The sequence below is a fragment of the Patella vulgata genome, chromosome 4 (genome assembly GCF_932274485.2).
Source record: "Patella vulgata chromosome 4, xgPatVulg1.2, whole genome shotgun sequence".
Lineage (NCBI taxonomy): Eukaryota > Metazoa > Mollusca > Gastropoda > Patellidae > Patella > Patella vulgata.
In genome coordinates, this window is record NC_065882.2 from 21,746,553 (window position 1) to 21,890,731 (window position 144,179).

The 144,179-nt window shown below is 35.2% G+C and overlaps 4 protein-coding genes and 1 long non-coding RNA gene across 5 annotated transcripts; 4 read left to right on the top strand and 1 right to left on the bottom strand.

Annotated features, from left to right (window-relative positions):
- Positions 1-260: 260 nt before the first annotated feature.
- LOC126817680 (SHC-transforming protein 1) lies at positions 261-13,553 on the top strand. Its single transcript, XM_050544789.2, has 13 exons — positions 261-396; positions 1,512-1,741; positions 2,375-2,445; positions 3,179-3,239; positions 3,605-3,724; positions 4,867-4,920; positions 5,900-6,078; positions 6,294-6,453; positions 7,711-7,825; positions 8,209-8,370; positions 8,765-8,895; positions 9,135-9,266; positions 9,813-13,553. Exons 2-13 carry the CDS (start codon positions 1,589-1,591, stop codon positions 9,948-9,950), a joined length of 1,476 nt encoding a protein of 491 aa, XP_050400746.2. The 5' UTR covers positions 261-396; positions 1,512-1,588; the 3' UTR covers positions 9,951-13,553.
- Positions 13,554-14,634: 1,081 nt separating this feature from the next.
- LOC126817426 (zinc finger CCHC domain-containing protein 9) lies at positions 14,635-21,258 on the bottom strand. The gene is made up of 6 exons (XM_056100342.1): positions 21,132-21,258; positions 19,679-19,960; positions 18,878-19,016; positions 17,627-17,719; positions 16,657-16,728; positions 14,635-15,697 (listed from the first exon to the last, which is right to left on the bottom strand). The coding sequence occupies exons 2-6, from the start codon at positions 19,955-19,957 to the stop codon at positions 15,573-15,575; spliced, it is 708 nt and encodes a 235-aa protein (XP_055956317.1). The 5' UTR covers positions 19,958-19,960; positions 21,132-21,258; the 3' UTR covers positions 14,635-15,572.
- Positions 21,259-21,538: 280 nt separating this feature from the next.
- Positions 21,539-68,376, top strand: LOC126817424 (villin-1). The gene is made up of 60 exons (XM_050544390.2): positions 21,539-22,060; positions 24,159-24,260; positions 24,622-24,765; positions 25,180-25,277; positions 25,478-25,550; positions 25,881-25,997; positions 26,304-26,399; positions 26,710-26,821; positions 27,191-27,346; positions 27,921-28,031; positions 28,417-28,559; positions 29,054-29,128; positions 29,885-29,982; positions 30,296-30,434; positions 31,312-31,391; positions 31,543-31,642; positions 31,915-31,967; positions 32,294-32,401; positions 32,586-32,670; positions 33,002-33,033; positions 33,330-33,430; positions 33,590-33,692; positions 33,891-33,983; positions 34,326-34,421; positions 34,543-34,754; positions 34,927-34,988; positions 35,122-35,322; positions 36,285-36,426; positions 36,536-36,629; positions 36,878-36,961; positions 37,119-37,246; positions 37,432-37,555; positions 38,062-38,230; positions 39,359-39,532; positions 39,695-39,818; positions 40,321-40,452; positions 41,098-41,204; positions 41,341-41,460; positions 42,048-42,136; positions 42,374-42,434; positions 42,733-42,884; positions 43,548-43,683; positions 44,062-47,014; positions 58,215-58,336; positions 58,967-59,041; positions 62,189-62,245; positions 62,498-62,575; positions 62,848-62,900; positions 63,374-63,473; positions 63,728-63,838; positions 63,965-64,031; positions 64,943-65,066; positions 65,316-65,394; positions 65,550-65,651; positions 65,790-65,949; positions 66,356-66,465; positions 67,125-67,262; positions 67,561-67,647; positions 67,972-68,037; positions 68,350-68,376. The coding sequence occupies exons 43-60, from the start codon at positions 46,954-46,956 to the stop codon at positions 68,374-68,376; spliced, it is 1,617 nt and encodes a 538-aa protein (XP_050400347.2). The 5' UTR covers positions 21,539-22,060; positions 24,159-24,260; positions 24,622-24,765; positions 25,180-25,277; positions 25,478-25,550; positions 25,881-25,997; positions 26,304-26,399; positions 26,710-26,821; positions 27,191-27,346; positions 27,921-28,031; positions 28,417-28,559; positions 29,054-29,128; positions 29,885-29,982; positions 30,296-30,434; positions 31,312-31,391; positions 31,543-31,642; positions 31,915-31,967; positions 32,294-32,401; positions 32,586-32,670; positions 33,002-33,033; positions 33,330-33,430; positions 33,590-33,692; positions 33,891-33,983; positions 34,326-34,421; positions 34,543-34,754; positions 34,927-34,988; positions 35,122-35,322; positions 36,285-36,426; positions 36,536-36,629; positions 36,878-36,961; positions 37,119-37,246; positions 37,432-37,555; positions 38,062-38,230; positions 39,359-39,532; positions 39,695-39,818; positions 40,321-40,452; positions 41,098-41,204; positions 41,341-41,460; positions 42,048-42,136; positions 42,374-42,434; positions 42,733-42,884; positions 43,548-43,683; positions 44,062-46,953.
- On the top strand, positions 25,503-39,556 carry LOC130010483 (tetratricopeptide repeat protein 37-like). Its single transcript, XM_056100204.1, has 21 exons — positions 25,503-25,550; positions 25,881-25,997; positions 26,304-26,399; positions 26,710-26,756; positions 27,191-27,199; positions 31,543-31,642; positions 31,915-31,967; positions 32,294-32,401; positions 33,330-33,430; positions 33,590-33,692; positions 33,891-33,983; positions 34,326-34,421; positions 34,543-34,640; positions 34,927-34,988; positions 35,122-35,172; positions 36,285-36,321; positions 36,536-36,629; positions 37,119-37,246; positions 37,432-37,555; positions 38,062-38,230; positions 39,359-39,556. The coding sequence occupies exons 1-21, from the start codon at positions 25,503-25,505 to the stop codon at positions 39,554-39,556; spliced, it is 1,932 nt and encodes a 643-aa protein (XP_055956179.1).
- Positions 68,377-73,114: 4,738 nt separating the features above from the next.
- Positions 73,115-75,323, top strand: LOC130012423 (uncharacterized). The gene is made up of 2 exons (XR_008787833.1): positions 73,115-73,215; positions 74,039-75,323. It is a non-coding gene; the product is annotated as an uncharacterized LOC130012423 (long non-coding RNA).
- Positions 75,324-144,179: the final 68,856 nt, after the last annotated feature.

Here is a 144,179-nt window from a genome sequence, read left to right on the forward strand (position 1 = left end):
AGCAGGAGTAAAACCACATGTCTACAATTTCAGAAACCATCCATGAACTCAGCACTAAACACCATCAACACTATCTACTAAAACAGCAGTAGGCTATTCAAATGAATTAGAAAATTTCAGCATGGAATACTGAAAAATAGAAAAAAGGTGAAAAAAGAAAGGAAAATAAAATCCCCAAATCCACTTGCTTCAACATTCTATAAATATACATGAATTCATGTCTGGATAACTAAGCCTAATGTTATTCCGTGTAATCTTAATCCAGACATCCTTAGTACACTATACAGTTCATTCATTTTATTAACTTCCTTGAACACTGATTAATCATAGGGTTTTACAGTTATGTCGTTATATTTATAAAGGGGACTAAACTGTCTGGATCGATAGTACTTAAAGGTAATTTCAGTGATTCAGAGTCCTTTAATTTGATTATTTTTACATAGACACAGCTGATCTTGACCTATCGTCGTCGTATTAAATTAGACTCAGACAGTGGCAACCTTTATCCTTACTTTTCTGATCAAAGTTGCCTGAGCAGAAGAATAGCTCACCAATTAGTGTATTCGGTCGTTGTTTTAGATTTACTCTGATTTCCTTTTAATTCAGTCAACAATTGAGAATATCAAATTTGTTATCTCCATTTTGATAATTAAAATTGTCATCAATTGAAGCATGGACATTGAAGTTTGTCACTGTCATTTCTGAGTCATCATTTACACTTAACTTACTTACACTGATATAGTCATTGCCTAAAAAAGGTCATTTCTTATATATGCTTATGTTAATTGTAGAAGCCAACGTTTATTCTTTGTCACGAAACAAATTAAATGAGTATATATGCCTTTGCTAATTGTAATACAATTTTGAATGGTGCATATTGAGATACAGAGGTGAGAGAGGTTATTTGCTAGAAAAAAGGTGCCATAATTAATTACGCCTGACATAACAGTTTGTCAGAGGGCACCTACCTAGTTTGTCTGGTCATTCATATGTTATGAAAAACCAACACTGGGGCAAGAAGAATACTCTTACCAACCTCAGTCCTTAACGTTTAAGGGGAGCTTTTGCTCCTGCTCCTCTCGACGCACGTCGGCTTTCCTTCGAAGGAGTCATTAAAGACTCCTGCAAATAAGCTAAATCGCTTTTCTAAATATTGAGATTAATAAACTACTTTCAGATTTTGTTTACTTTTAAGTTTTAAACTGCATATATTCAAGGTATCAGGAGCTTTTTATGGCTCCCGCACAATTTTATAAACATGAAGGACTGCAACCTTTCATATTCAGAAATTTTCCATTACAAATTAGAGAGTTTTACCCATCTTAATGGTCAAACTCACCGTGGAAACCTCATGAGAATGTTTCATTGGGGTATACATAAGGATGATCCCCTTTTAATGCTTTATTCTAGTTTATTCCCCCATTTTAAAAAAAAAAATGAAACATCTAGTAAAAATTCAATATGGATTTGCAAGAAAAAAAACCCTGAAATTTTTTCTTTATCTCTTGAAGGAATAACGACAACAATTTCTTGGAGATCTTTTGATCTAGATATGTCCTGTATTTAGATTTTCTATACCAGTACCGGTATGGCAGGAGTTCTTGATCGCATAAAGAAGAAAAATAAATCCACTTCGCAAGAGTGGTCACGCAATGGGAGTTTTGTACACAAACCAGGCAGAGGTTGGATCCATCCAGACCAACAACTTAATGGCGATGGTGGGGTGTGTTATGGTGTTAGGGTATGTATGTTTTAATTTATTTATATATTTATTAATTAAGAGCAGTATATCTTATTTGAACCACAGACGTTAAGGAGGAGAAGAGGGATAGAGATAAAAAAATGTTATGTCCCTCCTTGAAAGAATTCATATGCCCCCTTTTATCTGCAAGGGTTGAAAACAAAATCAGTGAAATATTTAAAAAGAATATATTTACTAAGAATCTGTCAATTAAATTACAGAAGATCTTTTTTACTGAGTTTTTAATGGGCTCAACTTACAGGAATGAGTCCTTTGTGATTTGATCCTCTCTGTCCAAAATCTGGATCTGTGCTTGTTAATAAATCTGATTAAAACACAGATCCTATTTCGTTTCGTTTTTTATACATGTAGTTCAAAATCTTCATGTAGTGTTGGCCATTTAAAGTATAAAAAAACCGAAACGAAATGAAATATAGATCTGTATCTTAATCAGATTGGGTAGTTAATTCAATAGATTCTTCTGTCCAGTTTGTTCTTATATTAAAATTTTGAAATCTGATCAAAATGGATGAGAAGATTAATGTTTGCAATTATTTACAGTTTATTTGCAAAAATAGTCAATATCCATTTTTTAAACTAATTGCAGTGAATGAAAATATCTTTATCTTGCAGTTCATAGGCAGCATAGACGTTAAAGAATCCATGAAGAGTTTGGATTTTGAAACAAGAACAGCTGTAGCCAGGTAAACAGAAATATGAATTAATTATAAGAATTTTTTAGAATTCTTTGCACTTTTTATATTTGATGTATGATAAACAGATACAGCAATTTTCTTTACCACCAAATACAAATTATAATCCAAATGGTAAAAGATGAAATATAAAAAAAATATTACTAATGAAGTCATTTATATAGTTCACCATACAAGTTCCTGTATTATTGTTGTGCCCTGTCTTTTGAAGAAAGCAGGGGACTATTAAAATGGGTCTGTCCCTTTGACCGTCTGTCTGTCATCACATATTTTGGGACACAATAACTCTCCTTCTAATTGAGCTAGAATGTTCAAACAGAGATAAGCAGTTTGAACTAGTTCAATGATTAACATTTTCGGCTAAAGCTAAGCATAGCTAAGCAATTTTATTAGTCGATGCATTATTGGGACAAGATAACTTTGATTTTAACTCATGGAGAATGATGAAACTAAGTGTATAGTTTTATTACGAGGTACTTCAAAACCTTGGGACAAGATAACTTTGATTTTAACTCATGGAGAGTGATGAAACTAAGTGTATAGTTTCATTACTAGGTACTTCAAAACCTTGACTGAGTTCGTTTGTAAATATTCTCTGCTTAGACTAAAATTAGATAATCAGTTTGATTGCTCGATACTTTTCAAAAAGATAAATGTGCAGTTAATTAATATTTAGGATATTGTTGGGGGACTTCAGCCTCACTGTTGGCTTGTTTTATTTCAGAGAAGCTATTAATATTGTAGCAGAGGCTGCTGGTTTAAAAACTGCTTCCAAAAAGAGAAAGGTTTGTCACATATTTATATTTATATTATTGATTATAAAGTACGAATACAGAAATGTTGAAAAAAGGGACTGTGTCTTAGGAGCCAAAACAAGGAAAACCTCAATACCTACCCTCTCAACCTTTTAATGCATAATATATATCAATCTAAAAATATCAAAATGACAGAATTTTGATGGGATCACATAACAAAGCAACAAACGTGCCATGTAATCCATTTCATGTTAAAAGTATAAACTAAAGGTTTGCTAGTACCAGTAGGTAAATGATAACTATTAGTTTCTACCTAGTTCCAAGTTGTTATATCTATCAGATATATTTCAGATCAAATATTGTATAGGTATATGTTATATTGTTTGTTTTTCCAGGCTGATAAAAAGATCAGTAAAATGTTAGCTGATCATCCCCACATGCAGCATGCTGGAGCTAATGTTAATTTAACTATATCAACAAACAGAATTACTCTGATGGTGATGGAATCAGGACAGGTAAGTATCAAGGAACAGTGTTTAGTCGTTCGTGTTGGAGAGCAGACTGAGGTAGCATGTTAAAGATCCATGAACCATTGGAAATTTAAATAATAGTAGGCTCACAGTGCTTTCCAGGCAAAATTGTTTGGTATATGCCTATCTTTATTGGCTCATTACACCCTATTTCATTTCATTTGTATAGAGGCATAATACAGAATATGTAATATGCCATCAATGCCTTGATTTATAATATCCACATTAATAGTACATTTCATTCTGTTTCACATGAAGTATTTTCTTACTTTTAGTTTTAGCAATAAATATATTTAACACAAATACATTTATTATAATATTTTTGCTCTTCCTGTTATAAAAGTCAATAGAAATATGTAAAATGTCTGCATTTCGTGTTCATTAAACATACACTCTGCAAGAGCTAAATCTGCCTATTGCAGGTCTTTCTTTAGGCCTGAAATGTTATATAAACTATTAATTAGACATTTATTAACAAAACAAGACCATAATCGACCCTCGATGGCAACAGATACTCAAGATTTTAACTAGATTAAAACGGTTCGCCATTTAAAAATGGGAAAGTGAGGCTAAGTCACGATTATACCAGTGCCCTGGTTACCACTGTGCACACATCTTGTCAAAACTACAAACAATGATAACTTGGCTGAGAATGAAGTAATTTGAATGAAATTTTCAATATTTTCTTTTTTTATCATCTATTTTTGAATTATTATAGCAAGAATGACAAACTCTTTATTAAACGCTTAACTAATATATCGTTAATATTTTTGTGTATTGATACATAAAACAATTATCTCCAAATAACCGTGGCTATTTTACAGTTTACAGCCTGTATAACTAAAGGTATTCATTGGAAATATTACCATAAAAATCAATGGCATATTTTTCAAATCCTCAAGGTAACATATTTCTTTTCCCTACAGAATGATGTCAAATGGAATAGACAAATAAGATTTTAAAAACTACAACACCAAGTAGTAGCATGTCTTAACAAGGTGATAAAGAAAATATTGACACAACTACTGGTATTTTCTAATTGTGTCAATATTTTCATGTTCCAATTTCTATTAAAGTGAACATGTTCATTTATATTTGTATTGATTTTATATTTGTTTTATTTTCAGATGATAGCTAATCACACAATGCATAATGTTTCTTTTGCTTCTGGTGGAGATGCTGTAAGTAATTCCTTTCTATAATAGAAATAGTCTTTCATTATTGACAGCCCTACTAAAATCTAAAATAAACTGAAGCAAAATCAGACGTGTATTTACAGGATGAGGGTATATAAGCAAAGTCTAAACAAGCAAAATTATGATGAGAAGATTGCCCACCCTCCCTTCTAACGACAGCAAATTTTAACATTGTGTTTTTATTAACGTCACATTTTTACATACAAGAACTTTTTTATGTTTTTGCCTATTTTTCTATTACCTGTACTTCTTCAAATTATAAATATTCCTAATTAAATCAACCTGTCTATAATATCATTTATAATGTATTGGACATTGAATTTGTAATGATCAACAACAACCAAGATTTTTTGTTGTCCCCCTGCTTTCAAAACTCCTTTCCCTCTAATATCAAGATCATGATCAGTTTCTGTATAAGCAATTGGATATATGTCAGTGATTTGGAACAGGATATCTTGGTTTATAGTTTTGTTACATCAATACCGTGACTAAGCAGAGATAAGCTTTTTAATTGGTCTAGACTTTGGAACACGGTATTTCTAAATGAGGTAAAATGTTCAGAGTTGTTGTAGATGCTTTTAGTTTGATAATGTTTATAATTCTACTTAGGTTAAGCAGAATGATAAATAATTTGATTGCTCAGTGCTTTATGGAAATGGAAATGTGCAAGTAGTTAATGAGTGCCACCTATTTATTTTGGGATGAAGATGGGGGACATCTGTATCACTGTTGTTTTGATTTGCTTCAATCCCCCTTTCAGAAATTCTACATATCCCCACAGGTTATAATTGAAAAGAAGATTGAAGAAAACTTTGTGAATAGTATTTGTGTATTTCAGGAATTATTTTGCAAAAGTTATGTTTTATAGCTCCATAGTCCCATACAAAAGAGTAAAGGATAATTTTGCCCCCAAACATATATATACAGAGTTCAAAGCTGATAATTTTATATATGATTTTTTCAGGAATCGTTAGATTTTGTAGCTTACATAGCTAAAGATGAAATACATGGTCGTACATGTCAGGTGTTAGAATGTGGCGGAGGTTTATCAGAAGATGTTGTCACTACCATAGGACAGGCTTTCGAATTACGTTTTAAACAATATCTGCACAAACTGCCCAAAGCCATGCAAGTTACTGAAAGGTAAGAAGACATTTTTGTTCCAATATATTATGTTGAACCATTGTTTGCCAGGCAACTTGACGCTCAATACATCGTCTATCTCATGTTCTTTCTGTGCCATCAGAAAACAGAGTGCAGCTAGAACGGGAGGTAACTCAACACTATCAATTGAGCAAACCCCTCACAGTTCACTGTGTTTAAGTGAGCAGGTAAAATATTTTCTTATTTATTTAAAGTTCCACCAATGAAGGTTTTGAGAGAGAAGGTTGGGGAGAAGATCAAGAATATTATAATGACCACCCTGGTGCCATGCCTCCTTCATCTGCACATCTGCCAACACCCACACGACCACCAGTACCCCCTATACCACAATACTGTTCACCTACAAGTCTTCCGGTATGGAATTTCTCTATTATTTTTAAACAATCATATTTGTCCTATTCTGTCATAATTTTCTTCGGGTCATTTGTTGTTTAAAAGAGTACAGATACCTTCTTTAGAATTATGGTCAGTTGTAAATCAATCAATTAAAAGATAAGTAAGCATCGAAATCTAATATGATGAATTCTGAAGTAGAATCTGCCAAACAGAATCAGCCATTATACAACAAAAGTCGGTGTAACAGAGTTAATCAAGTTCACCTGAGAATTCATCTGTACTTCGGTCCGCAATGACTATATTAATTAAACAGCTGTACAGCCTCACTTAAACATACATTATGCAAGAGCTAAATCTGCATATCGCAGGTCTTTCTTTAGGCCTGGAATGTTTTCCAAATTAGTAATTAGACATTAATTAACTTATCCAGGCCATAATCAACTTTCGATGTCATCAGATTTCTCCGACATTAAATAGATTAGAACTGTTAAGCCATATTTTGATTTAAGCTAAAAATGGAGGAGCGAGACTTAGCTTTGAACAACCAATACGGTGGTTGAAATTATTGCACGTCTTGTCAAACCTTCAAAGGCTAATATCTTCGCTTGCAATAGAGTAATTTGAATGAAATTTTCAAATTATTCAATTTACATTATCTATTTTTGAACTATTATAGCAAGAATGGCTAGCTCTTTATCTAAATCTTACCTAATGTGTCTTTAAGCCTGGTGAATTTGCAAAGAAACGAAACTACTACCTTTATGAGTGTAGATTTCCAATGTTGAATTTAGGACAAGCTGCGAAGCTTAATATATACTGTTGAAGTGGTTAACCGAGTACCAGTTGCTGTTTCTGCTTTCCAAAACCAGATCTAGTTAAGCTACCCTGCGTAAACCCATGTTCTTTTATTGGTAATCAACTTTTAGTATCTTGATATGTGCCTCAGCAGCACAGCACAGTGTATATAATGTTTTTATATGCTAACATTTTCATATCAAGGTTGTTTACCCTCTAAAGGTCACAATTTTTATCCGATTTTGATGAAGCTTAAATAAATGTTTCTATTCCAAAGGTCTGGGTTCCTTTCAATACTTGCATGTATAGGACCCTAAGTTTCTGAATTACAGCCCCTAATTGTACGAAAAATCATGTTTTTTTTAGCTTGTTCTCTGTCCATCTCTTGCAAATGTGAGCATATCTTGCATGGTAACCGCTTGTTTTCAATGGCACTGTTAGAGATATTTAATTTATTTTCTATATTTGATTATATTACAGGTAAATCAATATGATTCAGTTAAATTAAATTCTGAAAATGGCTACTCTGATATATCTGATGATATAGAGGCTCGTTTATTGGCTGATTCTAAAATATACGACAATAGAGAAGATGGTACGAAGTTTATTTAAGTTTTAATCATATTTTGTTTTAGAAATGTATAGCCTACATCTACCATACATTGCAATTTGATGACTGTTAAATGCAGCTTACAAGTTACAACAAAGGGGGTCGGGAGGGGTTTGGTTTGTCAGATGACTTTCTTTTAATACAAGCTGACATAATAACTTTACTATCCAACTGGGTAAGAGTATATCGGTATCAAAATTATTCTGATGAGTGTGTTTGATTTGATAGAGACATTATATAGGAATATTAAAAGATGATCAAACAAGTTATAACTAAGTTAAACAAAAAATATAGGTCAAAACAAGAATTGAATTTAAGTAATATTAAAATACATTTTAATCTTATTTATTTATATTTTTGTTTGACAGTTCCAGAAGACTTTGAAGATCCAACCTATGTAGATGGTACCATCTATGATAATAAAAATGGCTTAAAACAAGAAGTTCAACTTGAAGGAGCTGTGGGAACAAATGGTAATGTTTATGATAATCATGATGATGATATGGACAATAAAGATGCCTTTGATATGAGTAAGTATACAATTTATTATACAAAACATTATACAGTTTAATTTATTCTGTGGATCAGTGGTTGGGTAGTGAACACGGACAACTGATTAATTCCAAATTTCAGTTCACACTTTGGGAATTCACTAGCACTAATCAATGCACCATACATACAATGTTTTAAGCAAATGTAATTCTTCTGGTAAAACATATAGAAGAGACAGATATAATAGTTTTCGAGACTTATCTACAGGGAACGTTATTGCATTATTTTGTGGTCGGTATTGGTGCCCTTTTAGGTAAGTGCCTCAAACTGAATAATCTAAAGCTGTGGATTAGATCCATGATGTCCATCCCAAAAAGATACTATGTTAGTATTGAAGCTTCCAGGCTGTGTTGATTAGTATTCTCTTTTTAGGTCCATTTGATAGTAAAGTTTTATCCGATGAAAAGGCTCCAGAGTTAAGCAGAGAATCGATGTGGAATGATTCTGGTATAACATCACCAATATTTGAAGAATGGTTCCATGGTAATTTATCGAGAAAAGATGTAAGAGAACATCATTACTTTAATCCTTCATATAGCAAGACTGTCATGGGAAATTATTGCTGGTTTTTGTTATGATAAGTTAGTGGAATATACTTCCAAGTGAATAGAAAGGGTGTTACAAATCAATAATGTTTTAACTAATGAACTGTTTTAATTAAACTTGCTAGGCTGAGAAGTTACTACACAATAATATTTTAAATAATGAACTGTTTTAATTAATAAACTCTTATTCTTGCTAGGCTGAGAAATTGCTATGCAATAATGGAGAATTTCTGGTTCGTGAAAGCTCAAATAAAGCTGGACAATTTGTTTTAAGTGGAAAACAAGATGGTGTCATTAGACATCTGCTACTGGTTGATCCAGAGGGTGTGGTAGGTATTGGTTATTATTATACTTTGATGTAGAAATGTTTGTGTCAAATCTGTACAGTCAAAGTAAAACACTTGTACATTTCATGTTAAGACATTTATTACTATTACCATGACAAAAAAAATGAGTATTTATAATCTATCCAATGAAATTGTTGGTTCTGGGCACAAAACTAGAACCTTCAGGTTTCAAATTTTAAATAGAAATTTTCATTGGTTTGAGCTGACATGATTCATACCTCCTCTGATTTATAATCAACACTAGACTGTGATTGGTTGAAGATATTGCTTTATCCATAAATTGGTCTTAGTACTTTGACAGGGTAGTATTACGTATAGCAAAGTATTAATAATACCCATTCACAGGAGAATGGCAAATTCCTCTTGACAAATATTACTGAATTCAATAATTCATTCCAATATAAAGCATTGGCTTCTTCAGTTGTTTTTTTAGATGTCTTGTTGTATCTTATTAATTTAATGATGCTTAATGATAATTGTGTATTAACACATTAGATAAAGGAATCATTTTACTGTTTCATTTTCCAGGTTCGCACAAAAGATTTTATTTTTGACAGTGTCGGCCATCTTGTACAGTATCATCGTCAAAATAATTTGCCCATTGTAACACAGGGTAGTGAACTGTTGTTAGAAAAACCAATCAAGACTTTTATAACATCTTGTTAAGCCACATCTAGATGAAAAAAAAAAACAGCACAAGACTTCCTTTTCCATCATAGTCTTTAAAAAAAATAGGTTGAAAACAAAGACTTTTTATGTTTCTAGGGAGCACTTTATCCCAATTTTATTTTTTGGGGGTAAAAATCATCACCCTACATATTCTGTGTAACTTTATTCTGCCTGCTGAGTGAATGACCTTTTAAAATTAATAATATGAGTTACAAATAATCTATCATTTCCGTGGTCCACTATCAAGTAAAACAAACCAGCTATAAAATTTAGATCTTTTTTCATGTGTTCATTTAAGGAGCCCTTTAAAATTTATAAGCTTACAAGAAAGCATTATTATTCATTTGACAAAATGTATTTGAAGATGTTTTTATATACCAATAGTGTTTATTAGCTAAACAACTGACAGTGCAACTGAACAGGACAACATTTATTAAGTGGCATAATTTTATTAGCTGGTATTACCTAAAACAAAAATGGTGATGTTGATGTGAAAATGAATTAAAAGGCGCAACAAGAAAGAATTTTCAGATACATCTCAACATAATGTATTACAGATATTATAGTTCATTCTTCCTTAACAAGCATGACAAAATAATCAAACACTAGTTTTTACAATATAAAAAGACACGCACAAGTTTTTCAAATTATATTTTTTAAAGTGCATTTATTTATTACTATTTTGTTTTGGCTCATTCAACCAGATCAATAATAATACTTTTACTTTAGTTACTTTTTTTTTTTCCAACATTTTTTAACAAATAGTTGTTGGTTTATCACACTAAATGGTCCTTGACGTGACGGTAGTCCCTAAAACCTTATAACATTTCAAAGGAAATTTGTCTGATTTTAGCTTTAGAAAATTGGATATTTTTAAGCCAAAGAAGACTACATGTATTTTTTTTTTCTCTTTTCTATCACACTAGCAACATTCATAAAAGATTAAACCCTCCGAACAAGAACATTTGCTCATTTTAAAAAACGAGATTATTTTTCAGGTCTCATTATTTTCTACCTACAGTACAATCATATTCTACATGACTTATGTTCTACTTATTTCAGTTGTTCTTATTTAAAATGTAACTTTAAAGGAAAATCCAACCAACCAAAATATGTTTCAGTGTTTTAGGTTGTTTTATTTTACCCAGAATCTGCTTAGGCATTATGTAAGAATTAGATAAAGACCTGTCCCTTCTTCCTATAATAGTTCAAAAATAGATAATGAAAAATTAATATTTTGAAAATTTTAGTCAAATAACGATAATAAACAGAATCTTGATTTTCATTCCTTCTATGGGCAGTCAGTGGTAGCCATATGATTGTTTATGCATATATGACTGTCATTGTCTAATCCATGCAATATCTAAGCCATCCACTCACCTAGAGAGGGTTGATTATGGGCTTGTCATGTGAATAAATGTCTAAAAATAATTTATGTAATATTTGAAACCAGAAAAAAAGAACTGCAATAGGCAGATTTAGCTCTTGCATAATGTCTATATATTTTTTTCCTCACAGATCCTTTGCCAACCAAAATTCTCATTCCCAGAACATTAAACATGTAGAATGTGGCCATACTGTATATCTCTATATAATATATACCCTATTTATTCAAATATGATCTGAAGGATTTAAGATTTATTAATCTTATACAAAATGTATTATTATATACTATCAATATCATTTCTTCATTATAATACAGGGTAGGATTTATACATCATCCATCCAGTTACTGTTAATGATTCCATGCCTATCTTTTGGCTGATATATTGGGAGAGTCAGGACAAATTGATGTCATCATGCACAGCTTAATAAAACCAAATTAAGTTGGGCATGTTGAAGTTGTTCATCGTTTGATGTAGTCAGATACAACCAATGTACTCTACCGAAAATACTTTTATATTAAGTGTTGATCACTTGTTAGAGGTACATGTATATATAAATATAGACAGTAATAAATATATATGTACCAGTATTATAAAATAGATATTTTGTAAACATGTTAAGGAAACAACAAGAACATAAATAGGTTACACTACTTTTTTAAAACCACTGTAGTATTAGTTTCTATTTTGTTATATTTGTTTTCAAATGGCACGATTTTGCGTATCTACATATTAACAGTTTTGGATCCATAAATGTTTTACTCCATTTGGTATGAAAATTCTAAATATTTATTATATTAATCTAATTACCCATTAGGTATAACATTGCCTGTGTAACCAAGTACTTTTGACATAAATTACCAAATCACTATGATCACCTCCTACTGACTTGACACAAGTTAATCATCACTAAGTGAGTTAAATGGCTAAGGAAAAAAAACTTCACATTCAACTTAATGAGTGCGAATGAGAGCCATTACATATGCAGCGGAACGTAATTGTTTTTTTATGACTTATGTTTCTAAAGTTGAAATAAATTTAACAGACACCTGTATAATTTTTCTATCATGTAAAAACACATTCAGTTTTCTGTGTAATAAACATAATATGTAATGCTCGATATGTAATAGTTTAGAAGTTATGCACCTTTAAAAATATATTATGACATCATAGTCATACTCGAGAACCTTCAGTTATTTGAAATCATTTGCAATTTTTTGCAAGTTTGATATCTATAGAGTTTAAATATTAAAATATCTAAATCTATATATTGTACATTACATGCTATATTATTGTCTATGTTATCTTTTTCATACATGGATATCTATATTTTCATATCAGGTATATAATCAGATAATATATAAAACATAATTATGTTCATTTAGAAAGTGCTGGTCACTAAATTAATTGAAACATATTAATCAATGATAATTCTATTCCAATAGTCATAATTTAATTGATAATAAATTAACTATAGCATCATATATCTTGCAAACATTTCATCATTTTATCTGTGTTTTATTCATGTATAAACAAATCAATTATTTGCTTTTTATATAGTATTTATAATTAGACAATGGTTCTGTATTGTCTTCTGCAATTACCATGCAATACAGTATTTCAGAGTTGAGGTTTCTGGCTTGCTTCTTGGCATAATTTAATTCATTTTTGGACACTAATAAATGGTCAAATAAATATGACAATTAAAATCTAAAAATTATTTATTAGGTACATTTAAGAGTGAAATGGCTGTGCCCAACAGGACAAAGAATCCAGAATAGTTTGTGATGTCATTTTGCTATATGAGGTTTCAAAAGAATCTTGTCTCCAAAATCCTGTATATGTTGGGTCTTCAAACATTTGACAATTTTCATGTATTGGAAAAAGCTTACTCTTACTGTGAATTCTTTGAAAAGTTGGCACATCAATGGCACATCAATAATAATCTATGTATATTTTTTCATAATTTTTTTTTTATATTTTTGTTGTATCTAATGTGTAGAAAACTTTACCGATTTAAACCTGTTTAACATCTATATATATATATATTATTTTTAACTCTCTTTAATACTATAGAATATACCTGATGTATGAAATTTTAATCCATTACCATACTGTTATTTGTTTACTTTATAAATATGTAATTTACATATATTTTGCTGTAGTTGTATAGTGTAAGTATTTGAATTAAAGATTTACAGCAATGAAAGTGATATTCCAAAATCGTTTTTACAAGCTTTTCTGAAACAGAAAGTCCTAGATTGCTGAAAATCAACAGGGTTTATCATTTCTGATCCCTGTGCTTTTATAGAAAAGTGGGGGAGGGGGAGTTGGTTCTGGAACAGTAGGTCATAGAACATGAATATGGATAGGGTTTGTAGTTTGTCCTCTCGAGACCTCAATGCTTCACACCAAATTTGAAAACAATCTGTTCAATACTGTATTGTGTTCATAAAGTTTTTAGAAGGGTGGGGGGAGTAACTCTAATTCTGGTACAGATTGCTGTGGAATGTTGATTATTAGGGTTACTCTGGTACAGATTGCTGTGGAACGTTGATTATTAGGGTTTCTCTGGTACAGATTGCCGTGGAACTCTGAACGTTGATAGGGTTCGTTCTCTCATTACCACAATGCTTCACACGAAATAGGAAAAGGATCCGTCAAAAACTAAGCCTCCATCTGATACACAAACCAATTGTTGACAGACTGACTCCGTGACAATCATATACGCCCAAACTCCATGCGTATAAAAATCTACTTTCATTAGAAAAAGATGGGAGTGACTATGAGAGGGAGAGAAATAGGGTTTAATGTTTGTTCACTTGACTGTAAACAGGTCCGTTCAGGATTAATCGTATTTTGATTTCATTAATTTGCTTGGAGATCAGCGGTCTTTAGAAGTTGGAGGAAAACTTAGTATCTGGGGAAATTTCACTTGGTTAGTCAAGTGGCTCTATTTTATGTCCCACTCAAACCCAGAACTTGCATTGATAACAGCACACTATGGAAAGTAACAATATACATATTCCAGACTCAAACCATTGCCACAGTGGATTGATAGCAATTATAGGCATTGATTTCATTGGGCAGCTAGGATCACTTGCTAGCTAATCAAAAGTGGTGATACAACATTGTGTTTTTACTTCGTACTTCTGTTAATAATCATTCTTACAGGATTCAGTTAAGCCATTTAGAAATATAGTGTTCATTCCAATCCGAGTGGGGTTGGCAGAGAAATTGTGAACTGATATTTTAAGCCCTACTGCAACCCTGGACAATATTCAAATAACACATCATTTTCTGCTTAACTATATACAATTTATTTAAATAATTAATATTTATATACAGTAGAATCTGTATGAGCAGCCACTCCTATTCAGCGACATCTCCTTGTAAGCGGTCACGATAAATTCCCCCCGTAGAAATTCTATTGTTTCATCTCTTTATTCAACGGTCACTCCTCTAACGCGGCCAGCGGTCACTATTTTACTAATAAATTCAACAAAACATCGTCCATTCAACGGCCATTGTTGAATGATACCATCTTGTCGTTCTTTGTAACACCAACGCTAATCCCGTGAGTAGTAGTTAATAAACTGGACCCCCACTGATCAGGTAAAAAGAAACGTAAAAATAACAATCAACCCTGGATTATCTGTTAATTAATCTTTTGTTTTATGAAACGACTAACCTGATCATTGTTTTCACGCGTAACGACACATTATTTGATACTGATTGAATAAAAAAAAAGTACCGAGTTTTGTCACGATCATCTAGTATCTCTTTTCCATTGCCACTTTATTGTTTTAACAACAGACGTTTTAGCGCCTCCTATAATATTACATACAGAGTTACACCCCCTGTAAATAGGTGATAAAATTAGCGATGTTTTTTTGTGCATGTGCTTTTTTGATAAAATAAAATTAATTCATCAATTCTCTTCACAAAAATGGATAAATATTATCGAATGCATCACAATGGTAGACAGTAGTATCGAAGGTTGGTACAAAATGACAAGTATACAGAAGTTACGTCAGAGATTTGAGTAAGGAATTTTCGTTCGGTGCAAGATTCAGCGATGGTCAAATTTACCGCTTCCAATGCATTCAAGCGTAATATTTAATTTATGTCAGCACATAAAGCACCAAGATTTTATTAAGGGGCCACTCCCGTTAAGCGGTCAGTTGTAAAAATTCCCTTGGGTGGCTGCTTAATGCAGATTCTACTGTACATTTCAAAATTTGACAATTTTTGGTCCTTTTCTCCTGATTTTTGGTGGCGGAAAGTCAATCTTTTCTGTAGGCTCTGCATCAGCACTTGATAAATCAGATATTTTACTTGCTTTTACATCAATAAAACCTGAAATAATTTAAACAAAAATGTTAAAGTTTGATTGGTATGATTATTGTTTTGTAACTGAAGTAACATTTGTTACCATTAAAATCACACAGTCTCTCAAACAAACAGAATTTCTGCATAGAGACCAAACACACTTGAACTAAGATTTATTATTTGGAGTCAATGCCAGTGCAGAAAACTATTATGATTTGTAACATAATACCATTGGCGTACGAGCTGGGAGGGGGGGGGGCACACAATTGTACTTTGTAAAAGTTGTATAAAAAAATATTGTGTTCTTGAATGCGTCCAATTTAACAGCGAATTTAAATTCAGAGTGTCTACAGTTAGGCAATTAAAAAATCTTAAGACTCGAACCCTCTATTGTTTGGAGTACAGTAAGCCACAAATTACAGTTACATAAACAACTGATTTTAGTTGTGTATATTACAAGTAAATAAAATTTAGTTCTCTTTTATTGATGATTTAGAAATTAAGAACTTATTCATCGCAAAAGAGATATTATGTAACATACTAAGAACCTAACTACATTTTTGGGGCACCAACCACCACAGGCCCCCCCCCCCCCCCAGTAAAAAATGTCCCCGTACGCCTATGCATAATACTGCTAAAAGTGACATACACATACAGTCACTTCTTGAGCTGGTGAAATTCGCAGCAACAAGATAGTTATAATAGAAGTCCAAGGGAACGTGAGTCTGGGCTAGGTTTTAAATTTTGTCTTCCAGATTACCATATACCAGTAATATGTAAATTCAACATCTGGGTTACCTCAGGTTATGCATAGTGTAGAAAAAATAGGTGGAAAGATTCTCTAATTGCTGAAACACTAACTCAAAAATGGTTGATGTCACATTGTTGGTCAGTAATTAATAATATTCACTGTGAGTCTAGTTTTAGTTATATTCACTGTCGTCAGGCCTGGGTGTTACAGTTAGCATAATATTAAATATATAAACCTTGTTGCTTTTGTAATTCTGGACAATCTCGTCTAAAATGTTCAACTGAACCACATTCCTTACAACAGCCACCTGAATCACAAAAAAAAGAATTTAAATAATGTTAGATGTTATGCATACAATATATTTCAGTGTACAAGACACTGATCAATTTGATAAATGGCTTCTTTATAAGATCAATCTGATTAAAACACAGATCCTATTTTGTTTCGTTCTTTATAATTCAAAATTTCGCTTTACTTGTCTTTACTACACTAGGATCTGGCAGAGTTGTTATATAACCCGCGTTCTGAATGATGTGAGGAATTAGTCAATGAAACAGTTTGTTACAGAGAATTTTTGGCATGAGGTGCACGGAACTTTGGGAAACACATTAGAAACATGAATGCTGATTGGTTAATCAAATGTCTGACGGCATAGGGTCAAAAGCCACTCGTATGACTCTAACGCAACCTTCCACTACAATCGCTGAGATCTTCATGTAGTGTAGGCCATCAAAAGTATATTAAAAAAAACGGATTGCCAGGCAACAAATCATACATCCAAGCAGCTCAGTCATGGAGTAGTCTACAATGATTGTCACATTTATTTTTTTGTAGGTAATGTGAGCATTAACAAGACACTAAAAACTGATCATGAGGAACAAGCCAAGATTATCAAAGAGATCAAGGACGATAACATTGAAAGTCATGATAATCATTGGCTTATTTATCACATGAACAAATGGTTTATTTTAAGTAAAATTTGGTATGTAGAAAGGAAGCCAGTATTTTGTTAATATGCTTATTGTGCATGATTAGAGGAGGTAGAAAACACCCATCAAAGTCAAATAAATTTGATGGTAGTTAAAGTGATCAACGTCATGCTAATTGTATAGATTAAAAGTTGACGACTACACCAAGGATGAACAAGTGTGAATGCTATATCTCACCTCAGCGACTTTGTTTGCCAATGAGATGAAAATACTCACCATTAGGATAAAGCCCTCTTGGATTATCTGGGCATTGTTTAGATAAATGACCAGTTTCTTTACATATAAAACATGTAGCATAAGGATACTCATCTGAAATTCAAATATTAAATATATCAGACGTTATCAAACAAAAATTACATATATAAAAGTAAAACAAAATTACTGTGTCAAAAAATTATTGTGACCTAAAGGGGATTTACATAAATGTGTATTGAAATTAATGCAATCTTCTGGGAGTGAACATAAATGTGTATTGAAATTAATTTGACCTAAATGGGGTTTACATAAATGTGTATTGAGATTAATGCAATCTTCAAGAAGTGGACATAAATGTGTATTGAAATTAATTTGACCTAAAGGAGGTTTACATAACTGTGTATTGAGATTAATGCAATCTTAAAGGAGTGGACATAAATGTATATTGAAATTAAAATGACCTAAAGGGGGTTTGCATAAGTGTGTATTGAGATTAACGCAATCTTCAGGGAATGAACATAAATGTGTATTGGAATTAATTTGATCTAAAGAGGATTTACATAAATGTTTATTGGAATTCATGCAACCCACCATATCCGGTCTTTCTTCATTTCAGAGATAATTACTTATTTGTTCTATAACCAACAATGTTGATTACCTTCTCATTAAATCACTGTATATCGTTTTATTGTTTGACAATACTGCTGACTTAATGGGTAACTAATCCATAATGTATTTGATATGTATAAAACAAAAATGTCTATAGAAATTAAATTGACTGTCTATTAGTTGCATTTGAAGCATAAATTTCTTGCTTATATTGTTTTACATCATTTGCTACATATTGTGTTACCTTTCATGAAAGCAGATCATATAATCTAATATCTGAAGGTTATTGGGAAACTGATGCTTAATCTATAACTGCAGTTTGAAGATCATTTGGGCAAATATTGAATAATAACTGGTAATGCTAGGTTCCCACAAGCAAGAATTCGTGCTACGATTGAAATCGTGGAGTAATCGTGGTGATCCTATCAAGTCTTATCATATATTAAGGTCGTAGCAATCATGTTGATCGTATCGAAACATATCCTAAAGCATCTGAACGTACCAGATCATGGACTCAATAGGGACAATCATATTGTAAAGCATCGCACGACAGTGGGAATTTATCATTAATATAATAAAACATAAAGGTGGAATGTGTTTTTTCCAAATCCTCACTTTATTAATACATTTCATTTATTGGTTTAAAGAAGGATAATTACCAACCTGATTTAACCTTTGCTCTACATTCACTAACACCATGTTCTGTTGAACCACATTTAAAACATATTCCCATTCCTTGACGTCTTTTCTCATCTGGACATTCAGCTACCATATGACCTTCTTTACGACAGTTAAAACACACCTGAAAATAAAGTTCAAACTAGATTGTTTTTAATTCATTGCAAGATACCACATATTGAGTAACAAAGACATGATAGAGAGACTCAATACATATTACAGTAGATTACATGTATATTCAAGTGCCTGGTAGTATCATTTTGGCCATTCGGATGAGACGAAAAAACGAGGTCTTGTGTATACATTGGAATGCAATATAAGAGTAGGTGATAGTGCCGCTGCCCGGGCAAAATTTCCCTCATAGCACACTGTATGGATTATGCCCGTCTTCATTAGCCCAGTATAGGAGTAGAACAGTAGGACGTTAAACCCCATTTCATTTCATTTCATTTCATTTTGGGCACAAATTCCAATACAATATACAAGTTGTAGAAAGATCTGGAATGACATATTTTATAACTGTCTTCACAAACCTCTCAAGCTCGAAAGACGACAGGATTAAGTCCAAGACACAGAGATCTTTGAGCGCACAAACATGTACTACATTTTTTCAAAATCACATCTCTTTGTCGCAGACAAACCATAATACTAAAATACTGATTATATTTTTGAATTCTTCCCCTCTTTTAGAAAGTCCATAATTTGCCATATGTTTAATGGATGGTTGAACTTGGTCACTCCTCGGGATCTATTAAGTATAGTAATTTGTATAAGATATTAATATACCTTAACAGCTTCTCTTTTATCCATTCTCTTCTGTCGTCTAAACTCACTTCGATTGCCTCTTTTCCATTCATCTAATTGTTGACTATTATTAAAACTATCATCATAACCCCTTTTTCTATGGAATCTATCTCTTGATGCTGTCTTTTGATGATCATCTCTATGTCTGCCATCAGATGATGATGATGACCCTGCAGCACCTGAAGATTTCATTTCTAACCAACTAGTAGCATCATGTGGTTGTTTCTTCTGATAAGCTCCAGCTCTAGCAAATCTTGTCATTTTCTGTGTAAAAAAAATCTCAAATTAGTATGATATAGGCCCTAAACTTATATGTATGTGACTCAAACATGTCAAATATGAGATGAGCAATATACAATTCTGAAATTCTTGCCACTAAACTTTGTGTTGTGTCCTTAAGCTTAATTTGATGGTAAAATGGAAATATTCTAGGACCTTCTGAAATCAAGCTGAAAATTGCTTAAGTTTTCATGTATGTTTATTCTCATAGGTAAAGAATGTGAAGAGTTTTTATTTTTTATTTTTCACAACTGGTCCCAGACTGTACAGCGCGGTGGACTCTTACAGCTGGGCACTAGATCCATTACTTGAAATGTCAGTATCTTTTCCTTGGGTTTGTGTTATTGGTTTCTAAAACAGTTCTAGACAAACTGACTGAAAATACCCCCCATGAAAATATGATTTCTTTCGTTTACAAATGTTTACTATAGGATGTTTAGGCCTATATTGTTTTAGAAACATTTATGGAGAAAATCATGGATGTCATTGTTACAAGAGTACTTTTTTTCTTTATGGGCTGAATATGTATCTAATAATTGTGCAATGGATTCTTGGCAACAATAGCTAATAGTTGTATTGTTTACAATATTGTTTATTGCTCAGTTTTCATATTTGCAAAGCAAGAATATATCTAATTGACACAGTCATACTTGACATACACTCATACAGTAAAAAGACATCCATTAGTATTATAACTATTATTTTCTTAACAAAATGTATTAATACAATTAATATCAATTTAACAACTGTCCACGACATCACATTGGACATTGCTGTTATGTCAGTTTGTAGGTGTGAGGTGGTTATTATTGTTTAGAAACACATTGGTAAAAAAAAGAATCTCCCAAACAGAGTTGTCCCTTGCATAGCGAGAGTTGTGTGGAGAATGCAGCAGTTTACTATAGATATGTTCAGTGCAATAATATAAAGAATATTATTACTATTAGGTAGATCTACTAATCATCTAATGCTAATAGAAATTGAAATTTCGGTTTGAGATATATTTTATTTTATTTATGATTTATGAATCCTCAATGGTGATATTTTCTGGATTCTCGTATTCAAATATATATCTTTATGTGTCAATCTAGACGTGAGTTTGAAATATATAATGCATTTTGGAAGTATTTATAACTTGTTTTGTCTCTTTACTTACTAGATCTACACGTGCAGAGAAATTTACACTTGTGTTTACTTCCGGTTTAACTTTTCTATTACATCCTAAATTGCAATGTTAAACCTTCTGTGGTTGGCTGAACCATCGTAAACACGCATCCCTCACCCAGCGAAAACGACCATACTATACCTAATATGTTTCGATTTATTAGCCGGAACTTAGACTTGACTCTTTAGTTTAGTCAAGGCTTCACTCTAAGTGATGGTAGCGAAATTGTAATAAAAAGAAACGAACAAGTTGGCTAGTATAAATTGTAACGTTTTATTTTAAGCCTATTTGAGGTAACTAAGCTAAATCGTATTTGTTAAAAAAAGGTGAAGAGCGTGCAGGGCGATTCTGGTTATCTATTTTTATTTTAGCCCTTTTCCTCCCCGAAAATATTTGAGGATCTGAATATGAAGTTGATGAGTATAGGGTTACCAGATTAATCATTGAAGACACCGGGACATTTATTATGCTGAGCAGACTAAAGCTAAATTCGGCACCAAAATGAGCGCCCGCCGGGCGCGATACATTGAGAGCCGGAGGCGCGAACTTACTAGGGGGGTTTGGGGGCATGCCCCCCCGAAATTTTTTCATTTCTAGAAGCAGGGAGATGCGTTTTCAGCAGTTTTGTGACGGTGGTTACACTAAAAATATATGTTGTTGAATGGGTTATTTCGATTGTCACATATGTTAGTAATATTTGTAGGAGCCCGTCCGTAATTTTGCCATGACATCCATACCTGTTTTTGTATGATTTTTGTTGTTTTCTTGGAATGTACATTTTTTGAAGATCTCATTAAAAACTACACATACAAGTTGTACAAGTTGTATGTACAACGTTTATATTTCACAAGCAATGTGTTCTTGAATTTGTGACCAGTATTCAAATTAACACTGATTGGCAGGTGGACAGTGCTCCTATGGTAATTTTTCTTTGATATAGACGTCAACAATTTGACAATCGTACAATTTGAAATAATAAAATTTGGTAAATAAATACGATTTTAATCACTAAGTAATAAGAGGAATTATAGATGAAATACAATAAAAATCATATTATTATCTACAAGATAACAATTGGTTATTAAAGGGGCTCCTATTTTAGTCATACGTTTTTCGTTTGGTATGGCGCGCGCATTTCTCATAAATTTATTTTTTGTGAACTAACTGTTATATTTCGCAAAATTATACCCAAGATCATACGTCAATTTCTATAAAGACAATCGCATTGTAATTCCAGTTTTTGGCCTGTATTATGCACATTAGGCACACCTCGGTTATGCCTACGAGAAATGCCGAATGTATTGTGTACTGAACAATATTTAGATCAGAAGTGGTGTGCTGTCGTGCTGAAGTAAGAGTGTTTGTAGCAAACGCTGTTTTTATACATTAATAATCACTAGTTTATGTGTTATGTGTTATTATTTTCAATTGAAAAACACCTGATTTGAAAACCGGGACATTTAGGCACGTGAGAAGCCTCGGGACGGGACGACAAAAAGGACCCAAAAAACCGGGACGTATGGTAACCCTAGATGAGTACCACAAATAACTAAAATTAGTGAGGGCTGGCTTGATCTCGGCACTAATTTTACAGTCGGTAAACATTTGATTTTCAAAATATTTGATGGATGAGCCCCATGTGACATCCATTGGGACTTCCTATCATGACCATGGGCAGATGATATTTGCCACACATCTGCATGTTTTTAGGGGGGTTACAGCAGGAGGGGGGGTTGCCAGATTCCTGAGACAATGTATCTCCCCCCCCCCTCCTGCATTGGCTCTATCATCATTTTGGTGCATATACATACACATTGAGCTTTCTAAACAGAGAAATTCAACATCTGTCCACAATTTGTTTGTCGATATTGGCATGTATCGGATCGAAACTTCATGGATTATGGCCCCTGTTTGTACGAAAAATCACGTTTTTAGCTTGTGGACCCTATAGAGGTCACAATTTTTATCCGATTTTGTTGAAACTTGAAATGTAAGTTTATAACCCAAAGATCTCGGTTCCTTTTGATATTCGCGCATATCGGATCGTAACTTCCTGAATTATGGCCCCTGATTGTACGAAAAATCACATTTTTAGCTTGTGGACCCTATAGAGGTCATAATTTTTATCCGATTTAAAAAACGTATTATTATATCACCGTTACACCCTAAGGACGACCGAGTTCGAATTTTGTGAAAATCGGCCCAAAATTGACAGACAAAATGGCCGCCGTTCGTTCTCAAATAGCATAAGAATATGGTATATCAAGGTTGTGGACCCTACAGAGGTCACAATTTTTATCCAATTTTGTTGAAACTTGAAATGTAAGTTTATAACCCAAAGATATTGGTTCCTTTCGATATTCGCACATATCGGACCGTAACTTCCTGAATTATGGCCCCTGATTGTACGAAAAATTGAGTTTTTTGCTTGTGGACCCTATAGAGGTCATAATTTTTATTCGATTTAAAAAACCGTATTATTATATCACTGTTACACCCTAAAGACATCTGAGTTCGAATTTCGTGAAAAATCGCACCAAAATTGACAGACAAAATGGCTGCCGTTCGTTCTCAAATAGCGTAAAAATATGGTATATCAAAGTTGTGGACCCTATCTATAAAGGTCACAATTTTTATCCGTGTGGTTGAAACTTGAAATGTAAGTTTACAACACAAAGATCTCAGTTCCTTTCGATATTTGCGCATATCGAATTGTAATTTCCTGAATTATGGCCCTTGATTGTAGGAAAAATTACTTTCTTGTTAGCTTGTTCTCTATCCATCTCTCGAAAATGTGGGCGTATCCTGCCTGGCAGCCGCTGGTTATTAAGAATTAATACAATGACATTGTGATTCAATTTCATGGATGCAAAGCATCCATTGTGATATCACATAATGTCTATATCAAAATAGCGATAACTGTCAGCTCTGTATCTAGATCTTACATAATGCATCTTTAAAAAGCCTACATACATGTATTTTGCCATTGGTATGTTATGAGTTCTACTTTATTTTCAGTGACTGCTGAAAATGGACAATAAAGAAATAAAAGCGGCATTGAAGAATGCACGCGAGGCCATTTCTAATAAAGAGTATGACGCAGCTTTGCAGCATTGTCAAGTTCGTAACATTATATATTATTGTTCAGATTTTAAATGAGTTTCAGATTACAATAAAAATTGTTAACTATATGAAAATTTATAAACTTGAGAAGTGGAATTAGATTCTCTAAATTTGATAAAGAATGGCATGCCATGCCTCTTGTATCATATTGATCTTACTTGAATTTAAGAAACCATAGTGATAATCAACTCATTGCTTGATTCTGCCGCATTCACCACCACCACACAAATTTTTTATTTTGTTAGCTCATTAAAAGTTTTTGATATTTTATTGTACTTTATTCTTTGGATAGTAAATTTTTGCTGATAATTTTGTTTACATGAAGATTGATAATGGGAATTGCAATTTTATTTTTCAGAATGTACTTGATGCTGATAATAAGAATTATAATGCCCTGGTGTTTACCGGACTAGCTGCTGATAAATTAGATAAAACAGACCAAGCATTGAAAGCTTATATAAAGGCTACAGAGCTAAATCCTGATCAAATACTTGGTTGGCAGGTGGGAATATTATAGTAAACTATTTTCTTCTATACATCAACACTGACAACTTCAAAGTGCATTATTATGAACAGATTACAAAAATCGAAAGGAAAAAACCAAATAAATAAATACATAAATTACTCAAGATCAGCAAAGTGTATGAATTATTTCATTTGTTAGATTAATGTCAATGTCCACCAAGCACAGTATGAATCAACTGCAGATATTCAACAAAATGCATTTTGAAACAATTCTCTGCAACCTTCATGTGGTTATGCTTTAAGCCAATTATAATAAGTCAATATAGTACACTCTGATATGAATGTAAACTAGACCAAACGAAGAAAATATATTATTGATGTAGTTTAAGACATTTAATATCCAGAAGGACCCTTAACATGAAAAATAACATTAATTATTTCTCCATTGCAGGGTTTGTGTGGATTTTATGAAAAGAATCAAGCCTATGTATCAGTGTACAAAAAGAATCTTGTTCCAGTTTATGAAAAAATGATAGTTCTATACAAATGGTATTAATTTGAATTAATTGATGATTTAAATATAATTAAAAACATGTAGTTTGATGTATTCTTCAAATAAATGTTTATTAACATCAAATGAAATTTAATGGGGTTTAAATAACCTCCTACTGTTCTGCTTCGACTGGCTAATGAAGACAGGGATTATTAACATACAGTCAATATTTTTATTCAATAATATGTTTTTCTAGTGATGCCACTAAAAGGATAGAAACCATGAAGAGATTAGCAGGTATTCTTAACGAACTTGGATCAACAGATAAGGTAACAAAAACTATTTGGTTTATACTATATTTTAAACTGTATACTATTAATTGTAGTGTTGTCTTGTATAATTTCTTGTTTTAATAATTGTCAGACTAATTGCCACCTGTTTGGATATCAAACCTTTACTATAATAACTTAAATGTTGGTATTATTTAAATTTAAATGGACGATAGTCCTCTTAATGAATTGTCAATTACAGCAGCTCTTCTCTCATTAGGTAGATTTAACAAAATCCATGATCTTGGGGTTGATCTTTATGGTTTATGATTATATTTTTTATACCCACATACAGAATTAAGAATTTGAATGTTTTTTTTTTTTTTACAGTGTATCAAAGTATATCAGGATCTATTAGATGAAACAGAAGATGATAAAAATAAGCTAGAGATAAAACAGACTATGATCAAACTTTTAGAAAGTCAAGATGTTGTTCAAACAAAATTAGTATGTTTTCATTCTATAGATTTTAAAGTTAAATTCTGTTGTGTAAAAAAATGAATTTCATCCAAATATATATTCTTGTTTACTAAGTGAAATCAAAATTAATAAGGTACAGGATGGGATTTACCTTAGAAAGACAGTAAATCTTCTTCATACATATAAGAGAAAGTTTGTTTGTTGTTCACTATAGGAATGTCCAACCCAAGGGGTGAAACTCCCTTTTTTCTTATAAGACATTTAATTATGCAATTGATTATGTATTTGGTGCTGTAGTTAATTTTTAAAATTTTATTTTGTTTTTGTTTACAGTTGTTTGATTGTTATGATAGTTGTTTAGAAGGTGGACAGCTTACACCTGATGAGAAAGAAGCCATGTTAACTGGTTATGTATCTATTATTGTAGATGTAAGTATTCATATGAGTATCTAATTTTCATCCTTTGAGTTTTATCTTATCTGTATTAGCCCAACAAATATGACATTGGCTACAAAAATTCCAAAGGTTCTATACATTGTAGTCCTGAGTTCATATCTCTAACTTCTGTGTATCCAGTATTGTATTTTTTGAAGAATCCATTATAGGGCTTGTCAATATGGTAATATATGACTGATCATTTTGTTCCACAAAATATAGAACCTTATCTTTTAATTGTGATATTCAAGATTCCAAATGTATTGCTTGCTGCATATTGGTTATTTTTGAATCAATATTACAGAAAATGCCAAAAGATGTGATTGAAGTTGAAATAAACAAGTTATCTCAGTTGAATCCAAGCTCTGCTGTTTTACTAGAATATCAGATACTCATGATGTTAGAAAAAAACATTGGTAATAATTTCCTAACTATTTAAGGAGACATTGTTTTTTTGCCAATTAGTAACAAATGAATCGACTATAAAATTAAATTGAGCAGGTCTGAAATGTGCAAAACATCTGCCTAGCCATTGCTCAAATACAGACATTTTAACTTTCAGTTTAGGACTTGAAAAAATTTTATTAAGAGTTTTTCAAGCAACTCAGCCAACACTTAATTGTATTTTTGATAATTAGATGTGTTTAAGGTTATTTTTAATAGGATATTATTCAAAATGTAGTGCATTTAATTCCTTAGTGACAGTGCTAATAATGAAAAAATAACCCTTCTATTGTTTTCCAGCATGGCATACATTGTCTGATTTATTTCTTTTTGTTATCCAGAATATCAAGGTATTGTCGATAATAGTTTATTAAGAGATAAGATGAACTCCTTAGAAGCTGTTGTAAATGAAAACAATGCAATGTTGAAGATGGTTCAGGCATATTTTTTGCTGGTGGAGAAAAAATATGACCTTGCAAAAGCTAACTTACTGCAAGGTAACTATGACCTATGGAAGCTTATGTGGAACAGTGGCTCACTGAGTAAGATGTTGACTCGTTAACTTTGAGGTCCCGTGTTCGATCCCTGCGTTGGCCGAGAACGTTCATCAGGATTTTCCAGTGTGGTTCCCCATTGTCAGTGATGCAGGACAGAGGTCTGGAAGGGACAAATGTGCGTGCATGTAAAAATTCCCTTGTCAGTTTGAATTCGATATAAGAGTAGGCTCTAGTGTTGATGTCAGGGCAAAATTCCCTCATATCACACTGCACATATGCCTATCTTCATTAGCCCAGTTGGTGCAGAACAGTAGGATGTTAAACCCCATTTCATTTCATTTCTTATGTGATACTTACCGAAATAATCAACTGACAGTGATAGCTGCTCTGACCTTTATAATAACCATATTTAATCAATTTTTGGATACATTTGCCTAACATATATTTGCAAGAAAGGTCTACAATGCATTCAAATTTGAAAAGTGTTCATTAATACTTTGAAAATCGGCAATGAGGGAATATATAGCATTTCTTCACTTTTTATATTTTACCAACTATAAATTTTCTATTTTAGCCAGAGAGTTTTATCCCTATTATGCTGTTGTTTACTGTTTAATAGCTGTTGTTTATTTACATCTGGGTAACAACCAGTCTTGTATCAAGTATGTGGTTGACTGTCAACAAGGTAAAAAGATTTCTAAAATATATACATTAAACACACATTTTACAATCATAATAAGCAAAATGTAGAATTCCATGACTAAAATCTTGGTTCAGAGTGGATCAATTTGGCTGAAATTTTCAGCAAAGTCCCTTATCTAGTTTTTAAGTATTATAGTGAGAACTGCCAGCTCTTTATCTAATCTCCCATAATGTATCTTTAATAATCAATATTGCTATTTGTACTCTCAAATATTTTACATAACCTTATACTAATTACTTTGATGTTCTTCATTGTTACTATTTTGCTGGAATTAGTCTAAAATAGCCCCTAACCTAAGATTAGGACTTATTTTTTAATTGAATGTTTGAATGTACTTGCTTTTTTATTTGGTTTATTTGTATTATAGTTTTAAAATCAGTAAAGAAGAAGTCCCTTTGTATCGCCGATAAAACATTGATAGAGAAATATTTAAATCTGCTACAAAGTAGAGCTTTATGTAATATTGGTACTACTACATCACTTCAACAAGCTAGTCATATACTTCTACAGGTAAAATATTGTAGATTCTATCAGAAATATTTCTATGAATATCTTAACTGTGTTTAGTAATTCTTGAAAAAAGATGTAGTTCACTACTGTTAAACTAGAAATGAACACATATTGAAGTATGCAATGCTCTATATATCCTCTTTGATTGTGTTTCTTCATTGCAGCAAAGAAGTAATGCACTGGTTTAAATCTCAGATGATTACAGTATTGTTATCCACGATTTAAATGTTGCTTAGTTTATTGTTTTGAGAGGTGTTATGTTTGATGACACTGCTTAGCATTTTTTTATTATCTTGTTTTTGTCCTAGAAGCGTGTAATAATATAATAGATATAAATACTATCAGTTGTTTGATTTCCAGGATTCATTGTTTTCTTCTTTCCATTAAAGAATAATGTAAGTTGATAAATAATGCTGTGGATATTTCTAATTTTATCAACTTATATTGGTATATTTTTGATATCCAAAACGATTATGAGTTTCTCTTTAATTTAGGGTGAGGTAAAAGGAGAAAGGGAAGTTTTATTGTGTAAAATCTACATGAAACAAGGACAGACTGAAAAGGCTATGGTATGTTTATATTTATGATAAATTTATGCTGGTTTACTATTTAACTGAATGTTCAAAACAAGTTAAATAAATGATCACTTAAAATCGTTTTTGATGCATTTTGAAATCAGTGTATGTATTTCCATTATTCTGTTGATTGATTTTGGAATGCTTACTGATTTCATTGAATGAATATCATTAGATATACACTTGACATTGATCAAAAAATCAATTAAATAGCTTTGCAAGACTATTCAAATATTCATATATTTTTGTAAGCACTGGTTGTGCAGGTTGTAAATTATTGAAGACATTTGAATAAAAACTTCTCTATATTGTGCACTTTGTAAATTATGGAAGTGTATATTGAGCAGTGCCGGATTTAGATGAAGACAGGCCCTAGGCTAGTCCAATTATGAGGCTCCTCCCAATCCTGTTCCTCAAGACTAAAGGATGATGAAAGTGGGTTTTAAACACAATTGAGCAAAGCCAAGTTTGTTTAAGATTATAGTGCGTAAAAGAAAGGCTTATGACAGTGTCAAAATATAACACACTTTGGCCTAAGACCCCTAGTATCTTGAGACCCCAGGATTCAACCTGTCAAGCCTATAGGTAAATCCAGCACTGATATTGAAGTATAACTGTTGTATATTGAAGTATAACTATTGTATATTGAAGTATAACTGTTGTATATTGAAGTATAACTATTGTATATTGAAGTATATGGAATTATAACTGTTGTATATTGAAATATAACTGTTGTATTTTCTAATTCAGGAATTGATTAAACAGCTAGAATGTGAAGAACATGTTAAAGAGTATTACCTGGCGTGGTATGATTTTAGTAAGAAGAAATATGACTTAGCTTTGTCAAGGTAATTTCTATAGACCTAGCTGATTGTAGAATCTGTAGAACTCAAGATGAGTTAAAATTGAGAAATTATAAAGTTTGACTTTGGGTAAAGAAAGAGCAATAGGTACAGCCCTAATAAAATTCAAGCACAATCCTTCATAACCTGTGGGCAAATCAAGTAAGAGAACAATCCCGTAATAGAAATGGGTACCAGGTGTTCACAAAAGGGTAAGCATCCTGACTTGTACATGACACCTAATTGACAGTCAGAAAGCATGGTTATACCATATATTTGATTTATCCTTTCACCAATTTTCATTTTAATATCATTTTAGATTAGAAAAATTATGTTGTTCAGCTGACAATGGTGGAAGTGATGCTTGGTGTTTAATGGGTAAAGCTTTGTGGCAGATGTTGCAAACGGATCCAGATAATAAAGAAAGGGAGCAGAAATGTTACACAACTTTACTTAAGGTGATTTACTAATCTTATTTGCAATCAAACTATTTTCCAAAAGTTTAGTCTTAAAGATACATTATGGAAGATTAGATAAAGAGCCGGCAGTTCTCACTTTAATAGTTAAAAACTAGATAATGTAAAGTGAATATACTGAAAATTTCAGTCAAATTGCTCCACTCTGAACCGATATATTACCGGTTGAATTTTAGGCCTAGCCTTGATCATCATTACTAAAGTCGGTACCATAAAAACATAGTCTTGATTATCCATTTTTGGATTAAATCATCAATGAGCACTGAGCAGCAAATCGGATTCAAATCCAGTAAAAATCTGACAAATAAGATGGCATCGAGAGTTGATTAAGGTCTTTTCATGTTAATAAATGTCTGATTAATAATTTATATAACATTTCTGGCCCAAAGAAAGACCTGCAATAGGTAGATTTAGCTCTTGCATAATGTATGTTTAAGAGCTCACTCATATAATGTCCATTTTATTGATCATCCAATTTATGAACTTTCAAAATTAAATAAAAACAGCTGAATCCATGCTAAATATACTCAAATTGATTATTCAACATTAGATTATGGAAGCAAAAGCAAAATATCAATGGTAGATACTCTTAAGACTAGGTTTCAATCTGATATAAAAAAAAAGCCCATCAAAATCCCTGAAATAAAAATTAGAGATTTTAATATTTTTTGTAACTTCATTAGCAAGTATTTATTATATAGAATAAAATGTGATATAGATATTTAGATGGCCTACCATAATGCTGAATTGTATCAATGCATAAAGATAATGTTAGATAATGTACTCTTTCTAAAGTTGTATTTTGCTGTTTGTTTGCCTCTTTCATGCATCAACATAAATTGTATATTTATGTTTACAGGCTGCCCAGAAAGATCCAAATAATGGTGAACCATTTTTATACTTGGGACTTTTCTATCTTAATATACGTAAGGATAATAGGTTAGTATATTAATTAATTACAAAAAAAATCCTACACACGATTGGAAATACATGGAATAATCTCTGGGGAGATAACAGCAATACCATTTTGATGAATATTCAGCAGACCTTGTGGAAAAAACATTTAAGTTTATTTAATATTATATTAAAGGATGGCTAAGAAATGTTATGAGAAAGCGTACCACCTAGATTGTACATTAGAAGAAGCTGGTGCTGCTGTATGTGATATTATGACTTCTATTGGTGAACAGGTAAGTACGTACTAAATGCAAACATTCATGGAAAGTGTTCAAAACAGGAGTTATAAAAATAAGTAAAAACAATTCAGTAGTTGTATGCCCACATTGTAATGTCTATAATGTCATCACATTTGTCTCAAAACAATTGCTCCTTCTGCAGTCCACAATGGCCAGTAGACACTTTAATGGCTAAAGTTGGCACTTGGCATAGGTCTTCTTAACTTTCAGTATATTGTCTTTCAATAAATTATGAATTACATGTACATCGCAATTCTTTTTCTCAGGATGCTGCATATGATCTGTTGTTGAAAGTTACAAATGAAGCCAGTGCTGGGAGGTAAGGCATGTTCATTTATACTGAGAATAGAATAAAAACAACTTTGTCATTTTAGATGGCAACTATATATGATGATAACAACTCCCATCTTGACTGCCAGCTTTGTGTCTGTAATCGAATATTCTAGAGACATTGCTCCATTGATAATCATGGAAAATGTATTCAAAACGGAAGTGAAGATGCATAAGTTGTTGTTATTGTAGCCGGATGTATGCATAATGACACTTTATGTTACATTACAGACTTTAATACTAGTAAATTGAACTATCAGAACAAATAGATTCAAAGAGTTGATTAAATACAAAGTGTTATTGTTTTGTTTTCAGCGCTAAATGGGCATGGTTGCGACTTGGATTATGTCAGATTAAATTAGATAATGCTGTAGCAGCTATATCTTCATTTCAGTCAGCTTTACGAGCAGATACAACTGACAAGTAAGTTTATTTTACATATAAACATTTCATTATCCAAACCAATTATTCTATTACATGTAGATATTTGATAAATATTTAAACTAATGATAGTATGCTCATTTCTTTGGATAAAAACTTGTTAATGTTCTCAGTGCACATTGTTGGTTTCATATTGGTACATATATACATATTTTCATGTTATTAGCCATGTTTGGGAATGTTTGGCAGAAGCATATTTTCACAGGGGAAGTTTTACAGCTGCTTTAAAGGCATTTACTAAAGCCTCTGAGGTATGTTGTCTATAATTTACTGATTAAAGTCTGTATGATATGTTATCTATAATTTACTAAAGCATCTGGAGTATGTTATCTATAATTTACTAAAGCATCTGCAAGGTATGTTATCTATAATTTACTAAAGCCTCTAAGGTATATGTTATCTATAATTTACTTAAGCCTTGAAGGTATGCTATCTATAATTTACTAAAGCCTCTGAGGTACATGTATGTTCTGTTGAACCTTTAGGCATGAAAACACTTTCACAATTTGGAGAGCATTCATTGGTCATCCTAAGTGAAATGTCCCAGGATCTAGAGTAAAGTTTATTTAATTTGATTTTCAGTTATGTCCCGAATCACTGTACTGTAAATATCAGTAAGTTGCATAGTTATTTGTTATTTTGAAATCTTAAACTTGGTAAGATTAAGTAGAGAATTTCTTAACACAAACTTACAACCAAGTTTTCATTGTGTGATTAGCAAATGGGAAGTGATATCTGGTATTATAGAAATGAAAGCTACTTGGTTCAAGTGTCACTAGACGAGTCATACACCATGCTGTTTATATAAAAAAGTACAAACTTTTATTAGCTGGCATTATTTTCTAAAAGTGTTGCAATTGAACTACTTTTATATTCACAAAACTGACTGGTATGTTTTATTTAATTATAGAATAGCAACCATTACTCAAACATTAGGGATTTATGATGAAGCTGTCACAACTTATAAAGACATCTTAGATATATCACCTAACTATGTTCCAGCATTAAAAGGTTTGTGTAAACTTTTTACCTATATATTCAATGAATATTTATCTATGTTTTAAGCTTTGTTTAATTAAGCATATGTTTAATAGAATCATTGGATCTTAAAGCTAATGCAGTAAAAATAATTTTTGTTTTTAAACTTATAAACTTGGTTTTTAATTTTAGGATTGGGTGAGACTAATTTATTAATGGCTAGAAGTCATTTGAATCAGAATCTAGATGGCAGGGTTAAAGATAATTGTGAAGAAGCCCTGGTATTTCTTACAAAGTAAGTATTCAGTCTCTTATTCTAAATCAGTGTGGTATTTCATAATCAGAACATTACAACAATAAGATATAGCTACATTGTCAGAGAACATATTAGGAGCCATCTCTCCCTGAAAAAAAAGAAGAAAATTTAATTTGATGTAAAATGTACCCTCGATATCTTATAATGAATTAATTTTATTCTATTAAATTTTTTCAGGGCAGCCAGTGAACGATCTGATATGTCATGTTTGTGGAAATTACTTGGTGATGCTTGTATCTTGGTGCTACCATTAGCATCAGACAACTTTATGTGAGTTTGCTGTTTATTATGATGTTTGTTGAAATTATCAGTTTACTGATGTCTGTTTTATTCAGAAATCAAAATGCATATTAAAAAACTCATGAAAATTTGCAACATTGTGGTTTATACTTGATTTAATATCCTTTTTCAAATCATAGAACACTATGAGATTTTTTAGTAGACCAAATAAATTAACCTTCATTGCTGTTTGTGTCTTTAATTTTTAGTAAACCAAATAAATTAACCTTAATTCCTGTTTGTTTCTTTAATTAAAGATTAAAATTTTGAAAATTAGATACAGTCTGATATTTTACTAATTATGCAATGTTCACAGTTTATTCATTGTTTTAGCTTGTCTGTACCAAAGAAACTATTAGAAAAATGTGATAAAAATTCTGATGAATTGGTAGCAATAAAGAAACGTGAAGTTATTCAACTTAGCACAAGGTATGTTTTTGAATTATTAGACCATAGTACAACTTATTTCCACAATTTAATCCATAATCATTTGATTTCTTATAACTCTTTAATGAATTTTAAGACATGCTGTTGTTTGTTTTACCTTCAGGTGTTATGGAAGAGCATTAAAAATTTTGCCAGAAAATTCAATGTTGTGGCATGACTTGGGTATTGCATATTTCCACCTGTCAGAATTAGTTCAAGAAAGTGAGAGGAAATCTGTTATTGAAAAGTCAGTTCAGTTTATGAAAAAGGCCATATCTCTTGATTCCACTAATCATCTTCATTGGAATGCACTGGGTGTGATTTCAGCTTCAAAAGGTATTTATAATGATTTATTCATATGGGATTAAGATTAACAAGTCTAAGACATTAAAACAAAGTATTTTGATGTGATAAATTTTACGATTCAGACAATAAATAAAGCATTTTGATGTGATAAATTTCAGGATTCAGCTATGTCTTGTTTTAAATTGTTTTTTTATATTTACAGAAGTGAATAATCCTGAACTAGCTCAACATTGTTTTATTAAATCAGTTAACACAGAGACAAATGTAAGTATATAAAAACCTTGGAAATGGTTTTGAAGAACAGAATTTGTAATGCAACTAAATTAATTATATTTACATTTATTTACAGCAAGGATATGAATTGATCTTTGTGTAAATTTATATTTATTATTTTCAGAATGTTGTAGCGTGGACAAATCTTGGAACTCTTTATCTTATTCATGACAATGTAAATCTAGCTCATGAAGCTTTTAAGGTCGCCCAGAGTTTGGATCCTAATTATGTAGCATGTTGGATTGGTCAGGCTATAATAGCAGAAACTGTTGGACATGAAGATACAATGGACTTGTACAGACATACCACAGAACTGTCTTATCATGTAAATTTTTATCTTTTATGAGTTTAAACATACATTATGCAAGAGCTAAATCTGCTTATTGCAATTCTTTATTTAGGCTTCAGATGTTAAAGAAATTATTAATTAGACCTTTTTTTACACAAGCTCAAAATCAACTATGTAGACCAATGGAGGGAGAGAGAGAGAAATGGGGTTTAACGTCCAATCAACACAAACTAGGTCATTTCGGGACTAACACATGGTTCAATTTTATTTCAATCATTCGCTTGCGCGTAGGGGTCTTTAGCAGTGGGAGGAAACCGGAGGACCTGAAGAAAACCCCTGAGGTTGGACAGGAGACCCTACTCCTTGTCACGTACAACCGGGGAATCGAAACCCTGCCAGTTGACTCAATGACAGACCGTATGATACAACGCACTCGTGCAAACCATTTGGCCATCCAACCCTCCATGTAGACCAACGGATGGCTTGGATACAGTTTGGATTTAAACAGTCGTCCATTTAAAATTAAATCAATAAATGTCGTACCAAGCTAACGTTTACCGTTAGTCGCTGATGTCACTGCTGCCAAGCAAGGATACCATAGCCATTGAGCATGTTACTTGATAATCGAGAATATGTGGGTGGAGTTATCGTCTGTCAATCAAACGATCGCCAATTCTCATAGATGGTGCAAACACAATTGATACCTATTTCTAGTCCAAACTTCCAACAGTGACAATTCCGTTCAGAACAAAGTAATTTGACTGAAATTTTCAACATTTTCTTTTTTTATCATCTATAAAATGTATCTTTAAGTTAGTCAACATATAAGTCTGAATTTAGTTAAAATTTCAACATAAAGATAATCCACACCTCCATGCTTTTCCTAAACTTTAGTCAATGGTTAAACAATAATGACTGACACACTGACTCTGAAAATAATAGCTTTCAGGTGATTATGATTTTTGTTTATTGTTGAATGTATTATGTTTATTTTACAGTCAGAAGGCTCAGTTGGTTATGCTCACTGGGTGTGTAGTATGTTACAGGACCACAGCAAACATCATACAGACATGTTTCAGTATAGCATTAAACAAATGGCTGCTATTCCATCTGCCGCAGACACACTGACAAGATATTTAGGTAGGTAAAGATGCATAAATGATTGAGGTACTTTCAAAAAATCCAATTTCTGAACAATTGATATAGGTGTTAAAAATCACTAAAACACATTTTCAATTTCTAATTTCAGCAAGATGTAATGATGATACAACAGCATTGAATATGTATGGTCTTCTACTTGAACAACAAACTTTTTATAGTTCAGCTTCCACAGCTTTAGAAAGGTGGGTAGAGGGATTTAAAATTGAACATTTTTATGTGGATATATTTGATATTCTCAGTTATTTTGACTTAACATCTACTGATCTAATGGTAGTTCTGTATATTTACATTTAGTATGTGTGTATGATGTTCTGTATGTTTAATGCTGACAATTTTGGTCATATAATATTCATCCATTCTTGTTCACCTTAGGCTGTGTTTATTTTACTAACATTGTTAGTATATTTTAATGATTTTATTTCTTTGAAAGATGTGTAAGTCTTTTGGAAGCACAAACAGTTCCAGATATAACCAAACTGAACAAAGCAAGATTGAATTTGGCAAGAGTTTTATGGTAAGAGCTATTTTTTTTAAAAATGATAGTAAGAAGTATGCTGTTTTAAATTAGATTCAGTATCATTTTGACTTCCTTATTTAATGCAGGCATTACTTTGAAGTTATTCACATTTAACAATTTTGTAATTAAGTCTTCATAATTTCTTATATATTAGTAAACAGAACTTATATGAAAAGTCAATAGAGATTTACAAACAGACAACATCTATAGAACAAGCAGAAGATATTTGTTACTATGGCTACACTTTATATAAGGCAGGTGATCTAGCAGAAAGTTTTAAAGGTAAGTCCTCAAAAAATGTTAAATGTTTACTAATTTTCTTTTTATTTAACAAATTATGAATTGCTTAATTTACCAAATTCATCCATTGGACTTGTACTAATTATTAGGATGAGTTTTGATTGATATTATTATTTTGTGAAATGAAAGAAACATGATACAACTGTGATGTTTTAAAAATCTTTCAGCATATGAAAAAGCTGCTGAAATAGTTGAGAAAGATGATGACAGATCACATGTTTATGCTGCTCTAGGAATGGTGTCCTATAAATTTGGTGATTTAGATGGTGCCAAAACAGCACTGTTCACAGGGTAAGCTTTTAAGATGAAATTTTCTTTTATCTCAATATACTATTGTGATATACAGATGACGTTACATAAGGTATAAATAATGACTTTATGTCTTGCAAAATATGGGAAATAATGGGTCACATTAGTAAAGTCATATGATTTCAAAATTTTTATACTCCCAGATTTTCATGTGGGCATATATATTTTTGTCGAGACTGTCCGTCCGTCTATCTATTCACAATTGATTTGTGGACTTTCTATAATAGGTCACAATTCTTATCCGATTTTGATGAAACTTGAAATATAGGTTTATCTCCAAAGATCTTGGTTCATTTCGATATTGACATGTATTGGATCGAAACTTCATGGATTATGGCCCCTGATTGTACGGAAATCTCTTCTCTTTTTTTTAGCTTGTTTTCTGTCCATCTCTTGCAAATTGTGGGTGTATCTTGCATGGCAACCGCTTGTTAAAACCTATGACAGGTCTTGTACATAAGGTTATTTTCCATTTTTGAATGTTTTAGATCACAGACCAGTCCACCCTCGATTATAGGTCTCAAAGCTCTGTGTGGTTTGGGTCTGTTACAATCTGATGTTACCTTGGTGACAGCTGTTTTACAAGAACTGGTTAAACAGGAAGACAATCAACACAGTGATACAATGTGGTTTACTGTGGTTCTAGATCTTGTTCAGGTTGGTAACATGAAAGTACAATTTGATTGAAATACAGATCTATATTTTGTTTCGTTTTTTTTTATACTTTTGATGGCCTCTATTACATGAAGATCTGACCAATTGTAGTGAAAGGTCGCATCAGAGGTCAGACAAGCTGCTTTTGACCCTATGACGTTAGACATTTGATTAACCAATCAGCGTTGATGTTTCTAGTGGGTTACCCAGAGTTCTGTGCACCTCATGCCAAAATGTCGCCGTAACAGATTGCTTCATTTGCTAATCCCTCACATCATCCAGAACGCAGATTATATAACAATTCTTCCAGATCCCAGTGTTGTAAAGACAAGTAAAACGAAATTTTGAACTATGGAAAACAAAATGAAATAGGATCTGTGTTTTAATTAGATTGATAAAAAAACCCATTAATCTTATTAAGTCTTGTAGTGGTCACATCAAATGTTGATTTTATTATTCAAATGATCTATCTGGATTGATCCCCCTTGTCAGTGATGCAGGGCGGAGGGCCTGACAAGGACAGCTGTCTAGTCGTTTGGATGGGATGGAAAACCGAGGTCCCGTGAAAACATTGGCGTGCACATAAAAGATCCCAATGACAGCTGAAATTCGATATAAGAGTAGGCCGTGGTGCCGCTGTCAGGGCAAAATTTCCCTCATAGCACACTGTATGGCATATGCCCGTCTTCATTAGCCCAGTTCGGAGCAGAGCAGTAGGACATTAAACCCCATTTCATTTCATTTATTTGTATTGACGGTAGTATATTTTATTTAGATTTCTAGAAACTAGAAACTTTCATTGTATTGTCTTATCAGTTGAATTAATTGAATGTTTATGTTAGCACTCCATTCTTGTGGAGGTCTTCGTGCCATCTGAATAAATAAGAAGGCATATCATATTTTCCAAATAATAAAAAAGGGTGTATTACTTATGGCTAATTGGAACTATAGTTTATTCATCTCTCTTTTTATCTTCTATTTCTGTGACATTCCAACTGGTTAACTTTTTTTCAGTAATTGTAGTCATTTAGAATGTTGGATATGTTTGATACCACATTTACTTTAAAGTATGGGTTGATCATGAGCCCTGTAGAACATTGCAGTTTATGATTGTTTTATTTGGTGTTCTAGGGTAACTTTATTCAGCCAATGAGATATCTACAGAGAACTATTCATACCAATCCTAGATTATATGAAACATGGTTGGTGTTAGCTGAACTATTGGTTAAATATTTTCCTGAACGTGGAACAGCATCAGCTAATTGTATCAGAGTAGGAAAATATATTAGTCAAGTTAATCAAGAGGTTAGTGAAGTATTTATGATTTGATTTAAAGAAATAGACACGATAAAGTTTAATGGTTTATTATCCCTTAAATACTAGATTGGCAAATGTCTTGCACACATGATAATGCTATTTTATGTGAAGTGAAACCAGAAATCTATTAAACTTTTTTTGTGTTTCCAGAATGCATTAACAAAGAATTCAGATCTGCTTACATTGGCACAACTTCAATCAGGACAGCACAGCCGTAAACTTACAGATAGAAATACTGTAAAAACAGCACAACAAGTATTACATAATAACCCAGGTACAATTTTCAGTATTTACAATACAGCTGACTTTTCTTACATAAACTCAACTACATTGTGTACTTTGGAACTCGGTTTTCCATGTGAACGACTTTAATTGTTAAGTCAGAGTTATTTTGACATCATCCCCATAGTTATTGTGCAGTTTCTCATGGATTCCTGACACTTTTTAAAACTATATCAACAGCATTTCTGACATAAATAACCCTGATTAAGCATAGATGTTACTTCCAATAGATAAACGCTTGAAGTACATGCGTTATTATAAATAAAAAAGTTTTCCCGATGTATCTGGTCATATATCTCAGTACCTACAGCCAAACAGAATACTCTGATTGTTATCAAATTATTGCATAAAAATTTAAAGAACAAAAGGAAGGAGTATACATGTATAAGAATATGATTATTGAAAAGGTAATTTAGGTAAAATTATATAGCTCTATTGGTACATGTTGTAAAGTTATTGTACCTATTTAATCTGTTTGTTATTGAATATTATAGGAAATGTAAGAAATTGGATAAGTTTTATAAGTTGTTTACATGCTGAAGGTTTGGTGAGGAGATGTTTAAAATCAGATGGTGATCTTCATCAGGTTGAATTGACGTATTTGGACCACATTCTTCAAAATAATGGTAATAGATATATACATGCAGTTTTGCTATAAATTTTTATTAAAAATATTGTCATATATAGCCATTGCTTCCATCAGAATACTACAGATTTTTGTTTGTAACTTTCAGGCATCCATTGTTTAGCAAATCCATACATGTATTAATGACTTTTAATCTTTGTTTATATGTGGTAGACATGTTAATCAAGTAAGCCATCAAGAATGTTGATTTAACTTGATTATTATAATTTTTGACTACTAGATTAAAGTAGCAATATTGCTATTAATTTGTAAAAAAAACCAAACCCAACCATGTCCAGTTCTTGCATGGAGTTAAAACATACTGTATTATGGTCATCCACAAACTCATTGAATCTTACAAACCTCCACATATCTCAAATACAACATTTGAAAACTCTATTTCTTAAATTAGTAGGCTTCAAAAATAATGTTTGTTTACAGTAAGTGATGTTATAGATATTATATAAACAATGGGCATTATTCAAGAATATGACAAATATTAGAGCTTAAACTGTGAGAATTTCTAAATTAACATCCATATTCAATGTATGATTAAAAAGCTGATTAATGACAAAAAATTATTCTAGCTAGCACAAACTTATCTCTGTTTAAAGTTATATATATGAGGCATTATGTTATATTATAGAAGAAGTTAGTAATAATATCAAGTTAAAACTATGGTGTTATAAACAGAAAGTTATATGTTTAATGGAAACAGGTCAGATGGAACAAGCGCAACTATTTCTAAAACAGGTAAAAATATTTCTATTTTACTGCTACACAAATTTATACCACTAAATCTATCACATACGAGCTAGATAAATGATTTTTAGGAAACCTGAATTTATTTTTTATGTTAAAAACATGTCCACATATTGTCTATTTGAAGGTTAGCAATGAATTTGGTGATCCTGCTTTTTCTACAACAATATTAAGTATGTTAAATGGTAGTCGACAAGACAAACCAGAAGTTGGTATTAATCAACAAGAGGGTTTATATTTATGTCAGGTATAATATATACACATTGTTCTTCTTGCTTTATAGTCGCCTGTCAAACCTTGTGGGTTTTCTCCAGGTCCTCCGGTTTAGTCCCACTTCTAAAGACTCCTACGCGCAAGCGAATTGTTGAAATAAAATTGAACCACATGTTAGTCCCATTTCTCGCTCTCTCGTTTTATAGGCAATGCAATGTTGACTGGCTAAATGATCAGAGGCATGCGCTTTAGATTATAAGGTCTGTCATTGAGTCGGGTGGTGTGGTTTCGAACCCAAACTTGTATTTGACAAGGAGAATGGTTGCCTGCCTAAACTCGTGGGTTTTCGCTGTGTCCTCCGGTTAACTCCCACGGCTAAAGACCCCTACTCGCAAGAGAATTATTGAAATAAAATGGTATCATATGTTAGTCCCGAAATGATATTGTTTTTATTGAGTTGATGTTTAACTCTTTCTCTCTCTCTCTTTACAGATTCTTTGGGTTGTTAAATAATAAAAACATATGTTTCTTCTTTAATTACAAAATTCTCTATATATTTGAAAAGTTGGCAGATCAGGTATGGGTATGTGTGTTAATCCATGATGTTTTCTGATATTTTAGATATTGGTAGAGAGCTATATACAAAATGGTTTATTTATTGAATCTGTTAATTTATTAAAACAATATTCTTCACATTTATCTGATGATGAGTAAGTACAAACAATATTATTCTAAAATAAAGATGAATAACAAAAGGTATATAATTTAAAATGGTAAAATTATGAAATAAAAAAAGAAATTGGTCAATGATGTTCATAAAGAATTTAATGGTTGCTTTTCATTAATGCTAAAACATGAATTTTTTGTCTCAAACAATTCTGACTTCATAGTAGACCTACTTAATTATAGCTTATATTTTCATTATGTTTGTTCTATTCTGTTTCCAGAAAGAAGAAACGTCTGATGATAGCCATACAGATATCACATATTACCTATAAATTATTACTGGTATATAGTTATTATTTTTTACTTACCATCTGATTAGTAACAAAAGCACTAAGTGAGATCAAAGTTTTGGAAATTTTAATTACCAAATCAAAACAATATCTGAATTGTTTATTTGCCGACCATTTCATTTGTGCATGTTTCCTTCTGTCTCTAATATTATGAATTACAGTTTGTAGACTGGTAAGTTATAGCTTATCTTAAATCATTATATGTTTCTTCCAAGCAATAAGGTATTATATTATGCAAGTTGCTAATTATTTAACAGGATGATAGATTTGATTTAATTTTATTTTATCAGACAAAATCTGAAGAAGATATTACAATAAGACAGTTATTTGATGATAGTATAACAGAGCTATTAGAACTTGATCCTAATAATGCTATAGCTCTATTGATGAAAGGTGCTGTTCTACTTGGCACCAATTATAAAGACCCGAAAAGAGCTCAAATGTGAGTATTCAATATATATATGAATTGGTCGCAGTTTAATTAAAAAAAAACTTTCTGTATACAAGCATAGAAGTACTATGTTCATAATCATGAAACAAAAACATTTTATACAAAGATGCAGTACTGTAGAATATTTTAGACATCTGCCCTGTTTGAAGTAACTAAGAAGAATTCTGCTGCCCTTGGTCCAATCTATTGCAAAGAATGTGACTCTTTTCTAAGTTTTAACAATGTAAGTCTTTCCCAGTGGTAACAGTGTGACACCTTAACAGTGTGGATCATAGCCCTAAGTACTATTTCAAGTACATATAACAACTAGGATATCGAAATTGGTCACTCTTCACAACGTCGTGGTATAATAACATTGTCTGATACTATGCCTGCACTATTCATTGTTTTTCTTCATCGAGAAGGAAATTATTTTTGAAAACTTTAATTAATGTACATATAAACAAGTGTATCAGAACAAAGGAACATCAAAAAAGTTGAGTCAGTAATTTAAGGTGACCAGATCTATTGATTTGGTGCTGTGGTTGGTTCAAAAATCAAATGTGGCTTGAAGTACTGTGGGATGGTGTAGATAGTTGCTTCCAGGTTTGTCAGGGTTTGTGTGTAGTGTCATTCTTCTGTTATAACATTATTGATAACTTTTTATTTATACAGGCTTGCTAAGAAACCATTACTACAGAGTTACAACCTAAGTCAGTTTGATACCTGTTTCAATATAGGATCAGATATAGCAAGAAAACAACTTATACAAATTCTACAATCATCAAAAAAAGATGACCCGTTACTTGAGGTAATAATATACTAATAAAAAAGACTTTACAAAATGACAAACATATATTCTCACATCAAAATCTGGTTGTATATTATTGTCACTACTCTTTGTCTTGTGTGCAGTATTGCTTGTGGACCCACAAGAGGCTACTGTTGATATTGAAAAATTTGAAAAATCTCATGAATGCTGTAAAGGGAAAATTTATACACACTGTTTATGTTCAAGAGACAAAGAATCCTATTGAATTGATAAAATTTCTGATAATAACTGTCAACGTTATCACCCTTGATCATAGAAAAATATGTTTCATTGCCTGGCAACCTACATTTAAAATATTAAAAACAACAATAGCTAGGAATCCATCAATACCAAAAATTATTTCAATTTTTCTTTCAGAAATTGTTAATGAAATCTGAAGAAAATCAGGATGTGTCAGCAGATGAAGAAAAATAATAAAAAAAATAATTTGTTATTTGTGAAATTTGTTATCTGACTTTCTGTATTCATTGGTTTCTTATGATCAAATCGGAATTTTTTTTATTTAGTCTACCAAACTATATTGGCCCAAGCATTAAAGAGCTACTCAAACTGGATTGTTAGGAAAGCCCTGAATTCAGTCCTGTCTCTGTTCTGCCACTTTTCTCCCAGTCCCGATAACTGATGTGAAGTCGAATTGTGACCTGATCAAATACATGGACCAAGTTTCATCATTTTATCAATTATTCTATATTTACTTGATTGTTACTGTTTGTAAGATTGAGATAATTCTCCGTATAGTATACATTTTTGCCGTAGCAGAGATGCAACAAGAAGGAACAGAGAGAACTGAAATAATATGCACGTAATGTCCATCTTCAGTTTAAGGATGTTTATACGCCCACAGTACCACACGTAGTTTGGTCGTATATAGTTGTCGCCCCTCGTTAATTTGACGCAATCTTTTCAAATTTGGTGTGATGATTTCAAACCTAGAGAGGATGATCCTGTTCGAATTTCATCATTTGTTCCAGAATCATTCCTCTGTATTTATCCGTCCATTTCCGAAAATCTTGTTAACGCGATAGAAATTACAGTTTTTAACACAAATGTTTTCAAATTTGTTGCGAGGCATTAATTACGACTGTGAAAGGATTAACCCTATTCCCCAGCCTTTCCGACATGTGTTATCCGCCCTTTTCCAAACACCTTGCTCACGCGACCCTATTGCTTTTCAAATTTGGTGTGAAGCATTGGACAGAGAGAGAAATGGGGTTTAATTTCCATTTGACACAAACTAGATCATTTCGGGACTAACATATGGTTCAATTTTATTTCAATAATTTACTTGCACGTAGGGGTCTTTAGAAGTGGGAGTAAACCGGAGGACCCGGAAAAAACCTATGGCGACCCTATTCCTTGTCACGTACAACCGGGTAATCGAAACCACGCCAGTTGACTCTATGACAGACCCTATGATACAGCGCGCATGTGCTAACACCCCCCCCCCCCCTGAAGCATTGGAATCGGACCGGATTGACCCTGATAATTTTCCAATCTAGCACTTTCTGTTCCAGAGATATGTGTTGGGAGAAAAGCTTGTAAACACGATAGAGATTATCCTTGAAGATTAGCTGCAGTTGACACATCGCTGCTGTATGCAGTATGGGCGTATTTCCATGGCTTGCGCATGTTCCCGAAGCAACGACCACGAGTTGTACAACATCTAGCTGTTACTTCAATACTCAGCAGTTCCCCATGTTCCTGAAGCAACGGCCGCGAGTTTTACAACATCTAGCTTGATAAGATGTACGTAGTTAAGGCGAGATCAAGCCTTCTATTCAAGATGCGGCTTGCGTAGCTATCTTATGTAATTGCATGTTAAGTTATAAAGAGAATTTTGCCATGGCAGAAGCGCGTTGTCTGCATCTAAAATAGCATTATTCCAGAAGTTGTTGAGACTGCAAGAACCGATACTTCATATTTGTTCTTTGGGGCTTACACCGAGGGTGATATCACATACATGACTGAAATAGTGAATATGTATATTACCTTACTCCCAAAACCAAAGGTTGGTGTGGTGACTATATAAAAGATTTAATGCCCTTGTCATCAAAAAACCTTGCAATTGCTTTCGGTGTCAGGGCTTATGAGATTTTCAATGTCACCTTCTATGGATGAACCCTATCAGTCAGAGTGGCACATCATTTATTTTTGGAGTCATTGTTCTTTCAACAACTTTTTAGTTTTTGATGCCAAGCAACCCATCCTCCAGGCTTCATTTATTATTTGGATACATATATTTATGAATTCAATTTTCCAATCTCACCCTACACTTCATACTAAAATTTTACTTTTGAAATTTTAATAAAGCCCACTTTTAAAGACCAAGTTAGGTTTTGTGTATGTTTATTTATTTACACACAAAGCATTATCTTAGTGACTGGAATTTTTATAGTAACGGTATAGGTCATAGAATTGAATATTTCGAAGTGTATAGACCTATAGGTTCATTGTACGTAATGGCATACTAAATATGCCTTTTGTGAGATCAACAATAATGCTAAACGCTCCGAAGTCCCATACTGAATCGCTTCACGGGTACTGTTATTGACACAACATAGAATATCACAACAAAAGCAATTGACAACACGTTCAATCAGCGCTATATTGTCATTCTATAGATCAAGAAGTTAATGGCATATCAACCAATATTGCACACTCATCGATCTATAAAAATCGATCATTGGTATATAATCAAATTATGGAGGTAGGGGTAATTACCTCGTCTCGGTTCACAATCAAGTTTCCACCATTAAGCGTGATATTGGTGAATGAATTTTATTAAGATTTGTTGACAAGATACTGATATTTCTGAACTGGAAATAACCAGACAAGTGTGTTTTGTAAATGAACTAAACACCCGTGATGTGTAAAAATGGGATCAAGTTCCTTTAATAAACATGGCTTAGATATTTGATCTTACAAATAAAAGACTCGAACTTTGTGACAGTATAAGGAATAATTAAAGTCGACTTAAGAGGTTGTGAACAATCGTTGTAAACCATCGATAAAGGCATTTCGTGATCTGAATGTATACTTGCTAATAACATGTACAATATGGTATTTGAGACAGTGTAGTGAACATGTACTGTATTGTGTTCCATTGTTAATAAACAAGAAGTAACATATATGGCCACCCTTGTTTAAACCATTGTTAACCCGGGTTATTAAATTTCAAGTTTGTAGTTTCACAAATGTGTAATTGTATCAGAGTTGATTGAAGTATTTTTAAAGTATATATTGGATTATATGATGTATCCTGGCAATATGAGGAGAATATCTGGTAGCACTACACCATTCACTATTTCTGGTAAGCCTTTAAGATTATTTGCCTGGCAATAAGGGACATTGTCTATTATTTCGGTGGGACAAAAATCCAGGTCCCGCGTGCACGTTGACTTAGTCGTTTGTTCGACAAAGATCTGAAGATTGTCTTGATTCAGTATATTTAGTAATCTATATGTGTTATTTATTGAAGTAATCTAGATGTTGTTTCTGGAAATAATGTTCAGAACTACTCCTGATGTGTTTGGAAATAGTCTGTAGAACGATTTTAATAGTTATCTAGATCAGTCCGGGTTTTTTTTCTGGCGTATACATTGCTTATTGCTCGTTTCAGCTTATTTTAAATAGCTATACAATTTTCATAATAAATTATAGTATTACATTTGAAACTAGTACACAAAATACTATCAAAAAAAAGTCCTGTTCATTTCTGACATGGCGGTCCCCGAAACATGTATCCTATTGTTATTCGCAGGTCTCTATTTATAAAAAAAAGGTTGAAAACATCTGATCTAAATGATAAATTGTTTCAATGGCATTAAATGAAATGAAATGAAGTTTAACTTCCCACATCTCTGCTCCATCCGGGCTAATGAAGACGGACATTTCTTAACATCGTTCCTAAAGTTGGTGCAAAAAAAAGTTGGAAGTTAAAGCTTATTCCAGATAGACTACATCTGCTTTAATATTAAAAAATGCGACACATCGCCTATATCATTGACAGTATAGTAAATACAAATTCAAACTACAACATTAGAAATAAATCAAACCAGTTATCATTTTTACATGTGTAAATAACCAATTTATCACATGTAGGCCCAAGTAAGAAGTTCCATTAAACATTACTAGATTAACTGTTAGAATTATGTCGTGCATTCCGCTCCATAGTGTTCCGAACAATGACGTCTTTTGTAGACGTCATTGGTTCTGATCAATGACGTCTAGATAATTTCTGACGTAATAGCTTGATGATCAGCAGACAATCGCCACCAAGAGAGGTCGCGTCAGCTTTCATGTAGGTCTATAGTAAGCTACTCAGTGCGTAGTTTTATATACGCCCACATTTTCATGTGGACGTATTATGCCGTCCGTCCGTATTACTCATTATATCCCAAAGATCTAGATTCCTTTCGATATTGGCATCATGTATTGGACCATAACTTCACGTATTATTATGCCCCCCCCCCATTGTTTGACAAAATGGCCGTCCCTGTACGCAAATAGTATAGTGTAAAAATAGGTATATCAAGGGCAAACTGCACGCAACTATCCATCTACGTCATACGTAATCTTTAAGTGGCATTTAGTGATTGGGGAACACAATAACAGAACACAATTTTTATGGGAAACAATCACTGGTTTTATTCTAAAAGCACGACGTTTCGACAAGTATCCTCTTATCGTTATCAACGATCAACAATAAGAGGATACTTGTCGAAACGTCGTGATAAGAGGATACTTGTCGAAACGTCGTGATAAGAGGATACTTGTCGAAACGTCGTGCTTTAAGAATAAAACCAGTGATTGTTTCCCATAAAAATTGTGTTCTGTTATTACGTCATACGTCATTATGATCACTGCCCCAATTAGCCGCCATTTAAAACGCTCACGTGATCATTTTAGGACGGGACTTATCGACCGGACCACAGCTTTGTGTAGACAACAAAGTAAAAATAACCCGAGCACGCACGTGTTTTATGTAAACACATGTCTTTAGCAAAATGTCAACTTCTGCCAATCCGGTAAACAGTGGTGGCGCCAGCCGTCGGTGATTGGAGGGGCAAAGCTGGGGCAAAGTCCAAGGTTAAGGGGGCAAAGGCTCGAGCTTCAACTAGGGGTAGGGGGCCTCCACCAGAGAATTTTGAAAAACAGGTTGCCGGAAATGCAGCCTGGCAGTATTTCAGGCACTGATCGATGAGGTAAAGTGTCAAACGAACGGACTTGCGAATCACGACGAAGCCCACTCACGAGCGTCAAAGTAGGGAATCCTTCCCCAGAAAATTTTGAAAAATAGACTGCCGGAAATGCTGTCTTACAGTATTCTGTCAGGCACCGATCGTCGAGATAAATAGATCTGCCCAGATACCGTTCGTCGCCTGATCACTAGTTTATCCGACTAGAGAAGAAAATGTCAAACGAACGGACTTGCGAACCTCAACGAATTCCCATTGTGAGCGTCAAAGTAGCGAGTCCATAGGGGACCTCGCCAAGAAAATTTTGAAAAATAGACTGTCGGAAATGCTCTACAACATGCAAGTTTATGACTGAGTGGGGATGTGGGATTTATTCACTGTAGAAGGTATTGATTACCGAAACGTATCGCAAATACTTTTTTTTATTTCCTAAAATTATTGGGGGGGGGCAAACAGAGGGCAGACCAGATTAATGGGGGGGGGGGGGGCAAATGTGCCCCCCCCCCCCCCCCCCGGCGCCGCCACTGCCGGTAAAAGCGATATATAATATGTAGGCCTACTAGTGGGTAATATTGCAATACATTCTTTGCCATTGTAAACTGTCTTTATAGTTTCAATCTGTTTATCTTTCAAAACAAGGTTAGATACTCCTAAATTTGTCTTCGCAATCAAAACCGCCTCTGTGAAATTACCTTTTATGGGCGCCGCCATATTGAATTGAATAATTAGAGGACTATTTTGTGATTCGGCTTTGATTAGTTTGACATCTTTCATACACACAGCGGCTAAATAAACATATTTAATTTCATACAATAGAAGAGAAATAAATACTTCTAAAAGTTACTAAAAGCATACTCAGTGTTTTCGACTAAAATCGTCGATGTATGAATTAAAATGTCGGGTAATTAGCTTAGGGCCTGTTCTTAGGCGGAGCTAGCTGTAGACAGGCAGCCTAAGTTTGGGATGTATCAAGGGTTGTGGTCCTTTAGAGGCCACAATTTTGATTTGATGAAACTTTAAGTTTATGTTTATAGGCTATATCGCAAAGATTTGGGCCCGATTCCTAGAAAATTATTAAGCACGTTCTTGTGCTTAAAGCGGTGGACAGTGGACACACTAGCCGAATGATTCGGCCGAATCAATCGGCGTCGAAATTCGCCTAGTGTGTCCTCTGTCATTCGACCGAATCAAACAGCTTTGATATATTCGGCCGAATTATATTCGCCTGGTGTGTCCGCTTCGCCGAAGCATTCGGCCGAATGTAGAATTCATTATCCAATCACCACTCATATCACCACTCATATGGCGGCGTCTATGTCTTCAAACAATCACGTGACTTCCCGAAATGAGTGGATGATGAGTGGTGATTGGCTAATGAATTCTACATTCGGCCGAATGCTTCGGAGAAGCGGACACACCAGGCGAATATAATTCGGCCGAATATATCAAGCCTGTTTGATTCGGGCGAATCATTCGGCTGATTCGGGCGAATCATTCGGTTAATGACAGTGGACACACTAGGCGAATTTCGACGCCGATTGATTCGGCCGAATCATTCGGCTAGTGTGTCCATCGCTTTAGATTTCAAGTAGACTTTGCATTTCATTTAAAAGTAAACTTACCTTATTTTGTGTTCCCAGAAAATTCTTAAGAACATTCTTGTGCTTAGATTGTAAGTAGACTTCAGGGTAAGCACAAGCACGCTCCTTGTGTTCCAAGAAAATACTTAAGCACAACTTTGTTCTTAAACATTGTCAATCTAAGCACAAGTCCGCTTACCAATCTTAAGTTTGTTTCTTCTTCAACCAATTAAGGTGGCTGACCGAAGATTCTATATTCGACGGCATTTCCTACACATCTTCCGACACCAAAGAGACAATTAAAAGACAGAAAATCCTTTAAAAACATATTCTATATATAGAAAATTTCGCTTCTACCCTGAAACCATTTTATTTATTTGCCAATTAGTAAACAACACAAACACGGGCTACTTTAACTTTACTTGAACTTTAAGGCGCTCTCACTGAATTATCACCCATGGTGGAAGTGGAGGTAAAACTCTAGGAAAGAACGAATCACAATTACTCCGCCGGTTAATGTGTGCTTGCGTTTGTTTTTTTTTACCTTGTGGCACATTTTATATGTGTATAAGGGGGCATGTCAAATGCATCTAAATCGACCATTTGCCGGGATGTTAATGTCATTAATCTATTTATGCAGTCGACCAATTTATGATGTCATTCGCATACTAAAATTGTTTTTATGACGTTAGAGAGCATCATACTCTCAATTTACCAGTCACAATGTGCTTTGACTCATTCTTGACTTGTGCTTACGTAAGAATAGTCTTGAGAATTTTCTCGAGACGGTATTTTATAAAGTTTCTTAAGTAAGAAAAAGTGAAGCATGACTTTTTGCTTATTTTAAGAATTTTCTAGGAACCGGGCCCTTGGTTACTTTCGATAATCGCGCATGACCGAACGTTACTTCCATATGGCCCCTGATTGTTCGAAAAATCGCATTTATAACTTGTGGTCCCTCTAGAAGTCACAATTTGTATTCAATTTTATAAATCGTTTAAATATATCACCGTTACACATCAATGATGGTTGAGTTCAAATTTCGTAAAAATCTGACCGAAACTGCTGGATAAAATGGCCGCTCCTTTTACCCAAATCAAATTGTGTAAAAGTAGGCCTATGTCTAATACCAAGCTTGTGGACACTCTAGATGTCAAAATTTGTATCTGATTTTGATTAAACTTGAAATGTATGTTTATAAAATCACGTTTTTAGCTTTTGGATCCTCTATATAAGTCACAATTTTTATCTGTTTCTAAATAAAAACGTTTAAATGTATAGTTACACCCCAATGACGGTTGAGTTCGAATTTCGTGAAAATCGGACTGAAACTGCCCGACAAAATGACCACTCCTTGTACGCAAATATGGTGTACTAAAAGTAGGTAGGCCTAATACAAAGGTTGTGGACTCTGTAGAAGGCAAATTTTTTTTATCAGATTTTGATGAAACTTAAAATATATGTTTATATCCAAAAGATCTCGGTTCTTTTTGCTGTTTGCGCTTATCAGACCGTACCTTGCTGAATTATGGCCCCTGATTGTACAAAATTCGCGTTTTTAGCTTACAGGGCTCTCTAGAGGATACAATTTTTTATCCGATTTTAAAAACCGTTTAAAATCACCGTTACACCTTGAGTTTAAACTTCATACAAATCGGATCAAAACTGTCCGACAAAATGGTCGTTCCTTGTACGCACGCAAATATTGTAAAAGTATGTAATATTATGGTTGTGGAACCTCTAGAGGTCACAATTTTTATCTAATTTTGATGAAACTTAAAATATGTTTATATCCACAATCCTGTGGATATTCACGATCGGACCGTAACTTCCTTGATTGTGGGATTGTACAGAAAATAGCTTCTTTTTTTGAGCCTATCTCTTGCAAAATGTGGCCATATCTTGCAAGGCAACCGGTTGTTGATTCTTGATCACGGATAATTACGTTGTAATTAATACATTTATTGTTATTGTGTTTTAAACCCTACCGGTATCGATTATCCCTTTCCCTTGTCTTGGGATTTGCATGTTTTAATGTAGTTTTATGGATTGTTCCATTCACACAAATGGAATAGCCTCTATAGAGAACTAAATCGTTTAATCGTTTATGATTCGTGTAGTATCGATTGAGAGGATGTATAAGCCTGTCCATGGCCCCAGACATGTAGAAATTATTTATGATTCGTGTAATATTATAAGTAAGCTATTAAGTCAATTGCGACGAATGTTAAGTTTCAAAGGCTATATAAGCCTATAATTTACAGGTTTTTCTTATGTGGGCTTTATGACACCTTGATACAATTTGGCCCCCTCTTTGTTATTTTGATTCGTCTACTAACGGTGTATTATTTAGTTTTCTGTTTTAGATATAGGTCAAATTGTACGAACAAATCTGATATTTAGGCTAAATCTGTGTCTATGTTATAATACAATAGGCTATTGTGAATGGTTTGATTATAATTATCAAGGGGTGATCCAAAGGAAGAATTTGGCCTGACCGCCAGACAATCAGGTCCACCGATCGTATATTTAAAAACATTTTTAGTTAACCCGTTGTCTCGGTTTGACTCGGTGGTCTGTTTGTCTAGTTCCAGGTGCGCCGGAACCCGGGTACCAGGGTATACAAATGGAATCCTGCCCTTTTCTGGGGTATACATGTATACCCATGCCCTAATGATGAAAGTTTTCAACCTTTTTACTAGTCTATTCATTCTCTGAACAATCGACTATTTGCCAAAATTCACAAGTTGAGAATGGACGAAATAGACATTGTGAAAATATCTGAATTGATTGTGAAATTGATTATATTTCGGTCGATTATAGTCTCATTATAGTGTCTCGTCAACACTTGCTCCTGAATATAAGCTCTTGCAAGAATCGTGTCTCTATTTTCTTAATGAAGATTTGTGTATTCAATGTCAAATTAAAAAGATTTTTTTATGAGATGAATTTCTCATGATACGAAAATTGTGAATAATCAGGCTTTTGTCTCTTTCATTATCATGTATTTTAAAGGGTTTTATGTTGGAATTTGGAATGCTAGAGGCACTCTAAACAGCGTTCTCGGAATTGACAAATTTCAAAATTTTCTAGAGACAGGGGGGAGAGACCCCCCCCCCCCAATCTTTTGGTACCCTGGCCCTCGCGCCGTTCCGGTGCCCCTGCCTAGTTCCTTCGTCGCCTTAAAAAAAAATGTTCCACTCTTGGTAAAAACTGAATTATTACGACAAATAAGGCGACGTTCTATGAAACTCGAATGAAACTGCATCAGCTATACTTATCTATTTATTTGGTTCCTTGTTTTCATATGGAACATATTTTATAAGACTTGACAACCAAGACCTAATCATGTTGCTTCACTTTTAGTTTTACCGCCTTTATAAAACACTGATACTGAGACCCCCAACATCTACAAAACGTCTACGCTTGTTTTGTCACAGTATTTGAAGGGCATTAATAGAATACAATCTTATATTTGTTCACAAACGTTTATATAGTCTCACCAGTTATAAACACGTTATAAACTCATTAAGTGGATTTCTGCCTTAATCCGAGGATTAAATATCACCTATTATAATACAACACTTGACTCGATTGATTATTCATATCAGTTATTACAATCAAAACAAATTATCCTAAAACGGCTATTTGGTTGTAAATATGGGGACATCTCACTGTGCCCCCTGCTATTGTTCTCATGGGGGGATTAATCAAGCAAGGGGATTATCGAATACAATGGTGTTAAAAGTATAGTCTGTTTTTTTAAACTACTAGGTTTAAACTAATTAACAACTTTATTCACAATAAATTTCATAAAAGTAACAACAAATACATGTATCAAACATAAATCATAACCCTACTAAATGTGATATGGCGTCAGTATATTCAATTGCACTTTTTACTCCATTTAACAGTTTGATTTTTAGATCATTAATAGATTCTTCTACTCTTTTATATTTTCGTCTTTTAGGGGGCAATCGTCCCCCGTTATCCAATTGAACTATTGTATTTTCAGTAAAAGTCTGCTGGTGCTATTGGGTTTCGTATTTTTTACTCTGTACTTATACCCCAAATTAACTAAATTTTGACCTCCTTGAGAATTAGGAATAAACCCTATGCGAACTTGAGCCATTTTAAAAGATATAATGTAATTGGGGGTGACAACTATCCTTATATAATGATAGTGAGTTTCTAATCATATATTTGATTGATTTATGAGTACTGTCGGAATAAAAGGTAGGTGAATAATATTTAAGATACTCGTTAACCGATGACACGTGAACTTAACTTATATATTTTAATCATTAAAATAATTAAATTTTAACTAGGTGAACAGTACTAATAAGGATACAGTCTATAATCCTTTGTTTACTTAATTTTCACACCACTACCCTATAACACCAGTTGATTGGGGGGCACAGTGGGATTAAACCGTAAATATCTGCTTGAGATAGGTGTTTAAAAGAAAAAAAAATATATAGCTGTAAACCTATCAGGTACGAATTATACATATATATTTATACTAATTTACAGTTATGTCGAAGTGTGGATTTTCAGATATATCTCAGACCTGGAATCGACAGTGACATCATTATTGTTCTTCCGGTGGCAGCAAACTGTAATCTGATTTTATAGCTTCATTAGCCCAGTCGGAGCAGAACAGTAGGACGTTAAACCCCATTTCATTTCATTTCGTTATAGCTCATAAGCGTCTCCTTTGATAAACAAACAATCTAAAACACGATAAGAGTAAAGGGGCACATATAATCACGCCTACCAGTTTGTAAAAGATAGCTTTTGATTTGCCGTGATTTGCCTGTAGTAACATTGAATTCAAAATTTGACAAATCTTCTAGTGAAAACACCGTACACTAAGTAGATCTTAATATTATGCAGAGTTAATTAAATATATTTTCCTGGTCGGAGTGACGCGGTCTTTTTAATTGGCCTACACAAAATAACAATACACTGGAATTGCATGTGATTGAATTATTTCTGTTATTAATCACCCCCAAATCACAACATTGGCCCACTTATTATGCATGGTATTGCACTCCCAACGATGTTAATATGAAATGCTATTATTTATATATATATATATGACGACATGCCCCATTAATCTAAAAGGCGTTCCCAAAATATTTATTCAAGAATAAAACTAATGAAGCTTGACCATTATTATTATTATTTAATTTAACTGATCATTTTTTAAAATATATTCAGAAGGTCACGCCATGAAGACAGGTCAAACAGTGCCTATATTATTGTTTCTGATCCCTTCCAAGATGATATATTAATACAAAGATATGAATTACCACAATAAGATTTGAAATGTTTTTGTTCGTGAATAGAACTTTGTCTAATGATGCTTGAGGTGTTATTTTATTGTCAAGACAAACACTGAATGGGTCTATATACACGTATGACAAATATTCAATATGTACATACACATATAGTGTTTGTAACCAAAACAAATAATGGATTGTTATTTATTGTGTAGTAAATCAAAATACTATGAAATACAGGTATAAAATGGTAGAGTGTGTCACTCATGACACCTTCTGTCCCAAAAAGGTAGACCTAATCATTCAAAATTTTTAAAAAGGAATTTTTTTAGTGATTCTAATTTTTATTTCTTTGTGATCAAATTAAAAGAAATGCGCGAGTTGGTGTCTTTGAACACTTATCTATAAGGTTACCCCTTTCCCCCCTCGAACTACGACCCATTCTTATTGAGATTGCTGTGTCCATATTGGCGACAGAAATGCCACTGCCCGGTTAAAGGTATTCTATTTTGCATTGAAAACGTAACCAAAGGAAAACTAAACAAAACAAAGGCGATTTCCACGAATAATTCACAGACTATCAATCCATTCCAGATTGTGGACGTGAATATCTAAACTTATTAATCCCTGATTGATTCCTATCTGTTTACATTGTAGACCATTTGTTTACTATATATCTTGAAACAAATTAAATCATACAAAACTGTCGGTTATGTGAAATCGTGTTGACAATCAGAGGCTCGATTAAGGGATTTGGGTTTAGGAAAATCTCGAGCTTTGAATTACAAGGAAGAAATAATGAACACTTAAGATATGTGCGATTAAAGGTATTTAGTCAAAGTTGCCTATTATCGATTGGCATCCAAAGTTTTGTGCAGCTCACCCCCACCCCAAAGGATGGACTTAAAGGAACCTTGCGAGAGTGGTAGGCCCGGGGACCCATAAAGAAGTTAATGTTCTCACGTTAGGTTTGGTACTCGGGATATAATACCCTATAAAGCATCATTTATAGTCAAAGATTTCAGTATATCCCACCAAAGACACACATAAATTCTTTTTGGTTTCTGTTCGAGAAAATGTAAATCACAGAACAACCGCCCCCGCCCCCGATGAACCTTGCGAAAGACGACAAATTACACCACTTGTATAATTATTTATTTATCTAAACTTTAATTCGAAATCAGTTTAAACGAAATAATAAAATAAGAAGGTTTAGCAAGTAACCAAAGAATTGAGGAATAGTAGTGGATTATCTGATATACAGTTTATATTACATGCTATATATAATAAAGATTAGATTAAACCTTATCATAATAAAGTATTTTATTTCGCCTTGTTTGATCCCTGATGTGTGTTGACGCATGGTCAAATGTGATGAATGAGGTTATGATTGGGTTAATTACACCTGACAAGACGTGTAGCTTGATTAAAAGTATTGTAATTGTACAGGTATATAGCCTACTACAGATAGGAAAGGACCAATATGTCCTATAAGTAGACTGGAAATAAGAACATAAATCATAACAGATTTTCAAAATATACGTGCTCTGAGGTAAGTGTCAGTGGCCGTTGTATTAAATATTAAAAAGTTGTAATGTCTGTATTGGGAAGAATCTGCAGTGTACGGTTTTAGAATCACAAAACCGTTAGATGTTTTTTTCTTATGCTGCTGCATTGAAGTTATTGACTAAGCTATTCTGCTGGTAGTTGTTGATGATGTTGTCGAATTATTAGTTGTTGGCCATGCTAATCTGTAGGCAGTTGTTGATGATGCCTTCCTTCTTGGTGATACTGTTCTCTGGGTATTTGTTGAGAATGCTGTTGTGATATAACAGTTGTGGATGTTGATGTTCTGATAGTAGTTGTCCATGGTACTGTTATGTAAGTACATTTAGTAATTAATGATATTGTTCAATGGGTAGTTATTGACACTGCTGTTCCGTGATAATTCTTTATGATACAGTTATGGCAGCTATTTGGGGAAGGTGAAGTTCTGATACATGTTGATGATACTGGTTCGTAGGTAGTTGTTGATGATAATGTTCTGTAGTAGCTGTTGATTATACTGTTCTACGAGCAGTTGTTGATGATGTCATTCTGGTGTTTTACAGTTGTCTTATGTCTGTTTAGACGATTCAATATTTTGATGGCGACGCGGGTTTGTCTCTTACTATTTATATCTAGAAACTTTATCTTTTATAGATTACTAACCGTGTTACCCGGCATTAGTTTATCTCCATTTTTGAAACATCCATAATAACGAAATATTCAATAATTGCCAATTTATCATCAAATACTGTGCCAAACAAAATAAATATCACCACTGAATCAATTTCTAGTGATAACAGGCCATTTTTATTTTTTTTAGTTGGTATATTTTTATTTTTTTTAGTTGGTATATTTTTATTTTTTTTTAAACGACTTACTTGATGTGTATATTGTTGCAGGTGAGGCGTATAATTACGAGTCGTCGTCTTACAGTGACAGTGGTGATTCTGTTCAAATTATGAATCTGGACACCATCTTTGATAGTGTCGATACACCAGGATTAAACATATGGCGAGTACATGTAAGTATTAAATTTTGATATTAAAGACACAATAAAAAGCAGTCTTATTTAGACCAAAATCGCCCAATCCTAACGTAAGTTATGGTTTGCTAAAGTTCCAATTACCTTCACTGATTTCATGACGTCATCTTTCTCGTCTTAGAACCATACTAAACTTACGCTCTCTGTCTACAGCTAGCTCCGCTTGAGAACAGGCACTCAGCTAGTCGACCGACACTTTAAGTCCTAAATCGACGATTTTAGTCGAAAACACGTAAGTATATTTCGAGAGTTTTGAGAAGTATATATTCTTCTTTCATTTAATCAAATTGAAAAGGTTTAATTAGTCATTTTGTGTATAACAGAATAGAACCAGGATAGGACCACATTACAAGACAATATACACTAATTGTTGGATATGGCGGCTATTCAGGACAGCTATCTATTCTCGAAGTATCAAGTAAATGGATCTACTGCAGAATGTCTTAAAACGTCAGTTAGCTAGAAAAAAAATAACTGGCTTCTATCCATGAATATAAAGGTCAAGATGGCGCGAGGATTTATCTGTACCACTGTTTTGCTTAAGTGTGGTTTCTTAGTTTGAGGAACATACTCAGATATTATGTACTTATTGCATTGTTATATTTGTAGAGCAATGACTTGGAACCAGTTAAAGAGAATGATCACGGTTTCTTTCATGAAGAAGCGGTGTATGTTTTATTGAAGGTAAAATAAATAGAACTTTAACTTCATTATTTACGCCTGGTTGCTACAGTTTAGTTTGATGTAAATGGTTCCGATATCGTGATTAGTTGTTAATCACAGTTCTTAAGCGTTGTGGCTTGGTGTTTGATTTTACAGATTTAATCTCTGTTAGCTTTTAATTCGAAGGTAGGATACCACTAACTCGGCAAATAAATCCTTGTGAGAGAAGGTTACGTATTAAAAGTATTTAGTTGTCAGCGGATGTGAACTCGGTCCGCCACTTCAGCTGAAATTAAAAATAATCTAAACTGCATGATATTCGTTCCATGATCAGCATATTCTATATCGTCAATAACTTTCAGGACCGCTGTGGCCGAATGAGTTAGGTGCTGCATCGCTAACCAGAAGGTATCGGGTTCGCTCCTGGTGTTGGCCGAGAAAGTTCTTTCGGCTTTTCCGGTGGAGGTCATATCAAGGAACAACATCTAGTCTTTCGGATTGGACAGATCCAGTGTACAAGTTGGCTTGCACGTAAAATAACCCCGAGCAATTGGAATTCGAACCATAATAATAGCATACTGCATACGGCCCATCTTCATTAGACCAGTTGGTGTCGCTGAGTATAACGTGAAACCCCATTTCATTTCATTTCATTTCAATAACTTAAATAAACATACTTGAATATGTTTATGTATTAAATACGTGTACGGTAACTAATAGTCGTGTGCTATCATAGTTTATAACATATAAATATAGTACGAGTTACACACTATAGTAATATATACTCTTAAAAAAAAAGTAGGGGATATTGAAATGCAAATATGCATGTTGTGATATGATAAATAGTCATGGACACTTGACATGCTTTGAGAGTATGTTCACAGATGCAGAACTTATCGCCCCAACAGAACCACTGAGCTGCACGCGGTTTAGTGTGTTACGTTTAATTTGCAATGAAACGTGTTCAACATGATGAACGTCTACGTGCTATTGGCATTCTTCAAATGGGTTCTACACAGCGAGCAGTAGCCAACATGCTTAATGTGTCACAGTCTGTGATCAACAGACTGTGGAACCGGTACCAACAAACACACAATGTTGATGATAGACCTCATTCGGGTCGCCCTAGAGCCACTACACAAGCCCAGGATCGATACATTAGTACACAGGTCCTGCGAAATCGAGGACAAACGGTCAATCAGCTTTCTGTAAACTTGTACCAAGTTACCGGAATTCGAGTTACACCCCAAACAATTAGAAATAAGCTACATGCAGCCCATTTGCATGCGCGACGACCGCATGTCGTGCCCCCCTTAACTCGCCACCCCTTAACTCGCCAGCACATGGCAAACGGCGTCAATGGTGTAGGCAGCGTAAAAATTGGGGTAATCGTCGATGGGCGCGTGTAATGTTCTCAGGTGAGTCCAGATTTACTCTGGATTTCACGTTAACGTTAATGTCAGACAGCATGACATATTCGGTCGTGGATCTTTTATGGTGTGGGGAGGAATCGCCATGACTGGCAGAACGGACTTGCATATTGTTCAAGGAAGGGTCACTGGTGTGTACTATCGTGACCACATCCTAGCACCGATAGTTCTGCCATTTGCTCAACGTTCAGGTCGACGTTTCATCTTTCAAGATGATAATGCCCCTGTCCACCGCGCTCGTGTTGTAAATGACTACCTCCAGTGTCACCATATTGTCCATATGCCTTGGCCAGCCATGAGTCCTGACCTTTCCCCTATAGAGCATGTCTGGGACATGATCGGGAGACGTGCTCTTCGACGTCAACGTCGACCGACAACACTGCAAGAATTGGCCGTGGCACTGCAAGGGGAGTGGTTCAGATTGCCCTAAATCGTGATTGGACGGTTGATTAGGAGCATGCCACGACAAATTGCTGAATGTCTGAGGATTGGTGGAGCAATTACTCATTTTAAGACAAAAATCAAAAACGTCCATTTTCACTTTTGACAGAGTATCTCTTTGCGAGTGAAATTGGGCCGTCAGATAAGCCGCCCATATTAACTGTTTATGATTTAAGACAATATGAAAATTTTAAAATTGACACAAGAATCGCGTGCCAGAATGCTTTTGAGCGCCATTTGTAATAAAGCGACTCAGTGAACGAGGATAAACACTACCGGTGTAAACTAGAATAACCAGACGTCAAAGACTGCATTCAATTTAGACTCTTCGCGTATTTCGATTGAATGTAAATCAGTTTATACATTCATATTACATTATTGTGTGTGTTGTGACCCATCTATGTTCATTTCTAGGTGCTAAAGAATAGAGATTTAGCTCCTTTATTATAAAATATGTACATATTATTACAGATATATTATTTTAATAATATTTTTGTGTCATCATAATAATGGAGCAAGTGTTAATATAAAAGTTTACTTGTTTATATTGAGCTTCTGAAATCCTACTGTCAAATATCGACCCCGACGATTTGTACTTATATCGGGGTTGTGCGGGCCTCATATAGTTTTGATCTTGAGCTAAGCATTTGTCAGAAAAATAAAGAGTGTTCCCGAAGGTAAGGGTCCAGTATAATGCCTAGTACCATGCACCCAGACCGTTATTTTAGAAAAACTCACGCGATTGCTAATTGTCTGAACCATAAAGGCGGAAATACGCCTTTCCTTGCTTGACGCTCCGTCCGGCACCACTGCCAAATTGAAACCCTACTGGAAAATCTCGGCTAGCATCGGGATTGAACTCGGGACCTCTGTGTTAGTGAGCCAGCGCCATACTCCATACTCACTGGATGGACCCCGCATTGATAAATAGAGAATCTCCTACTCGTCTTTTCTATAACACAAAATATCAACACATGTCGATAATGTAAAAAAGAACGAGGAATTTTTACTCTATCGACGAGTGTTAATACTTTTTATATAAAAAAACCCCCAAAAAACAAAAAAAAAAAAAAAAAAAACGAGTAGAAGATTTTATTTATCACTCGATCCTTTCCATCCTTTTTTATTGACCAATCATATTCATGTAAAGTGATATCTCCTATGGCTCGGGTAATATGAAAGTTATCACACAAACGATATTTACTTTATAGAATATCAACAAAACACATACTTATGGAATACGTTATAGAATATGTTATTGGGTGATAAAGTTGGTATATCTGTATTCTTGTTTCAGATTGATGATGATGGTTCGGCATATTTACATCACTGGCGAGGGAGATTATCTACTAAGGTAAGAGAATTGCTGGATTTTATTTCATCCAGTAACAATTTTAATCTTACCTGATTGACTACAAAATCAATACAGCTAATGTTAGTGGTGTACAGATTGCTGTTTATAATTCACATGATCAACCCTGACAGAAATTGTATTAAATGTAGATTTTTATGAGTGGTGGACAGATTCTGGTTTATAATCCACATGAACAAACCGCCTTGAGAGAAATTGTATAATATATAGACTTTTGCATGTGGTTATTGGTAGGTTGATAAAGACAGAGGTCATGATAGATGTAATCAAATAGATGAACATTTTGGTGGAGCGCATGTTTTCTCATTTGAGGTAAGATTCCTGTACAAATCTAAGAAAAGTTTAATTTCATAAATTCGTGCTATGCCATAATTGTCTACTAAATTGCTCACAGAACCATATAAAATTATTTTAAAATATGAAGATTCTGGTTTCTTTTTTTATCATAAATTTTACCCTTGTTTGTCGTTTCCATTTTTAGCTTTAATAGTCATGATTTGTTCTGAAATTGTGCTAAGCATTGTGAATCGATGTAAACCCTTAACATGCATATCAGTTTAGCTTTATGTTTTTACTTTTTTTAGTTTCAAGGCCACGAGTCTTCATGTTTCATGAAATTGTTTCCCGAAGGATTAGTGTAAGTAAAACAGGCATTAAATATTTATTGTGTAAGAATTAGATGAAGAGCTGACAGTTCTCGCTATATTAATTTACAAATAAATAATGAAAATTGATTAATTGGAAATTTTCATCCAAATTACTTCCTTTTGTGCAAAGTTATGGTCGTTTGAATAATAGAGTAGTCTCGATTTTCATTGCTAAGGTTGTTACGATAATAAACAAAATCAAACAAGGGAGATTTAGCCCTTACATAATGTATCTTGGTGGCGTTCTCTGCCATAGTGAATTGATACAACAGAGTTTAAGATAAAATCAACAGAGTTTAAGATAATTTGGACCGATTTTTTTTTAAAATCACATTTTGTTTTAGAAATATGACTTTTGATTCATTTGAGTTTTAGAAATACGACTCTTGAAAATTAATGCGGTATGACAAATGTCTTCAACCTCTAGACTCTAGATTTAACTTTGAAACTTCATTTCTTCTAGATACGTTGAAGGGAATCCAATAACTATTCCCCGTCGAGCCGCCAAGTACCATAAAAGATTGTATACCATAGATGGAAGAGATTACATTAGAGCCCAATGTGTAAGTTAACAACGCAACCTTTCACATCCAAGCAATGGAAATTATAAAATAAAACCAAGTACGAACAATCCAAATCATTAGACAAAATTCGAAGTCCTAAAAAAACGGTATAGGCAAAATAGTGTAATAAAGCAAAATAGTGTAATTATCTGATACTTTGATTTTAATGTCAGCTTAAACAGATCAGATATCATATAATATTTTGTTTAATTACTGGAATAACTGTCTGATAATATTTATATATTTTTGTACAGGTCGAACCGTATGTTGAAGAACTTTCTTCCTTGGGAGCGGCTATATTGGATGGTTTCCCGCGTTTTTATGTTTGGATTGGAGATCAGTGTCCTTACCCTACAAGAGTAAAGGTGAGTTACATCTTACTTCCCTTAATGTTATGACGTTTCCTTGGAATTACTACTTTTTCCGATGTTATTGTAAAGTGATTTTTTTTCCTGAGGTAATATAGTGTTTGGATATTTGGATAATTTCAGGCGATTGACCTAGCAAGAAAAATGAGGAATACACAAAGAAAGGGGCAAGTGCATATTGTAGTCATTGGTTAGTATTATAATACAGTACCACCTGACCACTTCTTCTTCTTTTAGTGTTTAACGTCCGCTGTCACCGAGAGTGATATCGCAGACACGTACCGACCTCCTAAAATGAACGCTTAGAGCGGGCGTTGAAACCGGTCGCCACATCCTACATACGACCCATGCATCTTTTCTTACTACATATTTCTGTAGCCTAGTGATCGTCTAGAATTTGTCTCTAGCTGTCTTTACTTCTGCTTCACGTTGTCTATTTACTTCTTACAGTTTCTTAAGACGTTTGTCTTACCAGGAATAACAATGCAACAGTTCGCTTCTACATTTTATATAGCATAGCCGAATACATGTATACAAGCATGGCACAGATTACAATACTAGCTAAAACCATTTCTCGACCCTAGCCAGCCTCGCGGCTGTCTAGAAACTCAGATGGAACCTCTCTGGAATCTAATGGAAGTCTAACTTAAAACTTTACTATGATTTCTTTTATAAGACTCCTGCATATCACGCCTAGAAAGTCTGTTCTTGGCCCTGGACCTGTGCAATTAGAATAATTCCACTCACGTGGCTAAATAGCTCTTTTTATGTGTCAACTGTCAATTACAGACTAGGTTGATTTAGTACACACTATATATATAATATGTGAATATGTGTGGAACTATTAATTTGCCAAATATATTAATTAATGAAATATAAAGTCATCTTATTTCTCTATTCTTTGTCTATAAATTTAAAAACAATGTCGCAACGACGATAGTGCTACAAGAGTGCAGTGCCCTTTGGTTTGTGTAACGCCATATTACTTTTTTTTGCATTATGTTTCTGTCAGCCACTACTGCATTTCATTTACACAATAGTCGGATTTGATGATAATTCTAGATATCAAAGCAGTTTCATTTGTGTGTATATGATTTACAGATTCTACAGATTTAGCAGCACAAAAATCATTTCTGAAAAAGCTAGGATTGAGGGGTGATATAGCTGTTAAAGCGATCGACTGTTCTAATTACCACGATAGTCAAACTAAAGTTGTTCTTCACAGGTGAGAACATTTTCATTTATTCAGTATACACCAAGTTTTCCCCGAAAATTCTTCTTATCACACCATCTTCATTAAACCAGTCGCCACAGAAAAGTACTACGTTACACCCTTTTTTCATTTCATTTCTTCATACCAAAATTTACAAGTTTGAGGTAAGAAGTCATTTATTTAGGATCCAAATATAGCACAGCCCATTTTAGGTCATCCTTTAATGCAAATTTTCTAATTCTGTATAAATTCTAATTCCAGATTAAGCGGGAGAAAAGTTTTGTATGACATGCCAGTAGTTTCCAAAAAGCCTTTAGATCAAAAATACTTGGTCAGGACAGTAAGTCTAATTTTCAACCTTAAAACAATTATCTAAAGCGTATTATACATATTAGCAGTTACCTCATTCCATGGACTTAACGTATGAAGCATTCATACTGTGATTTATGATTTTCATCTTGTGCATTGTTTATTGGAACTATGTTTCAATTTCAGGATGCTTACCTGTTAGATCGTGGTCCGGAGAAACCTGTATACGTCTGGGTGGGTCATTTGGCAGCATCACGCGATTTAGCTGAAGCAGTTACTAGAGGAATGGTAAAAATTATTTTCATGTCACTCCCTTTCATCACCCTATTTAAGCATTACGCCAATAATTATGGTTTCATTTTTGCCCTATCATTCGAAACGATTTGAAATGTATAAATTTTTCAAATGTTTTTCTTTTACTCTCAGATATTCAGTAATTACCACAGCTATCCCAGTCATAAGTCGATGTGTAGAGTTAAAGGGGGATGGGAAACGGACGAATTTAAGCAGAGTTTTATTAACTGGCATAATTATTATATCAAATCAGCAAACACACCCAGATGTTCTACTAGTATCAGTAAAAAAAGTAAGTTAAATTATGTAGACCTATATATGTTCTACTACTATCAATGGTAGAAGTTAGTACTAGTATTATATGTTCTAAATGTTCCAAATGTTCCACTAATATGAGAAGTAAAATTAAGCCTGTTCTAGTACTAGATTAAAATATCTGTTCTGTATAATATCAAATATCTTCTATATATATTTCGATTCCAGAAATCTTAGTTAAATGCTTGTTTTAAAGTCTGTAGTGCCATTGTTAGGATAATATCACGGATAACACCACGTTTGATAATCCTTACTGAAATAATAACGAAAATGTAAAAAAACAAGACCAAGGAACATTAATTTGGTTGCCCTGGCAAAACTCATTACTTTCCAGACAAAGCATTTCTAAATATAAAATTGGGTTAATTTGGTAAATGTTGCAGGTCGCACCATACCGTCTAGATCAGAATATAGATCATATTATGATGTAAGAAGTGATGGTATAATAAATGATGATAAACATATTGTAGAAGAAACAGAAGAATCAACAGAGGTTAGATATTTAATAGAATTTAATAAATAATTATAGACTTGTATAATATTTACTTCAAAATATCATACCAGTTCAATAAACTCAAATTCTTCTATTTGGCTGTGGTGCTGAGTTTGAGAATGGACTTTAAAATAGAAACTTTAATGGCTTATGAAATCCCCATTGATAAATCGTTTCTATTTAACGTCGAATAGCAAAATAAAATATTGCATTGTGTGAGATCTGGTGTTTTAATTTCGATTTGTAATGGGGCAGTTTCTATACGATTCTATTTCTGTTTGGAAAAATTGAAGGAAGCTTTGTTTGTGTACTGTTTCGACATACATAAACGTTGGCTTTATCTATGGGCATAAAATTTTGAACACAAGGGTTGTCATACCAGAAAACAAATCAACATATTAAACTTTGACATCGATACTACTTTTTAAAACCAAATCAAATACATTGCGGCATTAAAGGGATTCAAATTATGTGCTTACAAGACGTCAATCCTTTATCCCTTCGTTCAGTATTAATATTAGATGGATAATAATAACTAAAACCCTTTGAAATCGACAATTTTATTTTTGACTAATTCAGTGATGGGGTGCCATGATAAAAACGGATCCCAATTATGTGTTTACAAGATGTTAAACCACTTTCTATCCGTTCAATTTTAGATATGGAAAATAATGGATGATAATTTAGAATCGGTACCTTGGGATAGACAGGGTATATTTACAAATGGATCATGTTATTTAGTTTTACACCATAGACTTACAGCAGGAATATTAAGACATACATTATATTACTGGTTGGTAAGTCGAAAAACATGGATATAATTTAATAACGCCGCGCGGTATTATATTACAGAATGGCTTACTTGAGGAAAATAATCATAAGGTTTATAAAAACAGTACATATATTATATAACTTTCACAAGCTTTTGGTGTTTTCTAAATAAACAGTGGCCTGACGAACAACGTTCTCAAAATTGAATCGACTTTCTGTTAAAGTTTATAGGCATAACAAAATTTATTGTCATTGTAAAGCGTAGCCTAACAAATACATACACCTGAATAGATTTCTAAGTTTATTGTATATAACTATTTACAGGGTAAAAATTCTAGTTTAAAAGAACAACAATCAGCAGTTAAATTGAGTCAATCCATGAATTATTCTCTACAAAATACAGCAACAGTGGTAAGCTTCTGTATAAATAACAAAATCAATAACAATCACATAATATGACATGAACTTATGTCAACTTAATAAAACTGCTTTTCGGCGAAATAATGATCGGCGAACAACTATATAGGCAATATGATCTATGTTCTGTTTTGGAAATGTTTTTGAACACACTTATGCATTATATTACGTATTTCGCTTACATTCATTGTGGGGTGGGATTGTGGACGAACCCCGCTATTGGTCCCAATCTAAATTATTCCAGAAATTTTATATCGGACACTTGTGCAGATGGCAGCTTTGTTTTTTTAATTGAGCTTAATTAATTAATTGTTGCAGATTAGAATTCTTGACGGCAAAGAATCACCCCATTTTCTAGCAGCATTACAACATAGTATGATAGTGGTAAGTGTATTATATGCTGTGGTGGATTACTTCGACACTATGTGCAGTCTTTAATATTTATCTGTATTCCGTATTGTTTGCTATACAAATATTACAGCCACTGTAATATCATTACATAATATATTTATGAAAGATTTGTCTAATACGATGTAAAAATAAAATCATAAAAATCTCACTCAAAATATTACGTTATACATCTATTGTTTATAGTATGGTAGTACAGTTAAAATAACTTGATATATCTGTTGTTTATAGTATGGTAGTACAGCTAAAATAACTTTATCTGTTGTTTATATAATCTGTTGTTGATAGTATGATAGTACAGTTAAAATAACTTGATATATCTGTTGTTTATAGTATGATAGTACAGTTAAAATAGGTAAAGATGAAGAACAAATGTTTAGTGTTAGAGAGCTAAAAGGGGGCAACATGAGAGTTTCACAGGTAAGTCAAACTTTGCAAAACTTCGGCAAAAAGTAGGAAGAATGATTTAAAAGGACAGGGAAATTCAAAACCAAGACATGGAAGCTTGAATATCGGAATTTTTAAATGGCACCAATAATTACTATTCTGTCATCATCACCTTAAGACGTTTGCCAAAGTAGGTCTGCTCATCATACGCCGTCATCTTGTGCGCTTTACTTTCCTGAAATTCGGGAGGTTATTAAAGTCAATGTAAGTAAAGTACTTGGAATTTCTAACTATTATAGGTTCCACCAGCATCATCGTATTTATCATCATCAGCTGTCACTGTCTTTCTATCTGATGTAGAATGTATTCTGTGGTTCGGAAGAAAGTCAGGAGGAACAGAAAGAGAATATGCTAAAACAATATTAACATTTCTGTTGCCTTCAAGGTAGGTATATCTGTTTTATATGTTTCAATAAGCTTATAGATCAGTTTGCATACTCGCGTAAACAATTATTATATACATTTCGATGTTCCTTAAAAGTATCTGGTAGGGGCGCTTACCACAACAAAACAATTCAGTAAATGTAATAGCACGACCTTGGTCGATGCCGTGTTTGACTTCACGCTGTGTTTACCATTTCCACAGTAATACACCCTAAATCTTAAAGACATACGATAACATGATTGACAAAGGATTATAGGTTGTGTGTATTGTCTTTGTGTCAGGATGTATACTTATGAAGTGATGTTAGAAGGAAAAGAAACAGCACTATTCTGGGATCTTCTTGGTGGTAAAAATGAGAATCTAGATGAACCAGTAGTCAAAAGTTTGGAACAAAGAAAGCCCAGATTAGTGTATTGTTTTATAAGCCAGTCGGACCAATTTATGTTAGATATACCCACTTTTACACAGATGGTTAGTATATATACCTTCTATACAACTGTTTTATTTTACTGTTTGTGAAGTAGGTGTGTCGGATATATCTACCGGTATTAATAATATGACAACACTTTTAACTAACAGCATTTATTACTTAAATGTTTAAGAATGTTTAAGACACAAAGGAGAACTGTTCTTTTATTTGCTGTAGTGATTCGTCGGAGAGTTCTTATCGGGATAACTAGCAGACGATATGGCTTGTTCGCGGTAAATTATCTAGTGTACATTATTTCTCCCGTTATTGTAAAATAAAATTATGCGCAGTTTCAGATTCTTTTTAATGTTTATTTTTATATATAATCCGCAGGATTTAACAGAGGATGGTGTTTATCTCATGGATTTGTTTAATCAGGTAAAATTTGAATAATTCTTGTCCATAAAATAGAGTTACATCCCCTGATTCTGCAGTTGTTTTAAAAAAATGGCATTAGGGTTTATCGTTCGGTTGATATTTTTACGTATGTCATTTTGAGACGAACATACAGTGATCTCCTTATATAATATGGACAGGTGTGCTTAGCGGTGGACAGGAATTTTGGCCAGACAGCGACGTTTCTGTCAGAATTGTAAGTATCAATGATTATTGTCTACGTGCCCAGTTCGGAGCAAAACAGTAGGACGTTAAACCCCATTTCATTTCATTTCATTTATTGTCTACGTACGTCCATGGACCTTATATTAGAGACTTTTGGCAAGCGGAATTTTTCCCATCCGTATCACGTATCCGTGCAGTATACGTGATACGTTACGCCAATGCAGTTTTGAGTTTTGGTAGATTTTCGCGTCGCCTGCGTATGCATAGCTGAGCTGAGCTTTGTTCTATTAAAGCATGAAGGATGGCAGATATCTACCAAGATCTCCATCAGTACTAGTCAAGTGCCTAGCCTACAATCTCCCGTTGGGAGCGAAGTCGCTCAAAAAAATTTATGTCGAATCTTATTAAAAAATTTTCGACTTCGACCCAACAGCAATTTTTGGTTTCACTAATGTATCATTTCAGAAGGTTTACATTTGCAAGGTCCCACCTCCTTAAATTTAGCAAGTAGATCAACCAGTATGCAGACAGACACGAAAAGTATGAAAATCCCGAGAAAAAACCATCAAAAATTATGATTAAACCCCAGTCTTTAAAATGGTTAAAACTACACAAAATATACACCTTCGTGTGTAGATTCATAAAAAACGCCCTGATACAAAATTTTAGCGTCTAAAAATAGCCAAAAAATACGGTAAAATGACGACAATGTTATATGGACCTTTTCCGTATGAAATCTGATCGATACGTGCTAACGTATCCGTATGCCGTATCACGTATGAGAAATACACACACACATTGATGACGTCACACACAAAATCCATACGGATGCGCGATACGGACCAAGAATTTACACTTGCCAAAAGTCTCTAATTTCTTATAAGGTCCGTGTTACATCGATCTCACTGTTTCGTCCTTCCCGACCTATTATGTAGAAATGCAGCCTAATATCCTGACAAAACTATATTTCCAAATATTTCATTTTTAAGATCAATTATTTATATTATATAGATTATGGTATGGTGTGGTTCAGCAGTAAAACAAGATATCAAACAGAAAATACCACAATTATTGTTGGTTAGTATACCTCATGATGCAACAAGAGTTGATAAAATTCGGAGCCGTGGTGGCTCAGTGAGTAAGACGTTGGCTCGCTAACCTGGAGGTCCCCTGTTCGATCCCGGGGTTGGCCAAGGAAGTTCATTGGGATTCTCCGACATGATTCCGACGTGTCAGTGGTGCAGGACAGAGGCCAGGACGTATAGTTGTTCGGATGGGACGTAAAACCGAGGTCCTTTGAACACATTTGCATGCACGTAAAAGAACACGTGGCAGTTGGATTTCGATATAAAAGTAGGCCGTAGCGCCGCTGTCCAGGCAAAATCTGCCTCATAGCACACTGTATGGTGTATGCCCGTCTTCCGTCTTCATTAGCCAAGTCAGAGCAAAACAATAATTTACGTTAAACCCAATTTCATTTCATTTCGTTGGTAAAGTAACCTTGACGCTGGATCCTTACTTACGATGCCACTGCGATGTCTCGACATGCCATTAATAGGACATTGACAACTCACAACGTCAGCTTTTTTTTACTATCGTTCAACACTGCAGTAATATTTTGCAATGGGCCTTTAATTCTACCGGATCAATTTTTCCAGAAACTAGATTTACAGACTGTCAGTATTTTAGTTTGAAACTCCCCAAAAGATAGAAAAGGGGGCTTGCAAGTTTTATATATTTATTTTAACTATAGGATTATGTCAGTAATGATGTTGCTGGTAGAAAACAAGAAGATATAGAGATGTGGTTTATTAATCAACATTCAGAACCAACAAATTTTACACAATGTTTTAATAACTGGAATCACTATGGTTACGGGGTAAGTAAGCATTCTACATATTAAATGTAACATAAATAAAGACCACAAAATGTTCTTCCGATAGCAATTTTATGGATTAAAACGAGTTATAATTAGACGTCAAACAAATAATTGTAAATTGTAAGACAATAAAGATTGCAGCATGAAATCAGTAAAACTTATTCCGTTGGGATTGATAGGTTGCTTTGAATAATTTTTGGACCAATATGCTTGTTGGTAAAACTACTATTTATTGTGTATGATCTTACCTTTTATTCTACTATAATATAGTTCCTGTAATATTTTAGGGTAAAGATAATTATGACTTGTGGAGAAAGAAAGTGAGACAAGAAAACGCTATTATACATATACATGTAGATGTAAGTATAATATAGTATAAATCAGTCAGAAAGATAAACATATATTAACAGATGCACACTTGTAAATTCTATGTTGTACTTTTCATACTTATTTTGCATTGATGTGAGCAAGTCAGAGGAGAAGGCAAGGGAAGACATCTTGACGTTCGGATGGGACAAAAAACCGAGGTTCCGTGTATATATTGGGACGCAAGTAAAAATGGTTACACAGTTATTTTACAGCAAAGGATTATACATAGTGATTCTACTGTAAAGGATTACACATAGTTATTCTACTGTAAAGGATTAAACATAATTTTTCTAGTGATGTGTATTAGTTATTCTATAATTATTTCATATAGTTCTCTTGTTTTATATCAAAAATATTTTATTCCTAAATGAATGGGGTTCAAGGGGCTGAAGAACATGTATGGCCTATTTAATATAGCTATTATTATTTTACATTGAGAAGTTTAACGTTAATAAATATCAAGGAGAATATCTTTATATTACGCTGGAGTGTTTGACGATGGGAGATTACACCAATGCTGGACTGCACAGAGATAGCTGACAATAAGGGATTGCACGCAGTTATTTTAGCATTCTGACGACTTATTTCACAACAGGGAATTACTCACACATAGTTGCTTATGAAAATGTGATAAAATGAGTATAAATTGAATCAGATATGTTCATGATTGATTAATTATATCTTCATTTTAGATTGATGATTTGGAACATGTCAGCAAACCGAAATACGACCCATTTATATTAATTAAACCAGAACTACCTAATGATGTTGATCCAAGTAATAAACAGGTAAAACACCTGATCAATTTATAAAATATATTATGACAAATAACACAGGCATTTCACTCCTGATTTTTTGCTAATTTAACTAGATGATTTTGGAAAACGCCCAATATATTTATATTGGATAGTCCTGCTGCAACATCAGTAAACTTTTTCAGATTCCGTATATTTATTTTTTGGATAGTATGAAGAAGAGAGAGAGAGAGAAATGGGGTTTAACGCCCACTCCACACAAACTAGGTCATTTCGGGACTAACAAAAGGTTCAATTTTATTTCAATAATTCGCTTGTGCTAGGGATCTTTAGCAATGGGAGGAAACCGGATACTCCGGAGAAAACCCACGATGTTGGACAGGCCACCCTACTCCTTGTCAAATACAACCGGGGAATTGACTCAATGACAGCCCTTACGATTCAACGCGCACGCGCTAACCATTCGGTATGAAGAAGATATTTTCTATCACACTTTGTATAGAACTCCTGATGCTACTTAATAATTGTGCGGAAGGTTCTAAATGAAATGGGGTTTAACGGCCTACTGTTCTGCTCCGACTGGCTAATGAAGACGGGCTATGAGAGGAATTTTGCCCGGACAGCGGCGCTATGGCCTACGCCTATGGCCTACGAGCACGACACGAGACCTCGGGTTTTCGTCCCATCTGAATGACTAGACAGCTGTCCTTGTCAGGCCTTCCGTCCTGCACCACTGACGCCGGTAAATCCCGTTGAACTCTCTTGGCCCATACCGGGAGCGAACCCGAGACCTCTAGGCTAGTGATCCAGCGTCTTACTCAGCCACCGTGATTCTGTGCGGAATGTTCAGAGAGCTAGAATTTCCATTGTACTTTTGTGCTTACCCAATTTCTTTTGTACTTTTGTGTTTACCAAGTGCCGCATAGAGCAACATCTTACATGGAAAAGACATACAGCAATGAACAATGTCATATAATATATTTTTAGTCACAAAAGATTAATCAAAGCATAACGACACCCCAACATCGAACCGCAATCCCCACCCCTTCCCCCGTAGGTACATCGTTAAAAGGTTTAGTCTACCACACTAATCATTTCGTTGTTTTTTTTAGGATCATTTGTCAGACTGTGATTTTATAGAAGTTTATAAGTTGCCAAGAAGTCAGTTTTTTCGACTACCATATTGGAAGCAGGGGCAGATAATTCGATCATCACGCCTGTACTGATTCCACAGAGACATGACCGCATCACCGTTATAATTGTGCTTGATGAAAATGTCCATAGACTGTAGTTCATATATATGTAATCACATCATCATATAATCACAAATAATCACATGACTATTGGGAGGGGAGAGAGCTTGGGTGGTTAAAAGACTGAACCAGTTAGAACCTCGCGTGGATCTAGATGTAAACTCCATTCCATTCAAAGAACACAGTTTTTATGGAATACAATCAGTAGTTTTATTCTTATCATTATCAAGCACAATGACATTTAGTAAACTTGAAGTCAATATAATGAAATTGATAGTGAAACCATTTACATAGATTAAATAACAGTGACAAAAAGAATCAAAAGGGTAAAGGATTTTTAACTGGACCCTTAAGTTTTAATCCTTGTGGCACAATGTTACTGTCTCTGCATCTGTCTCTGCATCTATGAATTTCATATAATATACTGACCTCAAATTTTTAGAATAAAACTGTGATTGTATCCCATAAAAACCGTGTTCTGTTAATGAATTTGCCGTTCGCTAAATTACCTTTTCTGGTAATTTTTTCGAGAAGAAAATAACGGCAAAGTTGACTAAAATGCGTAATAAAACAAGAATAAGGGTATTGCAAGCTAATACAGAATTGAGAAATAAATTGACGAGGAAGATATTAGGATAATTTTGTAAACAGTGTTAATCCAGAGAGGCGTTCCTATTGTATTGAAAAGTGGGTGGAGTGAACCCCGCCACACAAATATTCACGCCTGGATATAAATGTCTGCTAATTTTGCTTATGGACCTTTTGGAATGATGGAGGTGGAAATCCCAGAACGGGGATCGATGACCCGACAACACAGCTAAGTAACCCTCGGAATCTCCGTGACAAGAATCCATAAAATATATTATGATTAACGATCACCATGATAAAGGATCATGATTAAGTATGTTAAGATGCCATAAAATATCATTTCATATAGTTATCACTGACGTCATCAAACATGACATTTTCTTTATTGTAGATTTTTTAATTAAACGTATCAATATTACTGTATATTAAATATCATGTATTATTATTTAATATACACCTGTGCTCAAGTTACGATCACACAAGTTCGTGTTACGTTATCTAATTAATAAAATATAAAAATGACTAGAGTAAAAAAATAAAATTCTTCATTTCTTTTGTTTTTATATGTTGATTAGTATTATTGATGAGGATCTGCCTTCGCTGAAAATGTTGCGTCTATGGGTAAATCCAGTGTTAAGATATAATATAATGAATTTGTGTTCTTCAGTTGACAGAGTAAGCTAAACCTGAAATAAAAAATTAGCAACCCCGTCACGAATAGAAATAACACATCATAGATCAACCCAATTGAGTATTTTATTTTTTAGCTAAATCATTAAAATATTATATCATCATTCCCAATAAGCAGTCAAATCCAAAGGTCATAAATTCCAAGAAGATAAAGCATCCTATCCAAACAGTTTCTAAACAGTTCGTAATATTTTATTACCGATCAACAGTAAATTATTCGAAAATAATTGATTGTCTCCCTTCATATACATATTGGAGATGCTGGATTCACAGTCCAGAACGTCCCGAATTGACAGAATTGCAATCGAGTAACGCGGAATTCAGTTCTGTCACAGTTCTGTCAGTCCCGACAGTGTGAGTAGAATCGTGACTTAATTAAACACAACGAATATGCTTCGGCCGCATGGTTGGTTAAGATATTTACTTATTCAGTTGACGCATGCGCTGTAGCCTGAAATCCACCTTTTCACACGATTGTCACTATTTTTGTGATTGAGAGAATTCAATTCCGGAACGTTCATTCGAGTACATGTTTATAACTTTGAGTCTAAAAACGAAAATTTTGCTCGGGAAATTGCTTTCTATTGTACTCTGTACAATTTGGACAGAATAAATAGAATAATTTTAATCTTTTATATGCGTATAAATAGGGGCCTACAAATTATACAGAATCTAGACAATATGGATGTAATAGTATTTTATGACCTAAAAATGATAATAATGCCCTTGTGTCGTTTCACAAACACTTCAGATTTAAATATATCTCAATATAATCTTTGTTAGACCAAAATCGACGACAGACCATACAGTATAATCGTGGTAATTCTCTGACCAGGGGCCTGTTTCACGAAATTTTAACTAAGATAAAATCCAAATTTTAGTAATTTGATTGGATAATACTAGATTGATTTTAGTGCTTAGCCAATCAAAATTGAAGTATCTACTAAAATTTGGATTTTAACTTTAGTTAAGATTTCGAGAAACAGGGCCCAGTTGGCGCAGATTACCCTGCCCCTTGTATTGTCAATAAAAACTTGATGAGCCTAACACGGGCCCTGGAGCTTGGTTGGTCTGCAATATTGGATTCTGGCTCAAAATATAACATTTGACCAATACGGCGGTGGATGCATTTTTATAAAAAATATTTGCCGATTTACATTTCTGTAAGGCAAACATAATGTTTTGGATACTGTGAAGTACTTTGATTTGGACCTATTGAGTTTCCGGAAGTAGCAATAAAATCACTATGGAATCAGTTATGTATTTTATTACGAATAAACATTGCGGTCGAACGTAGGGTAACGTTGATTGCTGATTAACAAGGACTTTCGAGCACGGACAATAGCCATCACGTTTATTGAAAGAGCAAGCCACATTCTGCTAAGAGTAAAGTAAAGTTCTAAGAAATCTGAAGGAAAAAGAAAACAGTTTCTTGTAATTTCATACCAGATATTCACGACTTAAAGATGGCGACGTATATTGGTGACGTATAGAGCAGCTTTGAATTCCTTCTGTTTATGCATGGCAGGGTTTTGATTGACAGATAAGTCAGCTGAGATTCAATGTAATGCCTTCTGAAGCCATTAAAATTGGTAGACATTTCTCATGCCAAATGCAAAGAAAAGGAATATTAGGTCTGATGCAAATGAAATGAAATAGGGTTTAACGTCTTACTTTTCTAAACCAACCGGTCTAATGAAGACACTCATACGTCGAGCAGCGTGCTCTGAGGAAAATTTTACCAGGACATCGACACTATATACGGATTATGTAACATGCTGCCAATGGCACACACTCGACGTCGGCTTTTCATTCCATTCAAACGACTAAAAGTTATGTTTTATAGTCGTTGTGTGAGGGCACACTTTGCATGAATCAGTTTTTTTATATCACGACTGTGGTCGAAATGTTCAAAGTGCCATGCATCAATTTGAGGGGGAGGGGAGGGGCGGTGGCTGAGTGAGTAAGACTCGTTGTCGACCGAGAAAGTTATCTAGCTTTTCCGGCATGGTTCCCTCGTGTCAGTGATACAGTTGTAAAGGACAGGGAGCCTGGCGAGGGACAACAAAACCGAGGTCCCGTGAACACATTGGCGTGCATGTAAAAGATCCCTTGGCAGTAGCAATTCGATATAAGAAAAGAAAGTAGCGCCGCTGTCTGGGCAAACTTTGCCTCATAGCACACTGTATGGTGTATGCCAGTCTTCATTAGTCCAGTCGGAGCAGAACAGTAGGGCGTTAAACCTCATTTCATTTCGTTTGCACCAATTTGAGACTAGCGAAATCATGCGGTAGTGTACTGATGTCATTCCTGTCTCTTCGTGCGCCCGTTCAACATGATTTTATGAACACTATATGTACAGGGCCCTAATTCACGAAAACTTAAACTAAGTTACAACCGAAATTTTAAGAAATACTGCAACTTCATTGGATATATGCAAATTGATTTTACTGGTCAGCCAATCGAATTGCAGTATTTCGTAAAATTTCGATTGTATCTTAGTTTAAGTTTTCGTGAATAAGGGCCCCGGTCTTCAATAAATTTTATTTCGTGTTAATAAAAAGATAGTTTGCCAGGCAACGAAACATACGCCCACTGTAGCTGAATCATCCGGACAGTCAATAAGAGTTGTCGCATTTTTTTACTTTTTTCAGTAATGAAACATTTATAATACACTAAAATCTGATTAAGAATAACAACTTATTAAGTAATTATCAGAAAACCATTAGAATTTGTTTGGTTTTTATAAAGTTCTGTCCCATGCTAACGTTTACTAATTAGCATACGAAACATTTAATTTCATGGATTTAGCTGTTCAAGTTATCAAAATTCATTGAAAATCAATATACTAATTGTTCGTCTCAAGACCTTAAACTCTGTGTATCAATCTGAAGTTAATCGGATGATAACATAAGTCTCTAGAGCATCACAAGGTATTTCAAAGTGATCAAGGGCCATAACTCTGGTCGTAATTATCGGATATCATTGAAAATCACTAGGCTTCTTCGTCTCGTAACCTTAAACACTGTGTAAAAATCAAAGGTCATATTCGTCTCCGGACTGTGTATAAATTTAAAGTCAATCGGATATTAACTTTAGCCTCTACAACGTCCACAAGATTTTTCAAAGTGATCAAGGGCCATAACTCTGGCAGTAATTATCGGAAATCGCTGAAAAAAAATCAATATAATTCTTCGTCTCATGACCTTAAACACTGTGTATAAATTTAAAGTCAATCGGATATTAACTTTAGCCTCTAGAGCGAGCACAAGATTTTTCAAAGTGACCAAGGGCCATAACTCTGGCAGTAATTATCGAAAATCGCTTGAAATCAATAGGGTTCTTCGTCTCATGACCTTAAACACTGTGTATAAATTTAAAGTCAATCGGATATTGACTCGGGCCTCTAGAGCACCCACAAGATTTTTTGAAGTAATCAAGGGCCATAGGATTCTTCGTCTTATGACCTTAAACAGTGTGTATAAATTTAAAGTCAATTGGATATTAACCTTAGTCTCTAGAGCGTCCACAAGAATTTTTTAAGTGATCAGTAATTGGCAGTAATTGTCGGAAATCACTGAAAATCAACAGGCTTCTTCGTCTCATGACCCTAGACCGACGGACGGACGGACACACGGACGGGCAAGGGTGACGACAATATACGTCCACATGAAAATTTGGGCGTATAAAAAAAAACTGTGAGCTCTATATAGAGAGTCCACATGCTAAAAATGTATATATAGGAAGAAACTGACATCTTTCGGTTATAAACATACATTGTCAGTTTTATCAAAATCGTATACAAATTGTGACCTCTAGAGTGTCCATAACCTTGGCATTATTATACATATATTTTTCAAGTTCGGTATCGCAGGAAACTACCATCGAATTTGTTTGCATGGTAAGGGATTTAGAAAAGAAATAAAATTTCACTTCCAAGCTGTGTAATTTTATTAGCCGGAAATCGCTCAGAAAGCGTCTCTCACTCAGAAAGCGTTTCTGGCAATCTACCCCCCCCCCCCCCCCAACACCCCCAAATCAATCATGAATTGCTACCACCGGCCCAGTTCAAATAGTCAATTTGACATTCCACGAAATTGTTGGCAATATTTACATAACGTGCCGCAAATCACCAACAGTCTTAAAAAGCGTCAATTCTTAAATTACGCGTTACTCTTATCTCATTATTCATCACAAAAATATTTTATACAAGAGCAGGGTTGTCTTTTTTCGCTCACAAATTCATGCACGGATTGTGTACGCTTTGCCTCCAATGCAATCCTTTGATTTGATTTGCTTTGATTAGAAAGAATATGCTCGTGAAAAAAAACTGTTTAATTTGGAATGGCTGGAAATGTTTAATTTGTTATCACGAACACCTTTTAACACAAATGATATAACGTTCGACATTATCGTTTAAACTCCGTGGAGATCTGAAAAAACGAATGACTTCGTGATCATTGTGGCATTTTAATATAAATACACTTTTAAAACTTCCCATCACTCTTAATTTACAGCTTCAAAGGACTCGAAAGGTTTCTTTTCGTAATTCCTTGCAAACCACACCATTCGGCATCCTCGGCAGACGATATAAACGGAACATGGTCTATGGTTGTTAAATTTTTAAGAAATGGATTCATAGAAATGTCGAGTTCAGACTGTACTAAAGGACATCCTATCTGATTGACAGTAACAATTTTATGGGTTACGTCTGTTCTCATTTCAAGATATCGACGCCGCCATTGATTATTTTATGAGTATATTACCATCAAACTGACTGACCCCAGCTGAAGTGTCGTGTATAAATCGGTTTTAGCTCAAGTCGTAATTTAATAAAATAGTTAATGTTAATCGCTAATATTTGGGACCTAGAAATTGACACAAATGGTTCGCAACGCATATAATAATGTAATATGAATGCATATAAACTGATTTACATTCAATCGTTTCTGGTTTTACTGTAATGTTTAATCAGTTATGTTCGGCGAAATGGGCCAAAGTCTCAATTAAATTACAATCTTTAGCGTCTGGTTATTCCAGTCTACACCGATGATATTTATTGCGCATGCGTCCAGATAAGAATATAGCGTCACCATTTGACATGACTTATGGGTGTACAAGCAGATCGGGAACATATCACTGATAGATAAGTGTTGAATGTCAAATAAAATGGTCATGGACAGTTATACCAGTAACAGTACCTTGAATAGGGACAATTGTTTTGATTGGTCCCATCCATAATTGGCGAAATTTTATTGAATTATCCGCCTTATTTGATTTCCCAGCCTACGCCAATGAGCTGCACAGTATATTTCCAATCATAGCGGCAGTCTGGAATAAGGTCATCACCCAAGAGTTGGGTGTTGCTTGTACTTGAGGAAATTAAGTTGGAGACAGTCAAATAATGATTGAAGCCACAAAGGCAAATAAGCTGAGCTGAAAAGACGCCCATAGGGAAATTTTGTCTCGCATCAATTATCTTTTCGGACACGTATCCGTTGGTTTTTGGAAAAATATTGACCTATACAATGGGTGATACTTTTGTCACCAAGGTCATTTAGTAATCAACCAACTATCGCTAAAGGTAAAAACATTGGGTTTTTTTTCAAAAAACTATATATAAGCACAGTTTCCTTTTCTGATGGTCAAGTAGTTCAATTATACCGATTACCATAACATATTTTTCAATTTATAAATTCCGCCTGATAGAACATTGGTAGAAAGTAATGAGGAAGCCTTGCTGTGATTTGTCGAAAATGCATAACTAAGTCCTGACCAACCTGACTTGTCTTTGAAATAATAATAGTAAAATGACAGGCAGGATAATATTGTATAGTGATTACGACAGTGTTTAAGATGTAACTTGCCACAGAGACAAAAGCTGATGTTTGAGTCGTGAATGTCCAATTAGCACGCTGAAAAGCCTTTGAAAGACCAAATCGACAATACCATGTCAATTGCTATAATAATGTCATGCACCTTTTCTATGATCTCAGTGGTTGGCGTTCAACCTTTAAACCTTTCTGATGTACGACTCATTTCAAACAAACCCAGGCGTCGCGGTTTGACTCGCTATCCGGTTATCACAAATTCTGCTTATAAGGAACCGGATCAAATTGGGAACCGAGCCAAACTGTGGCTGCGGCAACAACAAATTACACTTTATGATTTTCATATTCTCGTCAAAATATTAACACGTATAACTATATAAGTACCATATCATATCACAGACTGAATTTATGAATAAAGAATGGTGTAGACCATATCAAAGACTTGAATTTATGAATAAAGAATGGAGTAGACTAAAATATTCAACTTTAAGTATAACAATAAATATGTCATTATAGTGTTGTATTACATCATTATAAATTTGTATATAGACACATCATACAAAATGTGAACAGGTGTTAGAATCTAATAATAAAATTATAAAGGTGATAATAATCCGATCATTATTTTTGCTAGCGTACTAGAATACAATTCTACTACATCAATAGAATTTCAACTGATTACTGTATACGTTCAAATTGATTTTATTATAAAAGTATCATTATAACTGTATACAAGCTCGATGCCTTGTTTGTCGTGTATTAAGAGAAAACTAATGGTAATGATATATATATGATTAATTTGAAAAATGTTGATATTGCACGACCTGTAAGAGAACACTAATGATATTTATCTTGTGTATATAATGTATGATTAAGTGAAAGAAACATTAATACCCCATGACTTTTTGATTAGTTTCTAGTTAGTGTTTTATTACGGTTAATTTTAGCGCTGATTGATTAATAAATGACCTTGGTCAACTGATTATTCACGCCGATAGTGTCACCAGTTATAATAATATGTTACTAATAAAACATGGCATCTGTCTCCAAGGGCGATATTTTTTAATCATGTTATTAAGAGTAAAATGGAAGTCTCTGAAAGTGGATTCTATTCGAAAGGGTGACCCATCAGAGCAATATTTCATCTTTCTGTGCTTTATTCGGTAGCTGGTTCTATTCCTAGGAGGTTTCTGTCTGGTTGTTAATGGCCCCTTCCTTCATTTCCTTGATCCCATCCTTGGTGCTTGGATGGCGTCAACCCCAAACACATTAGAAGTTGTTACTAATGATCTATCTGGTATCTATCTATTTTCAATTTGCTTCTAATCTTGATAATCATATTTATCATCGGTTACTCGCTTTGGCAATGTTGTTGAGGTAATCAAAAGCCGGCATATCTCTCGCCATATGTGACCACGTTATTTATGGTCTTATTAGATTAGGACTGAGTCCAAGTAACTTCTATGTGATTTATTAAACATAAATAATTCAACAAATATTTACTGCAAGAAAGAGAGAGATCTGATACGTTCTAAACCATAGCTCACTCTATGTTTGAAATACAATTCTACAAAATATATAATAGACAATTATGACACATTGACAATTAAACTATAAAATATTGCTTCTAAGTTGAAATCTAAAACAATAGTTCGTTTTATAGAGAGTTTAGTCAATGACCAATACTTAATTCCTCCATTTAATGCTTCGTCTAAATTATGTCTGACGTAATAGCCAGTGGCTGATTTAATAAGGTTATATAGCCCAGGGGCCAGTTGACATTAGATTGTAAAGAGCGTTACTCTATCTGGTTTTAGAAGGACAATATGCCACTCATGCCAGTGTCTGTTTAATTCAACACGTATCTTACTGGAGAAATAGGTAAATAAAATATATTTAGAATACAATGTACATTAATGTTGTCAAAGATAGGTTTACCAAAATGGGGAATGTAACATTGTTAGAACTCATATGATTTATGACGGTCATATTATTGTCAATGAGACCATGCCCATGAGTACATTCTAGAATGAACGTTTCTATGCATCATTTACTTAAATGTGTCCCTTTAACCTGTAAATTAATCAATAATACAGCATACCTTTAAAGACTGATGGGAAGTTTTAAAAAGCTGGTTATCTTAAAAATGCCACAATGATCACGAATTCATTCATTTTTATAATTCAGATCTCCAGGGAGTGTAAACGATAATGTCGAATGTTAACATTTGTATTAAAAAGTGTTCGTGATAACAAATTAAACATTTCCAGCCATTCCAAATTAAACAGTTTTTCATGGGCATGTTCTTTCTTATCTCAGCAAATCAAATCAAGGGATTACTTTGAAGGCAGAGCGTACACAATTAGTGAATAATTTTATTTTATTTTTTAAAAAGACAATCCTGTTCTTGTATTAAACAGTTTTATGATGAATACTAAGATAAGTCTAACACGTAACTTTAGAATTTACAATTTTCAAGAATGTTGGTGATTTATGTCTTGTTATATAATGAATCCCAACAATTTATTAGAATATAAACATGGACTAGTTAAACTGGATATACACAATTGCGACAAATCCGTGTTAGCCACGTGAGAAGTAGCATCAAGTATCTTATTTGATCAGAGAATGATACTAACGGTAAACATATTGTGATCATCAGCATTTCCATAAATTGGCTGAACTTAGGAATCCTAACCCTAACCCTAACCCCAGAACTTAATTGGTGACCAGACCTTGTTCCCAGATAACAAGTTTCTTTTAAGATCTTACTCCAACATAAGATCTTTCGTGTTCTCGACCATGTAGAAACACTGAAAATATTTGATTCTGTTCTTAGTAGTCGAACTGAATGTAATAAAGCTTAAGCAAATGCACGGCGTTTCCTTTGAATACGCACCATACACAATACCAAGAACTGAACTCACCAACATGTATTCTTGTTTTGAAGATAAAAGCTATCACTGAACATGTTCAATTTAATCGCATTTCTTGTCAGTAAAAAGTTTTGGTGAACCCATGGACCTTATAATACATAGTGAACCCTATAGTTCACACAGTAAAGGTGATGAACTAAGCTCTGTTGGTTTAATGTGTCCGCTATATTGGTTTAATAACTGTCTGTCCAAGATTATATTTTTCTTTAGGAGTGTTAACAGGATTTCGCGACAAAGGGGCATAGTTCCAAACGGAAATCATTGAAAATAAATAGATTCCTTATATAGTCGAAAACAGATAAACATGTGTTACTCCCGAATGCATATTTACTGCTAAATGTCCCTTTGGCAAATATAAAATATTTCGGCATTCGCTGTATTCTAAAGTGATTGCTGTAAAGGGCCTGTCCATCCTTCATTCCATTCACAGCCTAGAAACTTCACGGACAATGGATCATTATTAAATGATCTGGGGGGAGGGGCTGTTTTAGATTAACAGATCCTAAAGTTTTACTTGTGCGTATAAGCAGCAAAAAATTAAGTTTTATATTATTTTATTTGTGCCAGCATTTAAAATCTCATTCGTATATCATGGCATGATTCCAACTTTCTATGGTAGTTTTTAATCAGGTCTGTCAATGTATTGTCTCATCGGTGTTCCATTTAGTAAAGACTACTTTTTATTCGGGAGATGTTAATCAAATTTTGAACGGGGCAGTGAAGAGATCGGGGCACATTATGACAATGCTGCCTAGAAATGGACTAAACTTGCGTGGTATGTCAGAACTATAGTTGTGTTATGGCAACCACTTTTCCAAATGGGTTAGCTCTTAGATGCGTTAACCGGTGCGGACAAAACTTTTACTTCGGCCTATCACGACCAGGTAAGACGTCGAAGGTCAAAAAGTGCATTTTCGCGCAAAATGAATCCCCTCCTACAGTTTTGATCCCGTGGCAATCAAACTTTAACACGATTTTCTACCGAGGTGGCTTTATTGTGCCTTTATTTACAAATGGAACCCCTCCAAACTTGAAAGCATATTTTGGAGGTTTCAGTTGCAACATCTTATAATATTATCGAATGGATTTGAATCATTTTTTGTCTCAAGAATGTCGAATCCTTGGGACTTTCGTAAAAATATCGAAATGCTCCGTTACTAAGGGTTTTGCTACCCGCGATCTAGGTGTCAACCACTTATTTAAGATACAATGAACTTTTTAAAGTCAGTACACGACGTCGTGTACTCTATGGAAAATGACTTCGAGGGCCATTTGTAATTTTAATTGTTAAAACAAAGAAAAACAGCCCAGAAGACAATGATGATGTAATTGAAAATGGCTAATTCACAAAAGACCAAATGATAATTAAAAAATTTGAAATTTTACTTGTAGGTGTTGTGCACATCTAAAGATGTGTCTATTTACAAATAAGGGCCCATGTTCAATGTTACAACAGCCAAGGTCGTAAATGTTGGGGATGGGCGGAATACTCTTATATTAAATTACAACTGTCTAGGAATCTCGTTCGTGCACGCCAACGTGTACACGATGCCTTAGTGTTTCATGCCATCCGAACGACTATATTGCATTGTTCCTTGCCAGGTCCCCTGTACTGCACCATTGAAAAGGGGGGACCACACCGGAAAATGCGATTAGTTTTCTCGCCCAACACAGGGACCTACATTTTAGCGAGCCATCGTCTTACTAGCTGAGCCACCGCGGATGAAAGATAATCCAGGTCACTGGCTAGATTTTCCAGTCTGGTTTCCCTAGTGGGGGACGGGGTGCAAGAAGGAAAACCTGGCAAGGAACAGCGTATAGTCGTGTGGATGGTACAAAAAAACGAGGTCCCGTGTAACTGTTGATGTGCACGCTAAAGAAAATTGACATATATTCTTCGCTAAAGAGTGGGTGGGCACAATTTCTCGGTGATATACATGGATTAAGAACCGAGAGATTTAAAAATTTAACGATAAACTAGACAATCGAGAGTTAGGTCTGTCATTGAGTCAAGTGGTGAAGTTTCCATTCCTCGCATGTGCGTGACAAGGAGTAGATTCGCCTGTAACAACCTCGTGGGTTTAATGTGTCGAGTGGGCGTTAACCCCATTCTCTCTCTTATGTTAATTCTCGTTGGTAACCCAACTGGGGAATGAAAGCTTTTCACAAACCATCAGAATAGCCATTAGTCGAATATGGTCATGTCCCGAGTAACTTGTCATTACGCAGTTAAATAAAACCTGGGTCATACATTCCGGAATGGACAGAGGGGAACTGTGCCTAATTCGGGTGAAACACATAGATGAACGCCTCGCTGTGGGATGTCAGACAGGTGTAGGCCTAGGTTCAAAATTTTCGCTCTTTGCATTGAATGTGCTATATTCCAATACTACGCGATCAATGGCTTGAACATGGATTTCAGAAGTTTAAGCCGCAGCTCATTTTACGTCTACCGCCGGCTTATTCAACTTTCGTTTCACAGCAAAATTAACAGACTGGCCTCCATTGTATCAATAAATACAGACTCCGTAAAAAGACTGGTGAAATATTTTATTTGTAAACGATTTTAACTACATTTTTACTTACATAATTGATTAAGAAACATTACAATCTATTTCAACTGGCTGAATCATCTAATCCACCCACCATCACATCAGGTTGGTATATGTCCAATTTCGAAATCATTTTGACCTCATTCAAATTCCCATAAAGGTTTATGTTCCAAGATTAGGAAAATCGAAAATTTAGACAGAGAGAAATGTGGTTTAACGTTCACTCGACACAAACTAGGTCAATTCGGGACTAACACATGGTTCAATTTTATTTCAATAATTCACTTGAGCGCAGGGGTTTTAGCCGTGGGAGGAAACCGGAGGACCCGGAGAAAACCCACGAGGTTGGACAGGCAACCCTACTCCTTGCCACGTACAACCGGGGAATCGAAACCACGCCAGTTGACTCAATGCCATGGCAGACCTTATGATACAGTGCGCACCTGCTAACCATTAGGCCATCCAACCCCCCTGGAGAATTTAGAAGCTTAACCTGTAGCATGATGGACCGACGGGCATGAGGTATAGGTGTATAAAAAAATTAAATGTTTAACATGGGCGTATCAAAAAACTAAATGTATAAGAATTAATTTGTCTAATTTAACAGAAGATATTTTGACTACAATAAAAAAAGTAACCGTTTTTCGATGATAACACTCTAAGAGTAATATCAGGGAAATACAAATATAAATCAAAACATTCCCCCCTCACCACAAAATCATACTGGTGTCAGAATTTGGAAATAATTGTTATTGGACCCCATTGTTTAGATATATAGTGTAAAATTTAGAATTTTGACTTGTAGTCTGAAAATATGGATGTATAAAAAAAAATAAATGTTTCCAAAAATTATAAAATTTAATCTAATTTATCTTAAGATATTTTATTTGAAATTTGTAAAGGCAACATCTCACCTCACTTAGAATCCCTTAAAGTTTTAGGACCCTAATATAGACAATTTTTAATTTTGGCCTGATTCTACGCCCTTAAGGGCCCCATACACGTTCAATAATTCCGTCAATATTATTAACTCAATATATTGACTCAATAATATTGACAGGAATTGCCCAAACACGATTCATTATTTCCATCAATAATTTCTTCATTTTTTGGTCATTTTCAAAATGTATGCCATGTTTACTCTTCCAAGGTTGACGATGGAATGAAAATATTGACGCAATTATTGACAGATTCTCCACACACGATCAATATTGTCATTTAATAAATTGACCGCCCGTCAATATATTGATGAACCATCAATAAAAATCAAAATGGTTTTGATCCGTCAATATATTGACGCAATGATGGTTATTGACAATATTTTACATCAATATAGCCCACACACGTTCAATATTATTGAGTCAATATATTGAGTCAATAATATTGACGGAATTATTGAACGTGTATGGGCCCCTTTATACCGTACAAAGTTACCCAAGACAGCTAACAATAATATAAACGTGAATATTTATATCGAAAAAACATTAAACATTCTAATTTTTGTATGCTTTTCTGACAATGCCCCTAATGTCTGATATTATCATATAATATACATATTTGAAACAAAGATGGACATGCACCCGTTCCAATATTATTACCATCTAGGTTATAAATTTACCGAACGGTAAAAGCGGGTTGTCATTTACCTCTTTATAACCCGATTTAATTCTTCTGGACGAGGGGGGTTGGGTGGCTGAATGGTTAGCACGTGCGCGCTGTATCATAAAGCCTGTCATTGAGTCAACTGGCGTTGTTTCGAATCCCAGGTTGTACGTGACAAGGAGTAGGGTCGCCTGTCCAACTTTGGGTTTTCTTCGGGTCCTCCCACTGCTAAAGACCCCTACGCGCAAGCGAATTATGGAAAATAAAATTGAACCATGTGTTAGTCCCGAAATGGCCTAGTTTGTGTCGTGTAGACGTTAAACCCCATTTCTCTCTCTCTCCCTTCTAGACGATAATATTGGATCGGGTGACATAGTGGTCAGTATTGAGAGCCGGCTACCCAACCCTAACTCCCTATTAGGAAGGAGGTGGTAGGATTTTCCCAAATGCTACGATCAAATACATTTTTAAAAAAACAACTACACAATCAATATATTAACAATCCAAGTTAATAATTGACCAAATATTAGTTTCGACCTAAAAGTTTCTAAATTCTTCATTAGGAAAATGATACTTCAGCAATAACAAACAGGTTTGTAAACAGAAGTGGTTATTGATTATCCAAAATAAACTACTGGAAACTAAAATGGCTACGGATGAGCCTTAAGATAATTATGACAAAACGAATTATTTAATGAGATATAAGTGATTTGATTTAGATACATTGGCTTTTAGAGAATCCACGAAGAAATAGTACCGAATATTTGTTGTGTACCAGCGTAGACAACCAGTAGTTTAAATTACTGTCTTTGTTCGCAACTTAGACCTTCTGCTTGATCAATTTCTTTAGCTTGGTTGATAGTTTTAGGACAATTGTTGATCTCTAACCCTACAGAACCACCCCAAAAAAAATTCCGCAAATTCTACAATTCACTTCTTTGAGAAACTAGAGGCAAGAGGCGAGGTGGAGGTAAAACGCAAACGCATGCATCCGACAGACCGACTTAACCAAAACAAACGACAAGAAGCAAATGGCGAAGTCTCTAGAAACCTCTAAGAAGGTAAATCAAAACACTGAAAATTCCAACATATCAATAATGCCTCGCTCCTTAACGGATAGATTTTTCAAAAGTGAAAATCCACCAGTGATAAGCAAATTCTAAAACTCCCTTCATAGAGATCAACTAGAGATGAGATATGTCCGAAGTCCATATCCAAAGATGAGATATAGACCTTCGACAAAAGATATATAGAAAAACGTAATTGCATGCAATCGATTTAACCAAAACGCAGCTGACGTTAAAGAAAAACGCAATCGATAGACAACGAAAGACAAAACTAACGGTAGAACCGAGAACGAATTGTCTTGCCAACGGAACCAAAACGAAAAACGCACACGACGGACAAAAGACGGAACGTGGAACTATTGGCGGCTCTACTGAGAACTGTCTCTGGAAAAGAGTCAAACAGGGAAATGAATTCCAGGAACGAACACCAATAACCACTAAGACAAGAGCAAATGGGGGTCTGTAGAAATCTCTAAAAAGTAAATCAAACATAACAATGCCGATATTCAACACGGACGAACTTCCAACAAAAAGCAAACTCTAAAACTCCTTGCTTAACTAGAGATGACGAAGTGTATCCGAGTTCCATATCCAAAGATTAGGTATTGACTTTCGAGCATACAGGTTTGAAGAAAAACGCAAACGGCAGATCGAACTGTCCAAAACGCACTCGCCGGACAAAACTGAACTCACAGCTGAATGTTATACCGAGAATGTCATGTTTACTGTGTACGAGCCACATTTCCACAGGAAAGTGAACAGAAGTTCCGTTAGGACTGTTTCTGTGTTTTTCTGGGCATAACAGATACATCATGCGCCCCCACCCCCAACCTTCACTAAAAGCCAATGACGCAATGAAATTCATTACTATAATTAAATAGACCGAATTTTGAAAAGGAATTAAAAGTAATTAATACAGTGCATACAGTATACACGAAAATCATTAACCTGTTATTCCAATCTATATCCATGCCAAAAATCCATGAAAAGTCTTTGATATGTTCAACTGCTTGGTCTCCAGTTCTATCTATCCTTCACACTCCTGTAAAGATTAATAGGTGTTTCAAGACTTTCATTAAACCAATAAACCAATTTATATCAGCAAAGTTTGATGACAAATAGCAATCACATAATGTTACTACCATAAGCACAACCCCTGCAACATGCTCACAATTTGATTGAAACCCATCTAATGCTTAATAGTAACAAACGTCTATATCGGCCTTTTGGGAGGACCATAAATGCATTAAATGGTGTACTCACCTTTGAAAATCACACCCATCTCTAATCTCTTGAAATTCCTTCACCACCACGACAATGCTTGCATCCACCATTCTGTATGTGCCTCCTCCGCCGCTGGAAATGTCCGCATCCATCAATCTCTTTCCGCCAATCTGTGTCCACCATTCTGTATCCAATAATCTGAAGCGCCACCAGGCTTGGTGCTAAAAAAGCAATATCTTGAATAAAAGCGAAATTAACTTAATCTCCACTTTACTAAATTGAACTGAACTGGTCAGTTTAAGTGATCCCCAACCAGGATACAGTCTTCGACCACCCTCATGTAAATCAATTTTAAAAACTGTCTTCAAATCGTCCGAACAGACCACCATCTATCTGGTACACACTGACCTGGACTTTTCAGCTGATATCCCCGAATTGAGAGCTCACCAGGGGTGCAGCCCGCGACCACTCTTGAGTAAAATCATAAAAATTACTCTCTTTATGAGCCAAATCGTTCGAACAGACCATCATCTATATGGTGCACATCCTCCGCCGCTGCCTTGCCTGCATCCGCCCATCTGTCTCCGCCTTTGTGCATCTACCAATCTGGGTGCTGAAAAACAATCTAAGGGGGAGAGGGCAATTAATACATGTGCATTGACAAAATATCTTCCATGAAAGCAAAATTAATTAAATCCCCGCTGAACTAAATGTAACTGGACAGCCAAGCTGATATCCCCAACTGAAATAAATGAAACCGAGGGCTGAAAAACAATCTAAGGGGGAGAGAGCGCAATTAGTACATGTGAAATGAGAGCTCACCAGGGGTGCAGCCCGCGACCACTCTTGAGTAAAATCATAAAAATTACTCTCCTTATGAGCCAAATCGTTCGAACAGACCATCATCTATATGGTGCACATCCTCCGCCGCTGCCTTGCCTGCACCCGCCCATCTGTCTCCGCCTTTCTGCATCTACCAATCTGGGTGCTGAAAAACAATTAGTACATGTGAAATGACACAATATTTTCCATGGAAGCCCAATTCACTTAATTCCAAGTGAACTAAATGAAATCGAACTAGATTGTCCAGCTGATGTTCCCCGAACAGACTACCATCTATCTTGGGCACATCCTCCGGAGCTGAATTATCCATGCTGAAGGACCATGAAAAGTCGATCCACTAAACCGTCTTCGTCTTCAGGACACACCTGTAAAGAATTTTTTTTGGCAATAAAATTTTAAGTTTCATGAAAACCACTAATAAATGCCCGGTCAACTCATTTTATCAGATAGATATGGTTACTGAACATGACACAATCATGCCACGCCAACAAAACGCCTATATACATGTACATACAGTTTTAATGTCCGCTCTATCCAGGAACATATATTATATAATACAATCCCATTGTGACACCACAATCTAATAATTAATTTATTTCGGGTATTTTAGGAGATTCAAATATCTTAAGCTTCTTGGACAAGTGCAACTTTCTTTGACCAGCAAATTTTCACATAAGTACCCACCAAAAATATTCCTTGCAAGATTTGGTTAAATTACTTTGAGACAAGCAAATTTGCCTGGGAGACCAATCAATCGTGTTTGGATTTCATGCATTGATTGTATCTTCAAGTGCCGCTGAAATCAGTAAATGAATTGGGGTTTAACGTAATACTGTTCTGCTCCGAACTGGGTTATTGAAGACGGGCATACGCCATACAGTGTGCTATGAGGGACATTTTGCCCGGCCTACTCTTATATTAAATTCCAACTGTCAAGGGATCGTTTAAGTGCACGCCAATGTGTACGCGGAACCTCGGGTTTTCGTCCCATCCGAACGACTAGACAGCTGTCCATGTCAGGCCCCCCGTCCTGCATCACTGACAAGGGGGAAGTTTCTCAATGAAGGGATCGAACACCAGACCTCCAGACTAGCAAGCCAGCGCCTTACCCACTTAGCCACGATTAAATCATTTCTATGGCTGGAGCATTTAGAAAATGTAACATTTCGTTAGCTTCAAATGTTTCATGTTAACCAGATTTTTATTCTTTCTATGGTTAAATACATACATAAACAAAAAGTGAGCATTGTCTGGGATTACTTACACCTGTCAATGCTGTTTTAATATCAACTGCCATCTCCAATGTCCATCATATCTACCTGCCCCGCTATTGGATTAAGCTGATTCATATACCATTCAGCAGATACGCTAAACAAACGTACACAATGTTAAGACGTCTAGATACCATTGGTCGTGTTACTTGGGCAACTAAAGTAAAATTACTCTTAAGTTCACTTAGATTTGGTTACATCTGGTACTGTGAGCAAGTTAGTAGGTCGAAATATTTTTTAAATATATTAAAAACTCGTTTAATTGACATTAATATACAGGAATGGTCAACTAAAATCTCAAATAGTGAAAGTCTGAAGTATTACTTTACATTTAAACTGAACATAACCCAGGAAAACTATTTGTCTGTCAATGTTAATCAACATATTAAAAGAAATATAACTAAGCTACGATTAAACTTGTTCCAATTAAATGCAAATTTATTTAGACGGAAGCAAGCAAACAGCCCAGCTTGTCCAGTTTGTGATTGTGCGGTAGAAGACATATATCACTTTGTCTTAGAATGTAAACATTATAATGAATTAAGAATGCAATATTTACCTAAACTATATCGGAATCATGTTCAAAATGTATATAAGTTCAATCCGTTATGTTCGAACGCCGACAAAAGTATTATGGTATCCATATCATGTTTTCTGGATAAAGCACTTGCAATGAGAGGGGAACATGTGTAAGATTTATAATGATTTAAATAAATTAACAAATTAAAATCATTTATATTTAGAATTGTAAATAAATCGAATATAATATAAATCAAATTATAGTGTAGTATTGTGAATATTATTAGATAGTGAGCACAAATTTGTTTTTGGAAAACAAACCAACCAGATGACACGTATTATATGTTGTCAGTAATATTGGTTAACTCACCTGTATCTGTATATTCTGATAATCTGTACAACCATCTATCACCAATACACTAAAGTTTACCATAGAAACACGTTATATTGCGCCTATCCGAATATCTTACTATAGGCCCTCAAGAGAAATTTGGAATGTAAGTTAAGATTACGCCAAGCGCAACCAGGAAGAAGATCAGAATTACTGATCTTATCCCTAACCGAGAGGAAAGACAGGTGGGTTAATATTATGATACTTCTTGCTTCCATTAGGTAAACTGTAAGAAGAGCCAATTAAGGAAGGACTATCATTAACAATTACCTTCATTTTCTTTGTAAACATACATGTAGTTCCGCATTTTTGTTTTGATTAGATAATGTCTGTTAGTTCGATAGACGAAGCCTCATTCATTTTATCGCACTATTTTACTCCCGGAAGTGACGTTTTCAAATTACAATAGTTATCAGTCTTATCTTGAAACATCCGCCACAATCCGTCCATTTGACCAGGCGCAGTAGATAGATGTCTGTAGAGGAAAAAGGGAAATATAATTAAAACACAAAATATTTCACAGATAACACAAGGAAGAGAACGTTATATTGTTGCTATATTCATTTAGGAGATAAGCACTTCCTGTTTCTATATGTGTGTTGGGGGGCTAGGGTGCCGGTAGTTCTGCAGTAGTGACGGTCTCAAAGCTGAAATTGTGAATGTGCGGAATTTGATGGTGGGTGGGTCGCGCATGGCCTATAATCCATCTATGCATAGTCGTGAATTATGTCCTCCCGACTGTAGCCGACAGGAAAAGGGGCACATGTGCAACTCCGTGTGTTAAGACATGTCCTAAGTTAGTCTCAAATTCATTATATCTAAGAACATCTTCAGAAAATAAATCAGCTTTATGGGGCGAAATAGATGACCCATTTATCCTCGAAGGAAAATGTTTTAACCATTTGGGTGGTCGAGTGGTCTAGTGCGTTCATTTTAGATCATAAGGTCTGTCATTGAGTCAAGTGGCGTGGTAATAAATGAAAGAGGCGTAATAACGTTACCCAAGAAAAAAATGTTTAAATATTTAAATATTTATGATAAAATCGAAAACACTAAGATATTTTGCATAAAGGTTGGTAACTTCTTAGTACCTTCTTTAAAATCTGTTACAAATATGTACAATTCGTAAATTGCTGGTCACAATAAAGTCTTTATCACAATAATGGCTTGGTTTGTCTCGATGTTTGCAAAACTTCTAATTTAAAGTCCTTCGTTTTAAGTGCATTGTCGCATCGAAAATTAGTTTGTGTAGTAACTAGCAAAAACCTCTAAAGCGCTATGGTCACTCAATAAGACATTTTATTTTTACATACCTGTTTGACTTGCAGGAAAGGTACAATCACCGCGCTAACCAGAATAATCGACCTATTCTCGACAGTTGACTGGTTCCTTAGTGGCCAAACAATGAGCTAAAACCACTGGCGTTGTCCCGAAAGTTATTGCGCAGATCCCCATTAAGTCGATTATAGCACTTAGCACCCCAATCCCGGAAGAAATGTACGACGTTAAAAGCACCAGTTAGCATCTATATGACCAAAAAAAATTGGAATAAGCACCACAAAAATAGCATACCTATCAGCTTTTACGGAAAACATTTTTATTTATTTCTTTTAATAGGTGGGCGCCACCGCGGTGACTCAATGAGTGAGTAAGACGTTGGCTCGCTAACCTGCAGGTTCCGTATTCGATTCCGTGTTCGATCCCGGTGTTGGCCGAGCAACCTCCCCCTTGTCAGTGGAGTAATAACGTTCTAGAAGAACCCTACTCTATACATTGAAGAAGAAGAAGACGAGACAACGTATAATCGTTGGGATGGGAAGAAAACCGAGCTCCTGTGCACGGAAAACAACCCATGACTGTTGATGAACGCGAAGGAGTATACCGTTTAAATCAGAATGGTTTTGTCATAAATTGGTGGGAAATATTGGGGTCATGAGAGACCGAACCCTATCCATTCCCCGCTCTTCCAATCCAATCCAGAGGATACACTTGAAATTAGATTTGTCTTTCATAAATTGGTGTGGAGCATTGGGGTCATGGGAGAATGAACCCTACTATGTCCGCAAAATTCCGATTTAGTTGGGTATTAACCATTAGGTTCATAAGCACATGAATCCTGTCGAGAAAGAGCGGTTGGGTGATCATAAGGTCTGTCAATTATTGAAATAAAATTGAACCATTCGTTAGTCCCGAAGTGATCTAGTTTGTGTCTTGTGAACCGTTTACCCCCCCCCCCCCTCTCTCTCCCTCTCAATTCTAGGGTTACCGCCTCAAGCTCGACCGCATTTCGATAATTAATATTTCGTTTAAACGAATTAATATTTCGTTTAAACGAATTAATATATAAGAGTGGAATCGTACACGAAACTACTAGTAATATATGAGTGGGACCCTTTATAAATATTGGTCAGTTTGACTTGCCAAAACGACATCAGCAATAAAATTTAAATTGTACTTAAATTGATATTAAAGGTTGGGTCGGTCTGTTTTGGATAACTCTTTGTAGAGACGGTTGGTTAACAATGTGTAGATATGATCTATTCGTGTCTCGGTCAGATGTTAAATTGTTTAACTCCCAACAAAATATAAATTACTTACGATTATAGCAATGTGGTTAATACAGACGACGTCATTTACTGAATGAAACAGACGCAGACCGAGGCCACCAATTCCGGAGAGAGTGTTTTTACTTAACAATGTCTGCATTTGACATTTACCCCAGTAGACATTATCCATTTACAAACCGTACATGAAGCATTTGGGAGCAACAACTATCATTAGGAAAGCTAAATTGTGAAAATAAGAATTATCTCTCTACTAGACTTTAATAGTAACGTGAGATCTAGAACAATGTTTCGTAAGAATACATAATTGCCTGATAAACAACGTTTGTTTAACAAGCTTAAGCGTTCTATGGATTTCTGATGTGCAATTTTCAAAGGAACACGTGTGCCATGTTCCATGTTGATCGTACTTGAATTAGCGAAACCTTATATTAGCATTTTTTCCAAGAGTGTCGCCCCAAAGAAATAGAAGAAGATGAGTAGCCCTTGGACCTTAGTTCCTGGTCTAAAAATATTATTTAAAGATGGGTTCCCGCGTACAAACTGGGTGATTTAATGGTATATATGGACCAAAAACATATTCAAACTAATTAATTTGTCATAATTATGCTTCAAATCCTTCTCAAACATTATTATTGCGAAGGAATGCCCTGCTATTAAAATTCGATCAAACCAGGTCATGTTTACGTCACGTCTTGGGAGTCAGAGGAGAATTCATTGCATACATAAGACGATGTTGTCTTTAATCGCTTACTATTTATTACAAATATCGAATCCTAATCAAATTCTCGGATTATCAACTACCCGCGTCTTTTCCCGTCATTTTTTTCTCAGAAAGTATTGTACGTCTAACTCTTCATAAAGTTTATCAACTTGCACATTAAGCGCTCTGTGCTCGCTTGTGACCTTTGACATCACGCGTGCAGAAGTTCCTAATCGTCGGGCTGTTGATTAGGGAAACCCTTACATTTTTGTCCTGTACACGCTGCATGAATGTTTTTCGGGGAATCCAGTATTTTTCTAATAAGATTGGATATCTCTACTTTCCATATATACCAAGATTGCCATACTTTTTTTGGAAATAACCACCCGATAAATACTTTTCTGGGAACCCATCTTTAATCCTTATATTAGTAAGACTAGCTATATGCAAGATGAGGCATGTCTTTCTCGACCATGGCATTATTAGGAATGTCGTAAAAATGTTTAAATCCTTAGTTAAAAATTAAAACCTATTCAACTTATATTATTATAATAAAACCAATTTATGAGTGATTTTATTTAAAACGTTACAAGGAATAACACCCATTTACTTGGCCATCTCACAAATAAGAAAAGCTGTTTCTTGTAAGGTACATAGTTATCTTAATAAAACAACCCATTAATAAGCTCAGAGATGCTGAAGTGCTGTTTTCTGGGGGTTGTAGCTTATTCCAGCACTAACTACGATAACTCGGAATAAATAATTAAAATTGTACGAGTGTCCAAAACTGGCTAACGGTCACAATAACGAGATAGGTATCGCTAGGGCGAACCGGTCGCCAGACTAAAGTTACAGAAGAATATGGAACAAATATACAACCTTAAATTAAACTAATTATATAACAATATTTGATAAGAAATTTTAAATTGCACATCAGAAACAGATAAATATCGTTGCATTAATTATAAAATCAAACAGTTAAAACACTTGAAAGATTAATGAGATATCAATTCGGACAATAATTGTCAATTACTACTTTAACTAAAATTACATAATAAAATATATACAAAGATAAACTATAACAACACCTTCGACCTCGACAAGCATTTGACCCTAAAAGCAAATAAATATGGATTTTAAAAAAAATCGTTAAAACAAGGAAGCAAAGTATCAGTATGACCATAATATAAAATTTACATTGAAGTGCAAGAAACACAATTAACAAATTAAAAGATAATATTTACACAAATTGTCTATCAAATTACGGATGTCCGATCCTTGTGCCACATAATCTGTCGCATTCGTGCATGGTGATGTTGCAGATATGCAACATGCTGGTCATATTAGGCGATAAACGGGTCACGTAACTTGGGTCCGGATATTTTTTTTGTCGCATGGTCCTTTATGTATTTAAATCACCCGAATCATCCTCGGTCACCCACGAATTCGTCGTTGTTGAGAGACTCATCCAGCGAATTAAATATTCCTGTTTTTCCTTTTTAATTCGTCTTCTGACAACTTCCTTGGTTGATTTGGTTGTTGTGCTCCGTTTGCAAAGGTAGTTTACATCGGCATTCACATTTGTGCTCTCAGTCCCTCGATTTACATTTAGACAAACTCTGTCTGTATTCGCTGGTCCTCCGATGTCCGATTGACAGCATTGATTCGCATTTTCTACAAAACCAAAGCCACTGAGTCAGTCTCAACGGCCACTTCAACAGTTTTAGACACCCTGGGCCCATTTGTATCACTTCGTTTTGAAGAAATTAACGATACCTGATGGAAGGCCCTTTTCCTAGTAAGTGATTTTTGACGACGCCGTTGATCACACTCTTTCTTTACTGAAGAACGATGCTTCTTCTCCGGGTTACGATGAGTAGAATTGCTCCACTTAAAATATATTCATTTTACATTATCTATTGTAATTAGGCGTAATGCTTAATTTACACCCATTTATGTGTAAACTGTAAGGTCACACTATTTTAAATATTACGGAAGTCCCAATTTGTATCATGAAGGTAAAGAGTTACACTTGCCACCCGAATGATTGTAAACTGCCATATTACATCATTCTGTTGTTGTCCGCGGTGGTTGTTCCATTTAATTTCTAATTGCTAAAAATCAGACTGGTGTCGTTTATGATGTGATCACTGGGTCGTTTACAATCACTCACACGAATTTATAAAAATTTTGGCGTCTCAACAGATAATGTTTTTTTTTTCGGAATATCTTATTGTGAAATCGATTTTAAGCAAGCGGAGATGACATTAAAGCTTAATGGTATGTTACATTGGTTATTGCTCAGTTTTTGGATAAATCGAAATCCCACATTTATAAAATATCGCTAAAATTGTCTATTACAAGGAGATGCATTTGAAAGATAACTATAGTTGACGTACACAGTAATAATATTACGGATTTTAATCATGCTTATTTTGTTACCTAATCTAAATACATGTATCAATACTATGTACAACTAACCCGAACTCCTCCACTCCCCGACCTTTACTGGGCCTTGTTATGCTTTGAAAACGTTCACATCGATCCCGTCTCTTCTATAACTTTTTTTCATCAAAAGTTGTATTAATAAAATAAAACCAATTACGAACAATCCAAACCATTAGACACAATTCGAGGTCCTAAAGAAACGGTATAGGCGAAATAGTGTAAGCAGCAAATGGACTGTTCACCGTGTACAAAATACACGACAAATAGTGGTAACAGGTGTCCGGAAGGGTAAGCTTACCCTGCCTGGCACCACACTCACCTTAGCTGCATCCAAACCATAAGACGAAATCTCGGTAAAATAGCGTGATTGGCCAATGAACTATCCGTATGCAAAATGCACGTGATGAACAGTGTTATCATGTAGTAGTCATAATCAGGGAGATAGTATACGCGTCATTTAAATATATCTAGAATAATAGCCGAAAGAGACCTGATATATGACGGCCATAAAACTTTTTAAAGATTTATGTAAGTTTAGCGGGCAAGTATCCCTGTAGTTGAGGCTTAGATGACAAATGCCTTGATCTACTTAATAAATCAGAATAAAAGGAACAAGCTCTCGCGTAACGATATAACTGAGACACAAACACTCCATGAGCTGGTGATATTGGATACTAATGAATGGAAAGTTAACAATCGGAAAGTCTGCACCGACTGGGCATGTATTCAAAAGAGGAATAAAATTTGTTTGTGACATCTTATTTCAGTTTCACATCTTCTCGTCATATTGTAGGGCTTGTGGTGTCGATCGATCGTGGCACAGCAATTATTCAGTTGCCCTGACTTCAATCCCATAGTGGTGACCGAGAAAATTCAGCAATATTTCCAAACTAGTGACAAATGGAAATCTTGTTAAGGAATAACGCGAATCGTCCAAATGAGACAGGAAAACTGAGGTCCCAAGTTTACCACTGGTGCAGCACGTTAACGATTCCATGACATTTGCAAATTAAAATAAGAACATGGCGCATCACAATGCATGGCGTATGTGCCAGTCCTCATTAGCCTGTAAGTTAGACCGTAAACCCTATTTCACCTACTTGGCTACTTTTCACAAATTAATAAGGACCCCATGTGAAGTGGTACGGTTAAGAGTACATAAATATTATACAAGGAGATTTATTTAATTTGATCCTCACTAATCTGACGGTTTCTAGAGGAGACAAAGCAATCAGATTGTAATAATCATGTATAATACTTAAGAAGTACCATGATTGTTGTAACACTGTACACTGTCATTGATCAGGAGTGAACCTCCATCATTAAAAACTATACAGTGCAGACAGATGTTGAGAGGGAGCTCAGTGCATATCATCAGTGACTCGGCAATGTATTGAATCTGGCTGGTGGCCTACGATAAATCAATGTTCTTTTTATTAGAAACTACTTACACTACTTTGTCATGGATACGCCAGTTCTTTGTGGACACTTCGCTGATTGCCTGTCCCTCAAGAAGAATCTGGCTCGCTAACCAGGAGGTCTCGGATTCCCTCCCCGTGTTGGCTGAGAAAGTTTATAGGGAATATCCGATGTGGTTGATGCAGGGCCTGACAAAGAACAATGTCTGTTCGTTCGGATGGGAAGAAAACCCGAGGCCCGATGTACACATTGACGTGCCCGTAAAATAACTATTGGCAGTACTTTGTGAAACGGGACCCGATCCGGCAAATCATACAAAATGAAAGATATTTCACAACAAAGGTATTGATTTCCTCTTTGCCAGTAGCTAATATGTGTGGACAATATGAACTGATGGTTATGTCGATTGTGATATAAACATAAATCCAGATTTGTTATTCTGACAATAGATAGATACTCTCGTCTAGTAATACTTAATTCTGTTTTTATATAACTAATAGCACACGTCACTTGTCAATCAAATGATAAAGCAACGGTTGACCAAAATTGACCATATCGCATCCAAGCGCACCAAACTGTACCAGAACGTATCGACTCGCATCAACTCGTATCCAAAGGTGAAATGTCAGAGAAATAAACAAAAATTCCCCGATCGCGTTCATAATGAATTACACGATAGTGGGGAACCTAGCATCAAGGGTGATTCTGATCACTGCGATTTGAAAGCAAGATTGGATGCGATCTTTCGCGCTTGGTTACGATCCAATACGATCTGATGCGATGATCACGATGGACAATTAATCGTGTTGATCGTGAAACATTTTTGAACCGTCCAAAACGATCAACACGATTGCCATGACTGACCAGAATAATGTCACCCTGACACACGATTTTCGCCCCCACAATGGCGCGCACTTCAATGATTAAAGTCTTCGGGAACTAGTGTGTGAAGGGTTGGCACGAACTTTGATGCGTGCCGAGTTTTTGAAAATGACAAGGATACGCGTGCCACCAAACGGAAAAAAAGCGCGATCAAAATTTGCAACGACGTCGTCGGGACAATGCTTGGCGATGCAGGAAAGAAGTGGGGACTATGCGTATTGTGTACAATGCGCGAACGGGGCGCAAACACGGATTCACGCGATGCTGGGCGGCTTTGCAAGTGTCAGGTTGGCGTAAGATTCAACACTGAAGGGCGAAAATGTTGTGGACTGGACGCATTGCAGAGACAGTGTCTAGTCGTTCGCCTGGGAGTGTTACGTGACCGATGTGTGGTCATAAGGTATGTTATCAATGCTAGTGTAGTTGTTTGACCCTAAGCTCGTATGTGATAGCGATTTATACTCACCGGTTTTCTCCCACTGCCAGGAACTTCTGAGCGAAGCGAATTTTTAAAATAATAATATACCACTTTAGGCCATATACTCCACTGAAACTGTGTTGTACCATGGGTCGTCTGTCAGACGTGGAAAGCGTACATGTACGAAAACCGGTCGTGACATCCGGCGTATGACCCATGCATCTTTTCTTACTACATATTTTGGAACAGCCTTTGATCGTCTAGTACTGCCTCTGGTTGTATTTGTAATGCACTTCTTATGACTTGCGTTGTGTATCTTCAAATGTCATTCTGACATTCCACGTTATCAGTCACAAAATATCGTATGACTAGCAGGATACCCGGCTTCGCTCGGAAGTCATAACTCCGAAACCGGAAGTGGTAGACTAACGCCACCTGGCCTATGTTACTACCCGGCCCGAGCTACCCCTATACCCCAAATTTCAGACTCGGGGCAGACCTAGTGTAGCTGCCAACCTCGAACAGACCGGCTTCCCTCGGGGGGTCATAACTCCGAAACCGGAAGTGGTAGACTAACGCCACCTGGCCTATGTTACTTCCTCGATCCGAGCTACCCCTATACCCCAAATTTCAGACTCGGGGCAGACCTAGTGTAGCCGCCAACCCCGAACAGACAGACTTCGCTCGGGGGTCATAACTCAGAAACCGGAAGTGGTAGACTAACGTCACCTGGCCTATGTTACTCCCCGGTCCGAGCTACCCCTGTACCCCAAATTTCAGACTCGGGGCAGACCTAGTGTAGCCGCCAACCCCGAACAGACAGACAGACAGACAAACGACAGTCACAAATATATATATAGATAGATTAACAAACAAGATGACAGGAACAAAAGTAAGGTTTCTACAGTTTTATATCAAGCTGGATACATAGTTATAAGCATAGATTATAATAAAGTCATTCTCTACTCTCTCAACCCCACCATTCCGTAGAACTGGCGGATCCCAATATATCATATGGCTCTCCTACGACTTAACGGTGCATTCCGAAACCCGATGGTGTCCCTTGAACCTCAACGGTCTCTCCTCTATTACAGTCTGCCTTGGTGTCTACCCTAGAGCGCACATTCTATTAATTATATACTCTCAGATTCACAGTCATTAATTATTCTATTGGCTAATTATGATGTAATTAATCTTGTGATTGGTCACGCATGCCAAATATAGAATGGTAACTTTCCTGCCCCGTGTTTTTGGACATATAATTTATCCTTGGTCTTAGACCCCTTTTCCTGTTATTCTCACAATATTTCATAAACAATTTTATTTGCGTTTCAAATAATCTCATTCCATAACTAATGTTTTGACAATGGAGAATAATTAATCAAGGCCATAATATTATTATACATATGTGTTCTTTTGCACAAATCTTGCCCCTATAGTATTACAACTGGTCTAGTAAATTCTCTTTTACCTCCTACTTTCAAAAAATTCATGGACAGCGAGAAACCTTAGCGGCTAGGATCGATTACCTCATGGTATTTTCAATTTTTATGTTAAAAGACCGCCAATCTCAATAATTTAAAATAGCTTCTACTTATCATGACAAAATAGCAAGTCGTGACCTCAATATCAGCCAGGCTAGACGCAATTAAGCCTCAACACTGAAACAGATTGTCGTAACGTAACGATCACATATATCAGTTTGGTCGTTTGCTATATATTTTAAACTATCTGGTAACTCTTTGTCATTTTCATGATTTCTACATCGATTTTGGAAAAAGAACGCCATTATCATCATACACATTTGTTCAGCCCATTTTAGTGGGAGTGGGGCACTTTAGATCATAGTCCCACACTGCTAAAGACTCGGAGTATTACCTATGATTGGCGGAGTTTAATGTACGTGCCAGACCTCCTCGGTGTGGGTAGACCTATTATACATGCCGCCTGTCAAATTTGCTAATAAGTTCGTTGAACTGAAGTTATCTTTCGGTCACCAAGTCCCGGACTAATGTCAATGTCAAGTTGGGAATGAAGGGATTTGGTGACCAATTAGAAATTAAGTATAATATAGCAAGCAATATTGGCTTTAATCCCTTCACGGGTCTGTGAACAATCAATGGATTAAGTAAATCCAATGTAATTGCATGTTTTACTATCAAATCACATGAATGGACTTATTAAACCACTTTATAAATTAAATATGACACTATCCACTACAATTATCCTGTATCAGTACATCCGGGTGATACATGCGTCTATCAACTGACTACTTATATATATTGGTTTATAGCTCCTTTCTTCTTAATTTTCATTGATCTTTTTTTTTATCATCAGCTGTTCTGAAGAATTCACATGTCAGATATGTGAATACGCACACCAACTTCAGACCGAAAAACTGCCAACACAATGGCGCGTGCAATAGTCGGGTCTATTATAAATTGTAGGTGATGTACATAGGAAGAGTCTAATTCGGCAAAAAGTCAATAGAGATGTGGAATTACAATACAAATGGACCGCCTCTCCTTATGTAATCGGTCAACTAATGAATATTCTCTGTATATTTAATATTTAGAAGTGGATGTCTAGAATGAGAGACGAACAGTTCCTAAACTATGATTAATATTTTAGTATTTAGTATTATCGTACAAGAGAAGACTGGTCTGTAAGACAAGCTATTGGAGTATTGAACGTGTATGTATTACTGGAAATTATCAATTCAACGTTGAAGTGAACTTAATACATAAGAGTTTAATCTATTGGAAAAGACAATTGTTTTTAATTGGTAAGTACATTTATTTGATTATTGTTATTTTCATATTGCCATTCCTCAAATTCGACTTTACATCTTATAGGTTGAATCAAGTTATACTTAAATAGAGTTCAAATGAAAGTGTATTTGAATATGTATGCACATTGAATTTTATTATAATTCATTATTCAAAATACGCCCCGGTTTGCCCTATACAGTTTATCCTTTCTTGAAAGATAAAATATATATAGATTTTAATATATGTCAGTTGCTACATTTATACAAACATCAGACGTAGATGGAATGTTATAAACAGGAATCTCAAACTTAATGGAAACAATTTTAGTATATTTGCATTCAGTCCATACTAAATGTGTACAGCGTGGCGTCATTTCTATAGATGACCCTAATATATGATTACCGTTAATGACAGTTTAATTTGATGTGTCTTTTCTTGTCAGAAAAGAAATAGCAAATAAAAATAATAGCTGAGTGAACCGTTGATTTACTATTTAACCCCCTCAATTCGCTTCTACACATCAGTAAAAGCTATTTATATCAGAATGGATAATATAAAATACATGATCGGTTGGATGTCGGGTTAACCCCACCGAATGACGTATTTCGGGTGGTTAAAAGTAGCTGTAGTGTCGACAATAGAACATATAGATTTACTATAAAAACATAGTAAGCAGCGTGTCTTAAAATCATCACACATACTTATTATGATAGGACAAAACCTAAAGTACATTTTTCCGGAACGTTTTTACTTACTCTACTTAAGTATGGGATAAGTAGTTCCAATAAAAATGCAGTATTTGTTATCCTAAATGCCGTTTAAACAGTATGTATGGGATTTTACCATTATGATATGGAACATTCAACCACGAAAAAAAATATATTTATACCTCTGGTTTTTTTTGTTTTCAATCACTGTCCTCCGCCCACAAATGTTAAAATTATTGTCGATACTGCGAATACATTGATGGTAAAACCACAGGGTCTCTGTTTACAACCTCGTGTGTCTACGTACATACACCGAATTGCCATGAAAAATTGATGTTCTTTATCTTCTATGATTGCTGTAACAGCATCCTCTTATTATAAATTATCAACAAATTTAATCCAAACCTATACAAAATATCCAAATTATGATTTTTAAGCTTTGGGTTGGACGTTCAGGAAACCTATACAAAATATCCAAATTATGATTTTTAAGCTTTGGGTTGGACGTTCAGGAAACTTCTAGAAATTTGTTACAACATTAACCGCTCAGATTACAGCATCAACTAATGGGTCAAATTAGACTGAAAAGCGTAATTATCACTCGGTATCCCCAGTGGTCTCGTTCCCTTCTACTCCAGTAACCCTTGGGTTAATCTAGGGGTGGGGGCACGTTTTCAAGTTATCCGCCCTTGATGATTGTGCTATTTTTATCGACCAATCCCATAAATCGTTAATTTCAAAGGAAGTTGGCGAAGGGAAGTAACTCTCATCGGGTAAAGTAAACAAAACGCAAAGGCTCCCCTTCAAGAGACAAGGTTAGTAATTTGCCAAAAGGTAGCCTAAATGAAAGAATTCCAAATTTTACCTTATTGCGTATTTATTAACAACAAATTACAATTATTATATATATATATTAATAAAGACCGGATGGTTGTTTATATTATGTAGGTTTAAGAGTTTTATTGAGAATCAAATTGCCAAGTTTAAGTTCAATAATAATAAATATAACAGAATGAAACATTTCAGACAAAGAACGAATAGTAGTAATAATAATAATAACACAAGTCAAACATATGGATGTTATACATATTTGAAATCAGCGAAACATACTACAGATTTTGATAATACAATTAAATATAAATGAATTAGAAATATATACATTATTTACATAAATCATTCAGTAAATGGACATGAATATGGTTATCTACCCTTATAAAATCGAACGCGAAACGGCTGGTTTGTAAACTGTTTTTGATTGGTTCGTAGACTTTAGCTTCAATCAATGCCAGGGCAGATAATTTGAAATCGTGGAAACCCCATGGATTAACCCAGGGTATAGTGAAGTAGAACGGAATGAGGTCACTGGGGATACCGAGGATGTGTGCATGTGACTCGACTGAAACTGCATAAATTTACAGAGTACCTGTAATCGCACGGAAAAAGACATCAGGTACAATATGTTTTAAAGAAGCTAATTCCTTAATTAGTGGGACCTAGAAATTCACACAAATGAACCGCAACGCATATAATAATGTGATGAGTGCATATAAACTGATTTACAATCAATATTTTTTTGTTGTTGGTTTTTTTTTTTCTGTTTACTGTTATTTCTAATCAGTTATGTTCGGCGAAATACGCCAGAAGTCTCAATCAAATGGCGGTCTCTAGCGTCTGGTTATTCCAGTCTACACCAATAGTATTCGTTGCGCATGCTCTCCAGATAAGAATATTACGTCACCATTTGACATAACTTGTGGAATATATCTAGCCTCGTTCTTCGCGTACCTTGTTGCAAATGGCGCTGTACCAATGGTAAAATGTTTATTTTGTCTTAAATATTGGATATCAGAGGCCCATCTTTTCCCGGTAAGACCAGGACATCAATGTTGATTTTAACTGACAAATAATTCGTGTTTTCAATGTGCTTCAAGGAATAGAGTGTCGAGATCTTTATAGCCCATTTATATTATACGAAAAACACAAATTCGCCAATTGGTATCCCCCAAAAGTAGCCAGCCTCTAGACATCAGCTGGGACATGGGTGGCAGAGGTGCGATCATAAAATCTATGCGCCGTCCGCCCTGTGTATAGAATGCCTGTTTTAAAGATGCATTATGTAAGATTTGGATAAAGGTCTTGCTGTAATAGTTTAAAAATAGATGATGAAAAATGACTATATTGTAAATTTTGAAGTTAATGTGTTTGAAGTTTTGACAAGATAGTCGCGATTGTGAAATACCATTGCTACGACAATACACAAAGTCTCGATTCTCCATGGTATCGTTAAATTATTAAATGGCGAATGGGTTCTAATCCATTGAATTTCCAGGCACCCGATGGCCAAGGTAATCGATTATGGGATTGATATTTGAATAAATGTCTCAATAATTTTTTATGTAACATTTGAAACCAAAGTAAAGACCTGAAATAAGCAGATTTAGCTCTTATCTTGCATCTTTAAGTTTTCGACAATATTTCATGCTAGTTGCAATGTCCCAAACTGATTAATGTGTAAAAACTTGCCGGTGGAGTATAATTGTGCGATCTTTAAAATGTGTAATCTAAAAAGACACTAGAAGGATAATTACTCGTGTGAGTATATTATTTTAAATACGGGGTTGCACTGCAATATCTAAAATGTGAATTATGGATGACGTAAATGGCTATATATACCGGTCATTAAGTTGGTATTAAATTGTTGACTGATGGACTGGGAATTATTATCATTACAGTGCATTTTTGTGGACTGCATTTTGTCATCAGTCAAATGATTTCTAAACTGTTGTAAAGCGTTGTTAGAGACAAGATGTCACGAATAAGGAAGACGCCCTTATATCCACATTAACGGACTTGATTCCATAGGTTGATTGTATAACTTGCGAGCTGAAGGACTTGAGACAATACGGCTAATTTCCTAGATCTATATTTGGTAGCCAAATCCATCAATTTTGTATTTCCCCATACTCTGTTGAATTATAAATATCAAAGTATCTTTGTCTATAATAGATCTTATTTCCATGTCTACACTAGATCTAATTTCAATGTCAGCCACCAATGCCAATTGAAAACTGCACTTGAAGTCAGTTCTCGGCACACGCCAGGATTCGAACCCGGAGCATCCAGTGGCCCAAACACATAAATTATTAACATTGACAATTTGAGCTTAATCAAAACTTGATGTATCGAATACTCGCCTCTTTAAGACACCAGTATTTAAGACACCAGTTCTATATGTTTTGTGCGAGAAAGCACGATTTATCATGAAAAGTTATGAGTTATTTTTGATCGATCAATACTAATTATGTCAGGCCTAATGGCGTGTTGTTTCTTGTATGACATTTTATTTTTTGTTATGATCCATAATTACTCTTTCAAAGAAAAATCAAAGAACGGACAGAATGTTATAGGTTTCTTATATTCCGTCATTAGCAGAACATGAAAGAATAAAGCTTAGACGTCGAAATGAAATGAAATAAAATGGGTTTAACGTCCTACTTTCCTGCACCGACTGAGCTACTAAAGACGGGCATTCGTCATACAATTCGCTACAAGGGAGGTCTACTCTTATTTCGAAATCCAACTTTAAAGGGCTCTTTTAAGAGCGCTCGAACCCGTACTCGTCCCATCCTAACGACTGTTCCTTATCAGGCTCTCCGTCCTGCACCACTCGGAGCGAACCCGAGAATACCTTATTAACGAGTCAGCGTCTTACTCACTGAGCAACCTCGGCTCCATTGAAACATAGAGAGTAAGACAAAACACACGAATAAAATTACGTTTATAAAAAAAGCACATTGCTCCAAAAGTTATTCAAATCGATCAATTCTAACTTAAATGACATGAAATGATGGAAATATAACTCCAATTGACAAAATGTCACTGAATTATTCCTGAAATTGAAGCCTATGAAGTGAATCCATACCTAACACCAGATCTTGCCGGTAGACTACACATATCAATAAACCGTCATATTTGTAAGAGGCGAATACACTACCAATCTGTTGTCATGTTCTCGTGTCATTTGAATATGGTTGTTTCCTTCGCAGACGGACAATAGCATCAACAACAGTGTTTCTCTGGTGAAATCACACGAAATTCTAAATGTTCGTGAAATCACCCTGACATTATGTCGAATAAAATTACGATAAGAGAGATGGAGGGTGAGAGCGCGGGGGAGGGGGTAGAGAAATTGGGTTTAACGTCCACTTGACACGTACCAGGTCAATTCTGGACTAAAATATGGTACCCTTTTCTTTCAATACTTCGCTTGCGCGTAGGGGTCTTTAGCAGTGGCAGGAAACCGAAGAAGACTCGCGGAGTTAGACAGGCGACCCTACTCCTTGACACATACAAGTGCGTAATCGAAAAAGCGCCACTTCACTTTTTGATCTAAGACGGAGGCGTTAGATCATTCGACCATCCAACTACCCAATTCATGATCAGACATACAATTTCAGATTCTAAACTTGTTTAGATATATATCTGATGCATTATGAAGTGGACGCATCTATTTCAAACAACCAAATGCATTTTGATGTAAAAAGAGCCAAATACTAATCGGAAACAATTGCTGTTTTCAGATCGCTGGTGATCATGAAGACCCGTCGAGAATTGATTTAATCAGATAAAGGTCTCTTGAGAGAAAACTGGTTCTATTTGTAGATGCCTTCATTTATTTCTAATTGAAAATCCAACCGAACGATATACAAAGGTACAAGGATAACAGTTTAACAGTCGATTTGTGTTTAAAAGTATCCCTTTCACTACAAGAGTACAACAACCGTATAGTTAATGTAAACTACTCGAAGAGTTGTGCCACATGTCTATTTTATCATGACCACTCTATTACAGAACATTAATTTCTAATATTCAGAAATAAAAAGAATGACACCGGGTCATCATTTCACAGGTGATGCCCCGATGTCTTCGCCACATCTGATTGCAGATGTTTTCGTTTTATGTTTAATCCTCTGGAAATATTTATGTATATTGTGCATGGTTGGTATATCATGTGTTTGTCTGTGTTGTGTATGCAGTTCTTCTGTATTCCATGCATGAGTAGAGTTAAATTTTGGCCCAATTTCAGTATTAGTCTATAAGAAAGCGAAACAAACATGCACAATAATCGGAGTTTTTCATTTTATAGTTAATAATATAATTATTCGCAACGAAGTGTCTTAACTTATTTCATTTTATTGGTACATGAACACTTTCGCCAGGATATAATTTGAATATGGTGTACAACACGAGTGCTTTGTTATCTCGAAAACTGTTGAAGTAGGGTTTACATTATGAAAAAAATGTATGCTGTACTTTTGCATACTTACAGTAGGAAATATTAGAATGCTTTCATCAAATAATAATACATTACAAATGAACAATTTAATCATATGTCAGGTGGAGATTTAATTAATCGTTTTGTTAGATACGCCTTAATTAGAATTTGCACAGTCGTGCAGTGATAACTGCCTTCCTAATTAAGAGACATGTGTCATAATGGGATAAATTCATTAATTATTTACGAATAACCTAAATTTGGACAGGAAATAACTGTAATTGCTCAACATTTGTTTGATTTCGCGACATATTTTCAGTTAAAAGGCAGTGATTGAACAAAGAAGTTATAGTTAATATAACCGGCGGGGTCGTCATTTTAATCGACTCCAATATACATAAATAATATAATACTAAACAAAATAAAAGCTATTTTTATGGGATAAGAAAGTTTACGAAAACATTGATATTCGTAGACCGCGAAAGTTGTTATGCACAGTCTTGCTTGACATGAATCTGGCAACTGTAAAATTTCAATTAGTTTAAATATCGAACGAGTCATACCTATTTATCAGGCGATATTGATCATATGATTTCATTGAGTTGCAATCAGTAAGCCAGAAAAAAATATCGTCCATATCGGTTTAAAGATGCATTATGCTAGACTACTGCTTCAAATGTTATAAATTCATATAACAAGATCGCAATCAACTCTTTCGGGCATCGGATGGCCGACATATTGAATGGATTAGAAGCTAGTTAATAATTTATCGTTAAAATGGATAATTGAGACTGATTATTATCATAGCAGTGGTACTTGACAATCGAGACTATCTCCGCTACATCTTGCCAAAACTTCACTCAAAATTTTGCTATTTTAATATAAATAGTAATTTTTCATTTTATAGTTTAACTACTATAGCAACAACGATTACCTATTTATCTAAATCTTACATAATGCACCTTTAAAGGGTAATTATGTAAGATTAGCTACAGAGCTGACAGTTCTCGCTTTAATAGTTAAAAAATAGATAATGAAAGGGATTATCTTGAAAATTTCGGTCAAATTACTTCACTCGAGTTATCGCCGATACAATTACAGCATAGCATCGATTGTTACGATAATAAACAAAGATTCCCGATTATCCACCTTTACTTTAAATAATCAACCACAAATCATATTTAAATCTAATGAAAATCTAGAGTATCCGATGGCACCGAGAGTTGATTGTAGTCTTGGTAAATTAATTAAAGATACATTATGTAAGTAAGATTTAGATAAAGAGCTAGGCATTCCTATTATAATAGTTCGAAAATAGATAATGTAAAATTAATAATTTAAAAATTTCATTCCAATTACTCTATTGCGAGCAAAGATATTAGCCTTTGAGGGTTTGACAAGACGCGTGCTATAATTTCAACCACCGTACTGGTTATTCGAAGCTAAGTCTCGCTCCACCATTTTTAGCTTAAATCAAAATATGGCTGAACTGTTCTGATCTATTTAATATCGGAGAAATCCGATGCCACCAAGAGTTGATTGTGGCCTGGATAAGTTAATTAATGTCTAATTAATAATTTAGAAAATATTCCAGGCCTAAAGAAAGACCTGCAATAGGCAGATTTAGCTCTTGCATAATGTATGTTTAATGTCTAATTGATAATTTATATAACATTTTTAAAGGCATTAAGAAAGACCTGCAATTTGACAATAGGTGGATTTAGCTCTTGCAAAATGCCTGTTTAAGTGATCAAAATAATTGTATATAGGTTGCATATATATTATGCAAACTATTCATAGGTGTGCCATACTTAGAAAAGTCGAAGTATAAAGGAAAGTTAACCGTTTAATTGTTTCCTAATCAATCAATCGACCTTTATATAAAAGGATAAGGATCAATTTTAAAGAGAGTCTGAGAACCAATGACATTTCGAAGATAACTGATCAACCAAAATACTCGAGAAAAAAATTCCATATGGCAAGGCATGTTCTTTGTGCTTGCCTTTTAATCCATTACGACTAGAATCAATTGGGTCATCTTTATACCATATTCCTAAATTAAGTTTTTAGGGGGACATTTGAATGCGAGTCGCTTAATGACGGATGGCTAGTTGAAGTTTCAGTGTGACTGCACTTAGTCGTAACTAGGTATGGGAACTAAAATATGTGATGGAAGCGGCATTTTCATTTGTTGAGGTTAAATTACCAGTAAAAAATTTTCTTTTAAATATTCTCTTCTCGTTCTTGATGGGGGTTTTGGTATGTTTTATTGACTAGAGAGATTAAAGAACACGTGTACAATGGGCAAAAGTGAATAAAAAGTGCATAAGTGAGATAACTCCAGTTGACTCCCCCCCCCTCCCCGATTAGCAAAATGTCTAATAATCTTAGGAACCCAACTCAGGAAAAGATAACTATAAAAATCGGAACGCCACTTCCCATATTATGCATAGCAATAGTTGATGACCTGATATTGCTCCGGAAATATGGCTTTATACACGAGTGCACGGTTGTTGACGCAGGTCAGTTTAGTTTTAATCATACAATATGATCTAAGTTGGCAAGCGATAGAAGTATGTCAAGCTTCTTACGATTACGTTTATTTTTGGATTTATATAAACTCTTCCTTCAGTAATTACAGCTTATTTAAATTGTCCTTGCAGCTGGCGTGTTATCATATTGGAAATAAGAAAAATTGACCTACTGGATTAGTCTGTATTTGAAAGTATACTACATAAGTATTGCTTATGTATATAAGTTATTTACGTGTGTTTGGTTCTGTATTTGAGTTTAAAAGAAAGAATGTACCATTTGGTGACCTATTCTAATACCTTTTAATGAATCATTTGTTACGATATTTCCCGATATCGTACAAAAGCATTTTGACAGGTTTGATAAATTAAACATCATGAGAATCAGTCACCCTCTCAAACCTTAAATGTTATGATCCACAATAAGAACTTTTGGAACCCATGCGTATGATTTGTGATTAAATTCTGGATAGTTTTGGATGACAATTCGAACTGTTTCTATTAAATTAACACCTCTTTGTTAGCATAAATGTTAACTGGATGTTTTTAAAAGGTTAAAGCTTTGAATGTATCGAACCGTTAATACTTGATACGTTTACTTAAAACTGGGGTATACCTGGTTACAAAAACACAAAATTAAGCTTGTCGCATGCATGCATTTTGAAGTTGAAGGGATTCGTTAATTTACTGTCAAAGGCAAATGCCCTCCATTAAATTTTGCTGGTTACCTCTGGTGAGTCCGGCAACGGTCCAACACTCACGTACCTCAAACAACCGTGTTTAATCTCATTCTGCTAATGTCAGAAATCGTATGTTCGTGTTCTTGCGTGGTAGTCTTAACTTAACCTTGTCTGTATTGTTCCGACACTGAAACCTTGTAAGATACCATCCACTGTGAAACAATTTATTGACCAAAATGTATATTCAATATGAATCAAATGGTTGTGGTTAAAATAACCTGACTGGTGATAAAGGCAATCGGTGTTTTAAAATTATCGAAAATTAGACGAATAAATGCTTAGTTCTGAATCTAGAACTTTGTGCGGGCCTTAGCTGACGTGATTGATAAGGTAGTATTTAAAGGATCTAGACTCTTATTACCATGTCAGGGGATTTGTTATGGGTATCTAGCGCCATTCCCACTTACATGAATGAAATGAAATTCAGATTCAGTGAAACGGATCTTCACTCGTTCGACTATATTTTTTTTTTGGGTTGGATGGTGTGTGCTTTACAATCGACCACTTCAGTCAAGTATAAGTTAATTCGGTGTTATTGGAATCAAACGACTATTGTCCAGCAGGAGATCGAAATCACACCACAGAAACAATGTTCACAAAGACGGATGTCCACATATCTCTCTCTGGCCAATGCTGGATTCACTTCTGATACTTGAGCTTTTGAGGGAGTGTGTCTATTCTTCCCGTTCAATCAAATCTATCCCAAGTACAACAACATGACAGCCCCTCGTTTAATTTGGGTCTTCCATAAAACTTTGGACAGTGATTTAAGGTATTAAAAACGGTGAAAGTATTGTTCGTCTCCATATAGTATTGTTTACATTGTATCCGTGTTAATAGCCTCGTTTGTCACGCAATTAGTTTTTCTACAATATTCTGCTATGCACTGGTTAATTGGGCATAATAAAATCGTGAGTCATGACGTAACGTTATGTAAACATATTTGGTCCAATTTGGAGCTCTGTTTAAAGCGCAATGCTATTGTTACGCAGTTAGCTATTGGTTGTTAATCGGACTATTGACCAGTCATAATTTGGAACAGAAATTTGCCTGGGATTAGCTCTAGTCAAACGAAATACTGCGAGGAGTATCATGGCATCCCTTCGTACACAATACATATGTACATGTTAAGAGTCATACTTCACAACATTTTGTTTCAAAATGGTTTTAATTATTGTTGATGTGAAAGTTATTCTTAATTCAGTAACAATTACAAATCAATAACAATTTAAATGTTTCTATTTATGTAGAGAAATTAAGAATTAATGCAAATCTTTGTTGTGGCCATTTAGAAGGTCACAAGACTGGGTTTTTATGAGCGTGGCAACTTAGCTGTAGTAATTGAATTGTTAAACGGAATAGTGTGATCAATATTTGAACACGTACAAGGCGATATCTAAACTATTTTTAACAAAAACTAATTTCAAAGATGAGAATATAATGTTAATTTTGAAGATAGATTGTTATAGGTTCCACAAAACAAATAAGCTAAAATATTTTAAATATTAAAACAATATAATGTAAAATATATCTAATAAAGCAAATCCGCGCTGGCTTGTATGAAAATATTATTGTTATTTTAATGTCTTTACACTTAAATGTTTGGGTATATACATGTCGTATAGTCATAAACTAAAGGTTGACAAGGACATATTCTTTATTAAAGATTACAGACTGTGCAATTATATTCCATACATGTATATATTTTTCATTCCCATGTAATTAATATTATGTTCTTTGATAAACAAAATATTTTCTAATACAGAATGGCACCCTTGTTTGATTCTCTAAGTCACGCAATCGAGTTTATTTACTTACAATACATCTATTATAATATATACTATACGTAGTTTTTTCATCATGAGACCATGTGCTCGTGGTCTCTTGACACGCATCCTTGGTATCTCCAGTAGTTTCATTCCGTTCTACTCCACTAACACCTGTGTTAATGTATAGGGTGGGAGGGGGTACGTTTTTAAGTTATCCGCCCTTGATGGTTGTGCTATTTTTATCGACCAATCACATAAATCGTCAATTGAAAATGAAGTTGGCAAAGGGAAGCAACTCTCATCGGACAAGGTTAGGAGTAAGCCTAAATTAGAGAAGTCCAAATTATTCTAAATGCGTATTTATTAAAAACAAATTATATAATATATTAATGAAGACCGGACGTTTATATATATGTAGGTTCAAGAGGTTAATTGAGAATCGTTCGTTCGTTCCCAGAGTTTTACGTCCACGTGATATCGTAGACAAGTTATTCAGAATCAAATTGCCAAGAATAACTTCAATAATAATAATAAACATAACAGAATGAAACATTTCAGACAAAGAACGAATAGTAATAATAATAGCAAAAGTCAACCACATAGATGTTATATGAAATCAGCGACACATACTACAGATTTTGATAATACAATTAAATATAAATAAATTAAAAATATATATATTATTTACATAAATCATTCAGTAAATGGACATGAATATGGCTATCTACCCTTATAAAAACAATGGCGAAACGACTGGTTTGTAAACTGTTTTTGATTGGTTCGTAGACTTTAGCTACAATCAAGGCCAGGGCAGATAATTTGAAATCGTAGAAACCCTATGGATTAACCCAGGTTATGGTGGAATGAGAACACTGGGAATACCAAGGATGTTTGGCACAATGCTGCAAAATATGATTTAATTTTTTCTCAGTACTGGCAGTCGTATGCAATGAACATATGAACGAAAGATAAAATGTAATGGAACAAGTATGCATTTCGGAAAAGTATCTGTAATCAAATACTAAGTTCAGGGAATTGCATTTCTTTGTGACATGATTTATTTCATCTCCAAACCCCAATGTTACAGAAATCCAATAATTATAAGCACTATTCTTTGGGTTGTAATTTAGACGATTGAATCAAGAAACCTACATTGAGTACTATCATTAACTCGATGTTCTTGGATAGAAATGAATCATAATTATGGCGTTCTGTAACCATAAAATAGCAGCGTGAAATCAGTAGAAATCAGTGAACTATAGCCATCGATTACATTAGGAATGATCGATTTTAATAGAATTGTTGGACCAATATGGGTTTTGGAGCAGGGACTCGGCTCCAAATGCTGCTCATCATGTGGTTGTTTTTCTTCTTATTTGGGGTTACGCTCCTTGAAAAAAATTCTAAGGCTCTGCCTATTCAAGTCTGATCGACATGAAACTTAACATGCTTGTTCGGTTTTTAATATGTGGTCACAATTCAAAAATTTCTGCGATTACATGATCGGTTCCAGGTCCTAGAGGCTTGTACATGTTGATGCAACTACTTTTTTTATTGTATATTGTGTAAATTTGCATTTTAGTCTGGAATGTGGAAAAATAAGAATGGCTATGGACGTATATCCGCGACTACTGTTGGCCACAATGAATTAAAATAAAATACTTTAATCAACTAACCAGAGTATAAAAAATAGAGCATTTGACATTATGTAGATATAAAAAAAATTGAAATAATAAAAAAAACAACATTGATCTATAACGAAAACACAGACGAAATATGATTAACTTTATTTTTCACCAATAACAAGCTTTTTTATTTGACCTTCTAAAAGTAAAAAAGTGCCAAGCTTAAGGAAACGAAATGAAATGAAATAGGGTTTAACGTCTTGCTGTTCTGCTCCGAACTGGGCTAATGAAGACGCGCATACGCCATACAGTGTGCTACGAGGGAAATTTTGCGCCACTACGACCTACTCCTATATCGAATTCCAACAGTCAATGGATTTTTTACGTGCACGCCAATTTGTACACGGAACCTCGGTTTTTCGTCCGAGAGAGAGAGAGAGAGGGGGGGGGGGCAGAGATTATGAGACAGTGACAGAGAGAAGGACAGAAAAGAAGAGATGGGGAGAGGGGGAGAGATAAACTAGGTCATTCCGGGACTGAAATACGGTACAATTTTTTTTCTCAGTTAAATGGAGGAGGGTCCTGAGAGAACTCACGAAGTTGGGGAGACGACACCACTCCTTGCCACGTATACGTCACGCGATGACAGATATTGTGATCTTCCCCCCTCCCCTCCATAACGTTAGAACTAAAATCCCTTTTGCATATGCCTTATATTCTGTATCCCTTATAGCCTGTATTGTTAATTAGTTTCTTCTTCGGCATAATTTGTAATCAATGGATAGAAATGTTAGGGAGGGTTGGGGGGGGGGGGGGCGCAGATATAATTATTTTTGTGGATAAAACTGGTTAACACAGGTTGAAAGACTTAAAAACCTTTAACCTAGTCCCCTGCAACTGTCCAAAGCTCTGAGGTAGATCACACGTCCCCAAATTATACATTGTGAAAGTAAGTGTCTGGATAACCGTGTCTATAGACTTGGCAGTCGCGATAAACAAATCACTTATACAAATGTAGAATGACATTTCTTAAATAAGAGAGGGAGAGAGAAAGAGAGAGAGACTCGGCACAAACTAGGGAACATCCCCAACTTAGGCTGTCTATCTACAGCTAGCTCCGGCTGAGAATAGGCCCTAAGCTAATTAACCGACATTTAAATTCCTACATCGACGATTTTAGTCGAAAACACCGAGTATGCTTTTAGAAAATTTTAAAAGTATTTATTTCTCTTCTATTGTCATATTGAATGAAATTAAATATGTTTATTTAGCCGCTGTGTGTATGAAAGATGTCAAACTAATCAAAGCCGAATCACAAAATAGTCCTCTAATTATTCAATATGGCGGCGCCCATGAAACATAATTTCACAGAGGCGGTTTTGTTTGCGAAAACAAATTTAGGAGTATCTAACCTTGTTTTGAAAGATAAACAGATTGAAACTCTAAAGACAGTTTACAATGGTAAAGAGTTTATTGCAATATTACCCATAGCACATATTATATATCGCTTTTACGCGAGTGTCAGCGACATGCCGTGTTTACATAAAACACACTTGGGTGGGTTATTTTTACTTTTTTGTCTAAACAAAGCGGTGTCGAATCGATAAGTCCCGCCCCAAAATGATCACATGATCGTTTTAAATGGCGGATAATCAGTGCAGTGTCACATTCTGGGAAGTATGACGTAGATGGGTCGCTGCGTGCAGTATGTCTAGGGAACTAACACAAGAGTTTTTAGCAGTGGGAGGAAACTGGGGGAACCGGAGAAAACCCAAGAGCAGGAGGTTGGACAGGCGACACTATTCCTTGTCACGTACAACCTGGGAATCGAAACCACGCGAGTTGACTCAATAACAGACCTTATAATACAGTGCGCACGCGCTAACCATGCGCCCCCCGCCCCCGATTTTTTAAATGAGTTATGTCACCGCGTTAAATATATTTAGCCTTTTAATCCGGACGGCTCAGTATTCTGATTTGAAATGGCTATATTGTCACACTTTGATTGACTTAATACTTTAACTTACTTTTATTTACGGTGTTTTGTGAAATCTGGGATTGTTCGTTTAATTGTTGTTTATGTCCAAGCGTCAATCGTCCATTGGAGTTAGTGTTTGATTTTTGTTATTCATACCAAAAACCAATATTCTTTTAAACATCGGCAGTTAACACTATTAATACAGATCTATATTATGACGTTTCAGGGGGTCACGTTGGCTAAGTGGAGGTCGAGTATTCGATCCATGCATTGGCCAAGAAAGCTCATCCAGATTTTTCGGCGTGGTTCGCCCTTGTCAGTGATGCAGGACGGAGGGATTGACAAGGACAGCTGTCTAGTCGTTCGGATGGGACGAAAAAACCGAGGTTCCGAGTACACATTGACGTGCACGTAAAAGATCCCTTGACAGTTGGAATTCGATTTAAGAGTAGGCCGTAGTGCCGCTGTCCGGGCAAAATTTCCCTCATAGCACACTGTATGGCGTATGCCCGTCTTGGAGTAGAACAGTAGGATGTTAAACCCTATTTTATTTCATGTCGTTTCTTTTTTTATACTTTGAACGATAAAAAAACGAAACGAAATAGGATTTGTGCTTTAATCAGATTTCACCCTATATATTCGTTATGTATAGAAGTGGATTATAAACAACACTCATCAAACAGAAGTTAACAGTTACTAGATCTCATCTGTATATTTGTGGATCGCCATCGACAGTTTAAAAAGAATTTGATGAACCATCCATAGGATTGTGTCGCATTAAGAAAGATTGGCGGTAGCAAGATTCCGGCCTTTACACAGCAAGCAAATTTATACATGTTGTAAATTATCATTTCTGCCACTAGAAAGCTAAAAGGAAAAGAATATGTAACTAATGGAAAACGGAAATCAAGCAACGCAATGGAACTTGAAAGGCAGGTCATATCAATTTATGCTTTCATTGGAATTGACAGAATTCTTTAAAGCTTCTACAGACCAAAGAAAGGGCGCTTACATCGCCAAATTCACAATAAGAAAAATATATAAAAAAAAACAGAAAGAAACCAAACAGGAAATGTTTGCGAGAATAAATACACTAAAGAAAGCATTGTTAATTTCATAAAGGAACAAATTTTACTTATGCCGCATCGAAATATCCTCAGATTCAACGAAATATGGAACCATGTGTTAGTCCCTATTTTGTGCCGAGTGGACGTTACCCCCCCCCCCCTCTCTCTCTCTCTCTCTCTCTCTCTCATTTAAAAAATGCCATTCTACATTTGTATAAGTGATTTGTGATCCGGACATGTGTAATTTGGGGACGTGTGATCAACGTGCGTCTCCCAAACTTCGTGAGTTCTGTCAGGATCCTCCTCCACTTAACTGAAAAAAGAATTGTACCATATTTCAGTTCTGGAATGACCTAGTTTATCTCTCCCCTTCTTTCTTTCCCTTTCTGCCCTTCTTTCTGTCACTGTCTCATAATCTCTGCCCCACCTGCTCTCTATCTCATATAAAGTTATGTCTAGCTAATATCTAGCCACAAACGTGTGAAATGAGAAGTGGTTCACTTGATTTAATAATAATTAAGATCAGGCTAGTTTGGTGTTTTGATAATTATATGCGTATTGATGTTTTACAATATGAAAATACAGATATAGTATATTATATTATTCCTTAGTGAAAGTTAAATCAGTTCCTTAAGCATGGCAATTTTTATTTTTAGAAGGGCCAATAAGAAAAATTGTTATTGGTGAACAATAAAGTTAATCATATTTCGTCTGCAGTTTTTCGTTATAGATCAATGCTTTTTTATTATTTCTACTTTTTGTTATTTCTACATAATGTCAAATGCTATATTTTTTATACTCTGGTTGGTCGATTAGTATTTTATTTTAAATATACGTCCATAGACATTCTTATTTTTCCATATTCCAGACTAAAAGGCAAATTTACACAATATACAATAAAAAAGTAGTTACATCAACATGTACAAGCCTACTATATATGGACCTGGAACCGAGCATGTTATCGCGGATATTTTGAAATTGTGACCACAGTTATTAAAAACAGAACAAGCATGGGTTTTTTTTTAAGGAGCGTAACCCCAAATAAGACCAACCACCACAATATAAGTAGCACTTGGACCCCAGTCGCTGCTCCAAAACCCATATTGGTCCAACAATTCTATTAAAATCTATCAATCCTAATGCAATCGATGGCTATAGTTCACAATGCTTTCTACTGATTTCACGCTGCTATTTTATGGTTACAGAACGCCATAATTTTGATTCATTTCTATCCATGAACATTGAGTTAATGATAGTACTCAATGTAGGTTTCTTGATTTAAATTTATTTCTGTAGTTTTGTAATCAAAGTTCAGCTTTAATGAGCACTTAAAACCATTGTTTAATATACATCTATCTACACTAATATATGTGACTGTCGTTTGTTTATCTGTTCAGGTTTGGCGGCTACACTAGGTCTGTCCCGAGGATGAAATTTGGTGTATTGGGGTAGCTCGGACCGGGGAGTAACATATATGGTGTTGGCCTACCGCTTCCTGTTTCGGAGTTATATATTATTATTACATGTAAATCTCTGTTCATCTCTGTCGCTTAGTCCAGGGGTTTCCACAAACTACCAGGGCCGTCGCTAAGCCGGGGAGGGGGGTATTGGGTGTTGGGGCCCTCCCCTAGTTTATGTTTTAAAAAATGACTGCAGGAAACGCGTTTTGTGAGCATTTCAGAAGAAGGAACTGCTAAAAGGCGATTCCTTATCTCGCCCTCCAGCCGGTAAGACCAACTGTACTACTTACCTTTACTCACTGAATTCACAAACATACACTGAAACTCAAAATCAGTCTCGACCCCAAACCAACTGGGCGACCTTGTCGTAACTATCAAAAGATCCCACATTTGGGAACCCTGGGCTTAGACGCGTAGACGCTCGCCGTAAGCAAAAGCCATTCTGTTTCCATCTAATTTAAAGGGGGAGCCTAGATCGTTGAGCCTGGTTTTAATCCCAAACTTGTACGTAAAAAGGAGTAGGGTCGCCTACCCAACCTCGTGTGTTTTCTCTGGGATTAATAGGGTTTATCATCCAATGGCACTAACTAGGTCATTACTGGACTAAAGGGTTATATGTTATAATCTCAAGTGGAATTTAGTGGTTGCTGGTGTCTTTAGTTGTGTGACGAAACCGAAGTACCTTGAAAGCTATGAGGTTAGGCAGACGATCCTACAGCTTGTTAGGTGCATGTCTGGAATCGAAACCTCGACTGATGAATCGATGACAGTGCACCCATTAGACCACCCCAATGTTCACTAGCTGAAATTGTTTTAGTCAGGAAACCTACGTATCTCGGAGAAATCTTCGGGAAACCTACGTATCTCGGAGAAATCTTCGAGCTTAGGTAGGCGATCCTGGAATTCAAACTTCGACTTATGAATCGATGAACCGAATTGTTTAATGTGTTTTTTATGTATGATAATGTCAACCTGTTAGAGATATAAAACTACGACAACATTATGGGAGATTTATTACAAATTAGAATTCTGTTTGGCATTCAAAAGAAAAACAGGTCGTTAAAATTAGGGTATTAAATGATTCCATCCAGCTGCATGTTGTAAATCTATTTGTTTAGTGTTAGTGTGGGAACATAAAAATATTAACCGCAATTAAAAATAAATGCAGTCTTACATATTATTATTATTATATGACCAAACTCTATTTTATTGTACCTATTCACTCTTTATTGATTGTCATCTTAATAAATATCCGATATATTTCTAATTTGCACAAAAAAACCCAATATTCTCATGCCTGGTGGAAATACGGTTAAACATCCGAAGAGATCATTAAAAAATTCCGATATAGAATGATAGCGACATTAATCGATTATGATTAATCAAATCACAGGCATTTCATTGATAAAATACTGAGTACAGTGTCTTAATTTTCCGGCGATGTCAAGTAACAGAGGAGACTCTTCATGCGCCGGCACGATCAGTCGATCATGGAATCCACATTATTCATAAACGATTCAAAGCACGCCCGTAGCTAAGGGGTGGGATTGGAGGGGGGATAGCTGTCTCCCCTGGAAAAAATCGGCGCACACAACGGTGCCATTGCTTATTGGGGAAAGAATCGGTTCCATTGAACGCAATACGAAGCCAATGACCAACATGCCCCCCCCCCCAATAGCTACGGGCCTGCAAAGCTTTTTGCGAGGAAAATACCGCGTACAATCAAACAAATTATGGAACATTATGAGAAAGTATAGTTTTGTCCATTAGAAAAGGATTAAATAATTTAAGTGTTAAAGACAGTATAGCTTATGTGTTAACAAATGCATTCATATTATTTAGGTATTCAGTGTCAGAACAAGTGACAAAAAACACCAGGATTGCAGTCACATAGCCCAAGACAAAATAAGGACGGGAATCTAAATAAATTATTGTTTTGATTTAAAAACCAAATCATAATATGCCTTACCATACCAAGCTATTTCAATACTATTCCTTTATTTTCTTTCCCGTTTACTTTTTATAACATTATGAGAGAAATGAAATGGGGTTTAACGTCCTACTGTTCTGCTCCGAACTGGGCTAATGAAGACGGGCATACACCATACAGTGTGCTGAGGGAAATTGTGCCCGACCTACTCTTATATCGAATTCCAACTGTCAAGGGATCTTTACGTGCACGCCAATGTGTACACGGGACCTCGGATTTTCGTCCCATCCGAATGACTAGACAGCTGTCCTTGTCAGGCCCTTCGTCCTGTATCAATTCTAAAAGTGAAATTTGAACCATTAACATTAACTTTAAAAGGATTATCATTGTTAGTAGAGTTGTGTGAGCCAGTATTTTGTAGTAAAATGTTGAAAAGCAGACGCTTAATTGTACTGGGGCCTGTTTCTCGAAATTTTAACTAGTATATTCGTTGGCACGGGTGTAACAGAACAGTTGAAATTCGGTGAACAGAATTTCCCTCATGACATATTCCCATGTTCATCCTCCCGATTAGCACCGAAAAGTAAGACGTCAAACCCTTATTTCATTTTGGTTATTTCAAGAAATTTATTTTTAATCCGCGCTCCATGATATTATTATCTTGCTGAAAAATAAGGAATAAATGCGGTGTGACCTAATCTCACTCTAGAAGCGGAACTTCGAGTGTGCATGGGTAATTTGGCGATTTTTCTGTATACAACTATGCAAATGTAATCTTTGGAATATGACAAATCCCCTAATAGCAATCTCATGTTTCAGTGAAGTTTGTCGAGGTTGTTTTTAATCACAAGTATATCAATAATATATTACGCACACCATACTATCTCACGTGATATATACTCCAGATATTGTCTTACTCATAGTTAACTTAAACTTTAATTAACACGCAATAATCAAACATACATGTAATTTTACAATGAATTAGTGAAGGATGTTTTGAAATTAAATGAAATAGATTTTATGTAACAAAAAAGAACTATTTCTCTCCCGAATAAAATCTCTTTACTTTAAATTTAAATGCACTGCCAAAGGCGCTACACAATTACGCATTTTAAAAGAAATTTCAAAACTTCCATTACTTCAACATACCAAGTTTGACATTTCTTGTAAGCATATAACCGACTACATACTGGATAATAATGATCCAATTTAAATTTTATTTTAGATTTTCTGTAGTTACCTAACCCTGTCTGAATTACCTCCCTTAATGTTATGCCTTTATAAATACACTTACATAGTACGATTTCTTCAACATACCTGTTTTGCATTTCTTATGTGGGGTATTATATTAATATATTATATATTGTACAATTACATAACTTAATAATTCCGATTAGTCGCTAGAACTTATGTTTTTTAAGCTTTTAACTTTATTTTATCTGGATTATCGCCCTTATTATTATGATTTTTTATCACCTAAGATATGACGTCATTCTCAGTCAGCAGACGGCTGTCCCTCGAGACAGTCTACTTTTCCTATACTTGCTTCTTTGTATTCAGTTTTGTTTTTGTTTTTTTGTGACGATGGAACATGTACCCGAATTTTATTGAATACTGAAGCGTTTCTTTATTGAATTTAAGAGTTAAGACTACTTTTTTTTATACATTTCACCGATGTGGTTACTTGTATAGTTGAATTTTATTATATATGCTTACATTCGTATGTCGTGTAGCATATAGCAGATCATGACTCATGCTGGCATTACACAATGGGTTCTTTGGGTTGCATTCCTAATTGTTTTCAAATTTGAGTGAAGTCTGTGTCACTATACAGACCCGGGACTGTACAGCGCAGTGGACGCTTACGGCTAGCCCCCGGATCCATTCACTTTTTTTGAATTGTCTCTATGTTTGTGTTTTCCTGAGTATGATGTCCTGTCCGTGTATTTGTTTTTGTGTAAATTTTGTGTGGTGCAGTCCCCCTGCACTTACTATTACATTTCTGTACCAAGTGGGCTCATGAAGACTGATATACGCCATGAGGGAGATTTTGCCACTACGGCCTATTCTTTTTTCGATTCCCAAATGTTAGAGGGTTTCTTTAACGTGCTGCCAATGTTATTACGAGAACGTCTAGACGCGTGTACTTGCCCGGCCCTGCGGTCTGCACCACTAACTAGGGAAAGGCAGGCTGCAAAATCCCACGAACATTTCTCGTCCACCGTAGGACCAGACCTGGCTATAGTGAGCAGGAGTCATACTCACTAAGCCACCGTGACTCCGGTACAATACTTTGAAGTGAATGTCTTGCGTTTTAATCATATTATCAACGTTTTAGTAGGCCAAAATTTCTGGCATATTGTCTCGCTTAATAAGACCCACAGTTGTCTCACATTCTGAAGTCAAAATACCTCTAAGACCAAAGGTAAATGTAAAACGTCAAATGTAATGTGTCATTGAAAAATGTTTTATTGGAAAGGGCTGTTTTTTGACGCGTCTACATTTTACATTCCTCTCATTACATTTTACATTTGCGCTCTGTCGCATCTCAATTGTACTTCACGCTTTCTAATATCATCTTACACAGAGTACTAACTTTGATATGCAAATGTATGATATCACGTGACTTATTAACATATACGGAAACGAGGCCGAGGTCAACCTGGCACACTATAAGAAATTTACTTACCTTGAAAAACGACCAAATTTCGGATGGTACTAAACTATATTACAATGATTAAGGAGGGGGCGGGTATGCAATGTCAAAATACGGGTCATAATACATAATTCCAGATATCATATTACATATCAGTGAAAAGCTCGTTCATGTATACCCATTCCTCTCTTTAAGTATATTACATTTAACTTTAGTCTTAAAAGTATTTTGACTTTATCGTTACCGGTATTAAGACTTTTAGCAGAGCATTTAATATTGGCAGCCATAACCTTCCATATATATCTTTATCAAACTATGGGCACTCCTCTTAAACATTTACTATTGCAATATTAGACGGAAACAAATTTGACGTAGTTTCTGTGCAAGGATTGCTAAAGTTTGGGTAGAATGCTTTAATTAGCAAGTATTATTATATAGAATAAGAATAGATATACGGGGTAAATGTACTATAGTTTAATTAATGACATTGTAATGTAGGCCTACATAATGCAATATCATGTTAACTAATCATGTTATAGAACATTAGTGATGTCATTGTTGTGAGCAGCGCTCTTAACTCAGACTTACGCGTCGAGTTTTACAATAATAGCATATTTTAACCTGAAAACATGTTCTAGAGTTATATTTCTTTATTTATGTGTTCCGATTAAGAAATGAAAACTGATCTGTGTTATTTTATTTTTGTTGGGGGATTTGGGTTACATTAAGTTAGATTTACTAGTATGCAAATACGTTTGTTAGTCGGACATTTTCAATGCAGATAAATATCACCAATTCTGATATCATATTCACAACATAATATAGTATCAAAGTTTTCACCAGAAAAAAAAACATTAGAGATAGTGTAGCACCATGGGCCCTCTGTCAGACGTGGAGAGCGGACGCGGGAAAAAAGGTCGCCACATCCTACGTACGACCCATGCATCTTTTCTTACTACATATCTTAGTAGCCTTGTGATCGTCTAGAATTTGTCTCTAGCTGTCTTTGCTTCTGCTTCACGTTGTGTATTTACTTCTTACCGTTTTCTTAAGACGTTTGTCTTCTCAGTAGTTATAAAAATGCAACAGTTCGTTTTTACATTTTATATATCATATAGCTGCTTACATATGGTACAATGCAAAATAGAATAAAGTCATTCTCTCAAACCTCATCCAGCCAGACTCGCTGGGCTAGTCTGCTGATAGAAATTGCACTCAGATGGTAACCTCTCCGGAATCTAATGAAAATCTATCTTAAAAGTTTACCATGATTTCTTTTATAGGACGCATGGATATCACGCACAGAAAAGCCCGTTCATGGCCCTGAACCTGTGCAATTTCTGATATGATTGGTTAAATTAAGCCAAATGATGAAAATAGTATATTTCCACTCACGTGTAATCTCGTGGTATTTTATTGACACATGTTTTGCCTCTATAACTCTTTTATGTGTCAACCTGTCACTTTTTCACTAAGTTGATTCAAGTTACATTCTACATATATGTGAATCTAATAACGTGCCAAAGATAGTAATTAATGAAATATACTGCCACCATTAATTTCAAGAGCAAAAATTCTAGCAATATTATTACAACAGTTGATCGAATTCCACTTTAGATTATGAGATTTTATCTAATCCTGAATGGTTATTATAGAATAGCTACAGTTTTTCGTTTTCTAATGATATTCCACAATGTAAGCAGGCCACGTTTTTTATCTGCCCTTGAACATGGAGGATCCAGCCAGACGCTCCTATGATGTGTCCCTCACAACTCTGGGTTCAACCCTGACTGCATAAATGATGGATCTGTGTTCTGCGCCACATCGCTTTAGGCCACTAGGTTATGATCTGAGTGAACTTTGGATTTATTCTGAGAAATCTAATATTAGTTGAATTTCTTCTGAAGAATTGTTTAAATTATAACATAGGTTACGACCTGCCTTTCTTCAATCTCCCAAACAGAGTTGTCTTCTCTTGCAGTTCACACTAACCTCTGCTAAATAGAAATGGGGTCATATGTATTGCAAAATAATAAATTATTTACAAATATACAGGGAACTCTTTCGCATATAATTACGGGGTTAAATGGTCGTAAATACGAACTGCGTATGTAGCTGTGCTAATTTTAGAATATAATACACGTGGATCTGTTTACCTTTAAAACGCGATCTAAGGCCAAATACATTTACAGACGAAATATGCAAATTAGGGCTGGGTTTTTTCCGAGTGGTAGTAATTGATGACATTTTTCCCTAAAATTGATTAACGCCGAGAACTTTACTGACAGATGCCATTGTCATCCTGTTGTCCATCATGTGACCAATGACCTCTGGGCTAACCTGTATAGTGCGCGAGCCGACGGCAGAGTCGAATGCTGGATAGCAAGACTTGTGTAGAGAATGGACTTTCTTATCTGATTATATAACTTCATTGGCGGTTAATTGTTATGGAACAGTTTCAATGACGTCATCGATATGCCAACAGGTAGTCTTAAACTGACATTTAAAGGTTTTTATTATTAGTTATCACAAATAGATTAGTGTGTATTTCTTTGAACAATCGAAACACAAGTAACCTTCATATCCTTCAACAAAATTTGAAATTGCATTTTGCGATAATGAGATAATAGTGTGCATCCGTATCTGAAAGGGATTTATAGCTGTCTGGAAGTAATAATTAGCTCTCATAAAAAATGGATTTTGAGATTGTAAAAGAAGATCTCATGTGACATTTTTCGGATGAAAACAATCACCATAACAGAAAAACTAGGTTTCAAATTACTATTTTATTGACTAGCTTACAGTATGGGGGGGGGGGGTCAAAAAGAAAATTCTACTCTGTTCTTGAATTGTGAAAAATGTATGGGACTTTCTGGTACGTGTAAAGCACAAATCGAAAGCAAAACAATAACAAACGTAATCTTCCGAAATGAATCGAAAACTGCCAAAATGAAATAACAAAAAACGGAACGAAATCAGCCGAAACGAAATGAATAAGGGCTCGCCCAAACAAACCAAACATATTAATAGAACCAGTCCTCCATTTAATCTCAGTGAATATAAATGGGGCAACGGTAATCACTTGCCTTTGCTCACGACCAGCATATCCTGGGTTCAAATGACTCTCTGTTATTCCTAGATTAATTTAATTCCTTTGCTCGGCAATATACAGGTAATTTGGACAATTTTAAACACACTAAAGCCAACCATGCTAAATATTTTAGGAAACAGAAGATTTGTATCAGACACACTAGTTATATATTAACTGTGGTGATTCGTTTTTTAAACAAAAAAAATCGAATTGAAATGATTCTAGTCAGCTTTACCACCAGAACTGGAGTGTGCAATTTGCCCGTTAATTGAACTAGGCTATATTTCAATGCACAGCAAATATAATGCCATTACATTTGGTGAGCGTCAAAGAAATTATGTTTCTGTCTTTTGGCATGAATGTAAAAGCAGAATGTCTATTTAAAATACTACATTTTATCATCTATCAATTTTTTTTTAAGAAATGGTATTTGGAATATATAATTATTATTGTCGATATACAAGATCTGTCAAACGTTGAACAGAAGCCAAACTTGTTTGTCAATATGGCATTAGGCAAATAATTATGATTTCCGAAAAAAAACTATTTCAACTAAAAAAGACTTCGCACACAAAAATCACATTTCCAAACATTCCTACCCATCTATTAGTGAAATTTCAGAAATAGTTGGCCTTCTTGTTTTAAATCTTCCGAAAATATTTAATCAAAGTTAAACATTTTGGTAGTTCGACATATTAGGAAGGGGTAAAGCGTTTAAATCAGAATCACAACAGACAAATTCTGGTCCAACATGGGATCTTAAATGAGAAGGATTAATTATTCGCTGATTAATATAGTAAACATGGTTGATTTGAAAACCCCAGTCCAAGTTTGAAATTAATTGTATCCATTTTATATGAGATACGCATAATGATTTACATATTTGCGCTTTACAACATTTGGGTTTTAGTCTATCGTGATAGCTTGCCTGTACTATCGATTCAAGTAATGCTTTTAATCCCGGAACTTGATTTACCAATTATACAAAATAAATAAAATGACTCGACTTTTCTGAACCGGGTTTTAGAAAAAATAAAAGTGTTGATTTGATGGAGTTTTATGTATAGATTTGTTTTGTGAAGTGGGTATTCGTCTACATTTAAAGGTTAGGTCCACTGACATATAGCTATTATTGAGAAACGCTATAACAGATTTAAGGATCCATTAACAGTTCAACCCAAAAGCAAAATATAATTCGTAAATGAACTGACGCCAGCTTAATATTTCGAAACGAAATTTTTTGTCCCATTACTAATCGAAATAACATATCATATTCAACACGTTATTTTTACATAAATCAAAGAGAATTAGTTCTTCTTAGGGTATAATCCGTTACTTAAAAATTCATGTTTATTGATTAGGGGTTGGATGGCCGAATGGTTAGCACGTGCGCGCTTTATCATACGGTCTGTCATTAAGTCAACTTTATACGTGACAAGGAGTAGGGTCGCCTGTCCAACCTCGTTGGTTTTCTCCGAGACCTCCGGTTTCCTCCCACTCCTCCCACGCGCAAGCGAATTATTGAAATAAAATTGAACCATGTGTTTGTTCCGAAATGACATAGTTTGTGTCGAGTAGACGTTACCCCCTCTCTCCCTCTCTCTCTCTCTCTCTCTCTCTCTGTGTTTATTGATCAATCAAAGATTCTTTGGGTAGGTCATATTTGTAAGTGTATTACTCGTCGTTCAGGGTTAATAAACAAGTAGGCTAAGTTTTTATCTCATAAATAGTTTCGTGGGAAAACAACATCATATAGCCTATGGTGATGGAAAACAGCCGACATAATATGATCTTTGATTTTACGCAAAGTACCTTTAACCTTGATAAACCAAAAAAACTGCGTTGGTCGAAGCTTTTGTTACCAGTGAGCGAATCGAGAACGTGGTTAATGTGTACCTGTAAGAAAACAAAAGTCAACAATTCTATAAGGTTAACAATTTTTCATAAGAATTAAAAACAAATAAACCATTTCCGACGTACCTGTGCGATTGTTTTAACGATTTCGGATTTCGAAAGACACCGTATAACAGGGTGGGGTAATTCTTATAATCGACTGTAGTCTTGCTTTTCCATGTACAGGAGAATGAAATGAGGCCATATTATTATATCACGGCTTCTTTACCATGTGAATGTGACCTACAAAATGTCTAAAGAAATTTTTGCTTATATTACACACTGTTATGACGCAACAGGCTAATTGTTTTGGTGATGACATTTTCTACATATCGATTTAGGAACGTCTTGGCAGCGTTCTTCAAGAACACTTTTTCTATACAACTGTGGCATGATAGATTGTTATACTATGGAGAAATATCAGACCGAAAGCAAGAGAAGGTTGATCAATCAGATGATACGATACTAACTGATATTAGCTCGATATACCTAAAAGATAAACACGGGAGACCGGAATCAAAGACAAAACAAACCACTAACATTTACACTCGAGCTCGAAATAGTAACAGACACAAAAATATAAGACAATGGAAAAAAAGCCTACGGTCGATCTTAAAGTCGAGGAAAGGGCCGAAAATAACCGACGTTTATTCTGGCAATAAAGCCAAAGAATTTTACACCTTTACTATATAATGTAAAAATTAGAAATGGTTTTATTTCTATAATAATACTAACAACTGGCACGCTGAGAAAGTTTGTCCTAATAGTTGGCTAATCATAAAAACATTTCTTTCGTCTTCGACAATAATTGTGTGATGATTGAACATACTTTCCTTTTCTAATGCTGATGAAAAGCTGATAAAGTAGTCCAATTAAAAAAAATCATGAATTGGTTGTCCTTGATATCGAATTATGTGCACTAATTAAAGAACCATAATAATATTGATGTCTTTTATTTATTTACGATATAACAGATTGTTCAAGTTAATATGAATTTAATGAAATAAATCAGTCCAGTAGAACAGATAATATTCAGTTTTATATATACTTACACTGTAACAAAAAATCCGTGAAAAAACGTAAAAAGTTTGGAAACAAAAATTACCAGGAAAATTTCATCCGTATTTGTTATTTCTGTGCTTGAAATGTATGTTTATCCCTGTAGCTGCCTTCACTATCTATATTTTGTTACAATATAGAAACAGATGAACCCAACCATGTTATTCTGTTTATAACATGAAATTGTCGGAAGCTGGGGGATATGGTATCAATCTGATTAAGACACCTATTTCGTTTCGTTTTGTATTGTTCAAATTTCATATCATTAGTCTTCAGGACAGACTGATATATAACATGAAACATAAATGTATTTGTTACATGATATTTACATGGATCTTATACGTTTCGTTGCAATTTAACGAGGTATATAAAATGTTTCTGTATCTAATAACAGAGTTTACAGACGGTCATATAATGAATATCAATTCAAATCCAAGCTGGAATATTGCTTTGGCATTTACAATTATTAAGCAAAATCAAATGAGGGACCGCAAATCGAATTGGTATGTCATTTGATTTATGGTTGAAACAAAATTATGAACTGGTTCAGAGTTGATCAATCCACTGGAAACCGCACCCAAAGTTTACAATGGAGTTAATTATCACGACTGCCCGTTCGTCAACAATATAAACAAACCATAGGTCAGAGTTCGTTTTTGTTTTAAAATTTGAAGCAAGCCTATAGGAATTCAAAGTTACGGATGTTACCCGGAGGTGTTTGCCCCTGTTCCCGAAACTTGTTAAACGCTCTCCATGTTATGGATTTTGTTTGAGTGTAGAACGATCCTCCTTCACTTACTTGAGGGTTGGCGGATAATCCAAGAGGCAATTTTATTTTTGAGTTATGCCTGGGTAATTGTTGGTATTTCAGATCATTTCCTGGAATGTCAAATCAACAAAAAATCGATTTTTTAATATTAGATGGGAAATGAAGTTGCCAGGTGTATGAAATAAGACGGAGGTTATCCAGGAAACGATGATATCCCCATATCTCATGTAACGTGTTTGTATAAGAAACGTCTCAAGTCGCTAACTTCAATGTTCGGGGAAAGGACATCATAATGACATTTAAATCCATTATTGCTTCCGAATACCGAGAATTGTTTTAAGCTTGATGTGGGAAAATGTATGTTTCAAGGATATCTAAAATATTCTCAGCTTCTTTCAGTTTGCTCTTTATTTTTAGTCGCATTTGGCTACCGCGTAGGCTTTTTCTTCATCGACCAATGACCCTCTCTTGCCGGAGTATACAAAGTTTGAGAATGTGGTACTTCAATCTCTCCAAATTAATTTTGAAATATACTTAAATTCGTGAAAATAATTGTTTGTTTTGTCTACTACTAAATGTACATTGCATGCCAGGGAAGCCGCTTGTTAAAAGATAGTTCACGTTAATGTTTTGATTTTAAAGCGAAGTTTATTCTTTTTCTTGAAGGCGACGCCCGTAGGAAGAGCCTTGAGACTCCGGCAATTCAAGTACGATCACTGGGCATGCTTATTGCTGAAACGAATGCGCATCGATTGAAATTCTTCGATTTCTGATACGATTTCACTATTACCGTAGTCGTGATAACATCATGCTTGGTCACTGTAGCACTGTCGTACTTGTCAGGAAATTAAATGAAATGGTGTTTTAACGCCCTACAGTTCTGCTCCGACTGGGCTAATGGAGACGGGCATATACAGAGTGATATGAGGGAAATATTGCTCGGACAGCGGCGCTTCGGTGTACTCTTTATGTCGAAAATCCCGATGAACACCGGGATGGAACACGGGATCTCCAGATTAGCAAGACAACGTCTTTCTCACTGAGCAACCGCAGCTCCTTACTTGTTAGGCTAGTTTCACACAATTATATATTAGCAGCTTATTTATAATTCAAATAACTGAGGCCGTCCTATAATTATTACATTTTACGCTCTGTTATCGACTTTTACCCCATTTTTCGACATGGCAAAAAGTAGAAAATGCGTAATAATCTAATAACCGTCGACCAAGGTCAGAACGGCTACACAGTTAAAAATAATATGGTAGTTTAGATGCTTGATTCAAATTTAACTGGTGTTCAGCTATTAAACGAAATAAAAATGAAATGAAATGAGATTTAACGTCCCACTTTTCTACGTCGACCTTAAGACGAGCGTGCGCCATACCGTGTGCTATGAGGGAAATTATGCCTGCGCTGTGGCGCTACCGCATACTCTTACGTGAACGCCAATGGGTACAAGGGACCCCGGTTTTTCGTTCCATCCGAAATACTAGACACTGTAATTTCCAGATCATCCATCCTGCACCCACTGACAAAGAAGAAAACACGCTGGAAAACTCCGGTAAACTTTCTCGACCACTTACCGGGATCGAACCCCGGAACTCCTGGTTAGTGAGCCAGCGCCTTACTCACTGAGCCACCGTGACTCACCAGCTTTATAACAACTTTATAAATATACAATGAACATAAATGGTGATGTACAATGAATACGCATAAACTTACAACTTACTTGTATAATGTGGTTTATTCATTTTTTCAGATCATCTGAAGTAAGACTAGAGTAAACACACTAAAACTAATTTATACTTGGGGTGTTAAAAAAATCAAGTGCGATATATTTCATATTGAAGTACACTTTTACGTCTGCAATGTACCCTTCTCTTGCAACCCTACGGATTAAAAGTAACCCTATTTTAGGAATATTTCATCATTATTACACCTTTTGCTGTAAATGTAGTATATCACTCGTAGTGTTGTAGAGATTTGGGTGTTCAGTAGTCATGAATACTGAGCCAATAAGTAGTTCTTTTAGTTGGTTACGGTTCGGGAGGGTTACATGTTCAAAAACACCGTGTACATTTTACATTAAAGCTACGTTCCCAGAAAAATATTTATCGGCTGGTTATTTCCAATAAAAGTATGTCGATTTTGGTATATATGGTAACTAGAAATATCCAATCTTTTAGAAAAATACTGGATTCTCTGATAAACACTCATGGAGCGCATAAAGGACAAAAATGTAAAGGTTTCTCTAATCGACAGCATGATGATTAGAAGTGTCTGCACGCGTGACGTCGAATGTTGCACGCGGAGATTGGGCGCTTGATGTATATTTTGATAAACTTTATGAAGAATTAGACTACAACACTTTCTGAGATAAAAATCACGGAAAAAGACGCAGGCAGTGGATAATCCGAAAATTTAATTAGTCTTTGAAATTTGTAATAAATACAGGGCCGGCGGAATAAAATAAAACCAAGTACGAACAATCCAAACCATTAGACAAAATTCGAAGTCCTAAAAAAAAAACAAAAAAAAAACGGTATAGGCAAAATAGTGTAATAAGGCAAAATAGTGTAATCAGCATATGGACTGTTCACCGTGTACAAAATACACGACAAACAGTGGTAACAGGTGCCCGGAAGAGTAAGCTTACCCTGTCTGGCGCCACACCCGCCATAGCTGCATCCAAACTATTAGGCGAAATCTCGGTAAAATAGCGTGATTGGCCAATAGACTATTGGTATGCAAAATGCACGTGATGAACAGTGTTAACGATGTAGTAGACAGACATAATCAGGGAGATTGTATACGCGTCAATTAAATATATCTAGAATAATAGCCGAGAGAGACATGTTATATTTACCAATCAAGTCAATATGACGCCCATAAAACTTTTTAAAGATTTTAATAAGTTTAGTTCGCAAGTATCCCTGTAGTTGAAGCTTAGATGACAAATGCCTCGATCTACTTAAAAAATCAGAATAAAATGAACAAGCTCTCGCGTAACGAATTAGTTGAGACACAAACACTCCATAAGCTGGTGATATTGGAATGTTACTACTAATAAATGGAAAGTTAACAATCGGAAAAGTCAAAGTCATCACGTTTATCGTACAATTTAACACTAAGATTATGGCAATTGTCAAAATCAAGACGCAGATCCAAGTATGAAGCGTAATTGTCACTGTCAGTAGTGTTTTTGATTTCGAGCTCATCAGGATATATGAATTCTAAATAATCACTAAATATTGGATTATTCAGTGATAGAACATCATCGATATATCGATAAGTGAAATTAAAATGTCTGACTAATCCGGAAGCAATTCTTGATGGGGGGGGGGGCTACCATCCTAGGTCCCTGAAGCTCCTGGAGGTCTAGATCGTCGGAGATGCTTTCTGAGCGATTTCTGGCTAATAAAACTACTCTGCAATGAAGTGAAATTTCATTTCTTTTTTAACCCCCTTGCCATAAATACACAGCCGATCTTGGTTTAATCCTGTGATGCTGAACTTGACAGAAAAATGCATAATAATACCAAGGTTGTGGACACTCTAGATGCCACAAGTTTTATCCGATTTTGATGAAACTTACAATGTATGTTTATTACCAACAGACCTCGGTTCCTTTCGAAATTTGGCGCATATAGTACCGTCACCTCCCGGATTATGGCCCCTGTTTGTACCAACAATCACAAATTTAGTTTGTGGACCCTGTCGTCCCCTGAGAGGGAAAAGGTCGTAAGTGACATTTTTCACTTTTCGAGAAAATCGAGTTTAAAGGTTTGAAAATGGTCCTGTAAAATTGTTTATTTATTGTTTTTTCTAATATTTTGTACAGTATGTTATGATTGGGAATAGCTAGAAATGCAATATAAAGTTTTCAGTTATCAGGTGTGGTAACTCGGAAAAGTCACTTACGACCTTTTTCTACTCTCTACCTATAACCAAAGATACATACTTATTGCTGTTTACGACCTTATGTGATTTTGCCATGGGGTGGAAGTTATATTGGTCTTACGGGTACGCTTTGGATCTTAAGGTCTGTAATTGAGTTAAGTGGCATGGTTAACAGTATGGTAGCCTGCTCAACCTCGTTGGGTTTTCTCCGACTTTCTATCATTGACACAGACCCCTACGCGCAAGCAAATTATTGAAGTAAAATTATGGCCTAGTTTGTGTTCAGTGGATGTTATACCCCTCTCTAACCCCAGGCCCCTCTTCCCTCTATCCCTCACGCTATCTTGATACCTTTCTCTGGCTCTCGCGCGCACCCTCCCTGTCAAGCCTCACGGTATCGTACAACCTTCTCTCTATCTCACTCTCTTCACCTCTCTATCTCGCCCACTTGTTATCTCGCTCTAGTCCCCACTCTCCCTTGCTGTGCCCCCCCCCCCTGCTCTCCATTCTCTATCGCTACTCCCTACCCTTGCTAGCTCCCTCCCAACCACCCTCAGCCTTTAGCTCATTCTCTCTCTCGATCTCTTCTATTCTTCTCACAGTAGATTGATAGTATCATCACATCGCAGGCTTATCACTATCTCTCTCTAACCTCCCACCCCCTCCGCCCCTCACCCACTAGATTGCTCTCCTCATATCGATAGTTCTCTTTAGACCCCGCCCCATCTCTCCATCTCTAGCTCTCGCCTTCTATCTCGCTATCTTCCTAGGTCTCTATCTCACGCGCTCTAGCTTTCTCTCTAGCTCACGCCCTCTCTCCCGATCTTTCTTGCTCTTTCTCTAGTTCTTTATCTTGTGGATTCTCTCTCTTTCTATCTCTCTCTAATAGTCTAAGCTTACTCTCTAGCTCTCGCCCTTCTCTCTAGCTTGTTCTCCCTCGAGGTCAAGCTCTCCCTCACCTCTTTCTTTTGCGAGCTAACTCCCTACCCCCCCCCCCCCCTTAGCTTGTTCTCTGTAGCCCCACCCCCGCCCTTCTCTCTCTCTCTCTCTTCTCGAGGGACAAGTCTCATCCCTTGGCAGCCAACTCTCTAGCGCTTTTTGACCTCCCCACTCGCCCTCTAGCTATCTCTCTCCCTCTAGCTCCCTCCCCCCCCTTACCGATAACTCTCTTAAGTCCCTCCCTCACTAGCCCATTCTGTAGCTGTCACTTTCCGTGTAGCTATCTCTCTAGGTCTCTCTCTATCTTACGCTCTCTAGCTCTCACCATCTCTCTCTTTCTCCAGCTCTTTCCATCTTGTTTCTTATCTTTCTCAGGGTGTGTGTGTGGGGGGGGGGGGAGTGGATGGCCGAACGGTTACCATGTGCGCGCTGTATCATAAGGTCTGTCACTGAAACAACTGGCGTAATTTCGATTCCCCGGTTGTACGTGACAAGGAGTATGATTGTCTGTCCAACCTCGTGGGTTTTCCCCGGGTCCTCAGGTTTCCCCACTGATAAAAGACCCCTACGCGCAAGCGAATTATTGAAGTAAAATTGAACCAAGTGGACGTTAATCCCCATCTCTCTCTCTCTCTACTCTTAAGCTCGCTCTCTAGCTCTTGTCCTCTCACTATAGCCCTCGTCCTCTCTAGTTCGCTCTCTCTAGCCTTCGCTCCCGCTAGCTCTCTGTCCCTAGCCCGCCTCTCTAGCTACCCCCCCCATCTCCCTCTCTATAGCCCTGTCTCTCTAAGTTACAATGTGGATCTCTCTTTCTCGCTCTCAGCCCCCACCCCCCCCTCTCTCTCTCTACTCCACTCTTAAGCTCGCTCTCTAGCCCTCGTCCTCTCTAGTTCGCTCTCTCTAGCCCTCACTCCCGCTAGTTCTCTGTCCCTAGCCCACCTCTTTAACTACCCCCCCTCTCTAGCTCTCTATAGCCCTATCTTTAAGTTACAATGTGGATCTCTCTTACTCTCTTTCTCGCTCTCAGACCCCCCCCCCACCCATCGCTCCTTCTCTCTCTCTCTCTCTCTCTCTCTCAAGGGGCGTCTCATTGCATCACAACCCTCTCTCTATCCCTCTCTATTTCCCATTCGCTCTAGTGTGTACGCATACCGTACTACAGTCCATTGAAACGGCAAACGTGGGGTATTAAAAGCGTCTCTTACATGCAGTATCGCAAAAAGGCCCCCCTACAGCCCCGTTCTTTGTGTAGTCTACTGTGAAAAAAAAACACAACACAATTTATATCGAAAAAACAATCACTGTTTTGTACACATATAGCACGACGTTTCGACAAGTATCCCCTTATTGTTATCAAGCACAAAACGACAACGATAAGAGGATACTTGTCGAAACGTCGTGCTATGTGTGTACAGACCAGTGATTATTTTTTCCATATAAATTGTATTGTGTTTTTTAATGTGCCCAATCCCTAAATGTCACTCAAGGATTAAAGTCTACTGCGGGTTGATCAATTTTAAACACTACTATCGGAAAATGAAATGTACACAGGCTTTTGTGGGAAAGCCAGAAAGAAGTTTGCCAGAAAGAAGTTGCTACTGCACATATTTAAATGTCACTTACGACCTTGTTACACTGCCATCAGTGTACTTACTACCTTTCTCCGGTGACATCTTGGTAAAGTTTTCCACTTACTACCTAATATTAATTATCCATATTGTAGTTTGTATCATTGCAATTGTCACCATTGTTTGTTATAACCTGGAGGGGTCAATTTATAAAGTTTTGGTGCAAAAATATCAAATTTGCCTGTTTTGTCACTTGCCACCTTTTACCTCTCAGGGGACGCTGTAGAAGTAACATTGTTTTATTTGATTTCGCTAAGGTTAAGCCCAATCCTAACCCAAGATCTACCCCTTACCCTAACCCTCGGCAACAATCACACGCCCTAGTCCTGATTACATCTCGTGACCGTGGCGAAATCTGCCGGTGGCTTTAATATTTAAATCTGACCGTAATACCCAGGTTGTAGACCATCCAGCGGCTCGAATTTATTATCCAATTAAACTTAAAATATATATTTACAATCCAAAGATCTGGGTTCCTTTTGATATTGGCGCGTATTGGATCATAAATTCCTGGATTATGACCCTCTTGTTGTACGAATTATAATGTCTTTAGCCTAAGGGCCCTCTAGAGGTCAAAATTTGTATCTTATTTTAAAAAATGTTAAAATATATCACCGTTACACCATAATTATTTCCCCAAAATCGGACCAAAACTTTCCCGTGAAATAACCCCCCCCCCCCCGCCTTACGAAAATAGTATAATAAAAGCATGTAATACCCAGGTTGTGGACCATCTAGAGGTCAAAATTATATACTCGATTTAGATGAAACTTCAAACGAGTATCACTAGTTCTTGGGTGTGTTCAATTTTAGTGCGCGTCCGCCCCTGCCTTTTACATGAATGATGTTTGTGGACCTTTCACGATGAAACTTAAACTGTGTGTTAAAGATCAAAAGTTTTTGGAGGAGTTCAACTTTGGTAGCATCAGACCTTACATTCTAGAGCTATAGCCCCTGCTTTTCAAGCCAAATATGTACGGATTTTATAGGCCCTCTGGGTGGGGGGGGGGGGACTACCATTGTTGTCCCATTCTGTTGGAACTGAAATATGTTAAGGATCAAGATATCTTTAATGAGGGGATAAGCCCTATTGATTTTTCCTCTTCCCCATTCATTTCTTGCAAAATGTTTAACTGGTCATAACTGAATTATTTGATGGATAAGGGACACGAGGAAAGAGTATAAATAAAACTCTATCTCGTCGTTTTTCTAATTACCTAATATGTCATAGACACAACGGACTTGAGATGGACTTGAAATAAAAATCGGCTGTACAGTTATCTAATCGCGACCCTCGCAACCATAGGTCTCTTACCTCAGAGTCAGAGATCAGTATAGTGCATAGCAGGGTTTTCTTCTTCTGAAAGACTGCGTTCTAGAAGTCTCACTTCTACTCACTTTCATGTTAAAATCAAGCCTCCTGTTTTTATTGAATAGTTAGTTACGTGCGTGCAATACTCTGGAGAAAAGAGTACTTGCGGCCAAATTATTGGGGGGGGGGGGGCTAAAGCCCCCCCCCCACCCCCCTACTCCGCCGTGCCTGAAATAGTCAGCGATTAAAGACAACATCGTCTTGTGTATGCAATGGATTCTCCTCCGACTTCGCTTGCGTTGCTAGGTACCGAAAGAGGTAAATCACGTGACACAAACATGACCTCTTTTGATCGATTTTTATAGCAAGGGTATTTCCCGACAATTGCAATGTTTTGAGAAGGATTTGAAGCAAAATTATGATAAATTAATTAGTTTGAATATGTTTTTAGTCCAAATATATCACCAAATCACCCAGTTTGTGCCCGAGAATATATCTTTAATTATATATTTTAATTGCAGTTTTAACAGTGTAGTATATTTTGTTTATAAGATGTAGGTAGTTGGAGGCGTCTGAGAGATATATTGATATATTTTACTACAGTATCAATTATAAAATTAGAAGTCGTATATTATAAGATCTACAGATTGATTGCACAAAAATTAAAGTAATTCGTTGGCATGTACTATGCTTAATGAGAGGTTATTTTTCTCAATAAATCTATAATGTAGTACATATAACGACTTTACAGTTAGTTGTTTCGTGTGTTGTTTCATCAACCATAAAAAGTTAAAAGCCGCTGATAATAATTGCATTTTTCGGAAAATATCTAATTTCTATTCATCCACGCTCAAGTATACCCATATTGCTTATTTAAAGGGAAATTAGGTAAGATTAGATAAAGAGCTGACAGTTCTCGCTATAATAGTTTTAAAATAGACAATGAAGTGGGGATGTGTTGAAATTTTCCGCCAAATTACTTCTCTCTGAGCCTAGTTATCGACGAATCAATTACAGTGTAGCCTCGATTATCATTGCTACCGTTGTTAAGATAATAAACAAAGTATCGATTATCCATTTTTATGGTAACCGCATCAATCGCAAAATGTATTTAAAGCTACTTAATATCGGAGCCATCCAATGGCATCGACAGTTGATCATGTTCTTGGTAAGTTAATTAATGTATAATTAATAATTTATATAATATTTAAGATCTAAAGAAAGACCTACAATAGGCATCTCTTTTGTGAAAATACGCGTAAAATTAGGGAGAGTTTAAATAGATGGTGTCCGGATCTGGGCTCCTTTATTTACATTCAAGAAATGTGTATTAATCATGGTATTCGTGGTTAAACGTGACAATATATTCATATGGCGCTGATCGGTAATTTAATTACATAATCTGTACACCATATATATTTTTTAAATACTAACCTGAATGGTTTAACACGGGCACTTTAAATCACAAGGTCTGCAAAGATTGTTTATTATGTCATCATAGACCCCTGGAGAAATTCAGGAATGTTGCTGTTTGGTTGCCGTCTATAAAACCTATTTGACAAGACGTCTAGCTAGGAGACAACGAGACACCGGGTCACAGTGTTGAAGATGCGGCTGAAAATATCAGGTTTTTTTTTTCATTCTTGGCTTCTGTATTTCCACTTTCGCAGTCGACCAAATGAGTAACTCGGCTACGTAATACTGTGACGCCACGTGGAATTATTTTCTGTCGAGGGAACTCACCACTATAATATACTAATCAACTACGAATATGATTAGAGATGTAATAATCGGATTTTGCCATACCTTAATTTAGACAAAAATACTAAAAATAGACAAATATTCTCGTTAAGAAACAATCGGGTGAAAATTGACTGTCAGAAGATTGTGTTAGACAAATCGTACAGATATCACTTGTAACCCATTAGTTACTACTATTTCGGGAAGTAATTTCCATTCCTGACAGTGGATTTATATAGGTTTTCAATTTTATTCAACTTACGCCTTCAAGATTTTGAAAGACATGATCTACAATTCTCGGTTATTTTGGGTATGTTTAGGAATGGAAAGGAAAGCAATACTGTTTAATGTCCCGTCAACACAATAATATTCTTTATTACGTCTATGTTGCATGTTTTCGATTACTTTTCTTTCCGTTCCATATGCCAAAAAATCTTTTAGCTTGTTCCAATTTGTGGACGGGTTAACTGATCTCATCAGAAAAGTTAGACCCACATTAGAATGCATATAAAATGTAAGTCACGAATGCCAAGACGCCCTCTTTTATGGTATACTAGCAGGATACCAGGCTTCGCCCGTGGCCCCAATTCACTCGGGCCCAATTTGCCCGGGACCTAAAGTCGCCAGGGACCTAATTCGTCCGGGCCTTAAATCGCCCGAGACCCAAATTCGCTGGTCTAAAACATTCACGGGGTCATGCTGGTTAATTTGATACCACATGCTGGTGTAGATCGTGGCAACGAAGCGTGATAGGCGAACATACATACAACCATAAATACATACAGACTTTGATTTTATTAGATTCCACTTCGGATTACGTCAACATCTTCCTAAAATATTTAAAGAAATTATTAACATTTGTGAGAATATAAGTTGGGTGGGGGTGGGGTGTATACTCTCTGTTTTTTTTCATAGGAAATGTAGAGAGCAAAGGAGTGAACTGAAATGGAGTTTAACCTTAAACATTTCTGCACGACAGAACGCAAAATCCCCAAAACGATGACACATATAACGTTTTATATTATGTATAGCAATTGTTCTTGCGTTTTACTTTGGATTTTGCTAGTATGCTAGGGAAGTGGCTAGATCACGTGACGCTTCCGGGACAGGTTTTAGTCGTCATAAATCGACTTTTAATCATAATAATTGTTGAATATGAATATGAATTTAGAAATTCTAAAAGTTTAAGCTCTGGTACCTGCATTTGTCTCG

Excerpts from the sequence above, each read along its gene's own strand:
- LOC126817680 (XM_050544789.2), top strand. The coding sequence starts at position 1,589 with ATGGCAGGAGTTCTTGATCGCATAAAGAAGAAAAATAAATCCACTTCG. Across the intron at positions 1,742-2,374 it reads GGGTGTGTTATGGTGTTAGG|TTCATAGGCAGCATAGACGT; the intron begins GTATGTATGTTT and ends TTTATCTTGCAG. Across the intron at positions 8,896-9,134 it reads GTAATTTATCGAGAAAAGAT|GCTGAGAAATTGCTATGCAA; the intron begins GTAAGAGAACAT and ends TATTCTTGCTAG.
- LOC126817426 (XM_056100342.1), bottom strand. The coding sequence starts at position 19,957 with ATGACAAGATTTGCTAGAGCTGGAGCTTATCAGAAGAAACAACCACAT. Across the intron at positions 16,729-17,626 it reads AAGAGGGCTTTATCCTAATG|GTGGCTGTTGTAAGGAATGT; the intron begins GTGAGTATTTTC and ends TTTGTGATTCAG. Across the intron at positions 15,698-16,656 it reads AGAATTACAAAAGCAACAAG|GTTTTATTGATGTAAAAGCA; the intron begins GTTTATATATTT and ends AAATTATTTCAG.
- LOC130010483 (XM_056100204.1), top strand. The coding sequence starts at position 25,503 with ATGAAGAGATTAGCAGGTATTCTTAACGAACTTGGATCAACAGATAAG. Across the intron at positions 25,551-25,880 it reads AACTTGGATCAACAGATAAG|TGTATCAAAGTATATCAGGA; the intron begins GTAACAAAAACT and ends TTTTTTTTACAG. Across the intron at positions 38,231-39,358 it reads TGGTTCTAGATCTTGTTCAG|GGTAACTTTATTCAGCCAAT; the intron begins GTTGGTAACATG and ends TTGGTGTTCTAG.
- LOC126817424 (XM_050544390.2), top strand. The coding sequence starts at position 46,954 with ATGATGTATCCTGGCAATATGAGGAGAATATCTGGTAGCACTACACCA. Across the intron at positions 67,263-67,560 it reads ATACATTATATTACTGGTTG|GGTAAAAATTCTAGTTTAAA; the intron begins GTAAGTCGAAAA and ends AACTATTTACAG. Across the intron at positions 68,038-68,349 it reads TACAACATAGTATGATAGTG|TATGATAGTACAGTTAAAAT; the intron begins GTAAGTGTATTA and ends TGTTGTTGATAG.